This window comes from Sus scrofa, chromosome 14, assembly GCF_000003025.6.
Source record: "Sus scrofa isolate TJ Tabasco breed Duroc chromosome 14, Sscrofa11.1, whole genome shotgun sequence".
Taxonomy (NCBI): Eukaryota; Metazoa; Chordata; class Mammalia; order Artiodactyla; family Suidae; genus Sus; species Sus scrofa.
Window position 1 is genome coordinate 87,481,687 of NC_010456.5, and position 144,179 is coordinate 87,625,865.

The 144,179-nt window shown below is 39.7% G+C and overlaps 1 protein-coding gene across 4 annotated transcripts; it reads right to left on the minus strand.

Annotated features, from left to right (window-relative positions):
- Positions 10,766–106,992, minus strand: WAPL (WAPL cohesin release factor). Of its 4 annotated transcripts, none has more exons than XM_013990453.2 (19): positions 106,430–106,992; positions 103,165–103,685; positions 77,994–79,037; positions 75,644–75,762; positions 39,632–39,727; positions 37,632–37,784; positions 37,230–37,366; positions 36,452–36,563; positions 34,249–34,476; positions 26,761–26,872; positions 26,288–26,385; positions 25,013–25,089; positions 21,675–21,850; positions 21,300–21,415; positions 20,035–20,199; positions 17,481–17,688; positions 16,353–16,441; positions 13,785–13,880; positions 10,766–13,101 (listed from the first exon to the last, which is right to left on the minus strand). In XM_013990453.2, the coding sequence occupies exons 2-19, from the start codon at positions 103,661–103,663 to the stop codon at positions 13,036–13,038; spliced, it is 3,591 nt and encodes a 1,196-aa protein (XP_013845907.2). In that variant the 5' UTR covers positions 103,664–103,685; positions 106,430–106,992; the 3' UTR covers positions 10,766–13,035. The 4 variants fall into 4 exon arrangements, with proteins under 4 accessions (XP_013845907.2, XP_020929410.1, XP_020929412.1 ...); XM_021073751.1 differs by having other exon boundaries at positions 75,644–75,744; positions 106,430–106,913; XM_021073753.1 differs by lacking the exon at positions 37,632–37,784 and having other exon boundaries at positions 75,644–75,744; positions 106,430–106,924.

The following is a 144,179-nucleotide window of genomic DNA, read 5'->3' on the forward strand; positions in this document are numbered from 1 at the left end:
TCCTCATTTCCGAGCTCGACTCAAGTTTTGCGTCAGAAGTTTCTTGTGTTGGTTGTGAGAAAAATCACCCCAGGAAAAATTCTGATGTGTCCTATTCTAAGAGAATTATAAGGTTTCAATCAGCTGCCAGGTGGAGTTCCCATTGTGGTGTAGCGGAAATGAATCCAACTAGTAACCGTGAGGTTGCAGCTTCGATCCCTGGCCTTGCTCCATGGGTTAAGGATCCTGTATGGCTGCGTTGTAGGCCAGCAGCTGTAGTTCCAATTTGACCCCTAGCCTGGGAACCTCCATATGCCGCAGGTGTGGCCCTAAAAAGGGGAAAAAAAAAATCAGCTACCAGTAACATTACTTGAAAGCAAAAAGGACAGTTTGAAAAGGTCAGCCATCCTATTGGCACCTTCCTCAGCTTGGCTCTTCATCAGAGGGTCAGATTTCTGCCACTCGCGTGCCTGTTTTCCCTTCCAAACTCTTCATCATTCATCAGCAAATAGAGGTCACATTCTCATCACATCCTTGCACAACTATTTTGAGTTACACTGCTGATCTTGATATATTAAAACACTTTAAAATACCTTAGACTACTATTTGGAAATTGATTCTGTTTAGAACAGAGCTTGCAGAGTTCCCATCACGGCTCAGCAGAAAACGAATCTGACTAGCATTCGTGAGGACACACGTTCAATCCCTGGCCTGACTCAGTGGGTTAAGGATCTGGTGTTGTCCTGAGTTGTGGTGTTAAGTCACAGACAGACACAGCTCAGATCTGGCATTACTGTGATAAATTGATAAATGAAGTTATCCAATGACCAATTTGACCCCTAGCTGAGAACCTCCATGTGCTGTGGGTCTGACCGGAAAAGGACAAAAAAAAAAAAAAAAAATAGCATTTGCTTTTTTCCAGGGATCAAGGCATTTTAGGTTTTAGAGGATCAAGACATTCAGTAAAAAGATTCTAAAAATCATTCCCAGTTTTGCATTAATCTATTCATATGATGCTGGTTGAAATATATAATACCTGTTAACCTCTCAAGAACTCTTAGCTGCATATAACATGTTTATTATATTTATTGCCTGTCTCTGGCAGTAAGTAATGACAATCTGCTCCCAGAAAGGTCAAATTTCTACTGAGCTATTAGGACTATTTTAACTAATTTGGTAATTTGCCAGGATGCTTGTGAATGTAACCAGATCACCATTTAGGCTCATCCTCTGCAGACAACTACTAGGTAGCAGTGGCAAAAAACAACCAACCAAACAAAAAAAACAGCTTTATGCTTGTTTATTTGATTTTCTGGCCTTTCAAATTAATTTTTATACATATGAAATGAATATATGTATTCTTATTTAAAAGAAATCTAAATCAATACAGATTAAACAAAGTTCACCCTGACATCTACCTTCATGTCATTTTCCCATAGAAATAATCATTACCAGTTTGATAAGTAGCCTCCCAGAATTTTTCTGTCTATGCACCCATGAGCATATCTAGGTATTATATAAATATATGCTTTAACTGATTATACTACATTGTCCATATTACTGTGCAATTTGAATTTCCCCCTAACAATAGGACTTTGAGATCTTATCAGTATAAGAGTGATCTTTCTTTCCACGATGTACACTATTTCAGAAATTTGCCTAATGTAATGTTTATGGCTCGTGATCCGTTTTGCCTTAAAATTTCAGTTACTACTTGTGGACAAGCATATCCCTCAGGCCAAAAGTGATTGTGAGTGCTAGGTTCTTACTTCTCACCTTTCAGGCCAAGTAATGATTCATTAGTCTGTTAGTTCTTTAATGCTCTTCTTAAAATACATATCAGCATTTTAATTGTCTTCAGCAGGGTGGTTGGTTTGAACTCTATTGGCTGTTTGGGTTTTTTAAATTCTTATCCACTATACTGCTGTCTTTATCTCTAATAAATTCTCCATGGATTTATTTGGATTTTTGTATTAGACAATCATATCTGCAAGTGGTTTCAGACTTTATTTATTTTCAAACATTTATGTCTAATTATTTGTCTAATCACAGTAGCTAGGACCTCTAAATATTAAAAAAGAAAGTACTGGCATTAGGGAGTTGCTGCTGTGGTACAGTAGGTTAAGAATCCGACTGTAACAACTTGGGTCTCTGAAGATCAGATTCAATCCCTGGCCCAGGGACTTGCATATGCCATGGATGCAGCCATTAAAAAAAAAAGAAAAGAAAAAGGTACTGACATTGGAAATCCAAATTTTGTTCTTGACTTTAAAGAAAGTACTTCTAGGATTTTGCTATTAAGATAAATTTCTGTAGGTTTTTACTGGATACCTTCAGTTGTTTCAAGGTTGTTCCATCCTGTTCCTACTTTGCTGAAAGATCTTTTTTCTTTGAATATTTTTGAATTTGTTCATATCAAATCTTAAAATGCTTCTTTAGCTAGTCTTTTTATTTATTTTGAATATTTATCTTTGAATATTGAATTTAATTAAATGCTTTTTGCACATCCACTGAGAAGATCCCATGGTTTTTTCCCTTTATTAATGTATGAGTTACAGACACTGATTTTTCTAATGTTAATTTACCATTGCTTACCTGTGATAAATCCAACTGGGACATGTTCTATTATTTTATATATATATATAAATTACTGGGCTCAATTTGCTAACATGTTTTAAAGGAATTTAGTATCTATGGTTATGAGTGGGATAACCCTGCAACTTTCCTTTTCCTTGTTGTCCTTGTCTTATTTTGCTATCAATGTTATATGGACTTTATCAAGCATTTAGGTGAGTTTCCTCTTTTTCAATGCTCCAGAAGAATTTTTGTAATTTTGGAATGGTTCATTTTTTGAAAATTTGGTGAAAACAACTTTCAGAACCTGAACTTTGTGTTATAATATTATGGAATTGTTTTCTTAGTGTTGGTTTGATCTCTTTAGAAGTTATAAAACACTTCTGCTTTCCATTTCTTTTTGTGTTAGTTTTGTTCACTTTATTTTTCTAGTCATTTGATAACTTCATTTATCAATTTCATTAGCATGTATTTATTCAGAATATTCAGTTAATGTTTTTTAAATTTCTGTCCTGTACTTATGTATTTTTATACTTAATTTTTAAATGTGTACTTCCTTTAAATGTGTTCTTCCTTCTTTGTCAGTGTCCCAAAGTTAGGTTACCCTTTTCAAAGAAACTATTTTTGGCCAATAAAAAAAGATTTTTGTATTACTTTCTTTCTACTTTTCAAAGGTTTATTCTGTTGCTCTTGTTCTATCTGTAAAATGGAGGATTCGTCTTTTAGAATTCTCAGCCATTTTGTTTTTCAAGTTTAAACATACAAGGTCAAACATTTATCCGTAGTATTGTTTTGTTGCATCTTATGACTTTTGGTATTTTATTTTTGTTATCATTTAGCTCTAATTTTTGAAAAATTTCCGCTGTAATTCTCTAACCCGTAAATTATCAGGAGGTGTGTTTTCCAAACATAAGAATTTTTATTTCAACTTTTTGTTATTTGTCTTCTAAATGAATTACTATGAATGTTTTCAACCTACGCTTGTTTTGCCTGTTCTACAAATTTGTAATCAATTATTTTAGGCTAATATTAGCTTTATTTGGCTTCTTCCACTCAGCATGATAAATATGAGATTTATCAACATTGTTGATTGAAAGAGTTCTTCATCCCTCTTTATTGCTAAATAAATCACAATTTGTTTATCATTTGCATGTTGATGGACATTTGTGCTGTTTCCAGTGTTATTAAAATGGCTGAACATTTTTTTCAGGAATTTTTCTGTTGAATGTTTTCACTTCTTCTGGACAAAATGGAAACACTGAACAGGTTTTAGTTCATTCAGGCACCCAACGCTGTGTCCCTTATTGAGGGATCTTTGGGAACTCTTGAGACAAGAATAAGGGTGGATATAGAGGAAACAGAGAGATGGGTGGGGCATGGAAGTGTATCTGATTTTCAAGCAACTCCCAAAACTTTTCCAAAGTGGTGTTTTGACTTTATATTCCCAAAAAAAAACATTAACAAACTTCTAATTGCTCATTTGTGCCAACATTTTGTGTTGTCATCTGTTGAATTTTGGCTGCTGAATATCGATTGGGTCCTGTAATTTAAATGTGCATTTCCATGATTACTAATGATAATGAGAACTTTTTAATATGCTTATTAGTTATTCATATATCATCCTTTGTGAAGTACCTGTTCAAGATTTTCCCCACTTAAAAATTAGACTGTTTCCTTTTTATTGAGTTGTTCTTTATATATTCTAGATACAAGTCTTTTGTCAAGCATATGATTTTTTTTTTTTTTTTTTTGTCTTTTTGCCATTTCATGGGCCACTTTCACGGCATATGGAGGTTCCCAGGCTAGGGGTCTAATCGGAGCCATAGCCACCAGCCTACGCCAGAGCCACAGCAACGCGGGATCCGAGCCGCATCTGCGACCTACACCACAGCTCATGGCAACGCCGGATCGTTAACCCACTGAGCAAGCGCAGGGATCGAACCCGCAACCTCATGGTTCCTAGTCGGATTCGTTAACCACTGCACCACCACGGGAACTCCGAAGCATATGATTTAATATTTTCCTCCAGTCTGAAGCTTGCCCTTACATTTTCTTAATGGTGTATCTGTATGAACAGACATTTTTGATTTTGACAAAATCTAATGAATCAATTTTTTCAGTTATGATTCCTGTATCTAGTCCAAAAAATTTTCCAGTCCCCAAATCATCATGTTCTTTCATGTTTTCTTCTAAAGCTTTATCATTTTAGCTTTTACACTTATATCTATGATCTATCTGGAATTAATTTTTGTGTATGGTAAGAGGAGGTCAAGATTTTTTTTTAATGGATATCTAGTTGTTTCAGAACCATTTGTTTAAAAATACATTCTACAGCAAAATGCTTTGATGCCTCTGGCAAAAATCAGTTGGTGATATATGTATACATCTGTTTCTAGGCTTTGTCTTTGTTTTACTATCTATATGTCCTTATGCTAATATCACATCATTTTGACTACTGTAGTTTTGTAGCGAAACTCCAAGTTCAATGGTGTACATCCTCCACCTTTGTTATTTTTCAAGATTATTTTGACTACTTTAGGTCCTTTGCATTTCCATGTGAAGTTTGGGTCAATTTGCCAAGTCTACTTAAAAAAAAAAAAAAAGAAAAAAAGTGTTGCAATTGGACATCTCTGCCTTTTTCTCAATATCAGGTGGAAAGGATTATACATTATATCACTGCACTTTTCATATATGCTCTTTATCTTATTAAGCTAGTTCTCATCTAGTTTTACTTTGCTTAGAGTTGGGGGTTTTTTAAAGTCATGAAAGAGGTTGCATTTTATCAAATACTTTTTCCGTATCTAAAAAGATAGTATTGGAGTTCCTATTGCGACTCAGCGGAAATGAATCCAACTAGTATCCATGAGAACACAGGTTTAATCCCCAGCCTCATTCAGTGGGTCAGGGATCCTGGATTGCCTTGTTGCTGTGGCATAGCCTGGCAGCTGTAGATCTGATTCAACCCCTAGCTTGATTCTTAACCCACTGAGCAAGGCCAGGGATCGAACCTGCATCCTCACGGATCCTAGCTGGATTCATTAACCACTGAGCCATGATGGGAACTCCAGATTTTATTTTATTTTTTGTTTTGTTCTGTTTTTTTATTTTTTGTCTTTTTGTCTTTTAGGGCCGCACTGGTGGCATATGAAGGTTCCCAGGCTAGGGGTCGAATCAAAGCTGTAGCCTCTGACCTATGCCACAGCCACAGCAACACGCGATATGAGCCACATCTGCAAACTACATCACAGCTCATGGCAACACCAGATCCTCAACCCGCTAAGTGAGGCCAGGGATCAAACCCGCATCCTCATGGATGCTACTCAGGTTCATTAACCACTGAGCCAGGACAGGAACTCCTGGCTTTTATTTTCTAATATTTTGTTAAAGCTTTTGCATCTGTATTCATGAAATTTGGTCTGGTTTTGTTGTTTACATTTTCTGTTGTCTACCTTTAGTATTAGGGACATATAGGGTAAGCCCCAAGTGATTTGAGTATTCCTTTCTCTGTTTTCTCAAAAAGTCTGCTTAAGATTTATATTCTTGGAGTTCTTACTTAAGCTTAATTTCTCATCTTTTTCTAGCTTTTTCAAGTAGGAATTAATTGGTTTTAGCCTTCTTTCTAAGCATTTCAAGCTAATTTTCCTTTAAGCACTGCTTTATCTGCATCACACAAATTTTTATTTGTATTTTCGTTGTCATTTAGTCCAAAATTTTTTGTAATTTCTTTTGCGATGTTATTTAGAAGTGTATTTAATTTTCAAATAACTTCCTAGATAATGTGCTATACTTGCCTTCCGATAGAATTCCTTGTATCAAGGTTTCCAGTCGTCTGAAATTCATTGAGACTTGTCTTCTGACCCATCATGTGGTCTATTTCAAGTTTCACATGTGTCTGAAAAATTAGAGAGTAAATGACCCATAAATGTCAGGTGAACGTAGTTAGTACTGTCATTCAGATCTTCTTTTCTTATTGACTTGTAAAATATATTAATTCCTAAGAGGTATTAAACTATCAAACTATTATTGTGACTTTGCCTATTTCTCCTGTGGAAAAAGAATGTTGCCAGCCATCAAGCCATCAGCCAATCTCAGACAGCCCCAGTGAAGGCAGGCCCTGAAGGAAATTCAGAATGGAGAAAATCAGTTAACATTCAGTGCTCTGGATACTGGCCCTAGATAGTTAAGATGCCTATCTAAGGAATAATTTCAATGAGCTAAGACCCTTGCATCTTCCTAGACATAGAAAAACACTATAATTATTAACTTGAAATGTTTGTGAATAGCAGAAATATTTCAATGTTTAACCTTTCTCTTTCTCTTTTTCTCTCTTTTTCCTTTTTCTTTCTTTTCTTTCTTTTTCTCTCTCTCTTTCTTTCTCTTTCTTTCTTCCTTTTTCTTTGTTTTTCAGTAAAAGCTCTACATATTCTGGCTCCTCCCTGAACTCTTGTGCAGGAGTTTCTTAGAGCTATCTGAGAAGCTGTCTCAAGTTGTAGTCCTCAGTAAGAACTCCAAGTAAAACTTAACTCACAATTCTTAGGTTGCTTTTCTTCAGCAGACACTCTCCTTAATTCCAGTTTTTGCTGTGTATTTTAGAAGTGCTGCTAGATGTACAGACATAATTTTTACTTTTTACTGAAATTTTTCTCCCCTCCCCAATCATTATGAAATGCTTCTTTTTAGACTTAATATTCCTTTGTCTATTTTGCCTGATATCACCCCCAATTTTCTTATGATTCTTTTTTAAAATTATTTTTTTCCATTATAGCTGGTATACAGTGTTCTGTCAATTTTCTACTGTACAGCAATGTACCCAGTCACACATACATATATACATTCTTTTTTTTCACATTAGCATGCTCCATCATGAGTGACTAGATATAGTTCCCAGTGCTGTACAGCAAGATCTCATTGCTTATCCATTCCAGAGGCAATAGTTTGCATCTATTAACTCCAAATTCCCAGTCCATCCCCTCCCTCCCCCTCCTCCTTGGCAACCACAGATCTGTTCTCCATGTCCATGATTTTCTTTTCTGTGGAAAGTTTCATTTGTGCTATATATTAGATTCCTGATGAAGTGATGATATATGGTATTTGTCTTTCTCTTTCTGACTTACTTCACTCAGTATGAGAGTCTCTAGTTCCATCCATATTGCTGCAAATGGCATTATTTTGTTCTTTTTTATGACTGAGTAGTATTCCATTGTGTATATACCGTATCTTCTTCATCTACTCATCTGTTGATGGACATTAGGTTGTTTCCATGTCTATGTTATTGTGAATAGTGCTGCAGTGAACATATGGGTGGGTGTATGTGTTTTTTTCAAGGAAAATTTTGTCTGGCTATCTGCCCAAGAGTGGGATTGCTGGATCATATGATAGTTCTGTATTTAGTTTTCTGGGGTATCTCCATACTGTTTTCCATAGTGGTTGTACCAGTTTACATTTCCACCAACAGTTCAGGAAGGTATCCTTTTCTCCACACCCCCTCCAGCATTTGTTATTTGTTGACTTGTAAATGATGGCCATTCTGACTTGTGTGAGGTGGTACCTCATAGTAGTTTTGATTTGCATTTCTCTAATAATCAGTGATGTTGAGCATTTTTTCATGTGCTTGTTGGCCATCTGTATATCTTCTTTGGAGAAATGTCTATTCAGGTCTTTTATCCATTTTTCTGTTGGGTTTTTGCTGTTGAGTTGTATAAGTTGTTTGTGTATTTTAGAGATTAAGCCCTTTTCAGTTGCATCATTTGATACTATTTTCTCCCATTCTGTAAGTTGTCTTTTTTTTTTTTTTTAAATGGTTTCGTTTGCTGTGCAAAAGCTTGCAAGTTTTATTAGGTCCCACTGTTTATTTTTGCTTTTACTTCTGTTGCCTTGGGAGACTGACCTAAGAAAACATTTGTGAGGTTGATGTCAGAATGTTTTGTCTACGTTCTCTTCTAGGAGTTTGATGGTGTCTTACGTTTAAGCCATTTTGAGTTTATCATGGTATGAGGGTGTGTTCTAGTTTCATTGATTTACATGCAGCTGTCCAGTTTTCCCAGCACTATTTACTTGCTAAAAACACTGTATTTCCCATTTTATATTCTTGCCTCCTTTGTCAAAGATTAATTGACCATAAGTGTCTGGGTTTATTTCTGCATTCTCTATTATGTTCCATTGATCGGTATGTCTGTTTTGGTACCAGTTCTGCATTATCTTGATGACTGCAGCTTTGTAATATTAAGTCTGGGAGAGTTATGCTTCCTGCTTGATATTTTGCTTTGGCAATTCTGGGTCTTCTGTGGTTCCATGTAAATTTTTGGATTATTTGTTCTAGTTCTATGAAAAATGTCATGGGTAATTTGATAGGGATTGCATTGAATCTGTAGATTGCTTTGGGTAGCATGGTCATTTTTACAACATTAATTTTTGTAACTCAGGAGCATAGACTCTCTTTTCATTTCTTTGAATCCTCTCAATTTCCTTGATTAATGTTTTATAGTTCTGAGCATGTCAGTCTTTTACCTCCTTAGTCAGGTTTATGCCCAGATATTTGATTTTTTGGGGTGCAATTTTAAAAGGTATTTTTGTATTCCTTTTCTAGTATTTCATTGTTAGTATACAGAAATGAGACTGATTTCTCAGTATTAATCTTATATCCTGCTACTTTGCTGAATTTGTTCATCAGTCCAAGCAGTTTTTGGGTTGAGTCCTTAGAGTTTTCTATATATAGTACCATGTCCTCTGCATATAGTGACAGCTCTTCCAGTTTGGATACCTTTTCTTTCGTCTGATTGCTATGGCTACTACTTCCAATACTGTATGTTTAATAAAAGTGGGTGAGAGTGGGCATCCTTGTCTTGTTCCAGATTTTAGTGGGAAGGGGTTCAGCTTTTCTCCATTGAGTATTATATTTGCTGTGGGTTTGTCATAAATGGCTTTTATTATGTTAAGGCATGTTCCCTCTACACCCACTTGGGTAAGAGTTTTTATCATGAATGGATGTTGGACTTTGTTAAGTGCTTTTTCTGCAGCTATAGAGATGACCATGTGGTTTTTGATTTTTGTTAATGTGGTATATGATGTTCATTGATTTGCATATGTTGAACCATCCTTGTGAACCTGGGACTTCTGAATTATGATTCATTCTTGCATAGCATTTCTTTTCCCATCCATTTTCTTTGAAACTATTTGTATATTTCTTTATTGTGTGTCTCTTTTCAGTTCGACAATCTCTTTTAATTGGAGTGTTTGGTGTATTTACATTCAGAATAATTAGTGGTATCATTAGATGTAGTCAACAACCTTGGCTTTTTCCTAAGAAAAGCATTTTTTTTGCTCTTGACTTACACCTATTTGTTTTCTATTTTCCTCATCAGCTTTTTGTTACTGCTACTCTTTCCCTACCTTGTTTAATCAGCTATTTTTCAGCGTTCCATTTTGATTCCTGTAAGCAGCTTGAGCTTTATCTTGCCACTCTTTTTTTTACTGGATGTTTAGACATTAGAACATGTATCTTTAATTGACTACAATCCAAGTATTATGTACTGCTCTACATTAAGATTTCTGAACCTTGCAACAGTATAGTTCCCATATCCTGTTAACTCTGGATAGCAGACGGGTCCCTTTACTAGGTGACATACAGAGGTAGTTTTGTACTTTTGTTCCGTAGGCCAGTACATGACCTTTGGAGTTTTCATATTGCAAACACAGAAGCTAAGGAAACAGAGGTTTGATCAGAACACTCAACAGTATGTATTCAATTTTTTTTTTCTTTAAAGACTTTCTACATGAAATGATTTATCTGTTTATCGAATATTGGGAGACCACTGACAGTGAATTATGTAAATCTTGTCTGGCCTTCTAAGGAAAAAACTTACTTGAAACACGTTAATGATCCCATAAGTTTATTCCATTTCCCCTTGTCTTATTAGTTACTACCTACCACGATATTAACAATACCAGTTTTGGAAACAATTTTAGAGATCTGCTGTTAGTAACCCAAACCCAATGCCCTTAGTGATATGAAAAGATATTATCCCACATGTTTAAAATTGTCACAGTATTCTACCCTGTTTTTTACAATGTTTTAATTTCCTGATAAAGTGAAAACAAAATCATGTGAAATTCCCTTAAATGATATATCGTGTTTCCCATAGGTCAGTTCTATCAAGTTCATGAAACTTCTTCCTCCAAAATAGTTCAATAGATTTATGTTAAAGACAACATGTGTATTGAAAGTAGCAATTTTATTTGAGTTAAAATTATTTACAAAAACCCAAAGACATACTTCATGAAACTGGTACAAACTATTTTTTTTTCCTGCCGTTGGCTTTTGCTCCAAAGATCACAGCTGCGAAATACTGTATAAAATAAAAATAGGATTGGATTCAGAAAAGTACTCTACCTTCTAATTTCCAATTGGTAGTATTTACAGAAATATTTACAATGGAAAAAAGGTTACTTTAAAACTTTAGTTAATTTGCAAGTCAGCCTCAAGTACCCTAAAATGCAGAGTTCTCTGAGGGTTAAAAACACACAAATGCACTGCAATTGGTGAGGTGATTTCTCCCCCACCCCCGCCCCCACCAAAATCTGCATCTCTATCAGTGCTTGACAATTACTTATTATTTAAAAAACAAAACAAAACAAAAAACTGTTAAACACTGAGGTAAATCAATTCTCAAATGATTACCAGTGTAACAGAAAAATGTAGTTCGCCCTGATTGTTCTTATCCAAATGTTTTAAAATATCCCTTACCAACTGCCACAAGTCGGTTTTACTAAAATCTCTTCCTTTTCCTAAATCCAATGATTAATAAATATCAGTATTTTAAAATAATTTAATTCAGTTTTATGGATATTGTTTACCAATATGCTTTTTAAAACAGTTTGCTAAGCTAGCTCTTATACTCAGGGCAAGTACAACCTCAGTCTTTCCCAAGTTACACTGGCATACTATGCTCTTAAAAGTGATGGGTGGGGGTTGGGGTGGGTAGGAGGAAGAAAACAATTTGACTGGAATCAGTTACTTCCTTATAGATTTCCCAACAATCTGCATTATCAAAAATAGGAAGACAAGAGAAGGCAGCCACTGCATTAAAAAAAAACATTACAGCTGGCACTGATCCAAGAGCCCCGATTTGTCACTTTATACAAGGAAATAACAAAGTCTAAATGGGTAAAAATTAGACTTTTAGCTATTTTCCCAATACACACCAAACTAATATTTTTATGGCTTCAAGTTTTACAAATCCAATGAAGAAACATGATATAATTACCTGAAAGGTATTTGAAAGTATTAAATGAAATCTCTGGAAAGCCTGTATTCAGGCCCAATCAATTAAAAAAAAAAAAAGCATAACCAGTGGTCTGAACAATAATTAATACAAGAAAAATTTGCAATGTTGTGAAATTAAATATAATTAAATGTGTTTCGTGTGTTCCAAACAACACAATTCTATGAACTAAAAGAATCTTTTAAAAAAGGATCTTCTCTAAACCAGCAATTTAAGGCTTTACGTTATGCATTTGATCCTGTCACTCTTATAGAAGAATATACATGTTATCTGGAAACATGAATTCCACATTGGTGTTTTAGCTTCCTTATATTTATTGTAGTGAACATTAGAAAATATATCTAGAGAGTCCTCCCTCAAAACTTAATCATGTTTCAAGAGCCTCCCCTAGCATTAAGGGTAAACTACCCTGGGCTTGTCTATTTTGCTTCATCCTTTAATAGGGCACATCATCTTATATAATATTCCCTCAAACTGTTATTTGTTTTCTTGAGTCTACAGCTATGACTCATTATGGTATGATAATGAATATGGTCATGATCTCAAAGATGAAAAATAGTTGACAACCCAAACCAAATCAAGAATAAAAAAATATACTATTAATCCCTTGTGTCTTTGGATTCCATCTAATTTTAAATATAGACAGTAGTTCAGGGAACAACAACAAAAAAAATTCACAAAATTATTAAAAGCTTTATTTACGATTGGAATCATTCAACAAAAAAGCAAAAGCAAATGAGCCTGAAAAAGGAACTAAGCTGTTGTCTAGAATGTCCTCAGAACATTCAATACCTCAGTAGCTAAGCTGCCTTTGCACCTGGCTGGCATGACAACAGTGGCTCAACATACACAGCAGTTGCACTAACAGCAGCACAAATTTTCCCCTTAAAACTTGCCCAGAATAAAGCAAGAGAACAAGGGGATAGTATAAATTCTGCCAAAGTAAGTGTATTTAAATACTGCATGGAAATGTTAACAGCCTGAACCTTTTCCCTCATTTTTGATAGTTGCAGATTGATGTAGTAACTGTCATTTAGCAAATGCAGAATGCATGACGAAGAAGAAATCAGGTGGCCTAAAATCCAAATATGAATGATACTGATGAATGTTCTTGGTATATCTTCAAGGACTTCTTTCGTGACTTTTCTTTGTCTAAGAATAGCTCCAGCTTTGCCGAGCACCTGAAGCAAAGGTAAAGCAGCTAGCAATGTTCCAAGTATTCAATCACTCTAGAGATAGATTTCTGGCCTGTGGTTCCAACAGCACACTGAAAAGGGGAGGATGGGGGCGGGGGTGGAGGAGAGGAAGTAACAGTTAATATTTGACAAATTTTCAAAAGTACTGAAAGGACTGAATCAAAGCTTTAATTCTTTAGCTTTACACAACTGTTAATGTTACATTTGTCCTTTTGTCATAGACAGGGCTTTTTTCAGATTAGATAGAATGGCCTGTGCTTTGTGAAGACTTCGCAGTACATTGAGGCCTATAAAATAATCATCCTGAGTACACACATGGCCATGAAATAGGACTTGAAACATACTGTTACCCTCTTATATTACTAAAGACCATCCTAAATTTTCTATTCTTGCCTTTATGATCTATTTACTGTAACTGTGATTTGTTTGATGCTGAGTTAAAGATATTATTAAAATCTTACTTGAATTAAGGAACCTTTGTGTCACAATAAACAGACTATTTTGTGAGGATGTTAAAATATTCTTTAGCTTTACTAAACTGAACACTATAAAACAAAACAAAATGAGATTAAATTGTGGCTTTGATGATATAGCATCAATACATCGGCCATAATAATTTGTAGTTATCTTAAAAAAATAAACAATTACTAAAAGAATCATCTTTTGCTTATCACTATGGCCACAGTATTTGTATTTCTACTGTCATTAATTCATCATATTTAAAATCACAGAAGCTACAATAGAAGCTACTTACGGTAAGATTCATGAAGCTCAGAAATTTTTTGAGCATCTCTGTCATTATTGAAAAGTCCCCTTCTGGCAGATACTCCCGCACAGTGGTCACATTGATCTGAGGAAACGGATCAAAGGAGCATTAGTCAGGCAAAAGAAAACACGAACTTGAACCTTGCACTGTGCCATTGGTTTTGGCACACATCTTGTTCCAAAATTCTACAAGGTCCTTGAACTCCCTGGTTAATATGCAATTTCATTTTCCACACTCTTTAACTCTGTAAGATTGTGTTGTGTTGCGGGTGTATGTCCATTCCCATCACCATCCCATCCTCAGAAAGAAAGGAAAAAGGTAAAGCTGACAAAGGCTACAAAGAAACATTTGTGTGGATATTTACTTTGGTAAATGCACAGAAAAGTGCCTCAAATAACAATGTGCTGTTGAGGGAAGCAGTGGGGATGCACAACACAACGATGACAATTAGGACAAGAGGAGGAAAGAGTGCAGACTTAGAGCGTATCCACAGAGCTGCTTAGGAACATAAGGAAAAAGGTTTAAGAAAATTCTTCATGTTCCTATGTAGGCTAGAATTTAACTACATCTTTTCAAAGGTAATCTAGTGTCATCCATGAGAAGGAGAATGTAGGCAATGCCAGGAGAGATGAAGATGTTTCTATTATCAGCAAGATACATAAACCAATCTGTTACAAGGAAAAACAGTTTTATTTCAATATATTTTAAAAATGCTCTTCTAAGGAGGCCCACTTACAATAAAAAACACAAAAGAAAATATGTTGCCCCATGTTTTGGGCCACAAGAGGGGAAGGAAGAGGGAAGCTTCTGAGTTGATTTTTGTTGATAGAAGCAGGGGAGGAAAAAATACATATTGCCCTCTTAAGAGATCTGCAACCAACCTCCTTCTCCCACTTTTACTCCGACTGAGTTATCCAATCCTGCAGCTAAAATACTAAATGTTTTTACAATCCTGAAATATTTATATTTTAAAAATAAACTGAAAAGTGGAAAACATCTTGTAAAAGCAACAGCTGTGGTAACTAACTGCATGGGTAAAGAAGAAAGCTGGATTTTAAAATGTCTTTAACCAATTCCTAGGAAAGGGGCACAAGAGCATGGTGGGGGAAGCGTAGGAAGAGTAGTGGGTTGTGGTGTTATGAAGACGGCTTACTAGAAAAGGATATGTCTATCATTTAGAATAAATTATTAGATCCTGGGTTTTGAGTGAAAGCCCCTCAACAATCCCATCAAATCCTTTTCTGTCAACACACTACAGAATACATCAAGAGGCTGAAGCATGGGAAGGAGATTGGAGAAATGTGGAAATGGAGCTGGGCTGATAGAAAACCTGCATGTCATAACTCTGTTCTTCTAATCCTCCAGTCTCAGAAAAGAGAACTGTCCTACTATACAAGAGACGTCCACTCTTTCTTGCATCCTGAATGCCCTTGCTCATAACGGGAGGAAAAAACCCTTTCATTTTAAACTTTGGTTCTTCTCCTGGGTAGTTCTGTTAATATATATATATTTCCATCCCACACGCCTCATTTTAAAAGCAGACTATGGCCAGACTGTCCACTTCTGTGCTGATTCAGCCCAATTGTCTAGACACTGGCATATTTCTCTTAATTAAATCTTGATGATCTAAATCTCACATAGTAATCCCATTTTCCTGGCCAGTGAATAAATCAAACAGAAGCATGTGAGCCAGTGCTGGCCAAGATGAGAGTAAGTCTACTTTTTGCAGTGGGTGTGGAGAGGTCCTGGGGAAAAGAAACCATTGCTCTTACCAAAGAAACAAAAAAGAGGCTACCTTCTACTGGACATTATTTAACTAGATGAGACACATAGCGAGTCAGCACAGGGCCATGAAGAGAGCCAGACATGCAGAGGACAGCAGAGTTTAAAAATGGAAATTATGAGCCCCTGATGATATCACTGAGGCTAGACTTTCCCACCTTAAGCCAGGTAGCAAAGGTTTTATATGATGCTGTTTTTCTTTTTTTTTTTCCTTTGTTTTTTAAGGGCTGCACCTTTGGCATGTAGAAGTTCCCAGGCTAAGGATCAAATTGAAACTACAGCTGCTAGCCTAAACCACAGCCACAGCAACCAAAGACCAAGCGGTATCTGTGACCTACACCACAGTTCATGGCAATACCCAATCCTTAACCCAATGATCGAGGCCAGGGATTGAACCTGCATCCTCATGGATCCTAGTCAGGTTCATTAACCACTGAGCCACGATGGGAACTCCCTATGATGCTCTCTTTTACTTCATCCAAGAGCAGTGGATTGATTCCTCTACCAATCTGGAACTTATCAAACAAACCCAATACATTCTTTTTCGGTTGTTTTTAAAGACTAAAAGATCTACTGATAAAAGACTTTTCATAACATGGTAATAAACCCAATATAGTCTTACTTTGAAATCTACCTTCTATATAGGTCACCAAATATTTGAAAGTTTTTAACATGAAGGGGAAAAATAAAAAATAAGTTAACTAGGTAATGATACAAAGTGGTCACAATAGAGTCCTTTTAAGATACATAAAACAGTACTGAACTATTACTTACAGGACTCTCCTGGCAGAGACACCCGAGAAGTAGCGCTGTGTATGAGGCCACGATGCAATCCTCCATGTGTTTGCCAGCATGCTGAAGGGCTGAAAATAGCAAAGCAAAAAACTAACAGTACATGAACAAATTTTAAAAAGCACCCAGGAAACCAACAACTCTGATAGTCCATTTTTTCTTCAAAACTGCTCAACACTGATAAATGGTGCTAGGAAACTGGGACAGCCACACAAATTAACAAAAAATAATAAATGGAAGAGGGACCTTAATATAAAAGCTAAAACCACAAAACTCTTAGAACTAAATCTTTGTGACCTTAGTTAGGTTAGGAATTGGTTTCTTTCTTTTTTAATTTTATGGCCGAACTTGAGGCATTTGGAAGTCCCTGGACCAGGGATTGAATCTGAGCCACAGCTGTGACCACGCCACACCCAAAGCAATACCAGATCCTTTAACCCACTGGGCCGGGCTGGGGATTGAACCCACATCTCCACAGCAACCAAAGCCCCTTTAGTTGGATTCTTAACCAACTGCACCATAGCAAGAACTCCAGGAGTTGGTTTCTTAAACACAACACCAAAACCACAAGTGACAAAATAAATAAGTTAGACTTCATCAAACTTAAAGCATTTGTGTTTCAAAAGACACCATCAATAATACAAAGATAAAGAATTTAAAGTCTCTAAAGTATACAGAATTCCACAACTCAACAACAACAACAAAAAAAACACAACCCAATTTAAAATATGGGCAAAGGACTTTGAGAACTACTACTGTAATTTATGACAACAGAACTCAGTGCGTAAGTGAGGGTAGCAAAAGAATCTTAAATTTTCAAAAAAACTGTAAAAATCTCTAGGGGTCATATTATTTGGCTGCTTCTCTTTATAAATGAGTAAGGGCCCAGGAAGGAAAAGCAGACCTTTTCTGCACTGCACGTATACCCTCCTCAATGCTAGGAAGCCGGTGAAGAAGAACTCCTACAAAACAAGATTTGCCTGCACTACACTACCAAGGCCATTAAATAGCAAGATTATGACATATGACAACACATGAATTTAAAAAAATGTTTTACAGGGAAAAACCACATTATTTTTCATTTGAATACACCAATCAAAATAAATATACCTTTATTGAGGTCAAGTTCTTCATCATCCTCCTCCTTCTTATGTTTCTCTTCTGTACCATCGGTTTTTTCAGTTGCTACCCACTGTATTTCTCCACTTGTTTCTTGCCACTCTCCACTCTTATCATGCTGAGTGGTGGGAGCATCTTTGATCAACTCATCTGTTTTACTTTCTGCCAACTGTGCTGCTCGTTCTCGCTCAAGGAATAGCTGATAAACATTTTTCAAGATCATTAAAAGAGATCACCAACCAACATGTACACATCCAAATATAAGTTCCATTTGCTTTTAAATTATCAGTAATCCTCAGAAGCATGCTGTCTGGTAAAATGCGTAAGTATCAATAACAGCCCTCACTCCACATTCACATCCAAACCAAATACAAATGCTGCTGGGATTCAATCAAGAAAATTAAACTATCTACTGATGATGCAGGCATCTGTTTATAAGAATGAAAATCTCACCACTTTCCCTCAATTTGGATAATATTGATAGGAAATGCGAGCAAAAATACAAATTAAAATTTAAAGAGTTGGGGAGTTCTCTCATGGCACAGTGGGTTAAAGATTTGGCATTGTCACTTCAGCAGCTTCGGTTGCTGCTATGGTGTAGGTTCAGTCCCTGGCCCAGTGAATTTAATATGCCAAGGGCAGACCAAAGAAAAAAGTTAAAACAAAATCCTTTACACCCAAGCAATCTGGAAGGAAGCAAGATAGACAAGAACCTGTGAAAGTAAAAAGCAAGTTCTCAGAGAAAGATCTAGAACTCAATCTCAAACTAGTATCATTAACAATGGAAAGAGAATTGTCAATGGACGTATACACTGGAATGTCTTACTAAATCTCTTGCCTTCATACTTTATTTTCCTGTGCTGGCACAGTGCTGAATGTAGAGAAAGCATTTTATACATTTGCTAATACGATTTGGAGAAAACACCAAGTTACTAATGACAACTACCTGATAACCAAATGCCAAGTAAAGACTTCAAAAATTTGCTGAATAAATAGAAACATTATATATAAACTTTAATACCCTTAAGAACATAACATTTAAGCTTCATATAAAGCAATATTTCTTAAAATTCGTTCAAGGATCTATAGAGGGGGTCCCCAAGATCCTTTCAGGGAGTCTGTGAGGTCAAAACTGCATTCATAAAAACATTAAAAGATGACTTCTTTAATTCTCTCACAACTGGTGGAATTGTCCAGAATCTACCTGCTATTTGATTGTTATTGCTCTAATGACTAATAGAATGAGTACTTGGGTTTCATAATTCTCTCAGTTTTGATTTCAAATTTAAACAATATCATAGAAAAAGCACACATAAGAGTTCTTTGGGGTCCCCAGTAATTTTTAAGAGTATAAAGAAGTCCAGGAGTTCCCGTCGTGGCGCAGTGGTTAACGAATCTGACTAGGAACCATGAGGTTGCGGGTTCGGTCCCTGCCCTTGCTCAGTGGGTTAACGATCCGGCGTTGCCGTGAGCTGTGGTGTAGGTTGCAGACGCGGCTCGGATCCCGCATTGCTGTGGCTCTGGCGTAGGCCGGTGGCTACAACTCCGATTCAACCCCTAGCCTGGGAACCTCCATATGCCGCGGGAGCGGCCCAAGAAATAGCAACAACAACAACAACAAAAGACAAAAAAAAAAAAAAAAAAGTCCAAAGATCAAAATGTTTGAGAAGAGAATGATGGGCTCCTAGTTATGACTCGGGAAAAGATCCAAGTTGTTGCAGATCATTTCCTAAAGACATAGTTCAAGCACTTCTAGTTTTAAAAAGGTCAAAAAGATTAAAGGTTAGCAGAGGCTTTTGAAAAATGAAAAGTATGGTTCATTATCACTTCTGAGCATGTGCAAATTGCCATTTAAGGAAATGACAAAGGTAGCTGGGAACTGACAAAATAAAAATTGTAATGTCCAGCATTTTTTTTTTTAAGTCACAGTTTGGGGGTGGGGGAGTATAAATCAAAGGGAAAGGGACAGTATGGTGCTTGGGGCAGCAAGCTAAGGACGTCAATTTTAAATATGCATATTCTGACACAATTCCTAAGCCAGAAAATTGCTCCGAAGATGTACATACTTTGAAAACTATCTCTCATTAGGTGTACACAGTCCCAGTCACAGATTAGACCAATAAGTAAATACTGGAGGACCTGAACTGGATGGGATAGGGCTAGAACTTGATTCCTAATTTGTTGTTAATAATCTACTTTCTTTTTCTTCCTTTTTTGGCCTCCCTGCAGCATATGGAGTTCCCAGGCCAAGGATCAAACCTGCATCCCAGTGCTCCAGAGATACCACTGATCCTGTTGTGCCACAGCTGGAACTTCTAATCCCCCTACTTTTAATTCATAAATACAAGTGCCTTATTTCTGCTTTTTGCTAAGGAGTGATTACAGTAGTTGAAAAAATGCAATGATAACACATTCTAACCCAGTGTGCCCCTCAATGAACTTGTGAGAGAGAAGGGGAGGTAAGAGGAAGAGAGAAGGTACAACTGATAAAGAAATTGGATAGATGCAACCAACTGAAAGTGTTAGTTATTAAGTTGTTGCTTACCTGCACTAGAGCCTGAACTGCATGAACTTGTCCAGCTATCCTTAAACTATCATCTCCTTCTCCACTACAGAAGGAAGAATCAAAAGAACATGATGTCTCCATGTTGACAAGACAGTGCCGATTCCGAGCACTATACTCCACTAGATTTATCAGTAGACCCAAACCCTACAAAAATTAAAACACGCATGTTACCACAGGTAAGAATTAAAAGCAAATGAAGAGAGTTCCCGTTGTGGCTTAATGAACCTGACTGGTATCCATGAGGCCATGGGTTCGATCCCTGGCCTTGCTCAGTGGATTATAAGGATCCAGCGTTGCCGTGAGTTGTGGTGTAGACTGGCAGCTGCAGCTCCGATTCAACCCCTAGCCTGGGAATTTCCACATGCCACATGTGCAGCCCTAAAGACAATAAAAAGTAAAAAAGCAAATGAACATAACATACATAACTTTTATTGCCAGCTAGAAAACTAATCAGTGTTCTGCCATCTACAAAATGGTTAAAAACCGGTATATAAAATAATGATCTTGCAGTTCCTATTGTGGCGCAGTGGCAACAAATCCAACTAGGAACCATGAAATTGTGTGTTCAATCCCTGGCCTCGCTCAGTGGGTTAAGGATCTGGTGTTGCCATGAGCTGTGGTGCAGGTCGCAGACAAGACTCTGATCTGGTGTTGCTGTGGCTGTGGAACAGGCCAGCAGCTATAGCTCCGATTAGACCCCTAGCCTGGGAACCTCCATGTGCCATTGGTGTGGCCCTAAAAAGCAAAAAATAAATAAATAATAAATGAAAATAATATAATGGTCTTCCCAAAGAATGATTTTACCACTCTTTAAAATAATCATTTTTAGTTCTTGTACTTTTTTTTTTTTTTTTGTCTTTTTGCCATTTCTTGGACCGCTCCTGCGGCATATGGAGGTTCCCAGGCTAGGGGTCGAATCGGCGCCATAGCCATTGGCCTACGCCAGAGCCACAGCAACGCGGGATCCAAGCGGTGTCTGCAACCTACACCACAGCTCAATCAAACCCGCAACCTCATGGTTCCTAGTCGGATTTGTTAACCACTGCGCCACAACGGGAAGTCCAGTTTTTGTACTTTTTATTTTTACAAAGGGCCCTTCATGGCTCTCTTTCATACAATAAGTTCATAAGGAATCAATTAAAACTAAGAACATACTGACAACTATTTAAATCCAAAACTAATATGAAGTTTTTTTCCTCTTAATAGACCAAGTACTCATTTCTGAAATAGTCACTTCAACTCACCAGCACTCGAATATCAAATCTCTGCTCCTGAGGTAGGTACTTTGGAACCTGAAGCACACAGTTCATCGCTGTGCCAATCAAGCCATCCTGTTCTCCTGTTTTGGTGCTGCCCCATTCTGGAACAGGGAATGGGAAGAGTATAGCTATTCCTTTATTGAAATACATTGTTGACCTTAATATTTCTGAGCCAAGCTACCAGGCTAGTTCTAAAAATATCAGCCCCCAAAAGCAGTGAAATCTATACATGAATAAGTGAAATACATGACAACCCTTTTAAAATCACTATATCAAGACAAAAAGAAACAAGGAGATTAACGTGTTTTTTACATGTAGTACAATCTTCCAATGAGAATATACATAGAAAAGATGACTTACCATTATCATTAGTTAAATTGAGCAACACCCCAATGATGGCCCTCATGCAGTCTTCTACTGCTTTGCCCACATGATTAGTTACATTCTGGTGAGGCAGAGGCTTACTGTCAGGTAAGCATATACTGTTCTCAGCACGGTTATACTGCTTAATCAATTCTTCACAATGCTGTAATGCTCTTAAAAGAAAATAAGATGTACACTATTACGCTAAACAAAAAATAGTTACACTAAGACTTTCTACCTACTTGGACCTTAATGTTTAAATCTGTCATAAATTCTGCCAAATCAATTTTTTTTCTTTTTTTTTTTCCCCCTATGGCTGCTCTTGCAGCATATGGAATTTCCCAGGCTAGAGGTCAAATCAGAGCTGCCAGCCGCCAGCCTATGCAAACAACAATGCCAGATCCAAGCTGTGTCTGCGACCTACACTACAACTCATGGCAACATCGGATCCTTTAACCCACCAAGTGAGGCCAGGGATCAAACCCACATCCTCATGGATACTAGTGTTGTTCTTAACCTACTGAGCCACAACAGGAACTCCTAAATTATTTTTTTTCCACTCCAGAAGTTATAATGTATTAACTACTCAATAATGTACCAAGCATATCTGATCTCACACTAGGTGCTAAACTTTGTTTTAGGAAAACTTGATAATATAAAATTTTCTAAGCAAGTTAAAATTATAAACTCAATGCAGAAGTTTATAATTATACTATCTATAATTGCCCCTCAATTTACCTATCTCTCCAACATAACAGACCTACCACTAGCCCACCCCAAATAAGGTAAAACCTTAAAAAGCTAACACTGGATGCTTCTGAATTTCATTTAGATGTTTTTCATTTAGAATGTAGGCTCTTTGCAGGTAGAGAGCATTATTTATGTTAATACTGCATAATAACCTTGCATAGACAGATATTAAATACTTCATAAACATTACAGCAAATCGTATTTTTTTAATGTGAGGTCATTTAACTGGCATGCCTGGCAGTCCAAGGATATCAGCCACATCCAAGCATTCTCTAGATGCTATCCAAAATAACAAGGAAATGTAATCTCTAGGTGGGTCTAGTATTTAAGACTCTCTTTAAAACTCCATGTCCATTACTTTAAAAAAAAAAAAATCTGTGAGATATGAAGTATTCTGTCAATTGTCTTCATGTATTATATACCACACGAAACCCTTAAAAAAAACTGTACTATATCTAATCCCCCTCTAGCTGCTCTTTAAAATATACTCTATAGTTACTGCCTTAAGCAGCACTGAACTAAATCTGTTGGGAGATGAGGGGAGAAAAACAGGGTTTTATTATTTAATCATTCAATAGGCTACCCCTGCTGTTATCAGGGTTCTACTGAAAGTGTTAAAAAGCCAGAGGTGTGGTCTTTCACAAACATCCAATTCTGACCTCTGCTGCCACTTCACAGACATCTGACACAAAGTTCTTAATCAGAAAGGTTCCTAACCTCTTTTTAGAAGACCATTTGTCAGGGGTCATGAAGTATACAAGAGACGTCTTAAAAAATAGATTTAATTTGCAAGAATACTCTTCAGTGAGGGAGGATAATACACAGTAACAAATAGAACACATGCCGTAAGGGTACTAAGTATGACACAAAATTTAGAAATACAAGACAAAAAAAAAAAAAAAGGAGGGGAAACCTACAGATTAAAAACAAATTTATTGGGAACTAGAGACGATTAGAAATTTGAGACTATTGGAAATTTGATTAATGACTGGGCTTATAATATTAAGAAATTAATAATTTATAGGATATCAAAATATTGTGATTGTATTTTTAAAGAATCCTTTTTTAGAGATTATATACTCAAACATTTATGTATGAAATTATATGAAATCTGTAATCTGCTTCAAAATAACATAGAAGGGGAATGTATAGGATTACACATGGGAATAAGACTGGCCAATAACTGATGACTATTCAAGCTGAATGAGTTGTACATTGCGGTTGATCTACTGTCTACTTTTGTCTCTGAAATTCTCCAAAATAGGAATTCAAAAAACATGGAGTTTCTCTGGTAGCCTAGTGGGTTAGGATCCAGCATTGTCACTGCTGTGGTATGGATTCAATCCCTGGCCCAGGAACTTCCACATGCCACAGGTGTGACCAAAAAAACCCAGTTTCTTTTTTTTTTTTTTGGTCTTTTTGCCATTTCTTGGGCTGCTCCCATGGCATATAGAGGTTCCCAGGCTAGGGGTCCAATCGGAGCTGTAGCCACCGGCCTACGCCCGAGCCACGTCTGCAACCTACACCACAGCTCACGGCAACACCGGATCCTTAACCCACTAAGCAATGCCAGGGATTGAACCTGCAACCTCATGGTTCCTAGTGGAATTCGTTAACCACTGAGCCACGACGGGAACCCCCCAGTTTCTTTTTTAATTAACAAAACGAACAAAAAAAAGGCAGATAAACCTGAGTCAAGCTGTGGTAGGTCTCTGATACTATACTAAGGACTGTGGACATATATCCAAAGACAATAAAGAACCACAGAGATTGGGAGTTTGGGATTTTTACAAAACAGATCTGGGGAAGGTTAACCCCTTATGGTATTATGTTGGACAGGTTCGAGGCCAGAGTACCAGGGCAGAGACAGCAAGAACTAGGATAGACATATTAGGAAGAAGCTGCTGTAACAAGCTAGAACCAGGACTGGAGACATATGTGGAAATTTTACATGCAATGAGGTGACAGCATTAGCCTAATGTCAAGAAAGTTGGATGGAGAATATGAAATAGAGGAAGCTACACAAAAATCGAGGAAAACAGGTATAAATGAGCAGGAAGCAGCTGGTAAAGTTCATTTATAATAAACATAAGGACTAATGCTTAGTGTCCACTACATGCCAAGCATATATATGTAAAAACTCCTTAATATACATTGTACTATATAGAGTATATACAGTATACAAGAGATATCTTTAAATCTTTTTGAGATTTAAAAATAATTATATATATATACACTATTTTTAAAATATCATATATAATTCAGGATACATTAACATATATATTAATTATTTTTATTGTAGTAACAACTTTAGGTAGGTAGATACAATTCTTAACCCCTTCTGAAGAACCTTTAAGTGTTCTTGCCCAAGGTTATAGGCTGAAGTTATGAAGCTAGGATTCAAACTCAAGTCACTCTGGCTCCACCATTTGTACTCCTATTTTTGTACTACATTACAGGGCTTCTGGTTCACAGAATTCAACAAGACAGAAGTATTTTGTGAAGGAAGGTGATAAAAATCACACTGCCTTTATGGTCAATCCAAATGCTTTAAATAAATAGTTTAACATTTTAGAAAAACTTACTTAGCTGATGAAACAATGAGTTGTGAATCTTTATATGCTATCAAGTAGCTTTGATTCTCTGGATTATGCACCGTTACCTAAAAGGGAAGATTTTGAAATTTTGTGGCAATCCATAACATTCATTCATTCACACACAACACACAGTGCTCTAAAAGACACCAAGATGAAAAAGAATTAGCTCTTGTCATCCAAGGGAATAACAACCCACATGTTCTAAACTTAAAGTTATAGAGCTATTGCTTTAGTACAAAATCCAAAAGCCAGTGTTATAATTCCTTGCTCATAATTACTAAAGTCTGTACTACACATACACTGTAACGAATTATCAAGCACTTTACATGTCAGAAAAGAGCAATCACTAACTTAGTAAACAAATATTTTACAGTTCTTAAGTAGATTCATTTAGAATTTTAAAAAATTAGATCTGCTTATCAAATGTACCTGAAGCTTTCTAGAAGAGACAAGGAACAATTTCATTTTCATCTATGCTAGGAACTTTTCATTCACACTAGATTAGTTTCTCACTCATAGATGTTTAATAAAGTATCTAGCTAATCCAATTTGGTCAGCACACAGTCTATGCATCTTAAAATTCAGTGGCAGCATAAACTAATCTACATTGAACTAGGTTAAGTCACTCGTAAAAGAAAAACAAGTATACTTAGGGCATACGGTTCAATAATATTCTCCAAAGCCAAATATTTTTATAAGCTGTGATTACAAACAATGTGGCTTAAATAATGGCTATATCAAGAAAATTCCTGGAGTTCCCACTATGGCACAATAGGATAAGCAGCATCTCTGGAGCACTGGGACAAAGGTTTGATCCCCAGCCCGGCACACTGGGTTAAGGATTCAGCATTGCTGCCGCTGCAGAATTGGTGGCAACTGTGGCTCAGATCTGATCTGATCACTGGTCTGGGAGCTCCATATGCCCAGAGGGTGACCAAAAAAAGAAAAAAGAAAATTCTTATTAAAAAATGAAAACAAAAACCCAACTGTATTTAACTACCGCTTCCCACAAATAAGTTAATACATTTAAGCAGAATTCCACATTAAAGAAAGAACAATAACATCTGGCAATACAGACAAACTTGACATGCAAAGTTTCATATGGAGCAACAAACTTCCAAACTATACCGCTCACTTAACTTGTTCATTAACACCAATTGCTCAAAGACTACATTATAATTTGGAACAAAAGTGAAACTGTGGGTATGTAATATAAATTATGACAGTCTCACAGTCACATTTTTCTCCAAATCAAATACTTACGCTTTCTAAAACTCGTAAACATCTCTCTGCTCCCCATAATGAAGCTACTAATTTCTCTTCATCCTCATCTCTACTTAAATGATCCACACATTCTTTCACTAGGAGAAAAGAAATGGACATAAATTAATGTTTCATCACTTCAATACTTATCCCCTTAACTAACAATAAAAGCCATTTGTACACATGCTATGAATATGCTAAAACCTCCCTGAACACTATTCAAAGTTTTATATTGTGAGATGCTGAAATGTATGTTGTGACTCTAACTTATTACAATTATTTTATCTCTCTTAACTCTCCAATATCAAACTATTAATGGCCTTTCCTTTAAAAGGAAATTTTCAAGATTTTCAAGATGCTGCTAAAAGGAAGAGATCTTTTCGAACTGATAGAATGATTCTTTGAAGTATGTAAACAGAACATTTTCTTCAGGCTTTAAATATACATAAAAACTTTATGTGTGTATATCATACCTTTATCTACAATATGATCCAGACCACCCAAAAGCCGTAGTTCTTCTTTAAACCAGTCTCCTGCTCGTTTAGAAGTAAGGGACAGTAATGTCTCCATAGCTAAATGCCCAGTCTGAAAATCAGAAGCACCATTAATGAATATGACTCTCAGCAGTAACTGTGAGGCAACACCTCTAGAGACTGCTTTTTTTTTAAAATACAGTGTATGCTACCAGCCCATAGTATTTCTTCTAATACAGTAAATGCTTTTTTGTTTCTTTTTTACAGCTGCACCTGTGGCATATGGAAGTTCCTGGGCTAGAGGTTGATGGGGAGCTGCAGCTGCAAGCCTATGCCACAGCTACAACAATACCAGATCTGAGCAGCATGTGCAACCTACGCTGCACAGCTTGCAGCAATGCCAGATCCTTAACCCACTGAGCCACAACAAGAACTCCCAGTAAATGCATTTCTAAGTAAAATTAAACTGGTATTTAAATTTAAGTAAAACATATTTATTGATTGATTGGCCCACCCTCAGCATGTGGAAGTTCCTAGGCCAAGGATCGAGCCCACTCCACAGCAGCAACCCAAGCTGCTGCAATTACACCAATGGATCCTTAACCCACTGTACCACAAAGGAATTCCCTAAATTTAAGTAAATTTTAAATTGGTATCAAAATAATCTTAAGCTTAAGAAATGTTTTTATTGCAGCAACATGGATGGAACTAGAGACTCTCATACTAAGTGAAATGAGTCAGAAAGACAAAGACAAATACCATATGATATCACTTATAACTGGAATCTAATATCCAGCACAAATGAACATCTCCATAGAAAAGAAAATCATGGACTTGGAGAATAGACTTGTGGCTGCCCAACAGGAGAGGGATGGAGTGGGAGGGACTGGGAGCTTGAGGTTATCAGATACAACTTAGAATAGATTTACGAGGAGATCCTGCTGAGTAGCACTGAGAATTATGTCTAGATACTCCTACTGCAACAGAAAAAAGGATGGGGGAAAAAAATTTATACATATAAGAATAACTTGATCCCCATGCTGTACAGCAGGAAAAAATTTAAAAAAAATAAATAATAAATAAATAAATAAATGTTTTTAACCACTGGCTTGTTTTCAGAGAAAACCCATTATTTAAAGTAGTCTATCATTTGCCAGTTCAATAAAATATACAGTAGGACAACCACATAGAGGCTCAAGGGCAAGGTGGCTGAATCAAAGGGTATAGGCATTTAACTATAGATAAATATATTAGATTAATTTACCAGAAAGGCTGTAACAAGTAAATACTCCAGGAACAACGTATGGCTATGTCTCAATTTTTGTCTGTTGGCAAAAACTGATATCTTATTGCTTTGCTTTGTATTTTTCTAACTATGGCAAATTGAGTTTATTTTCAAATATTTATCAGTTAACTTTTTTTTGCTGTGAGTCCCCTGTCAAATATTCTTTCCTTATGTTCCTGCAAAGTTGCTTGTCCTTTTATTGTTCTATATATTTCCTTATCTATTCTGAATAAAAACCCTTTGTAACTTTTAGGCTTTCATATTTACCAGTTTTAAACTTTACACTGCAGGACTAGCAGCTTGGATACACATCCTATGGCCACCATGACAAAATTTTATATAAATGATTCAGAACCATCACTAAAAAAAGCACAGAACAGTCAGAATCATATTTATAAACCAGGATAGTTTTTCTTTCTCTTTATTTGCCTTTAATTATTATTTTTATTGTATTTCTTCTTAAAAACAGCCACCCCCAACAAAGGGCAATTGCTTCCTACTGCAACAGGAATTTTTAGTATAAGAAATGCTTTAATTAGCAAAGCTAAAAAGCCCTGGTTTTCTTCCCAAAGCTTTTTTTCTTTGAAAAGACAAAAGTTTATATTAAGTCTGCCTGACCTATTTGGATCTGAATATAATTAGACATTCAGAAATGCAAAAAAAACAGATCTTAACACCAAAAGTCTTAGTATTACTTACTTAGAAGAAATTTAACAATTTTATTCTATTCTTTAAAAAAAAACAAAAAAAACCAAGGTTAATGTCCAAGGCAACAAATATAGAACTAGAATTCACACTATAAAAACAGATTAAATTTTGCTGAATTCTCATTCTAAGTCCCTGAAAGAGTAATGTAATGAGATCAGTTCAGGTAGGTTAACTCATGAGTCACAGAAGTGAAGCTAAGATAAATGAGGCTTTCTTTGTTTAGGAAGAAAAGGACATAGTAATCTGATGTTAATATAGCGGACTCATAAGATTTTACGCAAAAGGGACCTTATTACTTACTACAGGCATAAAAAAGACTGTCAATAGAGAAAATTAATAAAACCAAGAGCTGGTTCTTTGAAAAGGTAAACAAAATTGACAAACCCCTGGCCAGACTCACTAAAAAGAGGAGAGAAAGAACCCAAATAACCAAAATTATAAATGAAAAAGGAGAAATCACAACGGATACAGCAGAAATACAAAAAACCATAAGAGAATACTATGAACAACTATACGGCAACAAGTTTGACAATCTGGAAGAAATGGACAATTTTCTAGAATCTTACAGCCTGCCAAAACTGAATCAAGTAGAAACAGACCAACTGAACAGACCGATCACTAGAAATGAAATTGAAGAGGTCATAAAATCACTCCCTACAAATAAAAGTCCAGGACCAGATGGCTTCACAGGTGAATTCTATCAAACATATAAAGAGGAATTGGTGCCCATCCTCCTTAAACTCTTTCAAAAGGTTGAAGAAGAAGGATTACTCCCAAAAACATTCTATGATGCCACCATCACCCTCATTCCAAAACCAGACAGAGATACCACCAAAAAAGAAAACTATCGGCCAATATCATTGATGAATATAGATGCAAAAATTCTCAACAAAATCTTAGCCAACCGAATCCAACAACCTATCAAAAACATTATACACCATGACCAGGTAGGGTTCATCCCAGGTTCACAAGGATGGTTCAACATACGCAAATCAGTCAGCATCATACACCACATTAACAAAAAAAAAGTCAAAAATCACATGATCATCTCAATAGACACAGAAAAAGCATTTGACAAAGTTCAACATCCATTCATGATCAAGACCCTCGCCAAAGTGGGTATAGAGGGAACATTCCTGAACATAATCAAAGCCATTTATGACAAACCCACAGCACATATAATGCTCAATGGGGAAAAACTGAAAGCCTTCTCACTCAAATCCAGAACAAGACAGGGATGCCCACTCTCACCACTGCTCTTCAACATAGTTTTGGAAGTCTTAACCACAGCAATTAGACAAACAAAAGAAATCAAAGGCATCCATATAGGAAGAGAAGAGATCAAACTGTCACTGTATGCAGATGACATGATACTATACCTAGAAAACCCTAAGGACTCAACCCCAAAACTCCTTGAACTGATTCATAAATTCAGCAAAGTAGCAGGATATAAGATTAACATTCAGAAGTCAGTTGCATTTCTGTATACCAGCAATGAAACATTAGAAAAGGAATACAGGAGTTCCCGTCGTGGCGCAGTGGTTAACGAATCCGACTAGGAACCATGAGGTTGCTGAGGTTGCGGGTTCGGTCCCTGCCCTCACTCAGTGGGTTAACGATCCGGCGTTGCCGTGAGCTGTGGTGTAGGTTGCAGACGCGGCTCGGATCCCGCGTTGCTGTGGCTCTGGCGTAGGCCGGTGGCTGCAGCTCCGATTCAACCGCTAGCCTGGGAACCTCCACATGCCGCGGGAGCGGCCCAAGAAATAGCAACAACAACAACAACAACAACAACAAAGACAAAAAAAAAAAAAAAAAAAAGAAAAGGAATACAAAAATACAATACCTTTTAAAATTGCACTTCACAAAATCAAATACCTTGGAATACACCTGACCAAGGAGGGAAAGGACTTACATGCCGAGAACTATAAAACCTTAATCAAAGAAATCAAAGAAGATGTAAAGAAATGGAAAGATATTCCATGTTCCTGGACTGGGAAAATCAATATTGTAAAAATGGCTATACTACCCAAAGCAATCTACAGATTCAATGCAATCCTTATCAAATTACCCACGACATTTTTCACAGAACTAGAACAAACAATCCAAAGATTTAGATGGAAGTACAAAAGACCCAGAATCGCCAAAGCAATCCTGAGAAACAAAAACCAAGCAGGAGGCATAACTCTCCCAGACTTCAAGAAATACTACAAAGCCACAGTCATCAAAACAGTGTGATACTGGTATCAAAACAGACAGACAGGAGTTCCCGTCGTGGCGCAGTGGTTAACGAATCCGACTAGGAACCATGAGGTTGCGGGTTCGGTCCCTGCCCTTGCTCAGTGGGTTAACGATCCAGCACTGCCGTGAGCTGTGGTGTAGGTTGCAGACGCGGCTCAGATCCCGCGTTGCTGTGGCTCTGGCCTAGGCCGGGGGCTACGGCTCCGATTCGACCCCTAGCCTGGGAACCTCCATATGCCGCGGGAGTGGCCCAAGAAATAGCTAAAAAGACAAAAAAAAAAAATTTAAAAAACAGACAGACAGACCAATGGAACAGAATAGAGAACCCGGAAATAAACCCTGACACCTATGGTCAATTAATCTTTGACAAGGGAGGCAAGAACATAAAATGGGAAAAAGAAAGTCTATTCAGCAAGCATTGCTGGGAAACCTGGACAGCTGCATGCAAAGCAATGAAACTAGAACACACCCTCACACCATGCACAAAAATAAACTCCAAATGGCTGAAAGACTTAAATATACGACAGGACACCATCAAACTCCTAGAAGAAAACATAGGCAAAACACTCTCGGACATCAACATCATGAATGTTTTCTCAGGTCAGTCTCCCAAAGCAATAGAAATTAGAGCAAAAATAAACCCATGGGACCTCATCAAACTGAAAAGCTTTTGCACAGCAAAGGAAACCAAAAAGAAAACAAAAAGATAACTTGCAGAATGGGAGAAAATCGTTTCAAATGATGCAACGGACAAGGGCTTAATCTCTAGAATATATAAACAACTTATACAACCCAACAGCAAAAAAGCCAATCAATCAATGGAAAAATGGGCAAAAGACCTGAATAGACATTTCTCCAAGGAAGATATACAGATGGCCAACGAACACATAAAAAAATGCTCAACATCGCTAATTATAAGAGAAATGCAAATCAAAACTACTATGAGATACCACCTCACACCAGTCAGAATGGCCATCATTAATAAATCCACAAATAACAAGCGCTGGAGGGGCTGTGGAGAAAAGGGAACCCTCCTGCACTATTGGTGGGAATGTAAACTGGTACAGCCACTATGGAGAACAGTTTGGAGATACCTTAGAAATCTATACATAGCACTTCCATATGACCCTGCAATCCCACTCTTGGGCATCTATCCAGACAAAACTCTACTTAAAAGAGACGCACGCCCCCGCATGTTCATTGCAGCACTAGTCACAATAGCCAGGACATGGAAACAACCCAAATGTCCATCGACAGAGGATTGGATTCGGAAGATGTGGTAGATATACACAATGGAATACTACTCAGCCATAAAAAAGAATGATGACATAATGCCATTTGCAGCAACATGGATGGAACTAGAGAATCTCATCCTGAGTGAAATGAGCCAGAAAGACAAAGACAAATACCATATGATATCACTTATAACTGGATCTAATATCCAGCACAAATGAACATCTCCTCAGAAAAGAAAATCATGGACTTGGAGAAGAGACTTGTGGCTGCCTGATGGGAGGGGGAGGGAGTGGGAGGGATCGGGAGCTTGGACCTATCAGACACAACTTAGAATAGATTTACAAGGAGATCCTGCTGAATAGCATTGAGAACTTTGTCTAGATACTCATGTTGCAACAGAACAAAGGGTGGGGGAAAAAAATGTAATTGTAATGTATACATGTAAGGATAACCTGATCCCCTTGCTGTACAGTGGGGGGAAAAAAAAAAAAAAGACTGTTTGTGAGCTCTCAGTTATTTGAAAATATTTTAAAATTATAATATTAATATTTTAAATTATTCTCCATGGCATATCAGGAGTAGCAGTATGTCTAAGAGGTTGAAAAATTAACAAAAATCAGTATGTAGGAGATAATCACCATACAAAATAATGTCTATTGTAAGATTAAAAACAAACATAATATCTAAGAAGAGCCAAAGAGGGGGGCAGTGGGTAAAAAGGCATCTTGATATTGGCAACTGTGTGTTCTGGTTTTTATCTTGTGAGTTAACTACTTAACACAATATAAGAGTTATTATATGGTATTTACCATCCTAATAAATTCAATAAATGATGGAGAAAATTCAGAGAACGAGTTTATCATCATGTTATTTAAGAGCAAATGCCTAGAAAGAATCTAAATGTTTCTTCATCATCATCATTAAAAAGCTCTTTTTCAATTATATAGCAAATAAAAATTATAGGCTCAAATGTATTCTTTTATAACATTAAAATGAGTATATGTTGTAAAAATGTTAAAAATAAATAAAAATTATGAATATAGCTAAAAGGTATACAAATAGTTTGGTGAGGAAGAAGAACTGTTCATCCGCAATCTGAACATAACAGCTGTATTCTAATTTTAATAAGTGAAAGAAGAGAATACTTGCTTTCCCCCTAAACCCCCACTATACCTGAATATACTCCCTACTCTACCTTAACTAACCCTAAGTCATATGTGGCTAGCACAAAGCATTCAGTAATTATTTTTTTGGCCATGCCCACACAGCATGCTTAAGTTCCCAGGCCAGGGACTGGACCCCCACCACAGCAGTGACCACGCTGGATCCTTAACCACAAGTCATCAGGGAACTCCCATTTGGTCATTTTTGAGGCAAATGCTGCAGTCTTCAGTTTAGTGGGCAGGAGAAAGATCAATGGTTATACAGTTCAGATGCTGGAAATATCTGGAAGTCAGGCATATAAAAAGCAAAAAACCTTACTTTTTCTCAAAATGACAATGCCAAAAAACAAAAAAAAAAAAGACAAAGCCAATCATCTATCTTCTTCTGGCCTACGAATCTTTGGGGATATTATTCATTCTACAAGTTAAAAAATTAGACATCTTGAAATACTCTGGCATAAGTGAATGCTCACTGAAAATGGCTCTTGAAAATCCTTTGAATTTTTATTCCTGAAACCTTGAAATCCACAGAGAATTAAGAATTCAAATTCCTAATAGCCTAAATGTTGCTTCTACACTAAAAAAATTTTTATCATGAGAAAAGGATTAGGCAAAATGAAACAAAAAAATTTCAGAGAACGAGTTTATCATCATGTTATTGGGAAAAAAATCTAAATACCAATGAGGCAGTTTAGGACTTTCAGGCAGGGAGCAGAATTATGTACAGAGCTAAAGAACTTGCTGAATTGTAAACAAAGATGTTAAATGATTTGTCCAAAGTCACACAGCAGCTGTGACCAATTAAAATCTTTCTCAAAGTAATTTTCATTTTACAACAGAAGGAAGAAAGGAACCCACCGTTATATTTTCTAAATCAAGGTGCTTGTTGTGTACAGTTTCACAGAGCCTTCGAATTTTTTCTTTGATTTTGTTCATGTCTTTTTCATTCAGCAGCTTAGCTGAAGAAGCATCTTGTTCCAGTTCTAGAAGTCGAATCATTAAATCTAGGCTAGCTCTATCAAGATCCATGTTTAAACGATCTCTACTCAGTATGTACATGAGGGCAGCTGTACAAAGGGACAGATTCTTCACAGACAAAAAAAAAAAAAAAATAACATAGCAATTACTGATAATTTCAGGAAACATGACTATTTTGACATTTTGTTCACGTCGGAAACCTTCAAAAATGTTTTTATTCAGTGAAAACCTCCCTCTTAAAATATTCTACGGTAATATGAATTAAATAAATACATAAATAAAGCACTGTTGATTATAATTCTTTTTATAGACCTTCCCTACATAAATGCCCCAGAGCTAGAAGCTATTAAGTGGAATTACATTTTTTGGCCATTCTGTGCTAAATAAAGTTTACAAAACACTTTACAGCTACATATAATCCTATTTCATAATACAGTTCACCATTTGTTCTTTATGATACAGTAAAGTTGAATTTCAGTTTAAAATCAATAATGCAAATGTGTTTTAAAATCTGTACCAGAAACAAGTTTTTTTCACTATAAAAATAAAGACAGCCGAGGAGTTCCCAATGTGGCTCAGTGGGTTAAGAACCTGACTGCAGCAGACGAGTGGGTTCGATCCCTGGTCAGGTGCAGTGGGTCAAAGCTATGGCTCAGACTGAATCCCTGGCCTGCAAAAATTCCACATGCAGTGTGTGCAGCCATAAAAAGAAAAGAAAAGAAAAGAAAAAGACAGATGAGTTTACATCAATATATTAAACTAGGATGCTCAAATAAACATATTTAGACTCATTTCTTTAATAGGTCTAATAGGTCTGGTTGAACCAAATAATTTTTTGAAAAATATTAATATAATGTGCTCTCAAAATCATTCAGATCAGGTAAGTCAGCACACTCTGCTTATAATAAAATCTGCAAGTACTGAAGGTGATATAGGTAAACAATATAACAAAAAGGTCTGTGTTGAGATATTCCAACATTTGGGATATTTTGTACTTAAACTTATTTTAATGTACAAAAACACAATTAAAGATTTAAACTCTGAATCCTCAAAATTCAGACTAGGTGACTTATTAAATGCTTACAGAGCAAAATGTTTTTGGAAATAAGGATGTGGCAGTACAGGTCTTGGGAGATCCACTGCCCCCAAGAATATGCATTAATGCTATATGGTCCTCTCATAACTGCATAAGAATGCAGATTAATTCTTAGTTCTCTTCTCCCCTCATTGTTTTGTATCCTCTATGACTTGGTAATGGAGTTATCCCTACTCAGAATTAACTACATTGCTTTCAGTTTCATTATCAGAGTCAGTATTAGACTCCGTATTAGATTGTGTCATCTAATCTGTATTTGGAACATAATTTCCTTGAACAAAAATATAAAAAAGCCATCTCAACATACCATTATTGGTAATGATTAATTTTTTTCTAACTTTGAAAATGTTAAATGTGACTTTTATATGTAAATATGCTTTATTTTTAAGAGAAAGCATTAAAGTCATAATGAAAATGAAGAATTGATTGCTTTTCATGAGATCCAACATCTAGAAAAAAATGCTAAAAAAAATTTAATATCAAAAAACATTTTTTCATGCTATTAATATCAAAATGGTTATACTATGGTTAATAGTATAAATTGATAAGGGGAAAAATGTCATGAGAAAATTATTTTTCCTTTCTTTTTAGGGCCACACTCACAGCATATCAAAGTTTCCAGGCCCAGCTGCTGGCCTACACCACAGCCACAGCAACACAGGATCCAAGCCATGTCTGCGACCTACAACACAGCTCACCACAACGCCAGATCCCAGACCCACTGAGCAAGGCCAGGGATCAAACCCGGATCCTCATGGATACTAGCCAGATTCATTTCCATTGTACTACAACAGGAACTCTGAGAAAATTACCTTAAATGATTTATTAAGCAAAAACTTCTGATGTGAAGCTCTAAATATTTAGCAAATAAAACTCAACCCATAATTAGGAAATATTTATAGATAAATATCCAAAGAGGGTATTTTTCAATAGCCACATAAACTAGAATTCTAAAATAATGCCTCTCAATCCCAGAAACTTAAATACCTGATGATGCTGGGAATCATCCAAGGTTTTAAAGACCATTGCTACCATTCCGTGTGCTCTTAGGTGCATTCGAAAACTGGGCATGGCACATTTAGTAGCCAAGCTAATAACACTAGAAGAAAACAGACTAGGTTATGGGGACTGAAAATAGCTAGTGCATTAGTTTCTTATTTGCATAATACCAAAATAAGCAAAAGGGTGCACATATGAGGAGTAGGGATAAGGGTGGGTGGGGGTGGTCAAGACTGCCCATGCAGATCACAATATTAAAAAACATGGCCAAACCAAGTTTTTAAAAACTTACTGATTCAGGGTATTTGATTAGGTAATGAAAAAATACACGAAAAAATAATGTTTCTGGCCCATAAAAATTTTCCCTAATTGAACATATTCCAAGTGACTGGATAATTCAATCACACCAAGATACTCAATCCTTTAAAGTACGTAATCCATATCAAAACATGATTAAATTAAAACAAATTTATCACTTGCAAGTATAAAATCTGGGGCTAAAAAAGAACTTAAAAGATTCTTTAGTACAATACTTCTTTTAAGTATCTGGAAACTGCAGCCTACACGCTACAATAATACTTATCATCCAATTTTCTTTTGTCCATGTAGAATCAGGTCCCTTAAAAGAAATCAATCACATTTTAACTTATCACTGGTTATAACTACACTTACGATAACAAAGTCACAAATGTTCGTCTCCACAGCTAGAAAATATTAATGAAAAAGAGCATGAATACAATTTTCAAATATAAAAATAAGATCTTACCTAAGGCAACGTGTGTTTAGAGGCTGAGTGCTCTTTAAGCCACTTAACAAGTACTCAATGTCATCAGTGAACTCTTGATTTTCACCAAATTCCACCACATCATTGAAGTGCTTCACATGCTGAACAACAGTATACAACTGCCAAGAAAAAAATAAGTTCACCTCTTTTATAACTATGAAGTAGCATATTTAAATCTACAGACTTGTGCTTTATTTAAGTGTACCAAAGTTTTTTAGATGGCCACCAAAAGAAATGTTTTAACAACACAAGTAGTAGTAGGGCAAGATAAGTTTGTGGTTCAAAACTGAAAATCAGTGTACTGATTTGTGTTCAAAACATTGAAAGGCTAAATTACATACAAAATTCTATCCACGTGCAGTAAAACTGTATGTGGCTGCTTACTTCTTTGTCTTCTTTTCTGCATTTCAGTGCAGTAACTATATCTTGGTAGGGCTGAGTAGGTATTGTCACAGTTTTTATCACTTTGGGTGGTGGTGCAGGAGCCTTAAAAACTCCATCATCTTTTTGATTTTGTTCCTTTGAAGACAGCCTCACCTATTAATAAAGGTATTAAATTAGTTGTTCTAAATAAATATATAAAAATAGTAACATCTCATCTACTTGGCAAATTTAGCTTATGAATAAGGTCCCCACTTCTCCCCCAAAGATAAGGGGAGGCCTCTGAAAGGTCATAAGGGATACTTTAAATCCATGCACTACAAGGTAAGACTCATATATGTGTTATTCACAAAAGAACCACTCAGGAAAACATTCTGGTCTTTTTATTTTTATTTATTTTTATTTTTGCTTTTCAGGGCCACACTCAAGACATACGGAGGTTCCCAGGCTAGGGGTCTAATCAGAGCTACAGCTTCCAGCCTACACCACAGCCACAGCAACACAGGATGTGAGCTGCATCTGCAACCTACACCACAGCTCACGGCAAGGCCAGATCCTTAACCCACTGAGCAAGGCCAGGAATCAAACCCGCAACTTCATGGTTCCTAGTCGGATTCATTTCCACTGTACCACGACAGGAACTCCCATTCTGGTCTTTTTAACCTTAAATTTTATACAGTTTGTTGTCTCCAGGACCATTAGAAGGAATAAAAACACCACATAAATAAATAGTATTGATATGCAGCTCAAAATGAACAGGAAAATTACAACAGATAAACAAAAGAATTTTTAAAGTATAGGGGGCCTGCAGTTTAAGGGTAGAAAAGATAACCATAATAGGAAGTTTCCTGGTGGCTCAGGAGGTTAAGGATCTTATGTAGTCACTGCTGTGGTATAGGTTCAATCTCTGGCCCAGGGATTTCTGCATGCTATGGTGCAAGGCCTCCCACTCCCCCCCAAATAGCCCTAATAAGAATAAGGTATATAATTACTAATATGAACCATAATGGTTTTAAACTAGTAAAAGGAGTTTAATAATAGAAAGAAGACAGGGAATTGTACATTAATATTTTAAAATATCCTTTATCCTTTTTATTGTTTTCTATTAAAAAACTCATTCCCTGATAGCTCCAGATGACTGAGGTGTAACTGAGGTGTCACCATTCGAGAAGTATTAATGTATGGTCCTGCCAATTATTCTGAAGAAAATAACTTGATAACAATATTTTTCAAATGTGTTTTCAATTGGAAAGTATTACTAGGGGAGCTCCTATCATGGCTCAGTGGTTAACAAATCCGACTAGGAACCATGAGGTTGTGGGTTCGATTCCTGGCCTTGATCAGTGAGTTAAGGATCCGGTGTTGGCATGAGCTGTGGTGTAGGTCACAGATGTGGCTCGGATCTGGCATTGCTGTGGCTCTGGGGTAGGCTGGCAGCTACAGCTCCTATTTGACCCCTAGCCTGGGAACCTCCATATGCTACAAGTGCGGCCCTAGATAATACAAAAAGACAAAAAAAGAAAAGAAAAAGAATAGTATTACTGGAATGTAGGAAAAAGTTCTGCACTAAAAGACAAATTAATCACTCAAAGGCACTTTAAGATCAATGTAGGATGTAGTTTATAATATAGCTCTAATCATTAATACAAACTTAAAATACTTAATTTATAATATAGCTCTTAAGTTAATACAAATTCAAATATTTGCCCTTAAACATTAATACTGTAATGCCATAAAATGTAGGTGAGCAGTTAAAAAAAAAAAAGGGTGGTAGTCCAATATATTTTAAGCCTTTCATTTATAACCATAACACCAGAATTTCTGTTATCCTGTCCACAATCCTTACTTTTCCAATGAATTAATAAAGCCTTTAAATTGTAGTGAGGAAGTTGAAAATCAACTATTAAACAGAAAAGCCAGAGACTTTCAAATTAGGAAGATAGCAACTTCTTGGTTTATAATTCATTACACAAACATGAAATTAAAAAGTACAGTTCACTTACTGGGACGCTCTGAGGTTTTGCTACTGGTGGCCCAGGTAGTTCTTCCGAGTCTGGATGGTTCCAATGCCTGGCATTATATACAGCTTTTGTAGGAGACTAGAGAAACGAAAAAAAAAAGATCAACTGTTTCCATCTTACTTTGCATCCTTATAAAATCATCTCATTTTATTATAAAGAATAATTTAAATACATAAACATATTTCCTATACAGAGCAGGATAGACAGTATCTGGCTCATACTCCCATCATACTCCCATGCTATGGAAGACATGGAGTCGCTGTACAATTCTGCCACAAAAACCGACAGTGTTCTGTGCAACTACTACCAACCGAGAAAAGAAAATTAAACCTCTTGCTAGGCTTATATTAACTTACTAATTAATGTAGTTAAATCAACCTGTTCTTTATTCCTCATACTACTGATTCATGCCCCACATTCTTCTAACAGTGGAAATCAGGCAGCTTATGACAAGTAATAAAGGTCTTTATTCAATTAGGTAAAACTGGTGGGGGCCAGATGAGTGCCATTATTCAAGTGTTCAGATTTTATCAAAGTAAATATGATATATACAAAATGGAATACTACTCAGTCGTAAAAAAGAACAAAATAATGCCATTTGCAGCAACTTCTGTTTTTTTTTTTTTCGGTCTTTTTAGGCCCACATCCACTGCATATGAGGTTTCCAGGCTAGGGGTCAAATCAGAGCTATAGCAGCCAGCCTACACCAGAGCCACAGCAACACTTGGATCTGAGCCGTGTCTGCGACCTACACCAGACCTTATGGCAACACCAGATCCTTAACCCACTGAGTAAGGCCAAGGATCCAACCCACGTCCTCATGGATGCCCGCTGAGCCACAACAGGAACTCCATTTTGTTTTTTGTTTTATTTTGTTTTGTCCCATTTGCAGCAACATGGATAGAATGAGAGACTCTCATACTAAGTGAAGTAAGTCAGAAAGAGGCAAATACCATATATCATCACTTATATCTGGAATTTAATATACAGCACAGGGAGTTCCTGTTGTGGCGCAGTGGTTAACGAATCCGACTAGGAACCATGAGGTTGCGGGTTCGGTCCCTGCCCTCACTCAGTGGGTTAACGATCCGGCGTTGCCGTGAGCTGTGGTGTAGGTTGTAGACGCGGCTCGGATCCCGCGTTGCTGTGGCTCTGGCGTAGGCCGGTGGCTACAGCTCCGTTCAACTCCTAGCCTGGGAACCTCCATATGCCGCGGGAGCAGCCCAAGAAATAGCAACAACAACAACAACAAAAGACAAAAAAAAAAAAATATATATATATATACAGCACAAATGAACCTTGCCACAGAAAAAATCATGGACTTGGGAGAACAGACTTGTGATTGCCAAGGGGGAGGGGGATCGACTGGGAATTTAGGGTAATAGATGCAAACGATTGCCTCTGGAATGGATAAGCAATGAGAACCTGCTGTATAGCACTGGGAACTATATCCAGTCATTTATCATTGAGCATGATAATGTGAGAAAAAGAACGTATATATGTATGTATGACTGAGTCACCTTGCTGTTCAGAAGAAAACTGACAGAACACTATAAACCAGCTATGAAGGAAAAAATAAAAATCATTTTTAAAAAAGTAAATAAGGTGTGCATACCACATTACATAACACAGCAGAGTCTAAAGCAGTACCACATACTAAAATACATGCAAAATCTATTTTATTCACACGGGTAGGATAAAACTGCCCTACTCCAGTTCAGGTTAGTTTGCTGCCAAATCAATATATGACAAATTTATTGAGAAAAATTCAGTTTTAACACCCTGAATTTCAGAATTGAGAATAAATGTGACCCTATATAATCAAGTCCATAGGATGAAATCTGTATAAAGGAACAAAATCTTGCTTCCACAAGGAGACTGATTAAACAGACATTTTCTGTATCCTTTACAAAAGTGATGTTTTATTATGTCCTTTAAATTTCAAACAAATAATCTCATTAGAGATTTTCTGTTCATAAGAATATGATTAATTAGTAATCTTCATATTTTCAGTATTAGATACAAAAAAAAATAAGAGTACAAGAGGAGAACCATATTTCAAGACTGGCAAAAAACAACATCAAAAATTAACCATCTTCCCTGATTAGCTGCAGTGAAGTAACATAATTGGAATTAAGCATCATACAAAGTAACCTATTTTTATACAAATATTATCTTTAAAATAAACATGCTGTGACAGCAACATAAACTCCATAAGAACTGGTTTTTCAAAGAATGTGTATATATATATGTGCATGACTGGGTCACTTTGCTGTACATCAAAAATTGACAGAATAGGAGTTCTCGTAGTGGCTCAGCAGAAACGAATCTGACTAGAATCCATGTGGACACAAGTTTGCTCCTTGGCCTCGCTCAGTGGATCTTAAGGCTCCAGCATTGCCATGAGCTGTGGTGTAGGTTGCAAATGCAGCTCAGATCTAGCGTTGCTGTGCGTGTGGCATAAGCAGGTGGCTACAGCTCCAATTCGACCCCTAGGCCTGGGAGCTCCATATGCCGTGGGTACAGCACTTTAAAAAAAAAAAAAAAAAGACAAAAATAAATAAGAATATTTCCCAAAGAAGAGAAATTGACAGAACAATGTAAATCAACTATAAGAGAAAAAAATAAATTAAAAAAAATCCCTGGTTTTTTTCGAAAGGTAAACTTTAAACTGATTTACATTCTAAATTTGTTAGAAAATCAGGTCTGAGCCATGTCTTTGACCTATACTACAGCTCACAGCAACGCGGGATCCTTAACCCACTGAGCAAGGCCAGGGATCGAACCTGCCTCCTCATGGACAGCAGTCAGATTACCTTTGAGCCACAACAGGAACTCTCAGAAAATCTTAACATAAAAGGACTCTACTGTGAAATACATGGCAGAAAATCTCATTTTGTACTGTGTATACAAATGCATTATTCTTATATATCAGGTTAGCATAAAATGATGCAGCATTAGTAATCTAAAGCAATTTATGCATTCATACAGTGACTTGATCTAGCCACTTGAAGCACAACTACATAGAGCAGACTCAGTGTAAATTTTAAAACCTTACTGTTTTTCTCTCAAACATTATCTAAATAATATACATGTCTGCCAGTTGGTAGATTCCTCATTTAAGCACCCTCTAATACCCAAAGCACAGCCAAAAGCCCAGGAAGATAACAGACTTTTGAATTCAAAATAGCCGCAAAATTTATGCACTTCTTTTTTGAAAGCATTGATTTCGAGTAATCAACAATCTTTTGGATAATAAAAAGGTTATCTGGTTCCATAGGTAGCAAAATAGCAGAGAAAGTCAATGTTCTAAATTAAATACACCTCCTCCTAGTTAATTCTGAGTGGCAACATACTTAAGAGTTATAAAGCTGACTCACAAACCAGGCAGTCTGGGTTAAAATCCAGAAATAGAAAGCTCTACTACTACTTAGCACTAAACATTTTTCTCTTCTGTAAAAGAGGGTTAATAACAGTACCTACTGCAAAGGGTTGTTGTGAGGATTAAATGAATATATGTAAAACACAGATTGCCTGAAATAACACGTACTATACAAATATTTTATAATAATATTGTTATGTGATGATGTGCAATTCTTACTCCAGCATCTTAATAAGAAAATTAAAATACATGGCCTACCCATGTAACAAAGGGACTGAGATAAAAGAGATAACAGACAAAATCACACTCTGTTAAATATTATTATAAAAAGCAAATTGGGATATACAGTTCTAATTCATCTCAAAATTAACTGAACAGGGGAGTTCCCACTGTGGCACACCAGGTTAAGGATCTGACTTTGTCTCTGAAGTGTCGTGGGTCACTACCGAGACTCAGGTTCGATCCCTGGCCCAGCGCAGAGGGTTAAGGATCTGGCATTGCAGGTGCTGTGGTGTAGGTTGTAGCTGCGGCTGGGACTTAATCCCTAGCCCAGGAACTTACATGCCATGAGTTTGGCCAAAAAAAAGGTTATTGAACAATATCCTTTATAAATACAGATGCAAAAAAATATTCTTAATAAAAAATTACTACTAGAAAACTAAATTCAGCAGCACACATTAAAAGGATCATACACCATGACCACGCAGATTAATCCCTGACATGAAAGGATAGTTCAATACATAATGACCTCAACTGGTGCAGAAAAAAGATTTAACAAAATTCAATGCCCTTTAATGAAAAAACATTCAAAAACAAGGAACAGAAGGGAATTACCTCAACACAGAGGTCATATTTTAAAAGTCCACAGCTGACAAAAAAAAAAAAAAGTACTTAAAAAAATTTAGGAGTTCCCGTCGTGGCGCAGTGGTTAACGAATCCGACTAGGAACCATGAGGTTGCGGGTTCGGTCCCTGCCCTTGCTCAGTGGGTTAACGATCCGGCGTTGCCATGAGCTGTGGTGTAGGTCGCAGACGCGGCTCGGATCCCGCGTTGCTGTGGCTCTGGCGTAGGCTGGTGGCTACAGCTCCGATTGGACCCCTAGCCTGGGAACCTCCATATGCCGTGGTGCGGCCCAAGAAATAGCAACAACAACAACAACAACAAAAAGACAAAAAAAAAAAAAAAAATGTGCTTAAAAGTCCACAGCTAACACCATACTCAACAGTGAAAAACTGAAAGCTTTTCCTCTAAGATCAGGAACAAGGTAAGGATGCCCACCTCTCACTGATTATTTTCAACATAGTACTGAACATACCAGGAAAAGTAATTAGGCCAGGAAAAAAAAAAAGGCATCCAAGTCAGAAAGTAGTAAAATTTTTTCTGTTCACAGGTGATATAATCTTTTACACAGAACTCTCTAAAAATTCCACCAAAAAAAAAAAATCCTGTTAGAACAAAGAAATGTATTCAGTAAAGTTGTATGACACAAAAGTCAGCATTAAAAAATCATTTACATTTCTATATACCAACAAAGAACAATCCAGAGGAAATGAAGAAAATTCCGTTCACAATAACATCAAAAAGAACAAAATACTTAGGAATAAACTTAACCAAAGACGCAAGAGATTTGTACCCTGACAACTATAAGACATTATAAAAAGAAATTAAAGACACAAAGAAATGAAAAGACATCCTGTGTTCAGAGATTAGATGACTTAACACTGTTTAAATGGCCATATGACCCAAAGTGATCTACAGACTCAATCCAATTCCTATCAAAATCCCAGTGGTATTTTTTACAGATATAGATAAAACTAAAATTCATATGGAATCCCAAAGGATCCTGAATGGCCAAAACAATCCTAAGAAAGAATAAAAAAAAACCAGAGGCCCCACATTTCCTGATTTCAAAACATTACAGGAGTTCCTGTCGTGGCACAGCAGAAACAATCCTGACTAGGAACCATGAGGTTGCAGGTTTAATCCCTGGCCTTGATCAGTGGGTTAAGGATCCGGCATTGCTGTGAGTTGTGGTGTAGGTCACAGACGTGGCTTGGATCATGCATTGCTGTGGCTGTGGTGTAGGTGGCGGCAGCTGTAGCTCCGATTTGAACCCTAGCCTGGGAACCTCCATATGCCATGGGTGCAGCCCTTGGGGGGAAAAAAATTACGAAGCTATAGTAATAAAAACAGTAGGGTACTGACATAAAAACAAATACACAGACCAACAGTGGAGAACAGAGCACCCAGGAATAAATCCACATATATAGTCAAATGATCTTCACAAATGGTGATAGTCTCCTCAACAAATAGTGCTGGGAAAACTGGATATCCACATGTAAAAGAATAAATTGGACCCTTATCTTACCATACACAAAAATCAACTCAAAATGTACTAAAGACTTGTAAACATAAGACCTGAAGCTAAAACTCCTAGAAGAAAACATGTGAGAGAAAAGAGATACATAACACTGGTCTTGGCAATGACTTCTTGCCAAGAAGCACAAACACAAAAACACAAGCAACAAAAGCAAGCATAGACAAGTAGCTTCTGCACAGCAAAGGGGACAATCAAGAGTGCAAAGGCAACCTTCAGAATGGGAAAAAATATTTGCAAATCATGTATCTGCTAAGGGGTTACTATCCAAAATATATAAGGAACTCCTATAAGTCAACAGAGGGAAAAAAAAAAAAAAAAAAAAAAAAAACCCTAATTTAAAAGCAGGCAAAGGATTTGAACAGAAATTTCTCCAAAGGAGACATTCAAATGGCCAATAAGTATACAAAGATGCTCAACATCACTAATCATAAGAGAAATGCAAATCAAAATCACAATGAAATATCACCTCACCCCCATTAGGATGGCCACCATCAAAAGAAGAGAAAATAACAACTGCTGACCAAGATGCAGAGAAAATGGAACCCTCATGCAGTGTTGCTGTGTATTTAAAGAGTGCAGCCATTATGGAAAACAGTATGGAGGTTCCTCAAAGAATTAAAAATAGAACTACCATATGATCCTGCAATCCTACTTCAAGATATGTATCCAAAAGAATTAAGAGCAGGATCTCAGAGTTTCCACCATGGCTCAGCAGGTTAAGAACCCTACTGTATCCATGAGGACACAGGTTTGATCCCTGATCTCGCTCACTGAGTTAAGATCCAGCATTGCTGTGAGCTATGGTGTAAGCCAGCAGCTGCACCTCTGATTTGACCCCTAGTCCAGAAACTGCTATATGCTGTATATGTGGCCCTAAAAAGAAAAAAAATAAAAAGGGCAGGATCTTTTTTTTTTTTTTTTTGCTCTTTAGGGCTGCACTCATGGCATATATGTTCCCAGGCTAGGGGTCTAATCAGAGTTACAGCTGCTGGCCTACACCACAGCCCCACACCCACAGCAATGCCAGATCCAAGCTGCGTCTGCAACCCACACCACAGCTCATGGCAACACTAGATCCTTAACCCACTAAGCGAGGCCAAGGATCAAACCCACAACCTCAATGTTCCTAGTCGGATTCATTTCCTCTGCGCCCTAACAGGAAGTCCCAAAAAGGTCAGGATCTTAAAGAAATATGGGCACGCCCATGTTCAGTGTAGCATTATTCACAATAGCCAAGACATGGAAAAAACCTAAGTGTCCATCCAAGGATAGGTAAAATGTTACCTATCCTTAAATTGAGTATTATTCAGCCACAAAACTGAAGGAAATCCTATCATAAGCTACCACATGAACCTTTAGAATGTTATGTGAAATGAAATAAGCCAGTCACAGAAGGACTAAATACCTTCATGATTCCACTTATAAGATACTTGGTCAGGAGTTCCCGTCGCGGTGCAGCAGAAATGAATCTGACTAGGAACCATGAGGTTGCAGGTTTGATCCCTGGCCTCGCTCAGTGGGTTAAGGATCCGGCGTTGCCATGAGCTGTGGTATAGGTGGAAGACGTGGCTCAGATCTGGGGTTGCTGTGGCTGTGGCGTAGGCAGGCAGGTACAGGTCCAATTGGACCCTTAGCCTGGGAACCTCCATATGCTGCAGGTGTGGCCCTAAAAAGACAAAAAGGCAATAAATAAATAAATACATAAATAAATAAATGCATAAATAAAATAAGATACCTAGTCAAACTCATAAAAAGAAATGATGGTCGCTAGGGGCTGGAGGGAGGGCGAAATGTGGTTTTGCTGTTCAGCGGGTATAGAGTTTCAGTCATGCAAGATGGAAAAACTCCAGAGATATGTGGTACAATACTGTGCTTATTAATAATACTGCACAATTAAATTTTTCCAAAGGATAGATTTCATATTGTTTTTTACTGCAATAAAAAAAAATTTTTTGAAAAGCCTTTGAAGCTTAACAGAGTAACTTATACAGCGTAATATATACAGAGTTTAACTGCATAAGTTATATTCAAAAGACATTCAGTGAGCTTTCTGTTTACTCTGTTGAAAAAGCAACTTAGTAAATACTACTATTTTAAAAATTTTGACAATGTTATGCCATTTTAATGCTATTACATAACCTAAAAGAAAGTGAATCCAGTAAGAATCCTTGATTATGATTTCAAAGTTTACAAAGTTAATATAGGGTTTATTATAGAGGAGGGAAGAGATAAAAATATATCCTACTATCTAAAAATTGAAAGAGGAGTTCCCATCGTGGCGCAGTGGTTAACGAATCCGACTAGGAACCATGAGGTTGCAGGTTGATCCCTGGCCTGCTCAGTGGGTTAAGGGTCTGGCGTTGCTGTGAGCTGTGGTGTAGGTTGCAGACGCGGCTCGGATCCAGTGTTGCTGTGGCTCTGGTGTAGGCCAGTGGCTACAGCTCTGATTCGACCCCTGGCCTGGGAACCTCCATATGCCGTGGGAGCGGCCCTAGAAAAGGCAAAAAGACAAAAAAAATAAATAAATAAAAATTGAAAGATAATATCTAGATGTGGCTAATACATGCACAGTGGGGACAGGAAGGTGGGGGTGGGCATAAGATATGACAGCACTGACTGACCCTGAGCTCTTCACATCATTGTAGATGTCTTGTGGGGGCTAAGGGCAGTTGGGGGGCTAAATGCAATGCAGCACCTCTTGCGCAGTACAGGCAGCGGGGGTGAACCACAGCAGTCATCTCAGACACCAGAGGGGGGCATGGCCCACCACCACTAGGGGTCTGCGAACAGGTACCACCTGCAGCCCCCGTCACCTCAGAGATGGGTACAGAAGAGGGCACTGCAAACCGTGCACCATTCGTTGTTGCTCTTACTCTCCTGGGAACACACCTGCCCTGCTGCTGCCACTGCCAAATGCTCTGGGCAATGCCTACACCTGCTGAATCACTGTCACTTCCCAAGGCCCTGCAACTAATAGCACCCTGCATCACCTGCCCATGGGTCCTTGCCACTGTCAAGGGCCCAGCAAACAAACACTGACTACTAGCCATGCCCATTACCTCCATCACCCTGGAAGCACACCCAGCACCCTAAAAATAAATAGTAAACCCTCACAAAATACCCAGGGGTGCTCACTCATACAAAGAACACTCTAAGACTACAGTAGTTGGTTTCCCTAAACTCAGAGAATAAGAAAAATAAAGCAAAATGAAGAAACCATTCCCAGGAGAATTCACCTGAAGGAGCAAACAATGAAACAGACCTCTGCAGTCTAAGAGACACCAAGTTGGAAACGGAGATAGTGAAAATACTGAAGGAATTAAGAGTGAATATGAAGGAATTAAGCACAGATTTGAACAGTAATGCAGATTACTTTAGAAAGAAACTAGAAAATATTAGGAGGAGCCAAGAAAAATTAGAAAATTCACTTGCAGAGATACAAGCTAAGTTAAAGGCACTGAAGAGCAGAATGAATAATGCAGAGGAATGAATTAGTGACTTACAAGATAGAATAATGGAAACCACCCAATCAAGACAGCAGAAAGAAAACCAAATGAAAAAACACAGTTGCATTTCTGTATACAAACAATGAAATATTAGAAAAGGAATATAAAAATACAATACCTTTTAAAATCGCACCCCCCAAAATTAAATATCCAGGAATAAACCTGACCAAGGAGGTGAAAGACTTCTATGCTGAGAACTGTAAAACATCAATCAAGGAAATTAAAGAGGACTCAAAGAAATGGAGAGATATCCCATGCTCCTGGATTGGAAGAATTAATATCATTAAAATGGCCATACTACCCAAAGCGATCTACAGATTCAGTGCAATCTCTACCAAACTACCCAGGACATTTTTCACAGAACTAGAATAAACGATCCAAAAATGTAGATGGAACCATAAAAGACCCAGAATTGCCAAAGCAATCCTGAGAAACAAAAACCAAGCAGGTGGCATAACTCTTCCAGACTTCAGACAATATTACAAAGCTACAGTCATCAATACAGTGTGATACTGGTACCAAAACAGACACACAGACCAATGGAACAGAATAGAGAACCCAGAGATAAACCCAGACACCTGTGGTCAATTAATCTTTGACAAAGGAGGCAAGAATATAAAATGGGAAAACCACAGTGTTTTCAGCAAGTGGTGCTGGGAAAGAGGACAGCTGCATGCAAATTCATCAAACTAGAACACACCCTCACACCATGCACAAAAATAAACTCAAGATGGCTTAAAGACTTAAACATAAGATAGGACACCATCAAACTCCTAGAAGAGAGTGTAAACAAAACATTCTCTGACATCAACCTTACAAATATGTCAGTCTCCCAAAGCAATAGAAATAACAACAAAAATAAACCAATGGGACCTAATCAAACTGACAAACTTTTGCACAGCAAAGGAAACCCTTAAAAAAAAAAAAAAAAAAAAAAAGGAGTTCCCATCGTGGCTCAGTGGTTAACGAATCCAACTAGAGACCATGAGGTTGCCGGTTTGATCCCTGGCCTCACTCAGTGAGTTAAGGATCTGGCGTTGCCATGAGCTGTGGTGTAGGTTGCAGACGCGGCTCAGATTCCGTGTTGCTGTAGCTCTGGTGTAGGCCGGTGGCTACAGCTCCGATTGGACCCCTAGCCTGGGAACCTCCATATGCCAAGGGAGCAGCCATAGAAAAGGCAAAAAGACAAAAAAAAGGAAAAAAAAAGAAGACAACCTATGGAATGGGAGAAAATGATGGTTTCAAACGACGCAACCGACAAGGGCTTAATCTCTAAAATATACAAACAACTTACACAACTCAAGAGCAAAAAACCCCCAACAACCCAATTGAAAAATGGGCAGAAGACCTGAATAGACATTTCTCCAAAGAAGATATACAGATGACCAACAGGCACATAAAAAATGCTCAACATCACTATTACTAGAGAAATGCAAATCAAAACTACTATGAGGTACCAGTTCCTGTCGCGACTCAGCAGTTAACGAAAGCAACTAGTATCCATGAGGACATGGGTTGGATCCCTGGCCTTGCTCAGCGGGTTAAGGATCTGGTGTTGCTGTGAGCTGTGGTGTAGGCTGCAGATGTGGCTTGGATCCCGTGTTGTTAGGGCTGTGGTGTAGGCCAGCAGCTACAGCTCCAATTGGACCCCTAGCCTGGAAACCTCCATATGCCGCAGGTACAGCACTAAAAAGAGAAAAAGACAAAAAACAAAAAAACAAAAACCCTACTATGAGGCACCACCTCACACTGGTCAGAATGACCATCATTAAAAGTCAACAATTAACAAATGCTAGAGAGGGTGTGGAGAAAAGGAAACCCTCCTACACTGTTGGTGGGAATGTAAATGGTACAACTATGGAGAACAATATGGAGGTATCTCAGGAAGCTAAATAGAGAACCACCATGTGATCCAGCAATCCCACTCCTGGGCATATACCTAGACAAAACTTTCATTTAAAAAGATACATGCTCCCTTATGTTCACTACAGCACTATTCACAATAGCCAAGACATGGAAACAACCTAAATATTTGTTCATCAACAGATGAATGGATTAAGAATACATGGTACATACACACAATGGAGTACTATTCAGCCATAAAGAACAAAATAATGCCATTTGCAGCAACATGGATGGAATTAGAGACTCTCATACTAAGTGAAGTAAATCAGACAGAGAAAGACAAATACCATACATCATCACATATCTAAAATCTAATATATGGCACAAAATGAACCTATGTACAGAAAAGAAACAAACTCATGGACTTGGAGATCAGACCTGTGGTTGCCAAGGGGGAGGGAGTGGGACAGATTGGGTGTCTGGGTTAGCAGATGCAAACCATTGCATTTGGAGTGGATAAGCAATGAGATCCTGCTGTACAGCACGGGGAACTATATCTAGTCACTTGCGATGGAACATGCTGGAAGACAAAGTGAGAAATACAATATATGTATATATGTATGTATGTACGACTGGATCACTTTGTTGTAGAGCATAAACTGACAGAACATCAATTATAATAGAAAAAGAAAAAATCTTAAAACAGAAAGTAAAAAATGTGCCAATGACAGACCTATAGAGCATTTATCCATGAAAGATAATCTAGTTTCTACAAAAACAATGGACAAAAAGTGGTTTTTTTAAATTAAAATGCTGAGAGTTCCCGTTGTGGCTCAGGGTAACAAACCCGACTAGTATCCACGAGGATGTGGGTCAATCCCTGGCCTCGCTCAGTGGGTTAAGGATCTAGGGTTGCTGTGAGCTGTGTACATCATAGACGTGGCTTGGATTCTGCATTGCTATAGCTGTGGTGTAGGCTGGCAGCTACAGCTCCAATGCGACCCCTAGTCTGGGAACTTCCATGTGCCACAGGTGAGGCCCCAAAAACACAAAAAACAAATAAAATTTAAAAATAAAATTATAATGCCAAGGCTGTGGTTAACAGATTGGCTTGCTGAATCACAATTATAAGCAGAGGTAGGAAGAGTTCCTTCATAAAAACCTAAGAAGAACTGACAACAGAATACCACCCTTTATTGAACTGGCTCTCACAGGGGAAAAAAATGAAATAACTGCCTCTAATCCATATGAATTTTTTAGTAGTATCAGACCTATTCCTGAGTTTTAAAGAGTACTGTGTACTAAATAAGGATAAATATAGCAAACTGATAAGAATTCATCCAGCCTTCCCTGCACAAGGATATCATAACAGAATCATACTCACCAGTAATTCAATCAGCACAGTCTACAACTAAATGAGTTCTGAAAAAGCAAAGTGTTACAATGCACAACTGTGTGTGGGGAGGGGGCTGCTTTAGCGGCAATTCGAAAGGGAAAAAAATAATCTGGATTTGGCTTTTTTTTTTTTTTTAATGTTAAGGATTAACAAAACAGAGAGATTTTGAAGGAGTTCCCATTTTGGCGCAGCGGAAATGAATCCGACTAGGAACCGTGCGTGAGGTTGCAGGTGGATCAAACCCCCACTCAGTGGGTTAAGGATCTGGTGCTGCCATGAGCTGTGGTGTAGGCTGGTAGCTACAGCTCCAATTAGACCCCTACCTAGCCTGGGAACCTCCATATTCGGCAGTTGCCGCCCTAAAAAAAGCAAAACTAAAAACAAAAACAAAAAAACAGAGGGATTCAAGGAAGAAAGTTTTACAAAGATTATGCAACCTTTTAGCTCGGTTGATCTTTCAAGCATAATCATATAATCTCATATTGTGCTAAACTATGGCAAAAAAAATCTTACAATAAATTTCCATAATTTTTTAAATATTCAGGGCATTAAATTATTTGAGGGAAAATGGCAGCTATCCCTAAACTAAAACCAATAAATGTGAGTACTGCTAAGAGCTAGTCATTTAGAATATGTTAAAATAGAGACTATGCAAAGAATATAAGATACAGGTACATGGAGGAAGTAGAATTGAAAATCTTTCTTTTCGGCCTGATTCAATTAGGTGCTACAGATAAAACTTTTAGCCACTATTTTTATCAATTGTCAGATCCTATACAAAAGAGCAATACATACTAGGTGTTTTAAGTATACCTTCAAAAGTATAAATGGTAGCAACAACTTTATAAAATTCCATAAAAGCAGGCATTGCCACATCAGAATATCACCTTGAAATAGCATGATATGAGCATAAACACTAAGTCCAGGTAACAAAGCATAAACATTCAATACCTGGCACTTTGTGAAAACTAATACTAATCAGCCTACAACTGAACAATATAAAATAAAAAGATACTAACATGAACTATGATGAAAAACATCAACTGAAATAAGCATCAGTTTTGCAACTAAAAATATCATTAAATATAAAATGGACTGGAGTTCCCTTTGTGGCTCAGCGGGCAATGAACCCGACTAGGATCCATGAGGATGCAGGTTCCATCCCTGGCCTCGCTCAGTGGGTTAAGGTTGTGGTGTTGCCATGAGCTGTGGTGTAGGCTGCAGACTCAGCTCGGATCCCACGTTGCTGTAGCTGTGGCGTAGGTTGGCAGCTGTAGCTCCTATTTGACCCCTAGGCTGGGAACTTCCACATGCTGCAGGTGCAGCTCTGAAAAAAAATATACACACACACACACACACACACACACACATATAGAATGCACCAATTGTATTAGGGAGATGATTCACCAAATTTAGAAACATGAAAAGAGAAGCTGCACATATTTGGAGACATCTATGGCTAGATATAGAACATCCATTTTCCCCTTTCAAGATTATTTAGCTGGACACATAGCTTGCCCTGATTTTCCAACATCTCTTACTGCTTGTGTGGGAACATGACCAAGTTCTGGCCAATGATGTATAAACAGAAGCGTGACACACCTCCTGGATCCTTGCCTTCTAAAGATGGTTCCTCGCCTCCCATTCCCATCCCTTCTATTCATACTCTTCAATACTCTAAGGATGATAGAACACCACCAGAGAGGAAGGTGGGTAACACAGCAACTTGCAAACAGGCTGTTGATAAATAGCCAAGGACTAGTAAGCCAAAGAAAAATAAACTACCTACTACAACCTATTTGGGAATTTCTTTTACAGTAGGCCGAACCAAATGCTAAGACTGAAATTAGGACTAAATAATGATAGGGATGTGCTGAATATTCAGAATTTTGCCAACAATGGATTTGTACATATATAAAATCTACACACATATAATCTTAAATAAATATAAGAAAGTAGAGGAAGGAAAAAAAAAACAAGGAAAAATACAACCTGAAATCAACTTTTTTTTTTGGCATGCCAGCCATATGTAGAAGAAAATTCCCAGGTCATGAATCAAACCCAAGCCACAGCAATGACAACACTGAATCCTTAACTACTAGGCCACCAGGGAAATCCTAAAACCAACTCTTTGAAAAACCTATAAATACGAGTTCCCATTGTGGCTCAGTGGATTAAGAACCTGACATAAGTGTCCATGAGGATGAGTTTGATCCCTGGCCTCACTCAGTGGGTTAACGCTCCAGCGTTGCCATAAGCTACAGCATAGGTCCAGATGCAGCTCAGATCCAGTGCTGCCGTGGCTGCGGCATAGGCCTCAGCTGCAGCTCCAATTTAACCCCTGGCCCAGGAATTTCCATATGCCACAGGTACAGCCATAAAAAGGAAACAAAAACCAAAAAAACTCAAAACCTATATATACTCTGAGGAAGATCTTTATGAACTCACATGGTGTGATTTCCAAGAGTTATTATTCCTAACTTTTTAAAAAGCAAAACACGGAACTGCACATCCAGATGCTATCTTTTATGTGAGAAAAAGAAGTTAAAACTGTGTGTTTATTTTTTATAATAAGAAACACAGAAAAGATAAAGCAAAGAACTATGGCATCAGCCCCTACAAGGGGTGGGTAACAGGCCAAAACATAGTGAAGTGAACCTTCAATGAACTTACCTTTTTGTAGAGTGCTGATTTTGGAAGCATATTAATGTTGTGCATATTCAATCAAATTAACTAAATAAATGAGAATGGAAGGGGGGAAAAACCTAAAAGTAAAAGCAAACCAGAACAAATAAACCTTGTAATTCATATGAATAGCAAACACACTGAAGGGAAGGAAGACAGAAAGACCAAAAGACAGGTGGTCAGAACTAATCTAAATAACTTATGAACACAGTATTTGACTTTATACACTGAGTCAGGGGGGCAGTATAGGGTAGAACAAGTAGGATTACAAATAAATCCTACACACAGTCATTTATGATAATGGAACTGACAATACAATTCTCTATCTCTGATGCATCATAGGTTTGAATAAAAGTGTTGATAGTGCTGGAAGTCTGGGTTAAGACAGAAAGCAAGAAAGAACCCTGTAGGGATGAACTAATATTGAAGATAGTGTGATTTCTAGAACAAGTATGTACATATGCAGGAATCTACATGCATATATATGCATGCTTCCTATCACCATCTGCTAAAAGGCCTAGAAGTAATGACCACATCTACTGCCCAGATTTTGGTCTCTAATACTATTCCCCACTAAACAGAACAGACACTCCTCAGAGAAGGGGACTGACTCCAAAGCTGGAGCAGGGCAGGTACGAGATGAATCTGGAACACTGTGTTATGCCAGAAAGTAGGAAAGCATTCACAGCATGATGAGGACATGTCACAGTGAGAGAAGAGACAGATGAGCCAAATCAGGATAAACACAGCTCCAATATAAACAATGAATTGTGAACCATTAAAAAAGCAGTGGTTCTGAGTCCATACTGATAAAAAATAAAACCACCAAACAAATAAAATAAATAAATGGGGAGAAGGATGGACTGATGCGTGTAACAGTGTTGAGAACTGACTGGTAAAGGTAGAAGGAGTGTTGAGAGATTGAAAATGGTTATTTTGTAAGCAGCACAGTAAACACTGAATAGGGAAACCATTATCATGTATACAAAATCTATGAGTATGAAGAATAAAGGTATCTGAATAGTCTCTTCAAGGACTGCTTTTTAGTTATAAGGGGAAGAAAAACAGTTATTATAAAGTAGAGAAATGGACAACACCTTAACTGGGTGGTCATAATTAATATCGTCCAGAGGTGGCACACTGAAGAGAATACATCATCACTTACACAGTCTCCCAGCCTAGAATGAATAACCTGAATCCAATCATGAGGAAACTTCAAACTAAACCAAAATGAAAAGTTTGGTTTTTTGTTTTGTTTTGTTTTTTAAAGAGATCAGTCGATGTCATGGGAGACAAAGGAAGACTATGTTATGTTTCTGGTTAAAGGAGACTAAAGGAGACAGCTGACAGCTAAATGAAATAACTCTCCTGTATCAGAAAGGAAAAAGTGCTACAAAGGACATTGCTGCGTCAGCTGACAAAACTGACACAACAATCTATTAGGTAAAAATACTAGAACAATGTTAAACTTACTGAAGATGATTACTGTGATGTGGACATGTAATTGACTAGAAGTACACATTGTATTTAGAGATAAAGAGCTAATGATATATAACATATATATAAAACATATACAGAACAGATATATAGATACATATAACTTACCCTTAAATGTTCAGAGAAAATGTGTATGTATGAGTATATATACGCACACAAACACAGAGAAATCAAAAATCAAATATTAAGAAAATCAGGATAAGGAGCATTTATTTGTTCTACTAATTTATTTTTCCAACTCATATAATTTTGAAATTACTTCCAAATATGAACTATTTTTTAATTTATTTCCAAATAAAAATATCAAAAATCTTTTGAAATTCTCTCAAACATAAAATAGAAAAAGTCTAAATCATCATTCTATCAGTTAATATTTTAATTTCCATGAAACAACTAAAATCAAATGAGATAAGAAAGAAATCAAAGAGTAATAAAAAGATGAATTCAACCTTAATAAGGCACTCCTACTAAATAAGAAGGGATAAAGATACCCTTCATTTATGTTCTCAAATCAAACAGTTAAATAACACATTAGTAACAAATGAAAATTTAAAAGCAAAATTTAGTTGAGGCACAGAAAGTGATTAAAACATAACCCATACCTGGCCCAAGGGTAATAAGAGTTTTCTATTTTTAATGGTCCCACATAAAAAGCAAACAGGCCACTGACAATCTTCTCTGCCCTAGCTTCTAAGAAGCTCAAAATTATACTGGCGATAGATCCCTAGAAAATCCATCAAGACAAAAAGGCTTGAATTCTGGCTTCCACTCATTTTACTACTTACTTTTTCTAAACTCAATTTCCTCATTTATTTTCAACGTGGTTCTACCAAATTTTTCTTTGTACACTTTTTAAAAAATTTATTATATGGACAGCATATAAAGCATAGCTAAACATAAAGAGATACAACTATATAACTCTATTTCAATTTTATATGGAAGTTCAGATCAAGTCAAAAATAAAAGAAGAAAACCAAAAAGAAGGAAACAAGGATGAATCATTAGTCTTGTAGGTATTCATTACATTCTTAAGTACTCATGAAAAACAAAAAAAGAAAAAACACTTATTTTCTGGACACAGGATAGGGATACAGAATATAGTGATTATCATAACACATACATGAATCTAGAGTTTCTATTTCTGGACAAGATGGAGTAACAGGGACCAAATTTACCTTTCTACCTAAATTAACAAACTGGACAGGATCTATGAAATAGTTTTCAGAGAGTTCTGTTGTGGAGCAACAGAAACCAACCCAACTAGTATCCAGGAGGACTTGGGTTCAATCCTTGGCCTCGCCCAGTGGGTGACAAGGATCCAGTATTGTGGCGAGCAGTGGTGTAGGTCACAGACGCGGTTTGGATCTGGCATTGCTGTGGCTGTGGTGCAGGCTGGCAGCTGTAGCTCTGGTTCGACCCCTGGCCCAGGAACTTCCACAGGCCATGGATGCAGCCCTAAAAAGCCAAAAAAAAAAAAATGATCCCTGAGAAGGGTAAACCCTACTGTTGCCTCTGAGTTTCCGGGCAATGGCACAAGGAGGGAAATATCCTAGTCCAGCCAGCAGCACCAGCATCAGTCTCTCTTAGTTGAAGAGATGGAACTGGGAGTCCAGGGATGCAAATGACTTAAAGTTCACAGAGCACAGTATCAGAGTAAAGAGCTGAACAAATATATTAATAAAGATCGGAGTTCCCGTCGTGGCGCAGTGGTTAACGAATCCGACTAGGAACCATGAGGTTGCGGGTTGGATCCCTGCCCTTGCTCAGTGGGTTAACCATCCAGCATTGCTGTGAGCTGTGGTGTAGGTTGCAGATGTGGCTCGGATCCAGCGTTGCTGTGGCTCTGGCGTAAGCCGGTGGCTACAGCTCCGATTGGACCCCTAGCCTGGGAACCTCCATATGCCGCGGGAGTGGCCCAAAGAAATAGCAAAAAAATAAAAATAAATAAATAAAATAAAGATCTACAGAGGTTCCTCTCAAATACGTAGCTGAGTACTGATAAACAAATGTGAAGCAAAGGAAATGACTTCCCCTCAAAAGAGCAGGCAATTCCTAAATTATTCCCAGGGCTAGAAAAACTTTGTGTTCCCATTGGCCTTGTAATTAAGGAGAATATCAGGTGATATATTTTAGGGGGTGTGGTGGGAGATGAATTCTAAAGGCTGCTCTCCCACCTAAAATTTATTTTTTTCAGTATTTTATTTTATTAATGATTTTTATTTTTTCCATTATAGTTGGTTTGAAACGTTCTGTCAATTTTCTACTGTACAGCAAAGTGACCCAATCACACATGCACATTCTTTTTCTCACATTATCCTCCATCATGTTCCATCACAAGTGACTAGATATGGTTTCCTGTGCTACACAGCAGGATCTCATTGCTTATCCACTCCAATACAATATTTGCATCTATTAACCCCAGGCTCCCAGTTCATCCCACTCCCTCCCCCTTGGCAACCACAAGTCCATGCATTTCTCTTCTGTCCCACCTAAAATTTAAAAGCTTCGTAAGGATCAAATATACCTTTGATGCATCTCAAAGGAAACCAAAACTTATAGGGAAATGTCCAGTACCCAACAAGGAAGTCTAAATGACAAGTATCCAATCAAAATCATCAAGCATGCAAAGAAGTAGGAAAATACAATCCATAATAAGGAGAAAATCAATCTATAAAAACGACCCAGGAGTTCCCTAGGGGCTCAGAGATTTGGACCCAGCACTGCCACTGCTGCAGTGTGCATTCAATCCCTGGCCCAGGAACTTCTTCAAGCTGCAGCAAAAATAAATAAGTAAATAAAAATAAAAGGACTCAGAAACAATACAAATGACAGAATTAAGGGACAACGACACTGAAAATAACTATCTATATTCCACATATGTAAGAGAGTAGGGGAAACACTGAATATGTTGAGTAGATAATAAAGACATAACACTGACTCTAAACTTTCGAAGATGGAAATTTTAATGAGTGGGATTAACAGCTGATTGGACACTGTAGAAGAATCTAAAACTGAGCAACCGCAACTAAACTATCTAACCAAATGAAACCAAGAGAAAAAAAAGACAGAAAAATGAAAATGGACAAAATGTCAGCACACACTGGGAAAAGTTCAGCTATCCCAATAAATGTATGAAAAGGTAAAGATTAACTTTCTTCACAGATAGCAATGCTTTGCACTGAAGTTCTCAAACACTTCATTTAAATATCACCTAGGAGTTCCCGTCGTGGCGCAGTGGTTAACGAATCCGACTAGGAACCATGAGGTTGCGGGTTCGATCCCTGCCCTAGCTCAGTGGGTTAACCATCCAGCGTTGCCGTGAGCTGTGGTGTAGGTTGCAGACCAGGCTCGGATCCAGCGTTGCTGTGGCTCTGGCGTAGGCTGGTGGCTACAGCTCCAATTCGACCCCTAGCCTGGGAACCTCCATATGCTGCGAGAGCGGCCCAAGAAAACGGCAAAAAATAAATAAATAAATAAATAAATAAATAAATAAATATCACCTAAACTCCCCAGTTCCCCAAAAATCCTACAAAAACTTTTCACTAGTAAGATGCTCCTTGGTTTCCCTGGTGCACAGTATCCTTTCTTACAATAAGTCAATAAGCCTCATTCTGTCATAATACAGGTTAAACATCTTGATTTTTGGCTTTAGGCTAACTGAAGTACGACAAATACACCCAGAGGAGGGCTATAGAGCCAAAAAAAACTATTTGAAAAATACTGGCTGAAACTTTCCCAAATTTGATTAATTCATCAATTTTCAAATATAAAAAACTCAAATACTTAACACTACATAAAGATTCTAATGTTAAATTGTGGTCATCATTAGCATAAAGCCATCAGAGTATCAATAATAGAAGGTTCAGCAAAGAGTTTTGGATGTCAGAACCCCAATTAAGTCTAAAATAAAATATAAGTTGGAAAAATAAATTCCAAACTATAAACATCCTCGTACATATACATGCTCACACTCTTTTGCTAAGTGTCAAATGTATGCCAAAGTTCTCATGCTTTTGATTAACCCATGGCTACATTTTCTCATTTTGTCTTTTTTTTTTTGTCTTTTGTTGTTGTTGTTGTTGCTATTTCTTGGGCCATTCCCGTGGCATATGGAGGTTCCCAGGCTAGGGGTTGAATCGGAGCTGTAGCCACCGGCCTACGCCAGAGCCACAGCAGTGCAGGATCCGAGCCGCGTCTGCAACCTTCACCACAGCTCACGGCAACGCCGGATCGTTAACCCACTGAGCAAGGGCAGGGACCGAACCTGCAACCTCATGGTTCCTAGTCGGATTCGTTAACCACTGCGCCACGACGGGAACTCCTCATTTTGTCTTTTTTTAAGGGTTGTTCATGCTGCATATGCAAGTTCCCAGGCTAGGGGTCGAATCGGAACTGTAGCTGCCATCCTACACCACAGCCATAGCAACGCAGGATCCAAGCCATGTCTGTGTCTTACACCACAGCTCATGGCAACACCAGATCCTGAACCCACCAGGCAAGGCCAGGAATCAAACCCACATCCTCATGGATACTAGTCAGGTTTGTTACCACTGAGCCATGACAGGAACTCCCATTTTCTCATTGTGAACTTCATTTTCTGGAAAGTAAGTTATAATGAAATATTCTGAACTTTCAAACTTTAAAGGAATTTGAACTAAAGAAAATAAAAGGATTAATAGTACTTTTATTCCTTTAATAATAAAATGTTACAGGAAAAAAACCCAAGAATTAGAGAAAATAACTTATAATTTCCTACGTCTTTATAGAATAGAGATCAATGGTTTAAGTACACAGTTCAATGTTTAAGTCAAATACTATCTATATAAAAGGAAAACAGATACTGCCACTTTTGGAACAAATGCACTGAGTATGAAATACTAAGACTACTCAAAAATTTCCATGGCAGAACAACATTCTACCTCACTTTTTAAGACACTTATCTTACTTCTTTTTATACCCCCAGCACCTAGCACCGAGAAATGCACCTAGTATGTGTTAAATAAAAACAATGACAGGGAAAAGCCAACTAAAACTGACCCTCCTCTATGTCCAGGCTCAGCCAAAACACACTCAACTTCAACAACTCTTTGGATCACTAACTTGGGAGCTATGGCTAGCAGTGGCTTTTTACTTCTTCACTTTGGCCAGCATCCCTCATCCATGGGCCAATGATTCCCCCCCCCGCCCAGGCTTCACATTTATCTATGTTCCAGGTTTCTAGTCCATGAAAATATAATGAATCTCATACTGCTATATTGATGACCAGATCCCAGGACAGTCAATGAATCCCCAGACACAGAACAAAGGTAACCATGGGTAAAACAATTTGACAGAAAAATAAGCTACTTCATGAGAGTGAATTCTAACTGCTAGAGAAGGTTACTGAGAAGGAGCATCTGTTCTTGGGTGAGAGGTGGAACACCTGTCCTTTTAAAATCTCAATTATACAATTCTGTTTTTAAGTTGACAATCTATATAACCTTGTTTTATTTTTAAAAATGAGTTTATAACTATAAAAACTACACAACTTTAAAACTGCAGCTTTACACAACTTTAATAAAGCTAAATATATAACCATGATTTATACTGATAACCAAATTTTAATCCAATTAATTACCCAGAAATCCACTACCCTGTGTCATACTGAATGACAGAAGGGAAGAAAAAAATGAAGTTCAAAATGTTCCTTTGAGAGTCAAACAAAAGACAGGACCAGATGGGCCCAGCATTAAACCATAGGGAAATGATGAAAGTGAAGGTATAAATATTTGAGAATTCAAGCTGAGATCGACATAGTTAGTTTCATCAATGACCCAGTAGCAGTCTTAACCAGCACAATATGACAACCAAAACCCAAGGTAAAATATAACCCTCCAAGCACTGAAGGTTAGTTGGGATGATTATACAGATAATTCCCTTAGGAAGTGAGCAAAATAGGCAGCAGCTAAGTGGAAAATTGGAACTCATACAAAAAGCAGGGCAGGCAGAAGAAATGACCTAGGTTTATTAGCACATATATGATAACCAGAAATAATGGAATTCAGAGAAACTATAGCCAATGACTAGAAACAGGATAAAAAAAAAGGTACTAATATTAGTAAACGATCGATAAAACCATGCACAGAAGCAGTAAGTACTTAAAAACAGATGTTTCATCCTAATCCCTCAAACCTTATCTTTACTTTTCTACCTTGCAAGTGACAACTTTTTTGAATAAACATTTCAAATATATCCTTACCAGAAACTTTTCTTTACTCTCATCTTATTTCTGCCACATGTGTTCATCCAGCCAGCCCTTAATCTTGTTATGAACAACCCTTCTCTATATCCCTGGTGAGGTGTTAGGGAAAATTCTCAATGCCAGCAAGCTTAAAAAGTTAAGGTTTTCTAACACGGGTCAGGAGGAAGAGGGAAGAGGGACCTCTTAGCTAGTGGCATGAAAGCTGAGGAGATGGCCTATGTGGTCAGGAAACTGGCTACAGACATGAGGACTGAGCAAATACGTAAATGTATTTAGGGTAATGGGAACCAAGCTAATCACTGGCAAAGAGAAGTAAAATGTGGAAAGCAAGAAGGCTAGAGTAAAACCTGTGATGTTGAACTAGAATTAGAGCTATCAGTGTGAACTCATGGCTCTAAATATACATATATATGAAATAAACGTGTGTTGTGTACATGTAAAAAAGAGAGAATGCACATATTCAAGCTTCTTTGCTTTGTTGACTCAAACAAGGCCTAGAAGCAATGATACCCCAGAAAAAAGACCATATCTAGTAACTAGATTTTATTTCTAAAGATCATTCTCGGAGTTCCCGTCGTGGCGCAGTGGTTAACGAATCCGACTAGGAACCATGAGAGTGCAGGTTCGATCCCTGCCCTTGCTCAGTGGGTTAACAATCCGGCGTTGCTGTGAGCTGTGGTGTAGGTTGCAGATGCGGCTCGGATCCTGCGTTGCTGTGGCTCTGGCATAGGCCGGCGGCTACAGCTCCAATTCGACCCCTAGCCTAGGAACCTCCGTATGCCGCTGGAGCAACCCAAGAAATAGCAAAAAGACCAAAAAAAAAAATCTTTAAAAAAAAAAAGATCATTCTCCACTAAAAGAAAACAGGGATCCTTGGCAAAATGGCTGATTTCCAAGTCTGGGAATGTATGACCATCTTAGTGTGTCATTAGTACAGAAAGAGAAATTGTAGAACATGTTAGAAGCCAATTTGAGGAATTCAAGCTGTGGTGCAGTGGGTTAATAATCCAGCTCACCGCTATGGAGGCACTGGTTTGATCCCCAGCCCAGCACAGCGGGTTAAGGATCTGGCATTGCTGCAGCTGTGGCACAGGCTGCAGCTCCAGCTTAAATTTGATACCTGGCCCAGGAACTTTCCTATACTGTAGATGCAGCAGAAAAAGAAAAAGGTAAAGGAAAAAAGCCAGTTTGAAAAAAACACCTACGGGCCAAATCTAAGAATATCTTGAGAATTGAAATGATAGTAACAAATGAATGAATAAAACAGAAATCCATGTTCATACTGACAAAGAAATATATATAATTGAATATATTATATACAGTGTATAATGAATACATACATACATACATATTTACATATATTCTTTTTTTTTTTTTTTTGTCTTTTTGCCTTTTCTAGGGCCGCTCCCACAGCATATGGAGGTTCCCAGGCTAGGAGGCTAATCGGAGCTGTAGCTGTCGGTCTACGCCAGAGCCATAGCAATGCAGGGTTCAAGCCGAGTCTGCAACCTACACCACAGCTCACAGCAACGCCGGATCCTTAGCCCACCGAGCAAGGCCAAGGATCAAACCCACAACCTCATGGTTCCTAGTCAGATTCATTAACCACTGAGCCACAACATGAACTCCTGTACATATTCTTATATACATGAAAGGGAGGAAACCTACAGTAGAAGGCCAACTACTAACTACAGGGGGAATGATGTAATTAGAAAAAAAATTCAACAACTATCACAGTAAAGATCAATTTAGGCAAAAATCAATTCTAAAGCTAATGGGTAAAAGTTTGATAAGGAAAGCTGAGGAACCTGATAGACCCCAAGGATACTTTACATCAATAGTAACGGTACAAACTGACACTGTATGCCACCTTATAAGATACAGTGAGAACATTCATCTCTTCTGAGGTATTGCCACCAAATACACATAACCTAAATCCAATGGTGAGAAAACATCAGATGAGCACATATTGAGACATTCCGCAAATAACTTAATTCCTCAAAAATATTAAACACATGGATCGACTAGGAAAGACACAGATGTTCCAGAGTGAAGGAGGGCGGATGGAGACTTGCGACAACTAAATATAACCTGTGATTCTGAGTTGGATCATGGGCTCTTTGTCCAGAAGACTGAGGCGGGGGTGGGGTGGGGGGGTGGGGGGGTAGTATCTGTTTTGCCATATAAAGACCATTATTGAAACAACAGGTAAAATGGAATGGGACTGAATTATTGTACCAATATTATTATTAGTTTCCTGGTTTTGATGGGTATACTATAGCTATATAGTAGAGCATTCTTGTTTCTAAAAGTACAAACCAAGGTATTTAGGAGTAATCAGCATCAAGTCTGTAACTTACTGTCAGGTCACACATACACACACAAAACCTGGGGAGGGGGGAGAAACATGGATCATTTTGACCCCCACAGAACATTTAGTAATGTCCAAGAGATTTCTTGGTTGAAAGGGGGGTGTGAAGAGGGGCAGAGAGGACTAGCATCTGGTGGGTAAGGCCAGAGATGTTGCTAAATATTCTCCAGTGTACAGGACTACCCTCCACAACAAAGATTCATTCAAACCACAACATCTGTGTTAAGGCTAAGAAACCCTGATAGAGGAAAATTTGCCACTACAAGACATGGGCCACCACTATACCACACAAAAATGAGGTCATTGGTGCTTTTAATGATTAGAGAAGACTCAGACACTCCCAGTGACCTATCCACTAGAGGAGGGTATTTCTATTATAACAGAAAAATGGAACAACCACTGAGAACATTTCCTACACCCACCTACCTAGTGACCACCCCCCTTTCCTTTCTCTCTAGAGATTTGGGGGATAACCTACATTAAAAACTCCTTGGAGAATTGAGCTTATCTCATCTTTACATAGAAAACATGAATCCTAATTTCTTATATATATGAAACATCTATTCTTTCCACTGTATTAATTTATAAGTGCTTAAAACTTTGATCTCATTTATTTCCTCTATTCCTTTACACCCATCAAAACTCAGGTAAAATCACTGATATTTGTTTCTCAATGGTCTGCTCCCTTTTTCAACAACTCTTAAGTAGTCTTTTAGCTGTCTTAAAGACAAATGGATGACCTATTTCTTCTAAGAGCTAGGGATTTTTATACTGCTTAATTTCTTGTTGCTCTCTTCCTGAAGTAGGCTTCTAAATTCTTTACCTAGATATTTTCATAAGGATATATAACTCCACAGGATCTAAAACATTTTTTATTACTTTTTATTAAAGTACTATAACACTCAGGATCAAAGTCTCATTTTTGAAGCTTACTAATCCACCAAAGCAGTAGTAATATCTAAGTGAAAGAATTCTGACATAATTTCTCTTAAAAAGGATTTTGGCAAACCTTTTAACAGGAGATTAAAAAGAAAATTAAAACATTTATTGAAGCCTCTTCAGGACTATTGTTTTAAGGCAGAGCTTTACCTATATTACATCTTTCAAATGAGTCCAATCTCACAACTCTTTTGGTTTCATAATTAATAAATAATTCTCTTAATTTTCCTCTGACAACAGTAAATAGGTCTTCTGTCTACTTGGTTGCATGACCTGATTTACTTTAGGCCAGAAAGATTCCTTCATAATCAGGTCAAGTACATGTACACTGCTGCCTTCTAAGCCATGTTGGTAACAAAGAAATAAATTCAATATTAAATTTAAAACTAAGTTTAAAAAGTGATCACAAGTACAAATGAATACTGAATTAACATGTGCAAAATAAAAATTATTTCAAGGAGTTCCTGCTGTGGCTCAGTGGTAATGAACCCGACCAGTATCCATGAGGATGCGGGTCCCATCCCTGGCCTAGCTTATTGAGTTAAGGATCTGGTATTGTCGTGAGCTGTGGTATAGGTCACAGACACAACTTGGATCCCGAGTGGCTGTGGCTGTGGCACAGGCCAGCAGCTGTAGCTCCAGTTCCACCCCTAGCCTAGGAACTTTCATATGCCGCAAATACAGGCCTAAAAATAATAGTAATATATATATTATTTCAAAACATCATTAGTAAAATAATTTAAAGACAAAAAGAACTGTTAAGAATTCTTTGAGTTCTTGTTGTGGGGCAGCACAAACAAATTTGACTAGTACCCATGAGGATGTGGGTTCGATCCCTGCTCTTGTTCAGGGGGTCAGGGATCCAGCATTGCCACGAGGCGTGGTTTAGGTTGTAGACGGGGCTCGGATCCCAAGTTGCTGTGGTTGTCGCATTGGCCGGCAGCTGTAGCTACAATTCAACCCCTAGCCTGGAACTTCCATATGTCACAGGTGCAGCCCTGGGGAAAAAAAAAAACCCTTAAATCTCACTCAGTGTATTTACTATTCAAAGATACTGGTATTGTAGGAGTTTCCGTCGTGGCGCAGTGGTTAACGAATCCGACTAGGAACCATGAGGTTGCGGGTTCGGTCCCTGCCCTTGCTCAGTGGGTTAACGATCCGGCGTTGCTGTGAGCTGTGGTGTAGGTTGCAGACGCGGCTTGGATCCCGCGTTGCTGTGGCTCTGGCGTAGGCCGGTGGCTACAGCTCCAATTAGACCCCTAGCCTGGGAACCTCCATATGCCGCGGGAGCGGCCCAAGAAATAGCAACAATAACAACAACAACAAAAAAGACAAAAGACAAAAAAAAAAAAAAAAACAAAAAAACAAAGATACTGGTATTGTAATTTAAAAAGTAATATATGCTGTAGAATAAAGCAAGAAAGCTAAATACAAACTTCTGATATGTTAAATTTGAAATGAAACTATCCATATGAACTCAGTTTATTTTTCAACATGTTTCATAGCTCTCTGTCCAGTGAAAGAGTCTAGAAGCAATGAAAACACCCAGCACTCAGATCTGGGTTTCTAATTACTACTCCCCACAAAATGAACTAAAGATCCTTAGATAAATGAATGATTCCATGATTGAAAGTACAAGATGAATGTGGGTCATCTGTTGTACAAAAAGTAAAATAAGTGCTCAAAGATGAAGGGATTACATAAGAAGGACATAAAAAAAGGCTCGAAATGGCTCATTCTAGCCAAATCTATTACAAATACATTTAATAAATAACAGTTGAGTCTACAGTGATAGTAATAGGGAGGGGGTAGGGATGATGAGAAAGAAAACTTCTATTTACAAAATCCTAATTATTAAATGTAGAATAAACAACAATTAGAAAACTCACTGTTCTGTAGCTATCAGCATAATAAGTGATGCAGGCAAAGATCAACAGTGGATCCTACTGCATAGCAAAAGGAACTATATCCAATCTTTAATGATAGAACATGATGGAAGATAATAAGAGAAAAAGAATGTACATATAACTGGGTCACTTTGCTGTAGAGCAAAAACTGACACAACACTGTAAATCAACCATACTTTAATTTTAAAAAATTTAAAAACAAACAATGGATGCTAAAATAATGGCATAAAACCATAATGGGGAACAGAATATTCACCTGGTGTCAAAGTAACACCCAGAAGCTTACTAATTAAATTAAAAAAGGAAAAACATGATTTTTGGAGCGATCCAGTGACCATTATCTTCAATAGGTGGTCAAAGAATACTAAGTGGAATAACCAGGTATTACACAGCTTCTGACGTGCCACAATATACACAACATTACTTTGAGGAATTCTTGCCAAATTATGTTCAACTTGAGCCTAATCAAACGTGTAGACTTAGCTTCCAGTGTTTTATGACATCCTATTACTTCAATATAGTGGAGTAACAACTTACATCAACAGGAAACAATCAGATAAATTCTGAATGTGAAACATTCTACAAGACAAATATCCTGGGCTCTTAAAGAAATTAAATCAGTGCCATGAAGAATTTTAAAAAGATGAGAGGACTGTACAAGATTAAACAGACATAATAAGTAGGAAGTTCCTGGGTGGCACAGCAGGTTAAGGATCCAGCTTTGTTGTAGGTCTCGACTGTGGCACAGTTCCATCCCTGGCCCTAGAATTTCCATATGCCCTGGGTGCAGCCAAAATAAATAAATAAATAAATAAATAAATAAACTAACTCTGGGCTTGAGACATAACACGTAAATGGTTATAGTTTTGGGGAAAATAGCTAAAAGACAATTTGGAGACAACCGAGGAAAACTGAATATGGACTAGACATCAGGTTACACCAAAGAATTACTAATTTTCTTAGGTATTATAATCATAACCATAGTTAGGTATGAGACTATCTTTTTACTTAAGAAAAGCATTCTATCTACAACTCAACATCTTACTTTTAAATATGACAGAGAAGATGTAACATAATACACACACATATAGGGGAGGAGGGGAGAAAAAAGACTGTGTGTAATTACAACTTTTTTTTTTTTTTTGCTTTTTAGGGCTGCACCTGCGGCATACGGAAGTTCCCAGGCTTGGGGTCGAATTAGAGCTACAGCTGTTGGCCTACGCCAGAGCCACAGCAACTTGGGATCCAAGGCGTGTCTTCGAACTATACCGCAGCTCACAGCAATGTCGGATCCTTAACCCACTGAGCGAGGCCAGGGATTGAACCTGCATTCTCATGGATCCTAGTTGGGTTCGATAACCACTGAGCCACGAAGGGAACTCCATGACAAATTTTTTTTCAAAGGGGAATCAATCTAGGTAGATAAATATTGATAAATATAACATATAATCAAAAGCTCTTTGGGATTCTCAATAAATTTTTTAAGACTGTAAAGTAGTCCTAAGACCAAAAAATTTGGTAACTGTTACAGTAGAAATCAACACATGCCATACAATAATCAAAGCCTCATCTAAGCACTAAGGGCTATAGACATTACACAACACTACCCTGGCTCCTCGTTCCAGAGCAAGTTAACTCTCCTGAATTCAGCGTTAAGCACTTTCTTTTGTGGTTAGGGAGTGGGCACCAAGGGGGTTCAAAAGTAAAACGCAATCATTTTGAAAAGATTCCCAACTGGCTCTTCACAGAGGTAAAAGAAAAAAAATAAAACAAGGCCATAAAACACACACTCATTCTTTAGTTGCTTAAAAGTACGTCTATCTACTCAAAAAGTCAACAGTTTCTAACTGCAATTTTCAGTGACAAAACTAACAGAGGAGTTCCCATTGTGGCGCATTGGAAATGAATCCGACTAGAAGCGATGAGGTTGTGGGTTTGATCCCTGGCCTCGCTCAGTGGATTAAGGATCCTGCGTTGCCATGAGCTATGATGAAGGTCGAAGACGCAGCTCGGATCTGATGTTGTTGCAGCTGTGGTGTAGGGCCAGTAGCTGTAGCTCCAATTCAACCCCTAGCCTGGGAACCTCCGTATATTGTGGGTGCAGCCCTAAGAAGACAAATAAAAAAGATAAGGTCAAGTAAAATATTCTCAACACCTATGCTGGACCATATTAAAATGACTTATACAATCCATAAGAATGAAGCCAGACCCTTTACACTATATATAAAAATCAACTCAAAATGGATGATCTGAATGTAAAACCTAAAACTATAAAATTTAGTAGAAAATACAGAGGAAAACCTATATGACATCCAATTTGACAATGATTTCTTGGATATGACACCAGAAGCACAGGTAACAAAAGGAAAACCTAGATAAACTGGACTTTGCTGAAATTAAAGCATATTAGCAAAGTAAAGAGACAACTCAAAGAAAGAATAGGAGAATCTATGTGCAGATTATATATCTAATAAAGCATTAATATCTAGAATATATTAAGAACTCCTAAAACTAAACATTAAAAAGCCAAACAACTCAATTCGAAAATGGACAATGAACAGACATTTCTGCAAAAAAGATATACAAATGTCCAAATTCTTAGAAAGGTACAATCTTTCATGACTAAACCAGGAAGAAATAGAAACGATAAATGGACCAATCACAAATCTGAAATTAAAAATTTAAAAACTTCTAACAGGAGTTCCTATTGTGGCTCAGTGGTTAACGAATCCGACTAGCAGGTTACGGGTTCGATCCCTGGCCTCACTCAGTGGGTTAAGGATCCAGGGTTGCCCTGAGCTGTGGTGTAGGTCGCAGACACAGCTCGGATCCCATGTTGCTGTGGCTCTGGCATTGGCCGGCAGCTACAGCTCCAATTAGACCCCTAGCCTGGGAACTTCCATAAGCTGCAGGTACAGCCCTAGAAAAGACAAAAAGACAAAAACAAACAAAAAAACAAACAACTTCTAACAAACTAAAGTCCAGAACCAGATGGTTTCACAGATGAATCCTATCAAAAATTTAGAGGAATTCCCATTGTGGCTCAGTGATTTCGAACTCAACTAGTATCCATGAGGATGCAAGTTCGACCCCTGGCCTTGCTCAGTAGATTTAGGATCCAGCATTGCCACAAGCTCTGGTGCAGGTTGGAGACATGGCTCAGATCCCACATTGCTTTGGCTGTTGCATGCCAGCAGCTACAGCTCCAGTTCGACCCCTAGGCCTGGGAACTTCAATATGCCTCAGGTGCAGACCTAAAAGAGAAAAAAAAAAAATTAGAGAAAAGTTAACACGTATCTTTAAAACCACTCCCAAAAAAAAAAAACTGCAGAGGGAAGAACACCCCAAACTCATTCTATGAAGCCACCATCACCCTGATACCAAAACCAGACAAAGATACCACAAAAAAAGAGAATTACAGGCCAATATCACTCATGAACATAGATGCAAAAATCCTCAACAAGATACAAGCAAACCAAACCTAGAAATACATTAAAAGGATCATACACCATGATCAAGTGGATTTATCCCAGGGATGCAAGGATTTTTCAATATCTGCATATCAATCAGTGTGGTACACCATATTAACAAACTGAAGAATAAAAACTACATGATCCTCAATAGATGCAGAAAAAGCTTTTGACAAACTCCAACATGCATTTCTGATAAAAATCCCTCAGAAAGTGGGCACAGAGGGAAACTACCTCAACATAATAAAAGCCATATATGACAAAACCACAGCTAACATCATTCTCAACATTGAAAAGCTGAAAGAATTCCTGCTCTCACCACTTCTATTCAACATAGTTTTGGAAGTCCTAGCCACAGCAATCAAAAAAAAGGAAAGAAAAGGAATCCAAATTGGAAAGAAAAAAGTAAAACTATCACTGTTTGCAGATAACATGGTACCCCACCTAGAAAATCCTAAATATGCTACCAGAAAACTGTTACAGCTCATCAATGAATTTGGATACAAAATTAATACACAGAAATCAACTGCATTTCTATATACTAACAATGAAAAATTAGAGAAATTAGGGAAACAATCCCATTTACCACTGCATCAAAAATAAAATATCTAGGAAAAGAGACTAAAAACCAGGACTCAGAAAACTGTAACACGTTGATGAAAGAAATCAAAGATGATATAAACAGATGGAAAGACATACCATGCTCTTGGACTGGAAGAATCAGTATTGTCAAAATGAGTATACTACCCAAGGCAGTTCATAGAGTCAATGCAATCCCTATAAAATTACCAATGTCATTTTTCACAAAACGCGATAAAAAAAATTTTTAATTTGTATGGAAACACAAAAGACCCTGAAAAGCCAAACCAATCCTGGAAATGAAAAATGGAGCTGAAGGAATCGGGCTCCCTGACTTCAGACTACACTACAAAGCTAGAGTCATCAAAACAATACAGTACAGACACAAGAACAGAAATATAGATCAATGGAACATGATACAAAGCCCAGAAATAAACTCAAGCACTTAAGATCAATTAATCTATGACAAAGGAGGCAAGAATTTACAATATCAAAAAGACATTATCTTCAATAAGTGGTGCTAGAAAACTGGACAGCCTGCATGCAAAAGAATGAAATCAGAACTTTCTCTAACATCATACACAAAAATAAACTCAAAATGGATTAAAGATCTAAACGTAATACCAGATACTATAAACTCTTAGAGGAAAACACAGGCTTAACACTCTCTGATATAAATTGCAGCAATATCTTCTGCAATCCACCACCTAATGATAATAAAAACAAAAACAAATGAGACCTAACTAAACTTAAGTTTTTGCACAGCAAAGGAAACCATAAAACAAAACAAAAAGACAACCCACAGAATAGGAGAAAATATTTGCAAATGAAGCAACTGACAAGGGATTAATCTTCAAAAAATAAAGAACACCTCATGCAGCTCAATACCAAAAAACAACCCAATCAAAAAAATGGACAGAAGATCTAAATAAACTTCTCCAAAGACATACAGATGGCGAAAAAACACATGAAAAGATGCTCAAGGAGTTCCCGTTGTGGCGCAGTGGTTAACGAATCCAACTAGGAACCATGAGGTTGCGGGTTCGGTCCCTGCCCTTGCTCAGTGGGTTAACGATCCGGCGTTGCCGTGAGCTGTGGTGTAGGTTGCAGACGCGGCTCGGATCCCGTGTTGCTGTGGCTCTGGTGTAGGCCGGTGGCTACAGCTCCGATTCAACCCCTGGCCTGGGAACCTCCATATGCCGCGGGAGCAGCTCAAGAAATAGCAACAACAACAAAAGACAAAAGACAAAAAAGACCAAAAAAAAAAAAAAAAAAGATGCTCAACATCACTAATCATTAGAGAGATGCAAATTAAAACTATTATGAGGTACCACCTTATACCAGCCAGAATGGCCATCATGAAAAAGTCTACAAATAATGCTGGAGAGGGTATGCAGAAAAGGAAACCCTCTTACACCGTTGGTGGGAATGTACAGAGGTGCAACCACTATGGAAAACAGTACACAGCTTCTTCAAAAAACTAAAAAGAGAACTACCATATAATCCAGCAATTCCACTCCTGGGCATCTATCCAGAGAAAACCATAATTCAAAAATATACATGCATCCTAAAGTTCACTGCAGCACTATTTACATTAGCTAAGACATGGAAGCAACCTAAATGTCATCAACAGAGGAATGAATAAAGAAGATGTAATACACATACACAATGAATTTTTTTTTCTTTTGCCTTTTAGGACTACACTCGAGGCATAATGGAGCTTCCCAGGCTAGGGGTCAAATCAGAGCTACAGCTGCCAGCCTATGCCACAGCTACAGCAACACAAGATCAGAGCCGCATCTGCAACCTACACCACAACTCACAGCAACATCAGATCCTTAACCCACTGAGTGAGGCCAGGGATTGAACCCGAAACTTGGTAACCCATGGTTACTAGTTGGATTTGTTTCTGCTGCGCCACAATGGGAACTCCATATACAATGAGGTATTACTTGACCATAAAAATACAATGAAATAATGCCATCTGTAGTAACATGGATGGACCTAGAAATTATCATACTAAGTGAAGTTAGTCAAACAGTGAAGGACAAACATCATATGATATCACCTATACGTGAAATCCTAAAAAAAAAAAAAAAGGATACAGATACTTTTTTGCATCACAGACTTTGAAAAACTTAGGTTATCAAAGGGGACCATGGTACTGGCACGTGCACACTGAGGTATATAGAACAATTGGCCAACAGGGACCTTCTGTATAGCACAGAGAACTCTATCCAGTATTCTGTGATGAGCTATGTGGGAAAAGACTCTGAGAGAAAATGGGTATGTGTATATGTATGACTGAGTCACTTTGTTTAACAGTAAACGTTATCACAACCTTGTAAATTAACTACAACAAAACTGAAAAAAAGAAGATATACAAACATCTAGTAGGTACATAAAAAGATGCTCAACATCACTAGTTAGGAAAATGCAAATCAAACCACAATAAGATACCATTTCACACACATTAGGACAAGTATTATCCAAAAAAAACAAAAGAAAACTCAGAAAATAACAAGAGTTGGTGAAGATGTGGAAAATTGAAACCCTTATGCACTGCTGACGAGAATATAAAAATGGTATGAAGTGGAAAACAGTTTCACAGTTAACCTAGGGATCCAAATCAAGTGAAACCAAGGACTCAAATCACCAAAATAACAACCCAGGTGTCCATCTACAGATGAATGGATAAGCAAAATGTGGTATATACACACAATGGAATATTATTCAGCCACTAAAAAGGAACAACACTTTGGCATATGCTACAACAGGGGTGGATCTTGAACACAATGCTTAGTGAAATAAGGCAGACACAGAAAGACAAATACTCTGATTACACTTATATGAGGTATCTAGAATAAGGAACGTTTTAGATATAGAAAGTAAAATAGTAATTACCAAGGGCTGGGTAGGTCAATGGTAGTGTTACTATTTAATGAATGAAGTTATTGTTTAATGGGTACAGTGTTTTTGTTAGAGATGATGAAAAGTTTTGGGTTTTGATAACGGTGGTAGTTACAAATACTGTGAATCTATTTAATGTTATGGAATTGTACAGGTGCATATAGTAAACATCATGTATGTTTTACCACACTTCAAAAAATGGTTACAATGTTTTTCAAAAATGACTTAAATAGGAGTTCCCGTCGTGGCACAGTGGTTAACGAATCCGACTAGGAACCATGAGGTTGAGGGTTCAGTCCCTGCCCTTGCTCAGTGGGTTAACGATCCGGCGTTGCCATGAGCTATGGTGTAGGTTGCAGACGTAGCTCGGATCCCGCGTTGCTGTGGCTCTGGTGTAGGCCGGTGGCTACAGCTCCAATTCAACCCCTAGCCTGGGAACCTCCATATGCTGCGGGAGCAGCCCAAGAAATAGCAAAAAGACCAAAAAAAAAAAAAGACTTAGATATATCCTTTGAAAGGCAAAATTTAGTTGTCATGATGTTTGTTGTAATTTTTAAATAAAAAAATTAAGAGTTGGGAGTTCCTGTCGTGGTTCAGTGGTTAATGAATCTGACTAGGAACCATGAGGGTTCGATCCCTGGCCTTGCTCAGTGGGTTAAGGATCGGGCATTGCCATGAGCTGTGGTGCAGGTTGCAGATGTGGCTCGAATCCCATGCTGCTGTGGCTCTGGAGTAGGCTGGTGGCTATGCCTCCAATTCGACCCCTAGCCTGGGAACCTCTAATATGCCGCAGGAGCCGCCCAAGAAATGGCAAAAAGCCAAAAAAAATTAAGAGTTGAGCCCTCCAACATTAAATAATACAAATCACTGTTAATGTTTTACTTACCCGTTTGGGGCCACTAAAAATCTTTCTGGTATTTTCCTTTGATTTATCTCCTTGTTTATTTGGAGGCTTCTTCACACTTTCAGGCACACCAGGCAAGTCCTCTGTAAAATCCAAGTTTTCTGAAATGGTAATCAAAACTAGCTAGCTTTCTATTATTTCAAATTATCTACCAGACAACCTATAAACATTTTGGGGAGAAAGGTATACTGTGGGGAGAAAAAAATAAAGGAATAAAAGCTCCACATAGTTGACAAAATATTCCCAGTATTACTAAATTTCATTCTCCCATGCTCACCCCTTGCCTGTCACCTACTCTAAAAGAAAACCAGAAACCTAGTTGTTGTGTATGTGCTCCAGTTTTACTGCCAAAATTAATTATTTTCCAGAATATTTGTTCTTCAAATTATATAAAGTTCTTCTTATATAAAGTTCATATAACTGCTAGATATCTATAGACACTGACGCTGGTATGGTCTAGTTTAAACACACACACATATACATACCATTAGGTGGTATCTACCTGTACTATTTTTCCAGAATTTAAGTACACTGAATCACACTTGCCTTTAAAGAATGCCTACTTACATCTACAAAAGTCACATTTAAAAAAAAAAAAAAAAGGATATAGTTATCCTTAGCAAAAGACATAGAATGACCTAGTACAATGTAGTTCAGTCGTTTGTGGATATACATTCCCACAAAACTAACCAAAGTATTAATTTCCAAATGGTTGTAATTTTTCTGACCGAAACCAAAAAATAAAGAAAAAAGAAAATAAAAAAATAAACTTTTCTCTATTCCAATCCTTAAAAATGATTGCTATTCATACAATATATGAAGACTCAGATTCCAACCTTCTTATTTTAAAGCTTAAAAAGTTTATTGTTTTAAAATATAAATTTCAGCCACAGATTCTGACCTGCAGATTAGGATAATTTGCTATCAAGGTTAGCATAAGAGTCAAGTAGCTTCTGGCAGGAATGGAGCTCAGGTTTCATTACATAATTAACTTATCATCCTCCTGAGAAAGCAAATGTAAAGCTGTTTGCCCCGTCAAATCTCAAGTGATGAGCAAGGCTGCAGCAAACTTCAGTTCTCCAGAAGAGATTCAAAACATTGGATAAATTCTGAAACTTATTTATGCACATGATTCTAATCTAGCAAAACTATTTTTAAGCCAAATAAAGCAAAATGGTATGACATACTTTACAAGAGAACCTATATGTATGAATACTATGATAATTTTAATTCACCATAATAACTCTTCTACGACCTTAAAAGGACAAAAGCTTTATTTAACAAGTAAACTGTTAAGGAAAACTGTACTGGTTAAATATAAATAAAGATAGCCCCTGTGTCCCAGAGGCTTTCACACTGAGGCTTCCTCACTCAATACTCAATCCACTTCACAAAGCCCTTGTCAAGTAATGACTTGTTCAGAGCAAAGCCAACCTATTTCTTTCCTTTGTCTCTCACAGTGGAGACTACCAACTCCTCAAAGGCGGAGTCATTACTGATTCTACTATCTATCTTAAAGTGCAAATTAATTTTTCACTGGTAAGAGTGTATAAATACTTAATCAGCACTTTTCAATAGTATTAACTCAATTTAAGAGAGTGATTCTTTTTTTTCTTTTCCGGTCACATCCATAATATATGGAAGTTCCCTGGCCAGGGACCAAATCTGAGCTGCAGCTGCAACCTACGCAACAACTGTAGCAACACCAGATCCTTAACCCACTGCACAGGCCCAGGAATCAAACTGGCACTGCCACAGAGACAATGCTAGATTCTTAAACCTGCTGCACCACAGCGGGAATTCCAAGTGAGTGATTCCAAAGATTAAGATTTAATCTTAACTTTATAAGTTTAAAATTTCTTTAGAACATTTTTAACATTAGCTGATTAGTTTTGAGACAACTACAAAGGCTTTATTTCAATGTTCCCATATTTCCCTCATTATAACCATTTAATATCAACAGCATACTAAATGACCAGAATCTATCCTTATGTCTCCACTGCATTTGGTTTTTCGAAGTTGAAAAACCTGTAGACACAAGAACACACACACACACACACACACACTTTAAAAACTCAACTGCTAATGGTGGAAATAAAATACAAACATGAAAAGACTCTTCCATTTACAAGTTGGTTCCTAACAAAGTGGAACTTTATTAACATTTAAAGTGCTGTATCTTTGGATAAGGTAATCTTTGACTCTAAATAGGTACTTCTATTAAAATTAAACATGGTAACAAACTAAAATTGATTATCTAGGAGGAAACTAAGTAGCTGTTATTTAAGCCTGAAAAACCTATTTACTTGCAATAATTTTTTTTAAGTCTTACCTGCATTATTAGTACTAGACTGACTGTCCTGGGAATTATCATTGCTTTCTGGAGGAGGCTGCAAGGAGGGTGATGGAGCTGTTTTAGTTCTTTTTTTGCTTGTCTTTCTTTCCACTTGACAGTCATCATCTTCATCATCTTCACTTTCACTGAGATCATCAAAGCCAAAATACTTAATTTTGTAATTAGAACTCCCAGAACCTCCTTCATCACCTCCTGTATCATCATGATCTTCAAAACCAAAAAATTCAAGTTTAACATCCTTTTTAGATTTAGTATTACTAGGTCGAAATCTAGTAGTGGTCTTAGATGTTGCAATGTCTGCCTTTTTTCTTAACCGGCCAGCTTCTCCCAAATCTGCAGGAGTTGATGCAGTGAACTCATCCATACTGCGTTCCATAGTATCCTGTATGGTAACATTACAAACTGACAAGCAAGATGGATGCAAAACAGTATAATCTCTAGTCCGTCCAACTGTCCCCCTAAAACTGGTCCCACAACTTACACTGCCTTTCTTTGCCTGATTCAGGCCATCTTTACTTGATTCACTGTTTGCTTTGGCTGAGGCCTGACTGGTGCCGTCCATTAGCTTATCAAAACTTGATGCTCCTTGTGAGGATTTTGCTTTATTGGCCCTACAGTACGTCCTACAGTTACTCGGCCTAAGAACACTTTGCATGATGTCTTCCTCAATGGCTTCATTTAGATTTTCCAATCGATTTTTTAAATCCTCATCCTTCATCTCCAAAACAGGACCACTATCCAAACTTAAAACACAATCTTCTGATCTGATATCTTCAAAATCATTATCCCATTCATACAAACCAGTTCTTATAGATCCCTTGATTGGAGATGTTTCTGATGGAGATTCTGATCTTTTTCCATGCTGGGAGTTCCAAGTATCATTGGTTTCCTTGATTTCATCAGCTCTGTATCCAGAAGCCACTGTAGTTTCTGCACTGGGTTTCTTAGTACTGTCTTCAGCATTTTTGTAAATATGGTGACTATTCTTTTCATGTTCTTCACTAAAGCTCTCCACTTTATCTATAAAAATGAAAAATAAGTCAAGGATAAAAACATGAATGACATCAATGTAAAAGTTAAATAAAAAGGACAGTTGCCTAATTAATAGCATAGTCAATTAATTTTGAAATAACTGCAATAACTTTCAATTTTAAAGAAATAAATGTTTACATATTTGACATCTCCCCTTCTACCTTTTCAGTGTGCAGGTCTCATGTCTTCTAGTGACCCCTCCCTAGGCATCCAAGTCCCTTAAAATTGTTACCCTAAACTCATGGGATTTCAACAATGTTAAAGATCAATTCAGAATGAAACTCAACCAAACCTTCTCAGAGGTACTATGGATTTTTGAGATAAAAATGCTTATATTAAATTTAGGAGACAAAAACAAACAAAAAAAACAGAGTTCCTGTCGTGGCTCAGCAGTAACAAACCCAACTAGCTTCCATGAGGATGCGGGTTAGATCACTGGCTTTGCTCACTGAGTTAAGGACCTGGCATTGCCGTGAGCTATGGTGGAGGTCACAGATGTGGCTCCACATTGGATCCCAAGTTGCTGTGGCTATAGCATGGGCTGGCATCTGTAGCTCTAATTCGACCCCTAGACTGGGTACTTCCATGTGGCATAAGTGCAGCCCTAAAAAGACAAAAAGTAAATAAAAAATTTTTTAGTAAAACCTAAGTGTAACACAATAAATGTCTGTATTTCTTTGGAGTAGCACTGCCCATATGGCATGCCACTCTGCCTAGAAATCTGTTTCAGGATCAGTTACTTTAGCTATTTCTGCTTTCGGTTCTTTCTCCTAATCCTAAAAGCCATATAACTTCAAAGGTTTTTTTGTTTTGTTTTGTTTTGTTTTTGGCCACACCTGTGGCATGCAGAAGTTACTGGGCCAGGGACTGGATCCAAGCCATAGCAGTGACAATGCCAGATCCTTAACTGCTAGGCCAACAGGAAACTCCCTAAGGCTTTTTTATTTTTAAAAAGTGGCTCTGATGCCTCAGTAAAGTAGCTACAGTGGCCATTTATCCGTATCACCCAGTGGTAAATCTTAAACTGCCTGTTTGTTTTGCACCTGGGGAATTCATTTTTGTTGTCTTTAATTTTTATCATCACATTTTTTTAATCTTTCTAAATGAGAAGTGGAAATATGATTCAAACTAATATTACAATTAATTATCCAAGCACTTATTAGCAGAAAAACCAAGGCAAAACGTTTATGCCAAAAAATAAAATTACAAAAAACAGTTTCCACCGTGGTATAGTGGTTTAATGATTCAGCTTGTCTCTGTGGAGGCACCAGTTTGATCCGTGGCCTGGTGCAGTGGGTTAAGGATCTACTATTGGTACAGCTGCGGCACAGGTCATAGCTCCGGCTCACATTCAATCCCTATCCCTGGAACTTCCATATGCAGAGGGGGTGGCTGAAAAAGAAAACAAACAAATGGGAGTTCCTGCCATGGTGCAGTAGAAACAAATGTGACTAGGCACCATGAGGTTGCGTATTCGTTCCCTGGCCTCGCTCAGTGGGTTAAGGATCTGGCAATGCCGTGAGCTGTGTGGAATAGGTCGCAGATTCGGCTTGGATCCTGCATTGCTGTGGGTGTGGCGTAGGACAGCAGCTGTAGTGTAGGACAGCAGCTGTAGTTTCGATTAGACCCTAGCCTGGGAACCTCCATATGCCTCAGGTGCAGCACTAAAAAGCAAAAACAAACAAACAAAAAACACCTATATTTAAGAAAAGCCATTTACAAATCTCAATTAATAAACCACTAAGAACAAAGGTCCTGCTGTATAGCACAGGAAAACTATATCTAGTCACATGCGATGGAACACGATGGAGAATAATGTGAAAAAAACAATGTATATATATATATATATGTATAATTGGGTCCCTTCGCTGTACAGCAAAAAAAGACAGAACACTGCAAATCAACTATAATAAAATTTAAAAAAAAAGCAAAGTAATGTTTTACATGAATTCACCGACGATTTTTAATGCTACCCAACAGGTGTAAATAAAATTTATATTTACTTACTTTTAGAAGTATCTAACTTTTCTTCCCCTTTTTAAGGTTGCACCAGCGGCATGTGGAAGTTCCTGGGGTCAAATCACAACTGCGGCTGCCACCCTACACCACAGCCACGGCAACACCAGATATGAGCCACATCTGTGCCCTACACCACAGCTTGCAGCAACATCGAATCCTTAAGCCACTGAGCAAAGCCAGGGATTGAACCTGCAGTCTCATGGACACCATGCTGGGTTCTTAACCCACTGAGCCACAACAGGAATTCCAAAAGGCATCTAATATATAGGTACACCTGCCAAAGACAAGGAACTATGGCTTTCATAATCTCAGAAGTACCAATCACTAGGAATTCCCACTGTAGTGCAACAAGATCAGCAGGGTCTCTGTAGCATCTAGAGGACCCAGGTTTAATCCGCAGCTCAGCACAGTGGGTTAAAGGATCCAGCACTGCCACAGCTGCAGCATGGGTCACAACTGCAGCTCAGATCTGATCCCTGGCCCAGGAACTCCAAATGCTGGGGGGTGGAGGTGGGGGTGTGAGAAGTACCAATCACTAAGCATAAGATACCAAAAAGCAAAGAATTAAAAACTGACTCTAACATCTGATACTATCTTAAAGGGTGCAGAAGCAAAGCCAAGCCTAAAAAAATAATACTACTGCTTTTATTTATTTATTTTTTTTGGCCACACCTGTGGCATACCGGAAGTTCCTGGGCCTGGCAGGGATCAAACCCATGCCACAGCAGCAACCCAAGCCACTGCTGTACCACAAGAGAACTCCACCACTGGTTTTGTTACAAGTGGAAAAAGCAGTAGTAACTGAATCTGACTCTTTTGTTGCCCTAATCAAACTAGCTCTGTAGAGGCTCAGGCAAGACCCTAACTTTGGGAATTTTCCTGAGAGCTCCAACTTCCTCCTGTGTTCAAAAGGGAAGCCACTGACCAAGACTACTTTACAGCACTAAAGGAGTTTGTTTCCTAATAAACAGCTATGGGAATCCTTTGTATGCATTGCCACACCAAAGTCTATGCGATGTCAACAAATGCTATACCACACCATTTTTATAGTTATATAGCATTCTATTGCCTTAATGTCACAAAACCTATTTAAGCTGTTTCTAATTGTTTTATGTAACATCCTTCTGACTCAAAAAGTTTATGTTAACAGTAAATTTTATTAGGAGCTTCCTGCTGTGGCACAGTGGGTTAAGGATCAAGCAATGCCACAGCTGTGGCGTAGGTCACAGCTGTGGCTCCAATGTGGTTCACATTCAAGTCCTGGCCTGGGAACTTTCATATGTCACACATGCAGCTGGAAAAAATTTTAAAAACTACTACAAGTCTGCTTAAAATGATTGCTTTCTATACAGTCCTTCACCATTTAGTTCTTCAACAACTATTCTTAACCATACCTTCAGAAGAGAGAGCAAACTTATCTTGTCCTAAAATGCACAACAGCAACTGCATTCGACTGACCACCTTCCTTAAATATCCCAGCTTCTATGTCAGATAAAATCATTTTATAGCTCAAAACATCAAGATGGAGGGGAAAAAAGGAAATAAAAATTTTTTTTTTAACAAAAAAAGATTATTCTGTTTTCATCTAAACCAGCTATATGCTACTTAACTGGCTAAAATGAACTTGGGCAGTGATTAACGAATCCGACTAGGAACCATGAGGTTGCAGGTTCGATCCCTAGCCTTGCTCAGTGGGCTAAGGATCCGCGTTGCTGTGAGCTGTGGTGTAGGTCGCAGACATGGCTCGGATCTCGAGTTGCTGTGGCTGTGGTGTAGGCCACAGCATTGGCCCAAGAAATGGCAAAAGGACCAAAAAAAAACAAAGTTTGGACAATTTCTTCATCTGAAAAATGAGTTAATAAAACCTGTCTTAAGAGCAAGTGGAATAGACAAAAGAAGATAATGTACCTAAGATATTTGCAGGATATAGAGCACCACACAAATGCAAATTAGCAGAGTTATTACAACTCTGCTACAGTATAGGATATATTTTTAATAATCTTTTAGTGAGACATTCTTTTCTTTTTTTAGGGCCATACCCGCAGCTTATGGAAGTTCCCAGGCTAGGTAGGGGTTGAATCAGAGCTTGCAGCTGCCAGCCTACACACCACAGTCACAGTAATGCCAGATCTGAGCTGCATCTGTAACCTACACCATAGCTCATGGCAACATCCAATCCTTAATCCACTGAGTGGGGCCAGGGAATCGAACCCATGTCCTCATGGATACCAGTCAGGTTCGTTACCTCTGAGCCACAACGGGAACTCCAGTGAAACCTTCTTTAGTGGAATCTAACCTGTAAGTTCACCAATATTTCCTTAGGTCCCGAGTCTATCAGCTTTAAGCAAGGACTCCAAAACTACAGTCTAAGGCCTAAACCTAGAGGGTAAAGACTGGTTATGTAGAAAGCTTTCAGTTGAAGACTCCCCACCATCATCTGCAAAAATACTTTAAAAATACCTTTTTTTTTTTTTTTTTTGTCTTTTTGCCTTTTCTTGGGCCGCTCCCACAGCATATGGAGGTTCCCAGGCTAGGGGTCGAATCAGAGATGTAGCCACCGACCTACGCCAGAGCCACAGCAACTCGGGATCCGAGCCGCGTCTGCAACCTACACCACAGCTCACGGCAACACCGGATCATTAACCCACTGAGCAAGGGCAGGGACCGAACCCGCAACCTCAGCAACCTCATGGTTCCTAGTCGGATTCGTTAACCACTGCGCCACGATGGGAACTTCTAAAAATACCTTTTAACATCACTAAATAGGTATTCAATCTTTTGTATGTTAGGCCACACACTAGAGAATAATTTAGCATAATAAAGACTACATGGGGGAGTAGTCTTTTGGGAGAGGCACACCTGCAGCATGCGGAAATTTCCAGGCCAGGGACTGAATCTGTACCACAACTGTGACAACACGGGATTTTTTTTTTTTTTTTTTTTTTTTTTTTTGGTCTTTTTGCCTTTTCTAGGGCCGCTCCCGTGGCATATGGAGGTTCCCAGGCTAGGGGTTGAATCGGAGCTGTAGCCACCGGCCTACGCCAGAGCCACAGCAATGTGGGATCTGAGCGTGTCTGCGACCTACACCACAGCTCACGGCAACGCTGGATCGTTAACCCACTGAGCAAGGCCAGGGATTGAACCTGCAACCTCAGCGTTCCTAGTCAGATTCATTAACCACTGCACCATGACAGGAACTCCAGGATCCTTAATTCACTGTGCCACAAGGGAACTTCCAGTGTTCTTAATTTTGAAAGGAAATAGATGACACTCTCAAAAAAACAAAAACATTATCAACACTTGCAGTAATTAGAATATACATGGTTTTATAATGGAAAATAAACAGATGAAATGATTTAAGGCTTCCATGGGTTAAAGTGAACTCTTAGACGTATTTAACAAGTGGGAAGGAGGTTTGATCAGTTTTAGCAATAGATTTCATGGGTTCTGCAAATCTTGTGAAACTGAAAAAAATGTCTGTGCACACATTTTCAGGGAGAGTATCTATAATTTTAGCAAGTTTTCAAACACTCCAAACTATAGTTTTTAATTGGTAAAGGATAAGAGAAGGAGAGAAATATCTGTGGGAAATTGTGTATGTTAATCATAGAATTTCAATGCTGGATCCTTAACCCACTGAGTAAGGCCAAGAATCAAACCCACATCTTCATGGTCACTATGTTGGGTTCTTAACCTACTGAGTTACAATGGGAACTCCCATTTTTCTATTTTTTATTTCTTTTCTTTGTCTTTTTAGGGCTGCACTCACGGCATATGGAGATTTCCCAGGCTGGGGGTCTAATCGGACCTGTAGCTGCTGGCCTACACCACAGCTCACAGCAACGCCAGATCCTTAACCCACTGAGTGAGGCCAGGGATTGAACCCACATCCTCATGGATACTAGTCCCATTTGTTTCTACTGCTTCACAATGGGAACTCCTATAGGCATTCTTTACATAGTTTTAATACTCCCCCCTACTCTGGTCTGGTAGTTCTCTTAAATAGTGTTTTTTTAATGGACATTAGGGGATTTTTTGCTTTTTAGGGCTGCACCTGCAGCACATGGAATTCCCAGACTAGGGGTTGAAATCAGAGCTGCAGCTGCCAGCTCATGCCACAGCCACAGCAACGCAGGATCCTAGCTACATCTGTCACCTACACCACAATTCACAGCAACTCTGGATCCTTAACCCACTGAACGAGACCACGGATTGACCCTGCATCCTCATGGATACTGGTTCAGTTTGTTACCACTGAGCCACAACGGGAATTCCTAGTTTTGTTTTTTGGGCCACATTTGTGGCATGTGGAAGTTCCCAAGCCAGGAATCGAACTCATGCCATAGCAGTAACAATGAAATATAAATATTCATTAAGGACACAGTAAGATCTCCTGTCATGGCGCAACAGAAACAAATCTGACTAGGAACCAAGAGATTGCAGGTTCAATCCCTGGCCTTGCTCAGTAGGTTAAAGATCTAGCATTGCCGTGAGCTGTGGCGTGGGTCACAGACACAGCTCAGATCTGGCACTGCTGTGGCTATGGCTTAGACCAGCAGCTGTAGCTCCAACTGGACCCCTAGCCTAGGAAATCTATATGCCACGGGTGCAGCCCTAAAAGTACTAAAGAAAAAAATAATAATAAAAATAAATTTTAAAAAAGAGTACAATAAATAGAACGGTCTAGTCATACAAAGAAATACTGCAAAGCAATAAAAATAATTAAAACTACATTTTTGTAGGAGTATATCATAGTACAATCACTACAGAGAGCAATCTGGTAATACTTTTTAGAATTAAGAATGAACATGTGAAATAAACAGACTGACCCTGAAGCAAGCAGTTTTATTTATTCCACAAACAATTTCCCATGAGTATGAATAACATAAGTAAAAAGTAAATTCACTACAACTTTGTTTCCCGATTTCTGCTTTCATAAACATCTATCAACAAGGAACTAATTAAATTAAATTATCATACAGCCACTTATCTGAATACTATGTAGCTGTTAGAAACAATGAGGCAGGTCTATATCATGTACAGCTATGGTTGCCCTTAGGGAAATGGATAACTAAAAGGCTAAAGGAAAAATCTTCCATATTTCTCAAATTTTATACTATCTATAAACAGTCTACTCAAAGGCCTAAAAAGTAAAAAATGACAAAGGGAAAAAGTACCTTAAACTGTAACAATGACACCATAGTTATCTTTTCTAGAGTCCTTACTGGTAAAGAATTATATTTATGTGTGAAATACAATGTCTGGAATCTGCCTCAAAACAATCCATGTTGAAAGGAAGCAGGTGGTGATAAAAATGAAACACTAGCTATGAATTGATGTTTACTAAAGCTGGATATACACAAACATCTGTACAACTGTATGCCGCTCTCTATATACAAACAGCATACATACTACTTCCACCTTTCTTATAAGAAAATAAAGATATTTCACTTTTTCACCAAATCCATCATTATATAAATGAAGAAAAGGTGGCCCACAGAGGCCAATGACCACAAAGGCTGCCAATTAAACCAATGACCAAGAAACCTCATAAAAAGAACCATATCAGAGTTCCTGTCGTGGCTCAGCGGAAACAAATCTGACTTGTATTCATGAGGACACAGGCCCAATCGCGGGCCTCAATCAGTGGGTTAAGGATCTGGCATTGCCATGAGCTGTGGTGTAGGTCGAGAACGCAGTTCAGATCTGGTATGGTTGTGGCTCAGGACAGCGGCTCAGCACTAATTCAGCCCCTAGCCTGGGAACCTCCATATGCTGCAGGTACAGCCCTAAAAAGACAGGAAAAAAAAAAAAAAAAAAGGAACCATATCAAGTTCTAATATACTATACTACTACTAACAGTGGCTGCTTAAATTTCAAACACTACACCAGATAAACCATCTTAACCCAAATTAATAGAAGAGGTTCAGGTGAAAAGGTAAAAGCTAATGTGTTGGGCAAACTGAAAATATGTAACACCATGTGCTGAAGACTACATTTAAACAAAACCTTTGACATCTAAGGAGACTACTGGAGACCACGAGCCATGATAAACAGCTGAGGTACCAAAAGTTTAACTTGGGGGAGGGGTGCATGTGTGCCATTATTAAAAGGCAGGCCGCCTCTAGATGTCTGAGTGGCTGTAATTACAGGGAATAAACTTACTCAATGTGCAGAAATCATTCAATTCATAGACACTATAAAGATTGACAAGCAGGGAGGTCCCATCGTGGCTTAGTGGGTTATGAACCTGACTGGTATCCATGAGGATGCAGGTTCGATCTCTGGCCTCACTCAGTGCGTTAAGGATCTGGTAGTGTTGTGAGCTGTGGTGTAGGTCAAAGACGCAGCTGAGATCTGGCGTGGCTGTGGCTGCAGTGTGAGCTATCAGCTGCAGCTCTGATGCGACCCCTAGCCTGGGAACTTCCATATGCCACAGGTGCAGCCCTAAAAAGAAAAAAAAAAAAAAAAAAAGAAAAAAAAAAGAAAAAAACCTGAGCACACATCACCAAAGAAACTACACTGATATGAAAAATACTCATCAGTCACTAGAGAAATTCAAAAGGCTGATTTCCTTACTATACTAAGGATTCTTACACATCAGTAAGTCCAATCAATGCCGCAGCAGAAAAAGCAGGTAGAGACGCATAGAGGCAATCAACAAAAAAAAATAGAATGAATAACTTAGGAAAAGATACTCAATATCATTCACAATTAAATATCAGAGCCTACAATGTTATATATTAATTATATCTCAATAAAGCTGGAAAAAGAAAGTAAAACAAAGTTGAACTGTATTTATACTTCCTAAGCCCTCGGTATGTGCCTGGTACTGTTCTACTTTCCATCTATTAACTTTTTTGATCTCATAGCAATCATTTGAGGTAGGTACTAGTACAAGTTCACAAACCTTTATCCACACTTCCAGCATCCCAAGAGCTCTGAAAACAAAGTTTTCTCATAACACTTTTTTTGGGGAAAATTCCCAGGCCAGCGATGGAACCCGCATCACAGTTGTAACCAGAGCCACAGCAATGATAAGTAGATCCCTCTTATCTACTGACTGAGTCACCAAGGAACTCCTCATAAAGTATTTTGAAGCAAAACCTGACTTCCCTAAATGAGGCTATTTGTAGTATTTTCTTTTTCCGAAGAAACTCTATAATCTCTGATTAGAATGCTGCCTCAGTCCCTGATGGGTATTAATGTAAAATACATACACTTTCTAAATTTCAAACAATTCCAATTCCAAGACAAAACTGACCCCAAAGGTTTCAATAAGGAAATGTGAAATTGTATCCCATTCTGCAGATGAGGGACAGCAGACTTCAGTTAGTAGACAGTTGACAACCACACAGTTAATAAATGGAGTGTGTTCTCTGAAAAATAAAGCAACTTTCTAAAGAAAACAAAAACAGTGGAAGCAACCCAAAAGTCTGACATGTACAAAGAATTGGTTAAGAAATTGTAACACACAGATATTTTTATTTTTCTTTTTTTTGCTTTTTAGAGCTGCACCTGTGGCATATGGAGGTTCCCAGGCTAGGGGTCTAACTGGAGCTACAGCTGCCAGCCTACACCACAGCCCGAGTAATGCCAGATCCGAGCCGCGTCTGCGACCTACACCACCGCTCACTGCTTAACCCACTGAGCAAGGCCAGGGATTGAACCTGCAACCTCATGGTTCCTAGTGGGATTTGTTTCTGCTGCGCCACGACAGGAACTCCCACGTAAGTATTTTTAAATTAATAAAGGGAGGGAGACCAGAAAGCTTTCATATACTGACAAAGAATTATTCTCAAGATATATTAAGTGAAAAAGCAAAGTACAAAACAGCATGTTATCTCCTTGTAGATTTAAATACACACACACGTATATGTAATTGTTTGTATTGTTTATAGGTGCATAACATATGTCAGAAAGGCTAACACAAGCAACTATGAGTGAGCGATCACTCCAAGAAGAATTAGGGCAAATGAAGGAAAAGGCTGGGAAGCTTTTAACCACTATCATTTTGTACTAGGTACAGGTAACTTTTTTTTTTTTTTTTTGGTCTTTTTAGGGCCTCACCCACAGCATATGGAGGTTCGAGCCTCAGGGTCAAATCAAACCTACACTACAGCTGGATCCTTAACCCAATGAGCAAGGCCAGGGACAGAACCTGTGTCCTCATGGATACTAGCCAGATTCATTTCCACTGAGCCACGATGGGACTCTCAGATAAATTTTTTAAATTTAAACTTTAAAAAAATAAAAATGTACATATTCTAAAGCAGAAAAAAATTAAACCCCCAAAATAAACATTTTTTTTCTACTTTTCAGCTAAGCAAAGTCCAAGATTCAACGAAATGATGCAAAGAGAAAAAGAGCCACACTGTTAGTGAAGAATTGGGCGATATCAATTGAGTATTTAAATGTATATGCTATTTAAGTTCCACTTCTATAAACATACCACTGTACTGAATATATGATGCTCAAAAATGTAAGCAGAACATATATTACATATATATGATATATTATCATATAATAATTACATCATATATCATATATATATGATGCTCAAAATATAAGTTCAACATGGCAGTCCCTTGTGGTGCAGTGGGTTAAGGATCCAGCATCATCACTGCAGCGGCTCAGGTCACTGTTATGGCGCAGGTTTGACCCTGGCCTAGGAACATCAACATGCCACTAGTCTAGCCAAAAAAAGAGAAAGATGTTCAATGAAGCACTTTATCTGTAATAGTAAATGACTAGAAACAGCCAAACCAACCTTAACAGCCTCAAGTATGGTATATCCATATAACAGAAAACCATGAAGCTGTTAACAAAACAAAGAACAAGTAGATTCATAAATACTGATGTGTACATCCTAAAAATTTTTCCGTAAATGTGTGTGGAGGAAAGGCAGTGGTGGGGTTTTTTTGGCCACACCTGTGGCATGCAAAGTTCCCAGGCCAGGGAATGAATCCATACCACAGCAGCAACCCAAGTCACTGCAGTGAAAAGGCCAGATCCTTAACCTACTACGCCACAGGAGAATGTCTCCATAAGTGTTTTTTAAGGCACAATACACTATACACTCACATATATATCATGCTCCCATTTATGTGTTTGTGTTTTTAAGGATACATATATTTGCATGATGTGCATGAAGATTATGAAAAGATATGTAAGAAAGTGTAATTCCCTTGTGGCTCAGTGGGTCGGGGATCTGGCATTGTCACTGCTGCAGCTTTGGTTTCAGCTGTGGCGCATATTCAATCCCTGGCCCAAGAACTTCTGCATGCCGTAGGAACAACCAAGGGAAATAAAGGGGAAAAAATAAAGAAATTGTTAACAGCATTTGCTTCTGTGAAATGGAACTGTCTTTTCATTGTCAACAAGAGTATGTAGCTATTTATCAGAGGCACCTAAAGACAATGGAAAAACATGGCACATCTTCCTCAATGAATCAATTTTACTCAAGTATTTGGAAAGTAAAAAAATACTTAAAAAAAAAGTTAGGCATTTCAAATGATGATTTCAAATGTTTATATATATAAATATAAAAATCTATCTATATTATATATATGGTATATATAATTATACATCTTATTATATAATATATATATTTTTTTTATATATATATATATAGCCTTTTTTTTTAATGGCTACACCTGCAGCATATGAAAGTTCCCAGGCTAGGGGTCAAATGGGAGCTGCAGCCACTGCCACGGCCACGCCAGATCTGAGCTGCATCTGTGACCTATGCCGCAGCTTGCAACAACACCGGATCCTTCACCCACTGAGCAAGGCCACGGACTGAACCCGTATCCTCAGAGACACTAATCAAATTCTTAACCCACTAAGCCACAATGGGAACTCCAAGTTTTTATATTTCATAAAACATTCCTATCAAACACCAAATCTATATGTAATTTTAAAAATAAAGCAACTTCAAGAGTTCCCCTTGTGGCTCAGTGGTAACAAACCCGATTAGTACCCACGAGGACTCAGGTTCAATTCCTGGCCTTGCTCAGTGGGTTAAGGATCTGGCGTTGCTGTGACCTGTGGTGTAGGTCACAGGCACAGTTAGCATCCAGCATTGCTGTAGCTGTGGCACAGACTGGCAGCTGCAGCTCCTATTTGACCTCTAGCCTGGGAACTTCCATATGCCAGAGGTGTGGCCCTAAAAAAAAGAAAAAAGAAAAGAAAAATAAAGTAACTTCAAAAGAACTATTCAGAGTTCCCTTGTGGCTCAGCAGATTAAGGATCCAACATTGTTAATGCTGTGGCGCAAGTTTGATCCCTGACCAGAGAAATTCCACAGGCCATGGGTGTGGCCAAATAATAATAACTTAAAAAATAAAAGAACTATTCAACTGAACCCACTATACAGAACAGTCAAGTCAACTCAACTTCTCATTCCTCAACAAGAGCCTATGGAGAATCTGTCAATTGCCATTGCCAAGGAGGTTGTTTATTCCCATGGTCTCCCACTCAAGCTGCCCATCTCTGTCCCCCCTTACAGCAGAATAGGGAACACACCCACATAATCTATGCCACTCCTCAATCAGTGGGCCACCCTGACAATTAACTCTTCAAACTAGATACACAGAACCTTGGAGTTACACAAAGACCTTCCAAAACATACACAGGCACAAGTTTTAGCGACGTTTGTTTCTAAATTCCCAACTTCCTCATGTACTCTGGTCCAAAAACTGATCTACCAATCTATCATTCTTCTCCCACATTGCAAATAATGGCAGATCGCTCACCTATCCCCTAATCTTACTATGGTACATTGTTCCTACTCTGGCATGACCTATAAAGAAATAATATGGGAGCTCCTTTCGTGGCTCAGGGGTTAACGAACCCGACTAGCATTCATGAGGACAAGGGTTTGATCCCTGGTCTTGCTCCGTGGGGTTAAGGATCTGGCACTACTGTGAGCTGTGGTGTAGATTGCAGAACTGGCTCTGGAGTTGCTGTGGCTCTGGCGTAGGCCAGCAGCTGTAGCTCCGATTCAACCCCTCACCTGGAAACCTCCATATGCTGCAGGTGCAACCCTAAAAAGACAGAAAGACAAAAACAAAGACAGGATGGCAATTACATTGAGGGTGAGGAAGGGGACCACAAAGAAGAATTTCTTTATGGAGTGGCTAGCACTATTCTATTCCCTGATGTGGGTGGTGGTTACAACAGTGCTGCTCTTGCAAAACATATCTTTCTATTATATTGTGTGATTTTCTGTATCTGTATTTTCTTTTACAATAAAAAGTTTAAAGATATCACTATATGGAGTTCCCGTTGTGGCTCAGCAGAAACACATCTGACTAGCATCCATGAGGATGCAGGTTCCATCCCTGGCCTCGCTCAGGTGGGTTAAGGATCTGGCATTGCCATGAGCTGTGGTATAGGTTGCAGATTTGGCTCAGATCCTGCATTGCTGTGGCTGTGGCGTAAGCCAACAGTACAGCTCCAATTTGACCCCTAGCCTGGGAACCTCCATATGCGGTGGCTGCAGCCCTAAAAAGACAAACGACAAAAAATAAAAAAAATAAAATAAATTAAATTTAAAAATAAAGAGATAAAAGCTAAATAAATATTTTTTAAAATATTTTTTTATGACCAGCAACCCGTACCTAGATACTTACTCGAAGAGGAATGTGGATTTATGCCTACACAAAAACCTAAAAGTAACTGTAAACAGCTTCATTTATTATTTATTTATTTATTTTTTTTTGGTCTTTTTGCCTTTTCTAGGGCCGCTTCCGCGGCATATGGAGGTTCCCAGGCTAGGGGTCGAATCGGAGCCGTAGCCACCAGCCTACGCCAGAGCCACAGCAGTGCCGGGTCCTTAACCCGCTGAGCAAGGCCAGGGATCGAACCCGCAACCTCATGGTTCCTAGTCGGATTCATTAACCACTGCGCCACAACGGGAACTCCGAAAACGGCTTCATTTATAATTGCCAAAATCTAAAAACCAAAATGGCCTTTAACTTGTGAGTGGATTGTGGTACATAAATATAATGGAATACTACTCAACAATAACAAAATACTGATACATGCAACAACAGGGAATATCTTAAAAGCATTATGCTAAATGAAAAAAGCCAGACTGAAATTGCTACCTACTGTATGATCCCATATATATATATATATGACATTTTGGAAAAAAACAAAGCTATAGGGACCAAAAAAAAAAAAAAATAGATCAGTGGATGCCAGAGTTGGAAATGGAAGAAGGAACTGACTACAAAGGAGCATGAACGAACTTTTGTCATGATGAAAATATTCTCCATCTTGATAATAATTGCAATGATTAGATATTGCACCAGTTATGCTCTATTTTTCCTTCCAGATTCACTCTCCATCCTGATCTCAGCCCCAGAAGGCTGGCCTGTATCAAGGTTTCCTTACCCTCAGGCTTCCATTGGGTTCTATCAATGAGGAGCCTCAGGATAAAGGAGGGAAGGAGCAGACATTTTATTTTCAGATATCTTAACCTCCAGCATCTTCTTTGTGAGGTTCCCCATTCTTAAGAGAAGCATACTGCTCTTCTTAAGGTGGCCTTCTCTACTCAGCTCAAATAATCCCTTGCCCCTGTGAAATTGGGTGACAAAAGCTTCATCTCAGCTAACAAAGAAGATGGGCTTTCCGTAATATTCCTCCCATACCTTTGTAAATATGCTCTGTATAAATAAACACTCCTGGTATGAGCCTGAGGTATGTCACTTGTTTCTAGTTGGGACTTTGATAAATCAAAACGCAAACTTTTAAAATATATGAGGAAAGAGTTCCCACTGTGGCTCACACTAGTATCCATGAGGACGTGGGTTTGATCCATGGCCTTGCTCAGTGGGTTAAGGATCCCAGTTGCTGTGAGCTGTCATGTAGGTCGCAGATGGGGCTTGGATCCCGAATTGCTGTGGGCATGGTGTAGGCCAGCAGCTGCAGCTCCAATTCGACCTCCTAGCCTGGGAACTTCCATGTGCCATGGGTGCAGCCCTAAAAAACAACAACAACAAAAAAAAACTACACAAACACACGCACATGGGGAAAACACATCTTGCCATCTACCTCCTCCTGTATTCAAAATGTACCTGTACTTCTTTCCTATCTCCTAATCCCAACAACCCACTGCCTCCATCATCAGAGTATCCAGGCCTTAGGAATCAGCACACTCACATACACCTGAGGGTCACACCCTCTGCCACTTCCTTGCCCTAAATGAAACCTGACTAAGGATGCTACTTCTGCAGCCCCTTCTAGTATCTCAGAAAAGAATGGCTTGCAGTCACCCATATGCTGGCTCTCCAGAGCCCTTTATAAACTATTATTACTCACTTCTCTTATGAAAGCCCATTCTTTTGTTGGAGTTCCCATTGTGGCTCGTGGTAACCAATCCAACTAGCATCCATTAGGATGAGGGATCAATCCCTGGCTTAGCTCAGTGGGTTAAGAATCCGGCACTGCCTTGAGCTGTATGGTGTAGGTCACAGACTCAGCTTAGAATCTGAGTGGCTGTGGCTGGCAGCTGCAGCTCCAATTCGACCCCAGCCTGGGAACATCCATATGCCTCAGGTGTGGCCCTAAAAAGCCAAAAAAAAAAAAAAAAAAAAAAAAAAAAAGATTGAATAAATAAACAAAAGCCCATTCTTTTGAGGCTTGTACCACCTATCTAGTCGCCCTCTCATACTCCTCCTATGTGTTATCTAACAACCTCTTATTCTTCATTTAAGGATTTTACAGGAGATTTACAATCTACCCCACCACACCACTTTTGCTATCATTCTGATTTCACCAAATTCCAATCTCCTGACCTCCCAGTTCTGAAACTCCTCTCTGCAACAGGCTTCTACATTCCATTTTAGCCACTAGTTCAGTTTCATCCAGGAACTTACCATGTCCTAAAATGCTTCAATTCTTAAATACTAAAATCATTTTAATCACAACTATCAAACTTGCTTGTTTTGATAATCCTATTTTTTTTTTGCTTCTTAGGGCCACACCTGTGGCATATGGAGGTTCCCAGGCTAGGGGTCGAATTGGAGCTATAGATGTCGGTGGCCTATGCCACAGCCACAGCCACAGCCACGCCAGATCGGAGCCCCATCTGGGACCTACACCACAGCTCACGGCAATGCCAGATCCTTAAACCCACTGAGTGAGGCCTGGGATCAAACCTATGTCCTCATGGATGCTAGTCAGATTCATTTCCACTGAACCACTACGGAACTCCACAATAATCCTATTCTTGACTTTTATGTAATAAGACTCGGTATACTAACCTCTCTCCCCCTCTTTCTCCTGTCCATCCACACTGTCCAGGTAAAGTTTAAACTGCATAGTCCCTTGGTTCAAATACTCTCTGATCAATAACCTAAATTCTCTTTCTTCTCTATCTGTTCACTCCATATTTTGTCAGACAAAATGCCAATCCAGAATAATTCTCATTATTGTATCCAATATTCTATATTTTGTGCAGGTTCTGGCTATTAAGGCTTAAGGAGAGAGGAAAACACACATACTCAATAGGTGGATCAATGACCACAAGTTTTCAGTGATCAGTGACGTCCAGAAATTCTGCTTTCTCTCTAAACAGCTCCTTCTTTTCCACTTTCTGCAACATATATTTGAACACTTTGTCCCCCCTCCACCAGCCACCACATACCCATCCTTCTTTCTTTCTCTTTTCAGAGATGACCTCTTTTGTCATTTTAAGAAAAAAAAAAGTTTTCATTCATAAACCACCTTATCTTCCATCCTCCCATTAAGCTCACATTTTCGCCCACCTTTCCTCCTAGCCAGGAAAAGCAGAATCCCTTCTTCCAAGACCACTCTCCCCCTGAGCTTTGGGTCCTATGCTCTCTCTCATGCAGTCAAACCTTCCAGAACTCCCCTTCCCTATATATCTCTAACTGCCCCTTTTCTTCTCTCCTTCAAATATCTTTAACAAGTTGTGTACCTGCCACCCCCATTTCCTCACTGTGTACTAGCTGCTCAGACCACTTTTAGCCAAACTGTAAAATCCAATGCCTACTTCGCAGTCCTCATTTTTGTTGACTTTGCAGCAGGCATTCCAATTAGGCATTCCAATTTATTTGATCCTTCATGAAACATTTTTCAGTTGGAGTCCATAAAATATCACTCACTTGATTTTCCTTCAGATGCTCTAGTTGCTTCTACTCAATTACCTAGCTTTTCTTCCCCTTCTCTCCATCCATTAGTATTTCAAGCTGTTCGGTACTTTTTCCTTAAATTCTCTGTAATGACTTTTTATAATCCTCTACTTTCAAATAACATTTATATACTCAATCACAAATTTTTTTTTGTCTTTTTTAGGGCTGCACTCGCGGCATATGGAGGTTCCCAGGCTAGGGGTCAAATCGGAGCTGTAGCTGCTGGCCTACACCACAGCCACAACACCACCAGATCCTTAACCCACTGAGCAAAGCCAGGGATCAAACCTGTGTTCTCATGGAAACTAGTCAGCTTAGTTTCCGCTGAGCCAGGACAGGAACTCCCTGAATCACAAACTTATCATCTCCAACCAAGACACACCTAAGTTCCATACCAGCAGATCCTGCTGCCTCATGAACATAACTCCCATATATCACAAACTCAATGTGTCCAAAACTGAACTCATGAACTTTCCCTTATCTCAATGATACTATTATCCACTCAGCTGCTGACATCAGACACCTGGGATTCATTCTCCATGTCTCCTCCTTCCTTATAGCCCATGTCACAAAGCTCTACCACTTCTATCTTTTCTCAGTGCACCAGGTCTCAAGTTAAATGTCAGTCTGCCACCATGCCTCATTCACTCAAACCAGGCAAAGTAACCCATTATATATTCTCACAGCAGCCTATATTTTTCTGTCAGTTTTCTACATACTTGTTTGTATTCAATTTTGGTCTTATTTTTATTCAATCCATCTTGCCCACTAGAATATGAAAAGGAAAGGTCTTGTTTATGGACATGCATCCAACACCCAGCATACAGAAGACACTGAAATTATAGCTGGATGGTTGGAAGGAAAGCATCCGCACAACCACCTATGAAAAATTCATCCTCTACCAACCAGGGGTCTGGAAAAGTTGAGGACTATTTCCTAGAGTCAGGAGCTGAACCGTAAAAATATATGATGTATTTTTACATGTGCTCTAAATTCTAAGAATACAGAATACATGTGGAAATAATCTGAAAAGCAACGGGCATTATACAAATGTGTTGCCATTGTTTCAGAAATAGTTATTTATCATGACCAGCCCAAGTCAAAAGTTTCAACCCTACCTAGGGGACAAAGACCATGCTTATAATTTTCTTGTACTAGCCCATAGCTGGCATTCAGCCTGGATCTGAGGAGAAACTTGTTAGTCGTTACCTGCATTTGTGTTACTGCTCAAGCCTTGAGAATGAACCTCCTTTTATTAAAATATATTTCACAAGAAATTAAAGTTCTACTTTAAGACAAAATGTACTTACTTGAAATTACACTGTCTCTTTCAGAATTTGCATATTAAATTTCCACTTGTATACAGAACAAAAAATTAGCAAGTAGAAGATAATTAACAATAAAAATAAGGTCAGTTCTCTTCATTAAGTATTATAAGTAAGTAGTCTGACCACCATTCTTATTAAAAAGAAAATTATTTAAACAGAGGGGAGAAGTAATCTTTAATTTGTTTCTCACCAGTTACCTCCAAACTCACTGTATAGTGTCAGTCTGTTATTTTAAATTTAAGGCCTCACATATGACAAAATTAAGTTCACACATATCAGAATACACCAGCACAGTATGAAAAGAACTCTGAATGTTTCTCAGATGTTCCACTTAATAGTTCAAGTTATTTAACCTCCCTGAACTATACTTTACCCCCTACAAAATGGGAATAAAGCCTGTAATAAACAGGTGTGATTAAGGATCAACTGATATATAAAGGGCTTAGCACAAAGTAATAATAGGCATCTTATCCTCCTCTCTTAGAAGAAGGTGATTTTAGGTATGACAAGTATATTCTATATGACAAATACATACAATATCTAAATGAAGACAGGTAACTCTTACTGGTACTATACCTGCAAAATTCTTTAATAATCCTCATTAATCACCTTACTTTATCCAATGAGTAGATGACAATCTCCTCTCAGGTCACAGGTTCCTGGCCTATTTTAAGCTTTCAGGAATAGAAGAATTTATTTCCCTTTCTTAAAACCACCGTCAGTTCTAAATCAAAGTTCCTAATTTCCTGACAATAACATTCTCATAACATATACAAATACTCATTACAGCTTTAAGCAAATGGGAAAAAAATTATTGGCTACAAAAACAGTCATGCAAATTAAGAGCCTATGCCATTTTATCTCAATATTTGGCAGGATGTGTAGATTGAATTCCAGCTGGCTAGCACAGAAAGTGTGCCAAATAGAGTCTTTGCACACTTTTATTCTAGAGTCCAGATTAAAAATCTATAGCAGAAAGCACAAAATGGAAAACAGAAGTAGGTGCATATAAACGGCATGAGAAGCCCTCTTTCAGCCCTAATGCACATAACTCTGGATTCCAAACTTTGTAAGAATACTAAGATCTCTCAAAAGACCAAACTTTTATCTCTTGCTAAAAGTTTTTTTTTTTAAGTGTTTCACTTGTTTGAGAATTCCCTGGCTTTAATGACAACTGCAACTAAAGTATCTATAGGTAAAATAATAAATCTTGAATCTGCTTTAAAATAATTTAGGAGGGGAGTTCTCATCCTAGCTCAGCGGTTAGCAAAACTGACTAGCATCCATGAGGACACAGGTTCCATCCCTGGCCTCACTCAGTGGGTTAAGGATCCGGCATTGGCGTAGGCTGTGGTATAGGTCGCAGGAGTGGCTAGCATCTGGTGGTGTTGTGGCTCTGGTGTAGACAAGCGGCTACAGCTCCGACTGGACCCCTAGCCTGGGAACCTCCATATGCCACAAGTACAGCCCTAAAAGATAAAAAGACCAAAAAATAATAACAATAATAGAAATAAATAAAATAATCCAGGAGGTAGAGGACAGGAGGTGGAGAAAGTAGTATGTACGATAGAACAAGATTTGCATATAACAACTGTTGAAGCTAGAACACAGGCACACAAGAGCCTTTTAAGATTTCTATTTTTGTGTGTCTCAAAGTTCCACAGTAAAAAGTGGGGGGTTTTTTCGTGTTTTTGTTTTTTGTCTTTTTGTTTTTTTTGTCTTGCTATTTCTTTGGGCCGCTCCCGCGGCATATGGAGGTTCCCAGGCTAGGGGGTCCAATCGGAGCTGTAGCCACCCGCCTACACCAGAGCCACAGCAACGAGGGATCTGCAACCTACACCACAGCTCACCACAATGCCGGATCGTTAACCCACTGAGCAAGGGCAGGGACCCAACCCTCAACCTCATCGTTCCTAGTAGGATTCGTTAACCACTGCGCCATGACGGGAACTCCCTGGTTTTTTTAATTAAGGTTAGGATGTTTTTGCACCTCAATCCTTCCCTGCAGTTCTCATTCAGTTTGTAATCTTGCTTCTGGTTCCCTTACCCATCAAGCATCCATTCGGCAACCATTATGTTTTATCATGACCTCATTCCGGGTTTCCTCTTCAAATAAGCCACTTTTTAAAAAAAAAACAAACTTTTTAGGGTCACTTGTTTAGGGTCACCCAAGACATATAGAAGTTCCCAGGGTAGGGGTCAAAAGGGAGCTGCAGCTGCCAGGCCTACGCCACAGCCACAGCAATGCCAGGTCCGAGCCACGTCTGCAACCTACACCATTGCTCACGGCAATACCAGATCCTTGACCCACTGAGCAAGGCTAGGGATCGAACCCGCCTCCTCATGGATATTAGTTGGGTTCGTTTCCACTATGCCATAACAGGAACTCCAAATAAGCCCCAATTTTATTTTATTTTATTTTATTTTTTTCCCTTTTTGTCTTTTTGCCTTTTCCATGGCCGCTCTGGTGGCGCATGGAGGTTCCCAGGCTAGGGGTCAAACTGGAGCTGTAGCCACCGGCCTACACCAGATCCACAGCAAGGCAGGATCTGAGCCGCGTCTGCAATCTACACCACAGTTCACTACAACGCTGGATCCTTAACCCATTGAGCAAGGCCAGGGATCAAACCCGCAACCTCATGGTTCCTAGTCGGATTCGTTAACCACTGAGCCACGATGGGAACTCCAAAGCCCCAATTTTAAAAAGCATTATCTGGCATAAAATATTTAAAACAAGTAATTTTAACAGTACCTAAAAATTAATCATATATTCCCCTATAGAGGTCCACTTTAAAACTTAACACCAGAACAAATGATGGGCCCTTTTTCACTGATGTGACATAATTCTACAGCAAAAAAAAATGGTCTGAATGAACAGGAACATTCCACAGGAAGGATACTAAAGAACCTAACTGGTGCACTTTGAACAAAAATGATCATAAAATTTCTCACAAGTTCTTAAAATGCCTGAACATAATCTGCAAAGGATTTCTAAGACCTAAGAGAGTGTACATGTACTTTTATCTGAAATCCAAAATTTTATTCTCAAAAGACCTCTAATTCAAAAAAGGTTTAGGAACCACTTTAGATTTATAGAGACCCCTTTTATCAAAACCTTAGGTTTGAATTTCTAAACTTCAACTAAAATCACGCTTTCTGAATGACAGTAAAGGCACTGACAATCTGACAGACATAATGCATGGAAATGCCCAAATTTTAGAGAGGCAAGGAAAGGTCAAAAGGTACAGAAGTACTCCCAGAACTATAACCAACTTATAAACATACAAACTTAAAAAGGTTTAAAGGAACAACTAACTTACACATGTTAGGGATAGGACAAGACCATGAGAATTAAAAGTACTCCCTCAAAGTTCCCTTGTCTTTCAGCAAGCTACCAGAGTTGCTGCAGCTCTGGATGGGCCAAGGGAGAGGACAAAGTTAGAAATATTCAGTGTCACACCATTCCCTTCCTACTAAGGATGCCCTGTGAAGAAAGAAGGAAGAGGAACAAGATGTTCTTGAACATATATTTTTCTGTATTTTAGTATAAATTTTCCCACCCCAAACCCATCAAAATAGTTTGTACACTTGGTCAGGCCACAGTATCAGCACCAGAATCACGATTTAGCTACATGAGACTGGGAAGCTAATATCTCTTTTCTACAGAAAATTGTTTCCAGTTCCCACTGAACAACTTCAAATAGCAGTTTGGACATGTACAGATGTAACATCAGCAAAGCTATATAAGCAATTGCTGCCTAAAAATATTTTACTTCCTAGTTCCTGTTCCCCCTCTACTTAAAATTTATCCTATTGATATCCTCTGCCTGCCAATGATGCCCCTCTATTCTCCAAAGATAGCACTTGAGGAAGCTTTTGTCTATGTGCCTTGACCAATTTCACCACCTCCCCCAGCCTCATCTTCCCTCCTCCAGGCTATCTGCCCCACACGGAGGATTAGAACACTAGATAAACTGACAGAGAACATTCTCAGAGCCTAACACAGCAGAGGACACAGAGCAGGCACTCAACATTTTGAAAACTCAATAAATGAATCTCATTCCAATTCTGCCACTACTCAACCTTGAACAGTTACTTAACCTCTTTGAGTCTCATCTATAAAACAAGAGGAACGGAGTTAAAATTTCTTTTGGCTTAGCAGTTCTATGATTAGAATACATTTTTAGGAGCTGATCTGAGAAATAGCTTTCATACTGTTTTTTAATGAAAATTTAACCTAACCTTAAGTTATGGACAATGCTTCAGGAGAAATACGGGCAAAGGATAAGAACAGCCAAATCAGAATTAACCAGGAGGATCAAGGGAATGACAGGAACAGCTGGTTCATCCTCTCATCCAAGGGTAAAAAAGAGAGTGAAAAATGTTCAGCATTTTTAGTGAAGCTATGCAAGGCAAAGTCTTGTATTATACTGTTTGAGGAGCCTTATATTAAGCCCCCAGAGGACAAATTCTTCTCAAGTATTCAAAACTAGGTAAGTTTAGTCTTTACCTTTTTTTTTTTTTTTTTTTTAATGGCCACACCTGTGGCATAAGGGATTTCCCAGGCTACGGACTGAATCAGAGCTGAATCTGCCAGACTACACCACAGACATAGCAACTGGGGATCCGAGTTGCATCTGCGACCTACACCTCAGCTTGTGGCAACGCCGAACCTTAACCCACTGAGGGATTGAACCCACATCCTCATGGATACTAGTGGGGTTCGTTACCACTGAGCCACAATGGGAATTCCTGTCTTTACCTCTTTTAAAAATGTAAGTTCTTTATAACCTTTTATTATTGCTAAATTTTGCCAGGAAGTAAAGAACTAAGGTTTGTTTTTGACTACAGTGCCATCCTTGTCCTATTGCTGATAAGGCACACATGCTGCTGTCTACCCTGCCGTCTAGTAGCTAAGCTCTTCTGTCTAGTCTTTTAGTTGACTGCACATTTTACCACTTATTGTTAAGTGTTAAATCCTTAAAATGAGTTACAGGTACAACTGATAAAATACATTGTTTAGGAACAAACACTAGATGCCAGATTTACAAATTGACATTTTAAAAACACTAGTTCTGTGGACAAAAATCTCTTAATACAAGTTGCTGCTGGCACCAAAGAGACCCCAAACTAATCTGAATTTGCATCAAGTTTAATTCTTCAACACTTCTTCTCCATACCTCCTTAATCTTTCTACTTTGGGAAGAAAGTCTAACACTTCTAAACCTAATCCTCATAGTAAATGCTCATCTTGTTTCCATTATCAGTAACTATCCAAATCCTCCACAGTAATAGAAATGAGATAGTGTGCAATTCTAACACAACAAAAAGAATGTTTCTTATTGAAACTGGAGTTAAGAATTAATGAAAGACCATCCCTGAAATGTACTTAGTCTAGAAACATTAATATCCAAGTTGTTTACATAAAATTTCAACCCCCGCTTGGTTTAATTTCTTAAATCTCTTCTACAAAATTATCTTTGGTCCCCATCAATTATAAATGCAGAAAGAAAACCCAAGAGGTGTAATATTTCAGAATTTAAAACAGGCATTTAAATGGTTTACACAAAGTTCTGGCTCAGAATAAAGAAAATCAAAACTTACCTGAAGTCATCAATTTAGCACAGCTACTTCTGCTTGCACCATCTTCTAAGACACGGTTTGTGCTTTTTTCTTTCCCAAGCAAAGTATCCTCCAAACGTAAGCATTTATCAGATACAACACTGTCTTCACCCATCACCTGACTAATTTTGCTATTAGCTTCAAGTACAGAAGTGACATCTTCCAGCTGAGCAGCTTCACTAGATTCTGAATAAGAGGAACCCTTACCCTGGGCTAAATTCTTTGAAGAAACTGGGAGAGACTCATCATCACTATCAAATCCAAAAGGATCTCCAGTATTTTCTTCTTCCATCTTAGGTTTCTTCGGAACTTCTTGGATATCTGGTTTGAAATTGGGCCTCTTCTGTCCTAATTTAGCCATAAATGTGGTCTCTCCCCATTTTGTGCTAAGGGTGGTCCGTTTGTTGGAAAAGACTTCATCAAACTTTGAACTGCCATTTCCTCCTTTCCTACTGTATGTTTTCCCAAATCTGGATGTCATTTTGACACCTGTTTCATATTCTCTGTGGGAAAAAAGGAAGAAAATATACAATCAACAAATATTTGACAAGTATTAATATTGAATGTAAAAATAAGAACATAAGGATGCCCTCCATGCGGCTCTTCAACATTCAAGATACAGCTTTTTTAAAATGGTTAAATAAATGTGGGGAGGGAATATAGAGAGGCTAATTTTTTATTCTACATACTTCTGCCATTTTTTTTACAGTGAGTACATATCCATATGATACTTTCAGAATAAGAAAGTGTAACAACTAACCAACTTATAATACAGCATTCACAAAACCAACTTAGAGTGGAACATCAATTTTTTTTAGTTTCAAATGAGTCTACTTACTATTCTCATCACTTTTACCATAAAAAAATAATCTAAATGGGCCAATTACTCTTAATATATAAAATCTTAAGCACAAAATGTGAATTTTTTCAGGATCTTAAAAATGTCAAATAATTAACTAAACACAGTTCTTTGAAATTTCACAGCACTTATGAGAAAGGGGGGGAAAGTCAAAAAAATGGTGCTATTTTCTCACATATAAGAACCTGCAGCTTTTAACCCAACCTCAAAGATACTAATTTTTGTTCTAAAGCAATATGAACTGTGACTTGAAAAATATTCCTTTCTTGGTCATCTCCCTAAATCCAAGAAACCATACTTACTCTATCTTCCTTGTCCCTATAGTCCTGTGCTCATTTACTGAGCTAGGTTTTCTAGAGCTAGTGAACTCCAGCACATTACACCGACTGGTCTCCGGATTACTGCATGAAGCAATGCAAACATATAACTATTTTCCTCTTTGCTTTAAGAAAGGATAAACTGATTCATCTGATTTATCTACATAATAAGTACTAGGACAAAAAAAAATTTCAGAACAGTATATCAAGAGTCAAACATTTAAAAAACAAGCTACTTTTTAAACACTATCAATCTTTATCCATTTCTCACACTGTGACCTAAAGTTTAAATATCAATAAATTAAATACAAACAGAAAAAAATGAACAATTGCCTACGCACTTGAAAAAAAAGGCAAACTCTGAAATTTACAGTATGACTGGAATGATATTTTGACCTATATTTTTGAATGTTTTTTATCCATACTTTACATGGTTCCCCTTCTTAAATTCTGGCAATTTATAGGGAATCACTATAAACTTAGTTTATATTCCCCTCTCATATTTCAGTGAGAAGCTAATTCTAATAGGATAAAATAACAATTTAGTCATCACTCACATCTTCTTTAAAAGAAAATGGTTTGTAATTTGTTCGAAGACCTTTCAATATGTCACAAAACTTTTTCCTGAGGGAGATCTATTTCCCTTCCTACTGTACATTTAAACTAAAGATTTTTGTCTTTCTTGTTAAGTACATCCTAAAAAACTAAGAATATTTGGCAGCTACCAGAAGACAAAATAAATCATTTCTTTTCATTCCTCCATGAAGGTAAAGCCCTGATCTACAGACCTATATTTACATATACACCAACAAAGTTGAAATGTTTTGGATACACTAACATGGTAATCACCTAAAAATGCTGACTAAAGGCCAAACCAAAAATCTAGACTTGGGCTATTTTAGGCCCACACCAGAAAAACTCATGGTAAAAATGGTCCTAGAACCACAAAGCATTCACTGTTGCAAGTTGAAAGTCTGCAACGAATATTTGATTAAGAAATTAATTATTTTAAGCAGTAAGAAAATCATGCTTACGTTTTTTTAAAATAACCCATGTCTTTGACAAGTATATACTGAAATACTGATGCAATAATGTCAGTGATTCTCTAACTTTAAGAGGTGTGGAATGGAAAGTGCACAGATGAGTTGAGAGTTAATAACTTGATTCTGAAAGATGACTATATGGGAGTTCACTACCTAACACTCCCTACTTTTGACTGTCTTTCCAATTTTCTATCTTTCTTTTAAAAGTCACTAGACAAACTATTGTGATTGCATTATCTAAGCCTAGTGTATAAAGTACGTACAAATTCAAAATAAGTAGGTAGACATAGGTGACATTACATTTTAAGTATATTTCAAGAACACAGGCTATCTTGCTGAAGCTTCAAACTCCAAAGACTACCCTAACCAAAAAGGAAAAAATGATTCACAATTAGGTCTTCGCAGTCTTTGGGCCTTTACCTCACTCAGCCCAAAGCCAGGTCGAATTTTCAGGGAAGTGCGCTGCGAATAAAAAGTCCTCACACTTAACCCCCATTGAAATCCAGCGTCTTTCAGATCTCCAAGGATTTAGAGGCTTCCAAGAAGGAATGAAAGAAGGAAAAGCCAAACCTCACGAACCAGAAACCCTCACCTGGGGGCGGCGGAGCAATAGAAGGTGGCGGGGAGAGGCGCCCCCCCGCTCCCGCCGGAGGCTCACGCAACTTTTCTCCTCCCCACCCCCACCTCCCAGGAAAGGGACGTTGCTTCTGACGCCCCGGAAGCCTCTGCCACCGAATCCCCAGGGCAGCTGAAGGCCTCAGTGGCGGCCAGGGGCGGAGGAAGAGACGGCAAAAGATTCAGGCCCGTAACCAACACACTTGACCGCGCCTGGGGAGGGAAGTAAATCAGCCATCGCCCAAAAAGAACTCAGAATAAAGGAAAAAAGAGTTCTTCAGATCGTTCCGCTGCCCAACTTCCTCAGAGGCCGGGTGGGTGACAGAGAGACTTCCATCACCCCCTCCAACACCCCTGCCTCCCCCACCCTCGACAAGCTCTGGGCCTAGGCAGCCGCCCGAGACCTTACTTACCCTCGGCGCCTGGCGGGTGCTTTAGCCTCGGGCCGCCTCCGCCTCTCCGGCTCCCAACGGCCCACGGGCGGGCGGCGGAGCCCCGCGCGGGAGAACGGGGCTGGCTGGTGCGTGAAGAGAAGCAAGGAGCTCCGCCACCGTCAGAACCCGCGACTCCGCTCTCGGTAAATAGGAAACCGGTGGAGGGGGGGAGGAGCGGCGGCACCGCAACTTCCCTCCCCGCCTCGAGCGCCGCCGGCCGGGCCCGGACTAGGCCTCCCTGGCCACCGCCGGAGCTGGTACCAGAGCCCGCTACGTGCCCCCGATGGGCCGCCGCCGCCTCCTGCGCCGCCGCTTCCGTCGGTGAATGGTCAGCGCTGGAGTTTGAACAGGGCCCTGAACCATCTCAACGCCATTTGCGCTCCCGGCCCCCACCTCCTTCCTCCAACAGCCGCTCGCTCCGTCACTCCGCTTCCCACAGGCCCCGCGCGGCCGCCCGACCCCGCAGCCAATTGCGCGGCGGCTTACTCAAACCGCCGCGCAGGCGCCGCGCCCCGCATGCTCCGGCGCCCGCCATTGGCCCGGCCGCGGGGCCCGACGGGAGTTGTAGTCCAGGTCCGCGAGGTCGCGGGGCTGAGAGCCCGGCGCAAGAGCGGGCTGCCGAAGGAGCGGCTGTGGCGGACCTCGGCTGCCCCGGCTCGGTAGCCAGTTTGAGCTCCCATCCCCGCTGGGAGACGCAGATGCCGCGGGGGAGGGCCGACTGCGCAGTGCAGGCAGCTGTGTCAATCGTTTCCCCTCCAGGGACTCGCCGGTGTCTGGGGACGGTGGGTTGTGCAGCTGCGCCGGGCCTACTGGGGCCGCCGCCTGGGAGCCAGGAGGCGGGAGCTCGCGGTTCCCAGCGGTCTTTGACCGGTCTGGCCGGTGCTGGCCCGGCGCAGGTAATGACGGCGGGAACCGGGAGGCCTGAGGCGCTGGGCGCCCAATGGCGCGGCCGGGAGCGATGTCGGCACGGCTCTTAAATGCGTCCTCTATGTCCCCTTCGCCTTTCGTAGTTCTTTCTCCCTTGATCCGTCCGGAACCCGTTAAAAGGGACTCCTTGTAGGGCGTGATGACGGTAGTGTGGTTAGGTTAAGGAGAGGGGAAAAAACGGAATACTAAAGTTTTGACATAAAATGATCTGGTGTCTGGGATTTATTTTAAAATAACTCCTACAAAAACTGAGGAAGAGAGAATAAAACAAGCCCGGTGGGGTGTTTTTCATTGCCAATGCTGTGTTATACACGACTCACTCCGGTGTCTCTACAGAGCTGTATGTCTGAAATTTTCCAAAATAAAAAAAATTAATGAACGAGTGATTATCTCTGGGAAGGACAGCAAGGTTAGAGATGATGAGAGAGAAGAGTATTTATTTTTCGCTATACACCATTTTGTGCTGTTCGAACTGGAGGTTTTTTGTGTTTCACTGTATTACCTATTCGGAAAATTGGTAAATTTTAGGTTTGGTTCTCTCTCCTTCCTCTCTCTCTCTCTCTCTCTCTCTCTCTCTCTCTCTCTCTCTCTCTCTCTCTCTCTCGGGCTGCGGTGGGAAAACAACAGTCGAATGAGTAGCGTAATAGGTTCCTCCTAGGAGGGGTGCACGATTCTTGGGGCTGTGATGGCCCTGCTGTTCGGTGGGCCACGAGTAGAGATCCACTTGGGAAATTAGAGAACTGCTAATTGCTTTCTGCGAAAAGACCCGCCCAACTTCCACAAAAGGATAATATGCTTTGCATGCACGCAGAAGTTACCAGAGTCTTCCAATGTTTTCTGGAAACTCCAAAAAAAGAAAAAAAAATAGTTTGGACATTCTGTAGCCCTTCGCAGCAGAAACTTAAGGTGGATTTTAGCATGTTTGCAAGTACAGCGGCTTGCAAAATCTGTATGCTGACATTTACAATTTCCCAAATATATCAATAGCTGATTGTTTCAAAAGCACCTCTTCAGTAGCTTATTTCAGTGGAAGTTTTAACAGGTCTGTGTATTCCATGGCATATTTTTATTTGGGTCAGTTTTGTCTTTTTTAAAAATTGGCATAGGATCTTGTTTTATCGGTTTGTTTGAAGACTGCCGGCAGAGGTGCAAGCTGCACTTACTATAATTATTTAGATGACATGGTGGCGGGTGCTAATTAAGGGGTAATTATCATCAGAGGCAGAGGCTAAGATCAAAAAGCTGAAAGTGGTGGGGAGACAATTGCAGGATCTTTCCGTAAAAGAGTGCTGTGAACCTTCCAGGACCAAATGATGCCCTCACACAGCTCGTTATGCCCTAGCCTGGCTGGTGCTGGGCACTTAGTTGGGTCAGTGACTCTGCATAAAGCTAAAGTGGAAAAGTTGAATTTTTAAAGAAATAGCTAGTCCCTGGAACTCCTTTTGGGGGCTTTTTGTATTACTTGTTGTGTTAAGTAATGGCACTTAATGTAAAATCTCAGTACTCAAAAGAGTGACCACCCAGCCAGCAGCATAGTCAGAACCTGGAAGCTTGTTGAGAAATGCAAGAATCCGTGACCACAACTCAAATCCCATAAAACAGAATTTGCACTTTTTTTTTTCTTCTTTTTATGGCCGCACATGGAAGTCCCCAGACTAATGGTCTCATCGGAGCTGTGGCTTGGTCCTATACCACAGCCACAGCAATACCAAATCCAAGCCACATCTGCGACCTACTCCTTGGCTTGTGGCAACGCTAGATCCTTAACCAACTGAGGGAGGCCAGGAATCAAACCCACATCCTCAACTTAGGGTCATTAACCCACTGAGCCACAATGGGAACTCCAGAATCTGCACTTTTAACAGGATTTCCCCCAGGTGATTGGTCCACACATTAAAGTACTATTTTATATTTATTTATTTGTTTGTTTTGGGGGGGTTGTTTTGTTCTGCTTTTTAGGGCTGCATGTGCAGCATATGGAAATTCCCAGGCTAGGGGTTGAATCAGAGCTACAGCTGCCAGCCTATGCCACAGCCACAGCAAGGCAGGATCCTTAATCCACTGGCGAGGCCAGGGATCAAAACTGTATCCTCATGAATGCTAGTCAGATTCATTTCCACTGAGCCATGACGGGAACTACCTTTATAGACTTTTTTTTTTGGCCGCCCCCACAGCATGAACTAAAACACTTTCTTGAATCTGGTACATGATTGAAAAATAAAAATTTTATGTGTGTGTGTTTGGGCTGTGGAAGCTTAGTATATGAATACAGGAGAGAACTGTGCTAGGGCTCTCCACCCTCATGTGTCCTACACTAAGGACAGGTGAAAAGCCTGCCCAATCCAGGGCCCCTCCTGGAGGAAGTTCATGTTCTGGACATGCAGGCTGTACCACCACCTTTACTCTGTACCTCCCTGGTTCCACTAAGGCATACAGATGCTCTGAAGGCATCCCATCCTATCCCATTACCTTGCCATGGCCCTGAGTTCCTACACCACAGTGAACAAACTAGATTTCAGTGTGGATAACATCAGCAAGCTGTTTTATTTTTACTTTATTGGTTTTGTTTTGTTAGTTCCTTCAGCTTATATTCCACCACCTGCCCATTCTCCATCCCCACCCCGTCAGATTGGTTCACTTCATTTGAATCTGTTCACACACCCACCAGGTAGCCTATAGGTGCTTTTTTCTCTGATAGACTGTGTATATGCAAGCTCTCAGATGTCTGATTTTTTTTTTCTACTAAGTCTCATATTTATGCCAGAAACTCAAATCAGTCTGAGGCAAGCAAGTACCCTTTGATGCTGCAGGCTCCCCTCTTGTATACTACCTAGAAGAGGACAAAATCCCCACTACCTAGAGTTCCAGCTAAAAAAAGAAAATCCCGCAAAGAAACCTAAAAAGAACCTATTCTGCCACTGTGCCTTTGTTTTAGCCTGGGAATGGGAACTGTGAAAACTAGAGTTACTACAGGGAGCCACAGACTTACTTGGCTGTTGTTGAGTGGCAGGCTCTCCAGGGGACTAGGAAGGCTACAGCTGAGAAGGTGCAAGCCAGGTGGGGTAGGAAGGGTCTGCTGTGTCTCCCCAATCCAGCCAGGGACCCACTTCTCTGTGCATGGCCTGCTGTTGCATGGGACACAGCCTCACACATCTCACTCCACTAGCTATGGCCTTGACCCTGCCAGGAGCCCACTTCACCCTCAATGTCCCAGAATCTAAAATGGGTCCAAGAATTTTCTCTCCTTTGCTTGCCTCTCAATCAAACATGATGATGCCTCCAAACTGCTGAAATAAACAAAACCTTGAAAACCAAAAAAATTATAGTTGCAAAATAGAGCTGTGCAATCTTTTTCTGATAACATGCATGAAGTGTATTACAATTTACAGAATTCAGTTCAGAGAACTAGAGGTCAGAAATAACCACATTGGCTAGAGGAAGTTTTTTCCTCTTCATAGAATGTGAACTAAAATTACAAGTTGTACACTTAACGTTGTAGCGGTTATGTTACAATGCCCTATAAGATGTAAGCCAGGCCCTGCCTTTATCTCTCCGATACTCCCCAACTCTTCTCTCTGTTCCACCCATGCTGGGCTGATAGGACTTTTCAACTAATCTCTCCCTGACCGGCTGGGGGGCTCGGGCAGGGGGTGGGGGTTAGCTGTACTCACAGTATGCGGAAGTTCTGAGGCCAGGAATCAAACCCCACCACAGCTGTAAGCAGAGCTATAGCAGTGACAATGCCAGGTCCTCAACCACCTGAGCCATGAGGGAACTCCCTGACCAGGTGTTTTAAATTATAACATGCCCACTGTCAAATGCTCACTAGTCCCCCTTTATTTTTCTTCAGGACATTTATTTCCTCATCCAACTTGTCATACTTTCAAAAGTTTATCTTCCCTATGAGGACAGGAATTTTTGCCCATCTTGTTTTCTGCTGTACCTCTAGCACCTAGAAGAGTATGTGGCAAACAGTAGGTGCTCAATAAATATTTGTTGAATAAATATCCCTATTTTTTTCATGTAAAATTATATCCGGAAAGGAAAGTGACTTGATATTAACAACTTCACATAACCTTCAGTTGCATAAGTTGTTAGCTTAGTTTTCCTAAGGGGTAGGCAGTGCTTTCTGGATCTACCTTTTGTTCTTTCTTCGGATAGATTTTCATCCTGAGAATTGAGACAATGAATACTGCTATAATCCCAATTACCTTGTTTTCTGGGATAATTGGAATACGTTCTCTGGAGATGGTGACATCCTTTGGGGAATAAATTGCCATCTAGGTAATTGAAAGAGAAAGCAAAGGAAATTTCCTGGGGACAGATTTCCTGACAAGGATTGGTACCCAGCCACCCCTAAAGGTCTGGCTACCTGACCCTTGTCTAGAAACAGCCTTCTCCCCAGAGTCCTCACCCCTAATGCTCTAAGATACCCCTCCCCCTCAACAGAAATCCTCCAGGGGCTTCACATTACCAAGACTAAAATCCAAAGTCTTTACCATGGCCTACAAGGTCATGATCTAGCCCCTGACTTCTCCCATCCCTTCCCACTTTGCCAAGCCTACCTCTGTATACACCTAGAACCTGTCAAACCAGCTCCTACCTCAGGGCCTTTGTACTGCCATTCCCTCCACTTATCCTGGAGATAAGCACACAACGCCTGCCTTTTTCCCGTCTTCACTCCAGTGTCTCCTCATAGTGCCTACCCTGACCATGGGTTATCTATGTTAAACCCCTCACCCTGCCATCCCTGCCCCCCATATCCCTATTCATCATCATGTTTGTTTTACATATTAACTTGTTTATTTCTTTCCCTACATTAGAATATAAAGGCCAGGGATGGTTGATTTGCTCACTGTTCTATGCCCAGCACACCTAGAGTATTTGTGGACTGAATACCCTGTAAATTTGTTTAACCTTTTATATCTTTACTAATTTGTGTGTGTGGGTGTTTAACTTATCAATAATAGCAAAAGGTACATTGAAACTTCCCCAGGAAGAGCAATTTTGTCAATTTCTCCCTACAATTTTTGTTTTTATATTTTAAGAACATTTTATTGGGCACATAAAAGTTTAGCATTGTTATAATTTCCTGATGGTGCTGAAAGCTTTGTAAGTAATATGACAGATGAATTGCAAAAATTGCCTGTATTTTCCATGCCTCCCTGTACATACACCTCTTGCAATGTGACTTGCTGCTCCTCCCAGAATCTGTGCTGGCCTTGTAACTTGCATCTGCCAAAAGAATGTGGCAGAAGTGATATATAGTTCCAAGCTTTCAGAAACCTTGAATGCTTCCACATTCTCTCTCGGATCCCTGCCTCTACCATGAGAACAGGCCTGGGCTAGCCTGCTGGAGGATGAGAAGCCACATGAAAAGAGCTGAGGTCATCCTACACCATTATAGCCAGCAGACCCCAAACAGGCAAGCCCAGCCAGGATCAGCATAGCCACCCACCTGACCTACTGCTACTCAAAGATGCATGTGTGAGCCCACCTGGGACCAGAAGAACTGTCCAGCAGACTTGTAGGCCCGTGAGCAATAACTAGCTATTATGTTAAGCCTCTGAATTTTGAAGTGGTTTGTTATACATTATTGTGGCAATAGATAATTGATGGTTCATGTCTCTTCATTTGGGTCTTTCCTGACTACCCAGGCAATCTAAATCAGCTTTCCTGTCTATATAATAAAGTGTATTATTTTCTCAATAACACCCATCACTCTCTAAAATGATTTGTTTACTTCTTTATGGTCTTCCACACTAGACTCTCGGTAGTGTGGTGTCAAGGAACTTTTTTTTTCTTTTGAGAATATATTAAGTTATAAAATCTTGAATAACTGTTATTTAAAAAACTCAAACTGAAAGAAAAAAAAATCTATCCTGCCTTGTCCAGCTGTGTGTCCACTGAGTACTGGAAATGTAGCAAGGCCAACCCGAGATATCCTGGAAATACAAAATACTGGGTTTCGAAGGCTTAGTATAAAAAAAGTACATATAAAGCATCTCAATTTTATATTGATTAAATGTTGAAACGATATTTTGAATATACTGAGTTATTAAGGTTAATTTCATCTCCTTTTTACCTTTTTTATTGTGGCTACTAGAAAAATTAATTTGTGGCTTGCATCATATTTCTCTTGCACAGATAGAATATTTAGAAGTTGACATAGAAGTTCAGCAAATCTTGGGAGTTCCCATCGTGGCACAGTGGTTAATGAATCTGACTAGGAACCATGAGGTTGCAGGTTTGATCCCTGGCCTTGCTCAGTGGGTTAAGGATCTGGCATTGCTGTGAGCTGTGGTGTAGGTTGCAGATGTGGCTTAGATCCCACGTTGCTGTGGCTGTGTTGTAGGCCGGCGGCTATAGCTCCGATTAGACCCTAGCCTGGGAACCTACATATGCCAGAGGAGTGGCCATAGAAAAGACAAAAAAAAAAGTTCAGTAAATCTTTATTGAAGGAAAATATTTTTAAAATAGACTTACCAAAAGAAATGAGCTATCACGCCACAAAAAGATATAAAAGAACCTTAAATGCATATTACTAAGAGAAAGAAGACACTCTGAAAAATCCACATACCACATGATTCCAGCCATATGATGTTTCGGAAGAGCAAGATGAGTTGACAAAGAGTGATTGCCAAGGGATTTACAGGAGAAAGGAATAGTAATGAATAGGTGAAGCATGGGATTTTTTTTTTTTAGGGTGGTAAAATGATTCTGTATGATATTATAATGGTGGGTACATGATATTATGCATTTGGCAAAACCCACTGAGCTATAAACAGAGTGAACCCTAATGTAAACTAGAGACTTTAGTTGACAATATATCAATATTTGTTCATTAATTGTACCAAATATACCACACCAATGCAAGATATTAATAATAAACTATAAGGGTGCAGAAGGAGGTATACGCAAATTCTCTGTATTATATGCTCAACTTTGTGAACCTAAAATTGTTCTTTTTTTTCTAGGGCCGCACCCACAGCATATAGATGTTCCCAGGCTAGGGGTCTAATTGGAGCTGTTGCTGCCAGCCTACACCACAGCCACAGCAACTCCAGATCTGAGCTGCATCTGCGACCTACACCATAGCTCACAGCAACGCCAGATCCTTAACCCACTGAGTGAGGCCAAGGATTGAACCCGCAACCTCATGGTTCCTAGTTGGGTTCATTTCCGCTTCGCCACGATGGGTACTCCTGTGAACCTAAAATTGTTCTTTAAAAATTCTACTTTAAAAAATGAATTCACCCTTGCACAGCCACTAGAATGATAATTCTAAAACATAAATTTAACAAAGTGGTGTTCCTGTTGTGACTCAGCAGTTTAAGGACCCAATGTTCTCTCCGTGAGGATGCAGCTTCAAGCCCTGGCCTCATTCAGTGGGTTAAGGATCTGGCATTGCCACGGCTGTTGGGGTAGGCCTCGCTTGCAGCTCCAATTTGACCCCTAGCCCAGGACCTTCCATATGCCACAGGTGTGTCCGTAAAAAAAATAATAATAATTAATAAACCACTTACACCTTAAAAAAAAAAAAATCTTTGGTAGTTCCCCACTGTCTACCAGAAACTAGTTCATATCTATTGGCATTTGCTGTGGTGTTGATCACACCTCCAGTTCTGCTGTTCCTCTTCCTCTTTCTACCTGTATTAGGGCCTCGAGCCTTCACTGCTGGTCTCATTCAGTCTTCTCTGCCTGGAAAGTCTTCCTCTCACTCCACTTGTGGAACCTAATCATGAATCATAACACTCTCCCATATAAGTGAATCATTCTCCATTCCGTATTGCTATTGTTCTAAATTAAAGGTAGATACAGAAAACCAGCATTTGGAGTTTCGGTCATACTGGAGTTTTATGCTTCTTTCTAGTAAGTTTGGAAAATGGATATGATGAGGGTATGTGTTAATCTTGGAAGTGTTGAAAAAGAATTGTGATAGCCACAGGCAGCCTAGAGATTAATATCCTTGAGATGGAACATTGGAAGCAGAACAAGTCTTTTGAGTATCAGTGACCGTCTGCTTGGGCTCACCTCCTTCATCAGGAAACACTGGGATACCTTGCTGGGGACACGATCCATTCCACAGCAAGGTAGTGTTATCTGACTGCCTGGCTACAGTGATCAGAGAAAGGCCTCTGGGTTGTCACCTGCTCTGAAAGCCAATCTGCCTCTGACTGCTGCTCACGCTAGCCAGGATGTCGGGTGTTTCAGTTTCAAGTACTGTACTTCCAGGGCAGATGACCGTGTGGTAGTGACATTACTGTCTCTACTATCATATAGTAGAGCCTCAGGAGAGCATGTGAGGAAACAGGTGAGCAGGTTTCCAGGTGCTGAGTTTACAATGCCAATTTCCCTATATCTTCTTTTCAGATATGAAACTTAAGGAACACTGTCATGTATAAATGATTTGTTCAAGATCACCCAGCTACTTAGGTGATTTTCTTCAAAGGTTACAGGCATGAAGCATGTACTATCCTGGGTCCTTAATATCAGGCCAGGTAGAGAACCCCATCCTTTTGCCCCCATCTTTTTTTTTTTTTTTTTTTTTTTTGTCTTTTGTTGTTGTTGTTGTTGTTGTTGTTGCTATTTCTTGGGCCGCTCCTGCGGCATATGGAGGTTCCCAGGCTAGGGGTTGAATCGGAGCTGTAGCCACCGGCCTACGCCAGAGCCACAGCAACGCGGGATCCGAGCCGCGTCTGCAACCTACACACAGCTCACGGCAACGCCGGACCCTTAACCCACTGAGCAAGGGCAGGGATCGAACCCGCAACCTCATGGTTCCTAGTCGGATTCGTTAACCACTGCGCCACGACGGGAACTCCTGCCCCCATCTTTTAAGCCAGAGATCCAGGCCTGCCTGAAAGAATAAGAATCTGTTTGAGACTTCAGGAAAGGTATGAGGAAAAGGTCAGTTTGGAGTCTGGAATAGACTAATCCTTGGAGGAAGACATAACAGATCCGGGAGACCCTATAGAAATGTATCTGTGATCACTGAGGGTAGAGGGGTAGACAGCTGTCTATAAGACTGGGCTTATTCACCAGTTTGGGGCTACAGTGTTTTGTCTTAACCAGGTGATATGGAATCTCTTCCCACCTTGTCCACTGGGTCCTCTGACAGAACCCAGAGGACAGATGCTGTACTGGGATAGAGAGGAGCCTTCCCGAAGCTCCCATCCCTGTGTCCCTCAGCTGGCTCAGGGGATCCACAGCTGGCACTTGGCACAGAGAAAACACAGGAACAGGGATTTCTATGAAATGCATATAAATAATCTGGGTTGGATTTCTTTGGCTGCCAAACTTCAGCTCTTGAGGGTGTAGAAGGGTGCCTCAGTGAGCCTTTGGGCAGCTTGAAGGTTCCCTGGGCTGGGGCCTCTCCAAGAGAATGGGAAGGAATTCTTTCTTTTGTGTGATTTGCTTCATTATATATGAGTGTTGTTGGCACCCACAGTTGAAAAATGATCATTCTCTGCTGAGTTTTCCCAGCTTGAGGAAAAAGCTTTTGGAAGACCAGGCAGCGCCTACTTGGACGATTTAATGGATTAAACAATGTTGAAGTTGGGGAACTGTGGGGGGGGGGCTGGCAAGGAGCACAGTGGCACCCCAGGTGACCTCCACAGCCCCTCTCAAGCACAATGAGCCCTGAGCCCTTGGAGTCATACCTGCACAATTAGAACCCCATATGCTGTGCGCGTGCCCCAATTTGCGTGCCCCATCGGGGAGGATGGGTGGAGAATGAGTGATGTACCTGTTCTAGAAAGAAGTGTGTTAATGACTTGAGTCACCTCATCACAAATTAATCCACGTAAAGGGCTTCGTACAGTGCCTGACAGTGTCATCATTGCCAAAGTGTTCGAGAGTAACTCTTATCGTCGCTAGCAGCTGGACTGTGCAAAGGATCCAACTTGATGCTATTCTGGCAATAACCCGACAACTATCTAATGTGAACAGGGAAATACAGGCCAATACTTTTAAAAAGCACAGGCTGTGACACCCCCTCTGTGCCCTCCCGCTGCGGAGGCCCGGCATGTTAGGCTGAGGCCTACGGGCCAGAGATACAGAACCTCGCAGGGTCAGGATTTACCCGACGACATTTCGGATTCTAGCCGCATCTTGGCATGGAGCTGCGGGCTGGGTTCCGGCTTGACAGCACCTGGGTGGGGCCAGGCCTTAGCTCCGCCCGAGCGCAACCCCGCCCCTCCCTCTGCCTGTGACTTGGATTGCTCCTTTCGGGGCAGAGACCCGAGGGGCCTTCAGCCTGGAGGGTGCAAATAAGGGTCTGTAGATTGGGAAAACTTCTCCAACTCCTGGAGTGCTTGCACGAAGGAGTTTTGTTTTGTCCTTTGACGGCCGCACCCGCGGTATATGGAGGTTCCCAGGGTAGGAGTCTAATCGGAGCTGTAGCTGCCGGCTTACACCACAGCCACAGCAACGCCAGATCCGAGCCGCGTCTGTGACCCACACCACAGCTCACGGCAACCCCGGATCCTTAACCCACTGAGCAGCGAGGCCAGGGATCGAACCCGAAACCTCATGGTCCCTAGTCGGATTCGTTTCCGCTGCGCCACGACGGGAACTCCAGGAGTCTTTTTAAAGAGAGTGACGGGGCTGTGTAATAATTTACCCGCATTTGTCCTCGTGCACCTGCTTCTCTTTGAGACCAACAAATGTTCACCCGGTTCTCACCCATGCCTAACTTTGGTTTGTTTATCAATCCCAGAGGCTTTTCCGCCCGCTCTCAAGGAGACAGACCCAAGCCTGGAGGGAAGCTTAAAAATATTAACATTTCAAATGAATGCACTCCGGGGGTTATAGGGGGAGGGGAGCGGAATGGGGGTGGGGCTCCTTGGGCTGCCGCTCTCCCGGGGCTCAACTTCACCCCAGGACCTCACCCAGTATTTACAAAACAGAAGGCACCACTTAGGGGCGCCTTTGTTGTGCCCATCACCTCACGGGCATTTCCCAGACTGATAGATGGCCCGGCGGCTATGCAAGGCTATCCTGCAGCGGCCCAGGGAGTCGAAGATCAATGAAGAACCGAGGCGCGTCCTTGGGTTCCCCCGGCGGAAGAACGCAGGACCTCCGCCTTCGCCTGAACTCATGTACTCTGCTGTCCCGCGCAGCGCTGGGGAGCCGCTGGGGACCTGCTAGCGGCAGCGGGATTGGCCTGTCCACCCCCACCTAGGCTTTGAACTCCTTATCCGAGCCTTTTGAGTCCAAAAGGGCATAGCAAAACGGGCACTGAGTCAGCTCCTATGAAGTGGATACCCGCACCTCCGTGCCTCCTGCCTGCATCCTGCCACCGAAGTGTGGCCTGTGCAGTTCAGAAAGAAAGTGTGGGAGCGAACCCGCAGTTTGCTGCGGGCGCTGGGCACGGGAGGCCACGCACCACGCTATCAGTCTCTGCTACCAGATGCACCGTTCCTGCAAATTTTGCTGCTGTCCCCCTTCCCCCTGAACTCATGTCTGCATTGCTTCGTCGGTCCTGCCAAAGCAGATCGACTCAGCAAACTCTAGGCCTCCAGGCCCTTGGCCTCTTCTCTGCCCCCAACCCCCTGGGTGACCCCAATAGCAGTCCACAAATTTGTAGTCGCAATTATAATTAGCTGTGTGCCCCTCTGTTTCCCAGCCTTGGCTTCCCACCAACCGGGTCTCCCCTGGAATGTTTACCTGCATGCAGGGTCTCCCATACTCACCTGTGCATCCTTTTCTCTGCAATCGTGGAGATACCTCCAAGAGGACCCCTGGGGTTGTAGAAAGGGAATGAGTTGCCAGTTTTGGTAAAATGAAAACAATAATACCAGTCCCCTAACCCCTCCAGAGAAAATTTCAGGAGGTCCCGGTGAGATAAGGACCACTCTTTTCTTCCAGCAGCATATGGAAGTTCCTACACAAAGGATCCAATCCCAGCTGGAGCTTCGACCTAGGTCACAGCAGCAGCAATACTGATCCTTAACCCACTGCTGATGAAAAGGGCACCTCCACAGAATCAGGTGGATTCCTACTGCCCCATAGCAGGAACTTGTCCAGGGACACTCTTAAGAAGGATATAAAAGGGACTTCGGACCCTGTTGCTAAACTATAAGGGCCCCATACCAGGCAGAGTTTTATCTAGCTCTGCCCAGAATCACCAGACGGTCTCAACTTTTCTCAGCTCCTTTGCTCTTCTCTGTCCCTCTACCCCCTTAGTCCACCGCTGACTGGAGAACCCCTTTGATAACTTCACCTTGGAGGTAATCTCCCAAATGCTGCTTTCAGTGAAGATGCCACCAAGGGTGACTCAAAAGTCCCCAGAAGGCACACACAATAATTTCTTAGGCATCAGAAACTTGGCAGGATTATTCTGCCTAGGATAACAGTAGGACTGGAGAATTACTTTGGGGCTTCACAAATTGAGGGAGGGCTCTGCTAATATCCTCTAGGGTGCTCTGAGCTCAGGACGCTGATGGAGGACTGCTGTGGGCCAGGCAGCAGGTCAGTTTAGGGGTACCAAGAGCATGGTAAAAGATGACATAGTGTTTGCACTCAAGTAGCACTTTCTGAGCTGCTTTCAAGGCTTGAAATTTCTTCCAGCTCCTCCCCACTGCATTAGTTTCTCCTTCCTCTCTGCATCTTTACTTTCCTCTCTTTGAGTACTCACTACACTCTCATTTGTTAGTTTTATCAATGCCCACCAGAGCCAGGCTGGTGCCTATCTGAAGGAAGGTCACCAAACTTCATGATCAGGACAGCCTCCAACGCCAACTCTTTAAGTGAAAATGACAGCATTAACGGCCTAAACCTAGCCAGAACACAGACAGGGACTGGAACCCAGCCTAAAGCTAGATTGGGACTTGAACCCACATTTTAAGTTAGCACTCACCCGATGTTTGTACTTACTGAGGTTCAGATTCTTTTTTTTTTTTTTTTGGCTTTATTTGTCTTTTCTAGGGCCACACATGTGGCATATGGAGGTTCCCAGGCTAGGGTCTAATCAGAGCTGTAGCTGCCGGCCTACACCACAGCCACAGTAACAAGGATCTAAGCCATGCCTGTGACCTACACCACAGCTCACAGCAACACCGGATCCTTAACCCACTGAGCAAGGCCAGGGATCGAACCCGAAACCTCATGGTTCTTATTCAGATTCATTAACCACTGAGCCACTACGGGAACTCCAGATTCAGATTCTTTATGCCTCCGAGCAGAAGGAATTCAGCAAGAGACAAAGTGATAGGCAAGAAAAAGATTTATTATGATAGGATGCTTGTGAGAGATGCAAGCAGGCAGGAAAGGAGGCTCTGCCCGAAGGATCTGGTGGGCTAGTTTTATCATCCAAGGGGAGTAGGGGTCGGAAAAGACCACCTCTTCCTTTCTGGTAGTACTGGCTCCTCCTTGGTATCCGGTAAGGTGTGTATTCAAATCAGCAGAGGAGGGTCCTCAAACTCCTGCCATTGGTCTGAATCTGAATGCAGGTCTCATCCCATCCCCCACCCAACAACCTGAGGCAGTTCTCTCACTTCCACTACTTGAACAAGCCTACCTTGTTCTGATGGCTTTTTTGAGCAATTTATTAACTTACAGTCATATCCCAAATTCCTCTAAATTTCCCTATCTGTAATTCTTTATTGGGACTTCTACAACTACCTGTGCCTACTTCATCCCTATCAAAAGGACAGCCAGGAAGGAGATTCCAAGGTTGGGCGCATGCCAGTCTGGAGTCATTGACCCTGGGAACTCAGGGTTTTTAAAATTTAATTTTGGGGGTTGTTTCTTTTAGTGTAGCAGGATATAAAAATTACACCTAGCTCTCTCTTGGTTTCAAATACCATTTTCCAATAAAAGCAACCAGGGCCCCTTGGAGAAATGACTGCTTCCAGGACAGCAGCAACAAATGAACATAAAAAACCTAGAGGATCTTACAGTACTAGAAAGTAAGGAAGTACTGAAAAACAAAGCCCCAAAATTCTGGAGTGCCAAAGGGACACAGAAGCCAATTGACAGAGTTCCCAATGGCTAAAGGTGGAGCAATCTGAACAATAATAGTATTGAATGATAGCCCAAAATATAAAATAAATATCCATGAGTTCATGCTGATATAAATGACTGAATAAATACATAAGTGGGAAAGAAGAGACAAATCTCCCATGCAGAAGGATGCCAAATAATGTATGCTGGTGATATGAATTAGCTAAATCTTGAAAGTTTTTGCATAAAAGGCTGCACCTGGGTTTTGTGTTGCTATCTGACCTTGCTGATCTCTATAGTTCAGTAGTTCTCAGTCTCAGCTGCAAGTTAGAATCTCCTTGGGAGCTACTAAGACTCAAATTAAACTGGACTCCAGAAAAATTAAATAAAAATTTCTGGGCATGCAAGCCAGAGATTCAGTGGTTTTCAAGACTCACTAGGTGACGCCAATGTGTAGCCAGAGTTGAGAACCATTGTTTTTGTAGTAGGGCTAGATCAAGTACCAGTGGGACTGGTCTCCTCTTGCAGGTAGCTGGCTCCAGTGTCTGCATGGGGTCTCCAAGCAAGGTGACTCCTGACACAAACGAGGCTGAGTGTAGTTAGGAGTAATGTTAACCTCACTGCATTTTTCTTTTTTTTTCTTTTTTAGGGCCATACCTGTGGCATATGGAGGTTCCCAGGCTAGGGGGAGAATCGGAGCTACAGCTGTTGGCCTACACCACAGCCACAGCAACATCATATCTGAGCCGCATCTGCAACCTACACCACAGCCCATGGCAATGCTGGATCCTTAACCCACTGAACAAGGCCAGGGATTGAACCCACAACCTCATGGTTTCTAATCAAATTCGTTTTTTGCTGTGCCACAATGGGAACTCCTCCTCATTGCACTTTTGAGAATCTTCATCAATGCCTTAACTTTCAGCTAAGAAACTGCGAGGCTGCAAATTCAACTGACAGTGTAATTTATCAGATTATTGCTCAAATTTTAGGCCTGACTTTTGGCTACCTCAGCAGGTGAGAGATTCTGGAGTTTTTTGGTTTATTTTTTGGTTTTGGCGGCCTCTGCAGCATATGGAAGTTCCTGAGATGGAATCTGAGCCAGAGCTGCGACCTATACCACAGCTGCAACTGCAGCAAAGCCAGATCCTTAACCCACTGTGCCACAGCAGGAACTCCTTTTTTTTTTCTTTTTTTGCAGGGGTGTGGTGGGGGTTGGTGGTGGTACCATACCTGCAGCATGCTGAGTTCCCAGGCCAGGGATCAAACCACAACCACAACAGTGACCCCAGTCTCAGCAGTAACAATGCCAGATCCTTAACTCACTGAGCCACAGGAGGTCCTGAGGTGAGAGATTCCTTTAGCATAATCCCAGGTTGTGATTTCATTGCTCAAAGAATTCTCAGTCACTCTGAGCAAGTGGTTTTCCTTCTGCATTCTCTGAATGGAGGCAATCTCTTTCTCTGATTTTATTATTAAATAAATGACATCACCATTATATCAGGTGGGTAGAAGTAAGACTATTCATAATTCAGAATTTCTGAGCTAGATATTAATTTATAGAACAAAAACAGTAGGCAGAGGTCTCAGGGGAAATTTGTTGTGGTTGTTTTCCCTCACTGTTTTTGCCCTGACCCTCTTGTAACTATTTAATTCATTTTGATTTTCCAGGTGTTACCAATTTCTAAATTTTTATCAGAATTTGGCTTTGTTTCCTCTGATTTTATCAAGTTTATCCAAAACCTTTCCTCTGTATATATTCTAAAGGACTAGAATGTTTGTAAATAAGGTTTTTATCTCATCTAAAGTCAAAAAAATTGTAACTTTCCTTTAAGCACAAAACAATCTTAGACTCACTTTTCTTTTTTCCCAGAACCATTTGAGAGTAAGTTGTTGACATGATCATCCTATAATACTGAAGTGCAGCCATTCTCAACGAGGGTTCCTTAAATGAATGACGGAAGAGGAGAAAATAATTTGAATGACTATTTATTCCAGTTCTCTCAAGGATAGCATACATAATTATATCCCTATGTTCAGGAGAGAAATAATTCATACTATATTATGGGTGCTTAGAATATTAAAGTTTACTTCTCCAATAGAAAGCTAAGTTTAGTATATTTCCTACAAAAAGCAACCTACATCAAACTCAGGAAATTAACATTACTACCATCTAATCTTCAATCCCTATTCCAGTTTTGCCAGATGTCTTGGTAAAATCCTTTAGAAAAATAGTATCCACTGAAGATTGGCATATTGCTTTTACTTTTCCTATCCTTTTAATCTCTTTCATTCTGGAACATTCTTCAGTCTTTCCCTAACTTTTATATCCTTGATATTTTAGGTGATTATAGTTTAGTTATTTATTATTTTTTTTTTAATTTTTTTTTTATTTTCCCACTGTACAGCAAGGGGTCAGGTTATCCTTACATGTATACATTACAATTACATTTTTTCCCCCACCCTTTCTTCTGTTGCAACATGAGTATCTAGACATAGTTCTCTTTATTATTATTTTTGGCCACACACTGCAGTGGCTTGATGTGGGATCTCAGTTTCCAGACCAGGGATTGAACCAGGGGCTCCAGGGCTCCAGGGGGTGAAAGTGCTGAATCCTAGCCATCAGACTATCAGGGAATTCTCTAGAGTTCGTTATTTTGTTGTTGCTCTCAATCGTGTTTTGTCTACTGTTTCCTAATGATTAGATTTGGGTTATCACTAAAGTGATACTGTTTCCTTCTATTTGTATCTGATCAGATGGTGCATGATTGTGTGTGTGTGTGTGTGTGTGTGGTGTGTGTGTGTGTGTGGTGTGTGTGTGTGTGTATGTTTAGGGCCTACACCGGTGGTATATGGAAGGTCCCAGGCTAGGGGTCAACTCAGAGCTGTAGCTACTGGCCCACACCATAGCCACAACGCCAGATCCGAGCCGTATCTGCGACCTACACCATAGCTCACAGCAATACCAGATCCCCGATCCACTGAGCGAGGCCAGAGATCAAACCCGAATCCTCATGGGTACTAGTTGGACTTGTTACTGCTGAACCACAAAGAGAACTCCTGGTACATGATTTTGATTTGTCACATTGCTGGTGAGGTCCACCTTGACTATTTAAGTAAGATAGTGCCTTCCAGGCCTCTCCCCTGTGAAGACACATTTTTCCCCTTAAAATTAAAAAGTATTTTGTGGATACTTTGAAACTCTGTAAATATCTGCTTCCTCATTAATTTATTTGTTTATTTATACATATAGACTCATGTTTTCCTATTTTACTTTAATGAGTTGTTTCTTTCTTTCTTTCTTTCTTTCTTTCTTTCTTTCTTTCTTTCTTTCTTTCTTTCTTTCTTTCTTTCTTTTCTTTCTCTCTCTCTCTCTTTCTTCCTTCCTGTCTGTCTGTCTTTTTAGGGCCGAACTCACGACATATGGAGGTTCCCAGGCTAGGGGTCGAATCAGAGCCGTAGCTGCCAGCCTATAACAAGTCACAGCAACACAGTATCCAAGCCACATCTGTGACCTACACCACAGCTCACCACAATGCTAGATCTTTAACTCACTGAGCAAGGCCAGGAATTGAAGGACCACATCCTCATGGATGCTAGCCAGATTTGTTTCCACTGAGCCACGACAGGAACTCCCTAATAAGTTGTACTTTCTTAATGTCATTATTTCTTTTGACTGGCTCAAATTGTCCCAGCAGAAACCCCTTCACCCTGGCTTATAGGTCACTTTTTTTGTCTTTGTCTTTGTCCTTTTTTTTTTTTTTTTTTTTTGTCTTTTTAGGGCCACACCTGCAGCATATGGAGGTTCCCAGACTAGGGGTTCAGAGTTGTAGCCGCCGGCCTATGCCACAGCCACAGCAACGTGGGATCCCAGCTACATCTGCGACCTACACCACTGCTCAGGGCAGCGCTGGATCCTTAACCTACTGAGCAAGGCCAGGGATTGAACCCATGTTTTCAAGGATGCTATTTGGGTTTGATAACTGCTGAGCCATCATGGGAACTCCAGGCTTATAGGTCCTTTTGACATGTCTCCAACATTCTTTGAGCAAATTCTTGCTTTCTGGTACAAAAAGATGTTTTGAGCTGATCTTGTTTATTTCCTGCTTTAATCCCGGAACCTACCATTTCTCTCAGGAACATTGGTGCTTTTTTTAGGGGAAATATTTCTGGGTGCCAGGTATGCTCATTGTTTTAGGATTCTGCTCTTCCAGGTCCCTTAGACAGCAACAAGAAATACACACACACACACACACACACACACACACACAGAGGCATGTACACCCACCCTATCCATCTATCTAGAAAACTGTTAGTTCACACTCATCACAGGAATGATGTTATTTTTTTCCTCCCTTTCCATATTTGTAATTCACTCTATGACAGTGAGAAATTCCAATTATCCTTAATACATTTACTCATGTGATTAATCCCCTGTATGCAAACCATCTTCCACTGCTGCTCCCGCCCCATACAAGAACAGATGCCTTCCTTAAATACACTTGGGCTCCAACTGCCCACACCAGTCTGTCTCTCCCATATGGATGTCTTTCTCATCCTCAGGCTCTGGAAACCCATGCCAGCTTCCTTTCTGTGTGTATGCCCTCCTCACTCTGCTCATTCTGTGAGACCCACACCAAGCTGTACCTCCATGTCTTCTATAGTGGTTTTAAAGTATGTCTCTCAAGTCTTTGTTATTCCTCCCTTCAAAAGGTGGAATTTAATTCCTCTCTCCTTGACTGTAGACTGGGTTCAGCTCACTACTAATGAATAAAACATGATGGAAATGACCATAAGACCTTCTAGGCTAAGTCATAAAAAGGTGCACTCTCTGGGATCACTGGCTCTCAGGGAAGCTAGTTGCCATGATGTGAGGGCACTCAACAGTCCATTGGTGGGGACCACAGCTGTATAGGCCCACATGGAAAGAAACCAACTTGTTAGCACTGGCTTTCCAAGCCTGAAGTGAGCCTCCTTAGATGCAGCCTCCGCCAAGACTTCAGATGATTTCAGCCCTCTGCCCATTAAGTATGCCAGACGTCACGGGACAGAGACAAGCCATTCCTACTGTACCCTGTCTCAATTCTTAACTCACAGAAACTATGAGCATAAAAGATTATTCTTATAATGTATTAAATTGGGAGGTCATTTCTTAGGCAGCAAGAGATAACTAATACACTTTCAGTCTCATGCTCAGGCTATGATGCCCTCACTAAACTACTCCTTTGCAGTGCTGTTCTTCTCAACCTTCTTGAGCTCTAACGCCTCTGCTAGGCCACATTCCTGTAGGAACACCCTCCTCTTCCAATGCCTCTCCATGCCAGGCAGTCCTCCTATACAAATGCTCTCCTTACCAACTTCGGACACCAATACCCACTCTGTGCCTCCACAGGTCCTTTCACTCCAGGCACAAATGCCTTCCTTGCTCTGTCTTAACTGAATACCTTTAGGATTGAATTTTTCAAAAAAGTGAGGGAAGAGAAGAAAAGGGAAAAATAAAAAGAAGTGGAAGAGGACCAAGAATTTATGAACTTGGGCTTATCAATCTCTTTCCTTAAATTGTCCAGAAGAGTTCAAATCAACATCATCACCCATAGTCCTTAAATTCCTTGTTTCCTATATGCTGTTTTTTGGTGTCAGCCATTGGGTCCCCCAAAGCCTTGCCCCAGTGCATACTTCATGACAGGCAACTGTAAGCAATAGTTAAAATACTTACTTCATCACCACATGCTGTAACTTGCAAGTTCCCATCCTTAAATAATTACTCTTAGTTATCTATCAGTACATAACAAATTACTCTGCAATTTAGGGGCTGAAAAAACACACTTATTATTTCACAGTGTCTGTGAGTCAGGAATCTGGACATAGTCTATATGCATCCTCAATGTCAAGGTCTTTCACAAGGTGCCAATCAAGGTATCAGTTGAGGCTGTGATCTCATCTGAAGGTTTATGGAAAAGGATCTACAGTCGAGCTCTCTCACACGGTTGTTGACAAGATTCAGTTCCTTATGAACTACTGGTCAGAAATCCCTCTCAGTTCCTTGCCATTTGGACCTCTCCAGCATGTCAGCTTGCTTCATTAAAGAGCGCAAACATATGCTGGAAATGTAAATTGGTGCAGCCACTATGGAGAATAGTATGGCGGTTCCTTAAAAAACTGAAAATAGAGTTAACATATGATCCAACAATCCCACTCCTGGGCATCCATCCAGAAAACATGAAAACTCTATTTTGAAAAGATAATGCACCCCAATATTCATAACAGCATTATTTATAATAGCCAGGATATGGAAGCATCCTAAAATGTCCATCAACGGATCAACTGATGAAGAAGATATACATACATATACACAGTGGAATATGACTCAGCTGAAAAAGAATAAAATAATGCTATTTGTAGCAACATGAATGGACCTAGAAATTATCATAGTAAGTGAAGTAAGTCAGACAAAGACAGTATCATATATCAGTTCTATGTAGATTCTAAAAAATTATACAAATGACTTATTTACAAAACAGAAAAAGACTCACAGACATAGAAAATAAACTTATGGTTACCAAAGTGGATAGCAGGGTAGGGACAGAGAGATAAATTGGGACTGGGATTAATAGATACACACTATATAAAAAATAGATAAGAAACAAGAATTTACTGTATAACACAGGGAACCATATTCAATATCTTTTTTTTTTTTTTTTTTTGTCTTTTTAGGGCCACACTCACAGCATATGGAAGTTCCCAGGCTAGGGGTAGAATCAGAGCTGTAGCTGCCAGCCTACACCGCAGTCACACCAGATACAAGCTGCGCCTGCAACCTACACAACAGCTCATGGCAGTGCTGGATCCTTAATCCTCTGAGCAAGGCCAGGGATCAAACCTGGATCCTAGTCAGGATTGTTATCACTAAGCCACAATGGGAACTCTCAGTATCTTATTTTTTGGCCATGTCTGTGGCATGTAGAAGTTCCTGGGGCCAGGGATTGAACTCACTCCACAGAAGCTACAGAGCCACAGCGGTGACAACACTGGATCTTTAACACATTGCACCACCAGAGAACTCCAACCTGACAACTTATAATGGAAAAGACTCTGAAAAAGAATATACATATTTGTATGTATAACTGAATCACTTTGCTTACACCTGAAACAGTGTAAGTCAACTATATTTCAATTAAATAAAAAAGAATGAAAAAATCGGGAGTTCCTGTCGTGACACAGCAGAAATGAATCTGAATAGGAACCACAAGGTCGTGGGTTCAATCTCTGGCTTCGCTCAGTGAGTTAAGGACCCGGCGTTGCTGTGAGCTGTGGTGTAGGTTGCAGATGGGGTTTGGATCTGGCATTGCTGTGGCTCTAGTGTAGGCTGGTACCAACAGCTCTGATTAGACCCCTAGCCTGGGAACCTCCATATGCTGTGGGTGCGGCCCTAAAAAAAGGTCAAAAGACAAAAAAAAAAAAAAAAAAAAAAAAAAGAGTGCAAACATGAGGAAGATAATAGGGCAAGATGGAAGTCACAGCCTTTAGTAACCTAGTTGTGAAAGTGATATCCCATCACTTTTGCCATATTCTATTTGTTAGAAGCAAGTCATGAGGTCCAGATTACAAAACAGCTTGAAAAGCAGGAGGCAGGAATCTTTGGGAGTCATCTAAAAGGCTGCCTGCCACAATTATCTTAGCTTCAATCGAGGGAAGATAACCAGTATCAGATTCTCTCCATTTCTCTGAGAGTTTACTGCTTATACCTCACACCTCATATGAATCGCTATTCTATTCAGGGTTCTTGTTGAAAAAAAAAAAACAAAAGAAAAAAAACAAAAAAACGTCTGGTTAACTTAAGCAAAAATGTTCTCTATAAAACTAGGCTTAGGGTTCTAAAAAGTTACTGATATTCTCAAAACTACCACTAGGTATATAGTGAACACTTTGTGGTTTTTTGAATAAGCTAGAGAATGAATGTAAAAATGAATTAATAAATTCTCCAGCAGTCGGTGGATGTTATCTGGTGGCATACTCAGCTTGGGAAAACTCTTTAAAAACAGCTTATTACAGGAGTTCCCATAGTGGCTCAGTGGTAATGAATCTGACTAGGAACCATGAGGTTGTGGGTTCGATCCCTGGCCTTGCTCAGTGGGTTAAGGATCCAGCGTTGTCCTGAGCTGTGGTATAGGCCACAGATGCAGCTCAGATCCTGAGTTGCTGAGGCTGTGGTCTAGGCTGGAAGCTGTAGCTTCAATTCGACCCTTAGCCTGGGAACTTCCATTTGCTGCAGGTGTGGACCTAGAAAGACAAAAAAAAAAAAAAAAAAAAAAAAAAAACCAACCCCTGCCCCCCAAACTGAGCTTATTACTATGAAGCTATTTGAATAAAAAGCAGGGAGATCCCTGGTAACTCAGTAGGGTAAAGATCTGGCATTGTCACTGCAACAGCTTGGGTTGCCGTCATGGCACATGTTCAATCCCTGGCCCGGGGAACTTTCACATGCCACAGATGCAGTCAAAAAAAAAAAAAGGCAGTATAAAGCAGTATATCTATAATTACTCACTTGGAAAGTTGTCAACAATATATTACTTGGTGAAAAAAGCAAGTCCCAGAACATAAACTTGTTCTGAACACAATTCAGCTACTTTTAAACCCAAGAAGTTATCCAAGAGCAAAATCCAGGACAATCATGGTGAAAGTAAAAATTGGAGATTTGGAGATTTTTAAAAAGAATTAGAGTAGTCTCCCAGAATACATTGAATATTCTTCCAAACTATATTGGTGGCCCCACCATGCCTACACAGAAAGGAGTTTGTAAATTTTTCCATTGCTGTGTTACACACATCATCCCAAAACTTAACTTAAAACAATGGCTTTTATTTTATTTTATTTTATTTTATTTTATTTTATTTTATTTTTCTTGGTTCCTGCTTAGCTCAGCTCAGCAGTCATGAGGGTGTTGTTCGTGCAGTTGTACTCAAGCCATAGCCGGGACCTGAAAGCTTCCTCACAGCTAGAACTTAAGCTGGGGTTTCAACTGGATCACCTGTCCGTGGCCGCTCCATGTGGTCCAGGTCTCCTCACAGCATGACAGCCGGATTACATGAAGGGACGTCCCAAGAGGAGAAAGGCAGGCAGAAGCTGATCTGCTTTTATGATCTAGCCTCCAGGAAGTCATACCTGATCACTTCTTCTGTATTCTGTTTGTTAGAAGCAAATTACTGGAGACAACCCATATTCAAGGGAAGGGGAATTAGACTGCATTCCTGATGGACAGAATTCTCCAAGAATTTGTGGCCATGTATTAAAAACCACCACAGGAACTACTGGGGAGATTACTCTGGACTCTGAGCAAAGACTTCCTAGATAAATGCAGTGTTTGAATACAGAGGACGGCACACACCAACTTCAGGAAATACGGGGGTGGGGACTGGGCTCTGGATATGCAACAGCCTAGGGTGTGGAGCAGGAGAAGAGTCCATTCCCTGTGCTCAAAAGTGCTGGACCTCATCCTGGATGCCTAATCTGTCCATTCCTCAAGTAGGCTCCTTCCTGAGCTGTGCTGTCTGACCTGGCAAAGGATGCAGACAGACCTGTTTCCCAGCGTGGTTATGCCACCTACAAACGTTTAAATTTGGATGAGTTACTCCCTATCTCTTTAGGGATTATATCAGTCAGGGTCCTGGCAGAAAACGAATGACACATTCGATTGGGTAATCTGAGGAGAGTTTAACACAGAGACTATTTACAAAGGTGTGAATAAGGTGTAAAATAACCACCAGGGACAGTGTGGTCCTCCAGGAGTATAGACTAAGGACTAGGAACAATAGGGCTCTCATCTACCGTGGGCCTGAAGGATGAAACCTGGAGACAGAAAGGCTGTGTGGAGGGCTACCCTCTAGGAAGTGGGGCCTTTGGTGGCTGGAGAAGCCAGCCAGTAGGGGTTCTTCACTGGAAACTGGGAAACAAACACCTCAGGTTCTCTCTCCTCATGTGCCACCTCCTGCTGGTGCTCCCCATTGGCCAAACCCAAAGGGAAGCTAAAGGAGGAAGAAGCTGGCTGAAGCTGTCTCAACAGCTCAGCTTCTAAGGACTCACAGTGAGTAGAGGCAGGTGGAGAGCCGATCTGGGCAGGGAAATAGAAGACAAGGGGGGGCTGAGATTAAATGAAAAAGTGAATGAAGAGTACTTGGCTCAGGTAAGATAGTAGACCTTAGTTCCAACTCATTGCTCAAAAGATGTAGAAAAGGTTACGCTTCCAATTAGCTGGGCTTTACTTGACATAAAAACACATCTTGGGGAGTTCTCTTGTGGTGCAGTGGGTTAATGATCTGGCGTTGTCACTGCTGAGGCTTGGGTCGCTGCTGTGGCGTAGCTTGGAATCCTAGCCCAGGAACTTTCATATGCCATGGGTGCAGCCAAAAAAAAAAAAAAAAAAAAAAAAAAAAGATAAGATATAGAACTTTTTCTGTGTGTGTGTGTGTGTGTGTGACCCACACCATGCACAAGTTCCTGGGCTAGGGATCCAACCCGTGCCACAGCTATCTAAGCAACAGCAGTGATAAGCCTGGATCCTTTAGCCACTAGGCCCCCGGAAAACCTAAGATATAGAAAGAACATTTTCATCATCCCTAAATATTCCCTTGTGCCCATTGCAGGTGGTCTCAATCCATCACGCTCAGATCCAAGAAATCACATATCTTCTTTCTCTAACTATAGAATTGTTTTTCCTAAATTTTGTATAAATGAATGTACAGTATGTCTTTTCTGTCTGGCTGCTTTTGTTCAGCAGATTGATTTTGAGATTCAAACATGTTGTTGCGTATATCAACAGTTCATTCTCCCCTCCCCCTTTTCCTGCAGAGTACGGTGGTGTGGATATACAATCATTTATTTATCCATTTACCTGCTGATGGACATTTATATTATTTCCAGATTCTGGCCATTATGAATATAAAGTTATCATGAATATTCATGTACACGCCTTTGTGTAAATATATATTTTCTTTTCCTTGGGAGTATAATTGCTGTATCTGATGGTAAGAATGTGTTTAATTTTATTTTTTTAAAAACCTGCCAACTTGTTTTTCTAATTGGTTTTAGCATTTCACACCCCTACTAGAAATACATCAGAGTTTATCTTTATAATCAAATACGCTCTAGTCTTTTTAGCTTTAGTTGATCTAGTGGGTGTGCAGTGGTATCTGATCACAGTTTTACTTTGCATTCATATTTCAACATTTCATCAGGCTTTTTGCTTAGACTTTTTTTTTTTTTTTTTTTCCCCACATCCACAGTATAGAGAAGTTCCAGGGCCAGGAATTGAACCCCCACCACAGCAGTGACCAGAGCCACATCAGTGATAATGTCAGATCCTTAACCTGCTGAGCCACCAAGGAACACCAAACCAGGCTTTTCTCTTATTCTTTAATTGGAAGAGTCCTTTGTATATGTTGGAAGTAAGTCCTTTGTCAGTTTGGTGTATTGCAAATATTTCCCTCAGTTCCCAGGCTAGGGGTTGAATCGGAGCTGTAGCTGCTGGGCACAGCAACGTCAGATCTGAGCCACGCCTGCAACTTACACCACAGCTTATGTCAACGCTGGATCCTTAACCCACTGAGCAAGACCAGGGATCGAACTTGCGTCCTCATGGATCCTAGTCAGATTTGTTTCCACTGAGCTATGACAGGAGCCCTCTTTTTTGTTTTCTTAAAGATGTCTTTGAAAGAGCAGTTTTAAGTTTTTTCAAATGTATTACTTTTTCTTTTATGATTTGTGCTTTTTGTGCCCTAAAAAGGTATTTGTCTACCACGAGGTTGCAAAGGTTTCCTTTTACGTTTTCCTCCAAATGTTTTATAATTTTAGCTTTTACATTTAGTGTATGATCAATTTTTAAATTATAGCTTTATTGAGATGTAAATTCACATACCATAAATGTCATCCTTTTAAAGTGTAAAATTCAGTGATTTCAGTATATTCATAGTAAATTATATAATTTCTGAACATTTTTATCACCACCAAAATAAAATCCATTTGCATTATCAGTTTCTCCCAATTTCCTCATCCCCAGCTCCTGCCATCCCTAACTTAAACTTTCTCTGTTTTGGATTTGCCTATCCCAGGAAAGTCATATAAATCAAATAATACAAGGTGTGGATTTTCGTCACTGGCTTTTATTTATTTATTTATTTGCTTTTTAGGGCTGCACTCCTGGCACATGGAGGTTCCCAGGCTAGAGGTCCATTTGAAGCCATAGCTCTGGCCTTCACCACAGCTACAACAATGTGGGATCTGAGCCGCGTCTTCCACCTACACCGCAGCTCATGACAATGCCAGATCCTTAACTCACTGAGCAGGACCAGGGATCAAACCTGCAACCTCATGGTTCCTAGTCAGATTCATTTCCGCTGCACCATGATGGGAACTCCTATCACTGGCTTTTAAACTTAGTCTAACATTTTGGTTGTTTAGCCCTGTTGTAACCTGTATCAGCACTTCATTTTTTTATTGCTGAATAATAGTACATTGTAGATATCTACCACATCTTCTTTATCCATTCATCAATTGATGGACATTTGGATTGTTTCTATCCTTTGACTACTATGAATAATACTATGAACAGTCATTTACAAGTTTTTGTGTAAACATGTTTTCAATTCTCTTGGGTATATGCTTAGGAATGGAATGACTAGATCAAAAGATAACTCTGTGTTTAACTTTTTGAGGAATTGCCAAACTTTTCCACAGTGGATACACCATTAGCATTCCTATTGGTAACATATGAGAGTTATAATTTATTCACATGCCTGCCAACACTTGTCATTTTTCCATTTTCAAAAATTACAGATGTAGTAGCAGAAATCGAGGGTATCTCACTGTAGGTTTTTGTTTTGTTTTGTGGGTTTTTTTTTTTTCTTTTTAGGGCCACACCTGCGGCATGTGGAGGTTCCCAGGCTAGAGGTTGAATTGGAGCTACAGCCGCCAGCCTATGCCACATCCACATCAACACCAGATCCAAACCTTGCCTATGACCTACACCACAGCTCATGGCAATGCCAGATCCTTAACTCACTGAGGGCGGTCAGGGATCAAACCCGCAATCTCATGGTTCCTAGCTAGATTCGTTTCGGCTGCACCACGACAGGAACTCCCATTCACTGTAGTTTTGATTTGCATTTCCCTACTAGTTAATGATGTTGAACATCTCTTCTTGTACTTATTGGCCATTTGAATACTTTTTTTTGAGAAATATATATTCGAGGATTTTGCCCAATTTCAAATTGGATATTCTGGGGGGGAAGGGGCTGTGCCCATGGCATATGGAAGTTCCTGGGCCAGGGATCAAACCCACACGGCAGTTGCAGCCTGAGCCACAGCTGTGGCAATGCCAGATCCTTAACTCACTGTGCCACATGGGAACTTCCTAAATTGGATTTTTAAATTGTTAAGTTGTAAGGGTTCTATATACATTCTATATTCTAGATATAATCAGTCCTTTATCAGATATATAATTTGCAATTATCTTCTCCCATTCTATCATTGTTTTTTCACATTCTTTATGGTGTCCTTTGAATCCCCAACATTTAAAATTTTTTTTTGTCTTTTTGCCATTTCTTGGGCTGCTCCCACGGCATATGGGAGGTTCCCAGGCTAGGGGTCTAATCAGAACTGTAGCTGCCAGCCTATGCCAGAGCCACAGCAACGTGGGATCCGAGCCGTGTCTGCAACCTACACCACAGCTCACGGCAACGCCGGATCATTAACCCACTGAGCAAGGGCAGGGATCAAACCCGCAACCTCATGGTTCCTAGTCGGATTCGTTAACCACTGAGCCACGACAGGAACTCCCCCAACATTTTTAATTTTGATGATGTCTAATTTATCTATTCCCCTTGCTTTGTTTTCTCGTGCTTTGGAGGTCATACCTAGCTTAAGGTCATGAAGGTTTCATTCTATGTTTTCTTCTAAATGTTTATAGAACACCTACAGTTATACCTATTGTCAATTTTGAGTTAGGTTGTTTTCCATATGATGTGAGTCAGTTCACTTCTGCATGTGGATATCTATTTGTCCCAGCACCATTTGTTGAAAACACTACTCTTTCCCTTTGAAATGTCTTGACATCTTGTCTAAATCAATTGGCCATAAATGTAAGGGTTTATTCTTGGACTCTCAATTCTACTTTATTGATCTATCTAGCCATACTTATGCCAGTACTACACTGTCTTGATTCCTATAGCTTCACAGTGAGTTTTAAAATTGAGAAGTGTAAGTCCTCCAGCTTTGTTTATCTTTTCCAAGATTGTTTTGGCTATTCTGAGTCTCATTCATTTCCATATGAATTTTAGGATCAGCTTCTAAGTTACTGCCAAAAGAAGTGGGGACTCTGAAAGAGATTGTGTTGAATCTTTTTTTTTTTTTTCTTGAGGGACCATCTTTTATTTTTTATTTTTTAATTTTTTAAATTTTTTGTCTTTGTCCTTTTTTTGCCTTTTCTAGGGCTGCTCCCACGGCATATGAAGGTTCCCAGGCTAGGGGTCTAATCGGACCTATAGCTGCCGGCCTACGCCAGAGCCACAGCAACGAGGGATCCGAGCCGCATCTGTGCCTTACACCACCACAGCTCATGGCAACGCCAGATCCTTAACCCACTGACCAAGGGCAGGGACTGAAACCGCAACCTCATGGTTCCTAGTCGGATTCGTTAACCACTGCGCCACGACAGGAACTCCTTTCTTTCTTTTTTGTTAGCCACAACCATGGCATGTGAAAGTTCCCAGGCCAGAGATCGAATGTGCGCCATAGTAGTGACCTGAGCCACAGCAGTGACAACACCAGATCCTTAACCCACTGAATGACCAGGGAACTCCTGAGAGTATTGCCATCTTAATACTAAGTCTTCCAATCCATGAGAGTGGAAGGTCTTTCTATTTATTTAGATCTTCTTTAATCACCTTAAACACTGTTTCGTAGTTCTCCATGTACAAACCATGCACTTCTTTTGCGAAAGCTTTTCCAAATATTTTATTCTTATCACTGGTACTGTAAGTAAGGTTTTTTCTTTCTCTCTTTCTTCCTTTTTCTTTCTTTCTTTCAACTTTAAAAAAAATATCATTTCTCATCATGATCTAGCCCAGGAGATTAAATATAGTTCCCTGTGCTATACAGTAGGACCTTATTATCTATCATTCTAAATGTAATAGTTTGCATCCATTAACCCCAAACTCCTAGTCGATCCCACTCCCCCCGACTCCCACTTGGCTACCACAAGTCTGTGCTCCATAACTGTGAATCTATTTCTGCTATGTTCATTTACGCCATATTTTAGATTTCACATATAAGTGATATCACATGGTATTTATTCTTTTCTTTCTTTTTTAAATTTTTAAATTTTTTCTATTTTTGCTTTTTAGGGCCACACCTGTGGCATATGGAAGTTCCCAGGCTAGGGGTCGAACTGGAGCTGCAGCTGCCGGCCTATACCACAGCCACAGCAACATGGGATCTGAGCCGAGTCTGAGACCTACCCCACAGCTCACGACAACACAGGATCCTTAACCCACTGAGGGAGGCAAGGGATCAAACACACATCCTCATGGATGCTAGTAAGGTTCTTAACCTACTGAGCCATGATGGGAACTCCTGGATATTTTTTAATAGGATGGTTTATGACGATAAATTCTATTTCTTCAGTAAAAAAATAGATACTTAGATTTTAAACTTTCTTTCTTGGTTATTTTGGTCTTTCAGGAAAATTTTTCATTGCACCGAAGTTGAAGAATTTATTAGCATAAAGTTCTTCATAATTTTTCCTTACTGTCTCCTAATATCTGCTGGATCTGTGATATTGTCCTCGCTTTCATTTCTAATGTTGGAAACTTTTATGTTCTCTCTTTTCTTTTGTCTGTACCCACAGCATGTGGAAGTTCCCAGGCCAGAAATCAAATTTGAGCCATAGCAGCAACCCAAGCTGCTGCAGTGTCAATGCCTAATACTTAACCCACTGAGCCACACAGGAACCCCTGTTTTCTCTATTTTTATCTTGATCTGTCTTTATCCATTAACTTTATCCATTTAATGATTTTTTTTTCAGAGAATCAGCTTTTGCTTTATTATTTTTCTTTTTCTTTTTTGCTTTTTAGGGCTGCACCATAAAACCTGGAGGTTTAGGAGGTTCCCAGGCTAAGGGTCTAATTGAAGCCACAGCCGCTAGCCAACGCCACAGCCACAGCAATGCCAGATCCAAGTCGAGTCTGTGATCTACACCACAGATCATGGCAACGCCGGATCCTTAACCCACTGAGCAAGGCCAGGGATCAAACCTGCAACCCTGTGGTTCCTAGTCGGATTCGTTTCTGCTGCGCCATGATGGGAACTCCCTTATATTTCTTTTTAAAAATATTTATTTTATTATTTATTTTTTGCTTTTGAGGGCCGTACCTGCGGCATATGTAAGTTGCCAAGCTAGGGGTTGAATTGGAGCTACAGCTGCCAGCCTACACCACCGCCACAGCAACATGGGATCTGAACCTCATCTGCAACCTACACCACAGCTCAACAACCCCACATCCTTAACCCACTGAGTGAGGCCAGGGATTGAACCCGAAACCTCAATGTTCCTAGTCGGATTCGTTTCTACTGCACCACAATGGGGAATTCCTGTCTGTGTCTTCATGTTTTTTGTTTTGCTTTTTATGGCTACACCCGAGGCATATGGAGGTTCCCAGGCTAGGGGTCTAATTGGAGCTACAGAGGCCGTCCACAGCCACAGCCATAGCAACGCCAGATCAGAGACGTGCCTGCGACCTACTGCAGAGTTCACGGCAATGCCAGATCCTTAACCCACTGAGTGAGGCCTGGGATGGAACCTGGAACCTCATGGCTCCTAGTCGGATTTGTTTCCACTGAGACACCACAGGAACTCCAGTGTCTTTATGTTTAAAATGGGTCTCTTTCACACAGCATGTTGTAAGTTATTGCTTTTCTATACAATTTGATACTTCTAATTAGAATGTTTAGACTATGTACATTTATTGTACTTATTCTTATGATTGGGTTTAAGTCTACTATCTTTTATTTGTGCTACTTGTTCTCTTTTTACTGCTTATTTTAAATTTTTTTGCTTCCATTTTACCTCTTCTATTGGCTTACAAGCTCTACCTCTTTGTTTTATTAGTTTTAGTGATTGCTGTAGCATATGCAATAAACACTTTTACCTTTTCAGAGTCTATCCTTTGATAATAGTATGCAACCTAATGTAAATTATAAGAATCTTACAACAGCATACTTCCATTTTCCTTTTTCCATTCATTGTACTACTGTTTTCATATATTTTTGCCATAAGTGCCAACCTGTTCATAGATCAAGATTTCCATATATTAGAGTTCCTATTTTTGCACAGCAGAAATGAATCCGACTAGGAACCATGACGTTTTGGGTTCGATCCCTGGCCTCACTCAGTGGGTTAAGAATCCAGCGTTGTCGTAAACTGTGGTATAGGTTGCAGACCTGGCTCATATCCTGCATTGCTGTGGCTGTGGCATAAACTAGCAGCTGTAGCTCCGATTCAATCCCTAGTCTGGGAACCTCCATATGCCACCGGTATGGCCCTAAAAAGCAAAAAAAAAAAAAAAATTCTCTTAATAATGCTTAAGCTTTCAGCTATTTGATTGTGTCTTGATTCTGATGCTTGAGGTATTGGTCGTGGCGGTGTGTGTATAGTTGTCCTATTTTGTGTTGGTTGATGTTTTGGGATCTGTAGCCTTATAGTTTTCTCAGCTATGGAAAAATTTCGGCTATTATTCCTCAAATATTTTTTCTATATTATATCTTTCTTTCTTTCTGGGTTTCCAAGTATATCCATAGTTCACTAGACTGTGTTCACATTTTTTTTTGTCTTTTCTAGGGCCATTCCTGCAGCATATGGAGGTTCCCAGGCTAGGGGTCCAATCGGAGCTGTAGCCGCCGGCCTATGCCACAGACACAGCAACACCAGATCCGAGCCGGATCAGCAACCTACGCCACAGCTCACGGGAACACTGGATCGTTGGCCCACTGAGCAAGACCAGGGATCGAACCCGCAACCTCATGGTTCCCAGTCGGATTCGTTAACCACTGCGCCACAACGGGAACTCCTGTGTTCACGTTTTTAAATTAAAATATAGTTGATTTACAGTGTTGTGCCAATTTTTACTGTACAACAGAGTGACCCAGTCATACTTTTTTTTTTTTTTTTTTTTTTTTTTGCTTTTTAGGGCTGTACCCATGGCATATGGAGGTTCCCAGGTTAGAGGTCAAATTGGAGCTGCAGCTGCCAGTCTATACCACAGCCACACAGAATCTGAGCCGCGTCTGCGACCTACACCATAGCTCACGGCAACACCAGATCCTTAACCTACTGTGCAAGGCCAGGGATGGAACCCACATCCTCATGGGTCCTTAGTCAGGTTGTTAACTGCTGAGCCACCCACGAAGGGAACTTCCATCATTTAACCCACTTTTAATCCCATCATAAGTACTGTATTTTTCACCTCTAGGAGTTTCATTTTATTCTTTTCTCTCTTTCATTTCTTTATTATGTTCCTGCTTTCTCTCCTTATTATGTTCATGTTTTCTTTTAAATACGTGAACGTAGTTATGACAGCGGTTTTAATATTCCTATATGCTAATTCTATCAAATCATCAAATCTATTTGTATTGATTGATTTTTCTCCTAGTTATAGATCACATTTTCTGGCTTCTTCCATGTCTAGTAAGTTTCCTTGGATTTAGCCATTGTTTTAAATTGTTATATATATTTTTGTTTTCTTCTTCTGTTGGATGCTGGGCTTTCTTGTCATAGTCAATGAAGTTAACTTCAGTTCAGCTTGATCCATTCGAGGCTCCTTTATAGTGTCATTAAGGTGGGTTTAGAGAGGCCCATATTCTTGGGAGTGTTTCGCCTATTCACTAAGGCATGGCCTGCTTAGGGTGCCAAATGATCAATTAGAGCTTTCTAATCTTGCTGATCAGAACTGAAATGTGTTCCAGTGCTTTGTGAGCTGGGGAGCCACTGAGCTCATTTCTTCCTGACAAGTCTCTATCCAGCCTAATGGAGTTTTATCCTGTACATTCACATGTTAGTATTCAGCAAGTTCATAGAGGTATCTATGGGGATTTCTGGAATTCTTTTTCCTCATAATCCACTCCTCTCCGAACTCTGCCCTGAGATTTCCAGCCACCTCAGATATCCTGAACTCTGGCTCTTCATCTAAGCAAGATGGTTAAGCTGTGTTCAGATTCCTCTTCCTTACTCTGTAGTTTGAAATATCCCTGCAGGCAGAAAGCTGCAGAGGTCATAAGGCTGAACTCTTTTTCTTCCTTTTGCTCAAGAATCACCGTTGTGTGTTGCCTGTTATTTGATGTCTGAAAGCAACTGTTTGACATATTTGGTCTAGTTTTTTGTTTGCTTATTTGTCTTTTGGTGGAATGTTAAATCTGGTCATTTTTATTCCATTACAGACTGAAATGGAAGTCCATCATTTGTCCTGACAATTTGTTTCTAGAGTTTTGGTTTTGTTTTTAATTTTTTTTTTCCACAGAGAAATGTCTAGATTTTGTGTAATCAAATTGGTTGAGTTTTTAAGTCTATGGCTTTTGGATCTCAAAGAAATTTGTTTTTTGTTTTTTTAAATGAGAGTTGCAGTGTTTGTTTCAGGTTCTCTCTCTCTTTTTTTCTTTTTGTATTTTTTTTTCTTTTTTGCCCACAGGAAGTATGTGGAAGTTCCTGGGCCAGGGATCAAACCCACGTCACACAGCAGTGACCAGAGGCACAGCAGTGAGAATACAGGAACCTCAACCTACTAGGCCATAAGAGAACTCCCATGGATTTCAAAGAACTTAGAAGTTAAATAGGACTTCCACACTCCGAATTTAGGAAGGCATTCTAGGCCATTTCTTCATGCTGATTCTAACCTTGTTTTCCATGCAGTTCATGTCCATGCAACCTTGATTTGAACACTTCTAATCTCTTTGCTCAGTCATATTTGTCCTGCCCACCCCCATGAAAGTGGAACTTTTTTTTTTTTTTTTTTTTTTTTTGTCTTTTGTCTTTTTGTTGTTGTTGTTGTTGTTGCTATTTCTTGGGCTGCTCCCGCAGCATATGGAGGTTCCCAGGCTAGGGGTTGAATTGGAGCTGTAGCCACCGGCCTACGCCAGAGCCACAGCAACGCGGGATCCGAGCCGCGTCTGCGACCTACACCACAGCTCACGGCAACGCCGGATCGTTAACCCACTGAGCAAGGGCAGGGACCGAACCCGCAACCTCATGGTTCCTAGTCGGATTCGTTAACCACTGCGCCACGACGGGAACTCCTTTTTTTTTGCTTTTTTTAGGGCCACATGTGCAGCACCTGGAATTTCCCAGGCTAGGGGTCAAATCGGAGCCACAGCTGCCGGCCTATGCCACAGCCACAGCAAGGCAGGATCCTTAACCCACTGAATGAAGTCAGGGATCAAACCTGCAACCTCATGGTTCCTAGTCAGATTCATTTCCACTGCACCATGACAGGAACTCTGGAAGTGGAATTTTTATCTCAAATGTATGAAGTGGGGTATATTTGGCATTTCACCTATTATTTTGCCCAAATTAGTCACTTATGGCATAAGTCAGATGGCCTGAGTTCTTTGGGGTTTTATTTTTGACATCCAAGGCAATGGGAAGCTTTGTGAATTCTATAATCCTTTCTATCAAAACGTTGTCTTTGTCACAAATTCCAAAAGCCTATTTTAAAATTCAAAGAGTTCTTTGAGATCTATGCCCATTTGAAGTAATTGAGAGATTGGATTGGGAGAAGAACTGGCTGATTGGTCTGAGGAGGGCCGCAAGGTACTAGGAAGTAAAAATGGAAAAGCACAAAGATTAATATTTCAAAAGATGCTTCTTCCGCACCCTCGGTCTTCTGCACTTTTTTGTTTTGTTTTTGTTTTTTCTTGTTCACCACTGTATTCTTTTTCTGTTGCTGTTATTTTTTTAATTTATTTTTTATTGTATTTCCCCCAACACACTTTTTTTCCCCACTGTATAGCATGGGGACCCAGTTACACTTACATGTATACATAATTTTTCTGTCTTCTGCACTTTCTAACACACCAGCCCAGAATACCATCAAAGAAAAAGATAAAATGAGCCTGATAAGTATCTAGGCTTCATTCTGGGGTTCTCTTATTAGGTCAGCTCACAAACCATTGTCTCTAAAAACTCAGTCTACAGCATGACCTTGGGTCTATAGGAAGTTCACTATGCAGAATTCTTTTTGGAAATTGGGAAATCATTCCCAGCTAGTTTTTTTAGCTTGTTTGCAAGTTTTCAAGAATGTAATTAGGAGTTCCCACCGTGGCACAGTGGAAATGAATCCGACTAGGAACCATGAGGTTGTGGGTTCCATCCCTGGTCTTGCTCAGTGGGTTAAGGATCTGGCGTTGCTGTGGCTGTGGCGTAGGCAGTGGCTACAGTTCCATTTGACCCCTAGCCTGGGAACCTCCATATGCTGGTGGGTGCAGTCCTAAAAGGCAAAAAGACAAAAAAATAAAAAATAAAAAAATAAAAATAAAAGAATGTAATTAACCAGATTAGGAGACCTGTATTATTTAGAACAGTTTTCTTACTAATATCATCACCCATCTTTGGATCAATTTCTTTTTGGTAAACTTGGTTCTGTACATTTCATTACCATAAGCAAAGCCTTTCTTGCAGTCATCTATCTATATTATGCCTTCAATTTCCAACAGAAGACTCCATTTCTTGCTCCATAAATTATCTGTAATCATGTTTTACATTCCCTGTCTTATTTGAAATATCAGTTGAATTCACCATTTTATATGCCTTTTAAAAGAGTAAGCTGCTTTTCCTTCTGGGGAGCGGATTTTTTTTTTTTTTCTAGAGGGCAGGATTCTCCCCATTAGGAGAAGTGACTTATTAACATAAAAGTGGAGTAGAAATCTTATCTCAAGCTTAGAAACTTGACACTTAGTGGCCCACTGTCAGCAGAGCTATAGGAGTACTTCCTGGCTTGGCAGCACAGCCATGGGACTCCGGCAGAGAGCCCTGCTGCTGGATTCATAGAGTCTAAGGCAGCAACTGACCTCATCTCTCACCCAGCACCCCATTCTGGACAGCTGATTGTTCAGTCTCTCTTTGTTGTCCTGGAGCAAGAGTCAGTAATCTCATCCCGTCGGCCAAACCTGGCCTGATGCCTCTTTGCAAATAAACTGTTACTGGAGCACAGCCACGGTCATTCCTTTTTTTTTTCTTTTGACCATTTTTGGCCACCCGAAAGCATATGGAGCCCCCGGGTCAGGGATCAGATCAGAACCAGAGTCATGACCCAAGCCACAGCTGGGGCAACGCCAGATCCCCAACACACTGTGCCGGGCTGGAGATTGAACCTGCATCCTAGCAGCTCCCAAGATGCTGCTGATCCCATTGAGCCACAGCGAGAGCTCCCACACTCATTCTTTGCCGTATTATCTGACTGCTTTCATGCCACAGTGGCAGAGCCAGGCAACTGCAACAGAGATCACATGGTACACAAAGCCTGAATTATTCACAACCTTGCCCTTTATGGAAAAAGCTTGACAAACCCTATCCTAGGGTACTGGAACTGTAAGGGAATTTTGGTGTTCTCCCCTTTCTAGGTTATTCCAGAGCCCTAACCTGGCATCAAAGTGTGATTATTCCCCTCAGACCTCTTGGCTCCTCCATCCTGGGCAATTCCCATTTCCAACTTGCTGACAAAGCACAGTATCTTAGTTTGAGTAACCCCAGAAGCAGATTCTGACATAAGGATTTAAATGAAAGTAATTTATTGGGGAAGGGCTCCCTGAAAACCTCACT

Excerpts from the sequence above, each read along its gene's own strand:
- WAPL (XM_013990453.2), bottom strand. The coding sequence starts at position 103,663 with ATGACATCCAGATTTGGGAAAACATACAGTAGGAAAGGAGGAAATGGC. Across the intron at positions 20,200-21,299 it reads GATTTGATATTCGAGTGCTG|GGTTTGGGTCTACTGATAAA; the intron begins GTGAGTTGAAGT and ends TAATTTTTGTAG. Across the intron at positions 17,689-20,034 it reads CAGTTCAGGCTCTAGTGCAG|CTATTCCTTGAGCGAGAACG; the intron begins GTAAGCAACAAC and ends AATGTTTATCAG.